General features: G+C 39.6%; 7 non-coding genes across 7 annotated transcripts; all 7 read left to right on the top strand.

The window, feature by feature from the left end:
• Positions 1 to 38,177: 38,177 nt before the first annotated feature.
• Positions 38,178 to 38,285, top strand: LOC112753816 (small nucleolar RNA R71). The gene has a single exon (XR_003178181.1). It is a non-coding gene; the product is annotated as a small nucleolar RNA R71 (small nucleolar RNA).
• Positions 38,286 to 45,687: 7,402 nt separating this feature from the next.
• Positions 45,688 to 45,795, top strand: LOC112752962 (small nucleolar RNA R71). Its single transcript, XR_003177368.1, has one exon. It is a non-coding gene; the product is annotated as a small nucleolar RNA R71 (small nucleolar RNA).
• A 23,173-nt stretch (positions 45,796 to 68,968) lies between these two features.
• LOC112753112 (small nucleolar RNA R71) lies at positions 68,969 to 69,077 on the top strand. Its single transcript, XR_003177511.1, has one exon. It is a non-coding gene; the product is annotated as a small nucleolar RNA R71 (small nucleolar RNA).
• Positions 69,078 to 77,686: 8,609 nt separating this feature from the next.
• LOC112752502 (small nucleolar RNA R71) lies at positions 77,687 to 77,794 on the top strand. The gene has a single exon (XR_003176936.1). It is a non-coding gene; the product is annotated as a small nucleolar RNA R71 (small nucleolar RNA).
• Positions 77,795 to 86,974: 9,180 nt separating this feature from the next.
• LOC112753380 (small nucleolar RNA R71) lies at positions 86,975 to 87,082 on the top strand. The gene has a single exon (XR_003177769.1). It is a non-coding gene; the product is annotated as a small nucleolar RNA R71 (small nucleolar RNA).
• Positions 87,083 to 113,523: 26,441 nt separating this feature from the next.
• On the top strand, positions 113,524 to 113,630 carry LOC112752631 (small nucleolar RNA R71). The gene has a single exon (XR_003177058.1). It is a non-coding gene; the product is annotated as a small nucleolar RNA R71 (small nucleolar RNA).
• A 29,588-nt stretch (positions 113,631 to 143,218) lies between these two features.
• On the top strand, positions 143,219 to 143,326 carry LOC112753977 (small nucleolar RNA R71). Its single transcript, XR_003178335.1, has one exon. It is a non-coding gene; the product is annotated as a small nucleolar RNA R71 (small nucleolar RNA).
• Positions 143,327 to 144,179: the final 853 nt, after the last annotated feature.

Below are 144,179 nucleotides of genomic sequence, written 5' to 3'. Positions count from 1 at the left end.
TGCTTTTTCTTGCTTCAAGAGTCATTTTTTTTTGGATTTTTCAGATTACCAATAATACTTCTCCTTTTTCATCATTCTTTCAAGTGCCAACATTCTTAAGTCCAACATCAAACATGCACTGTTCATTCATGCATTTAGAAAATAGAAGCAATGCCACCACATAAAATAATTGAACGATTCTTATTATATAACTCGAAATTCAAGTATCTTTACTGCTTCTAAAAAATCGAAATTTTATTTTAGTTCAATGGGATGATAAGAGGAATATTTTATACCTAATTGGAAAAAATAGGGAAAATAGAAACTTAAATCCTAATAATGCTCATGCAATTCTTATATTATAAGACAGAAACTTAAATAAAAACTTAAATGCTACTAGTGATTATGTAAATCTAAACATAAGAAATAGCAATAACCATAGGAACAGAAATAGGGAAGTGGAACTCAACCACTTTAATCCTGGTTGGCGTTAGGCTCTTCAGGAGATAATTTCTGATGCTTCAGCTCTTCTAGTTCACGTCGCTGTTTCTCTTTTTCCTTGACTAGTTTGCAAAGCATGCTAGTCTGGTCTTTTTACTCCTCTCTTAATTGATCTAAGGTGGTTTATAATTGTGCAACAGATGCTTCCAGCTGAGTCCAATATTCAATTCGAGGGACCTTCTGTGTTTAAGGTGGCTCAGGTGTCTTCCTTTTGGGATGATCATCTGGTATTCTGGAGCTTTCCATCACTTGCTTGGTGATTGGGTTGTCTGCTGGGATATGTGAGTCTCTGTTAATCAGGACTCTAGCCTCCTTACACAAGCGAGAGATAAGGTTTGGATAAGCCAATTTGGCTTAAGTTGACATCCTGGTTGCAAACTTGTACAGCTCAATGGGGATTAATTGGTGGACTTCCACCTCATTCCCCATGATGATGTAGTGAATCATCACAGTCCTTCTAATGGTGACTTCAGAGCAGTTGCTAGTAGGGAGTATGGACGCCCAATGAAATCCAGCCAACCCCTAGCAACTGGTTTGAGATCTAATCTTCTCAATTGGTTTGGTTTTCCTTTTGTGTTATTGATCTACTGAGTTCCAGGTAGACATATGTCTTCTAGAATCTGATCTAGCTTGAAATTAGCTACCACCCTCCTATTAAAAGATTCTGAATCATCCCTTTGTGGATGTAATTTAAAGATATCTCTCACCTTGTCAAGATAAATATAGTCTTTTTCCGAACCATGGTGCGAAAAGTATGGAACCCTTGTGCATCTTTCTTTTGCTTATCTGTCATCCACAGATTTGCATAGAATTCATGGACCATTGTTAATCCAACATTGGTCACACGGTCGGCCAGGGTTTCCCAGCCTCTCTTTCAATTCGAATCTGGCCTCCGGGATCACTGTCCTCTTGCACATTATTTTGTAATAATGTTCTTCATGCTGCTTAGTGTAAAATCTATAAGGTTTGAAAATAGTTGTTGGGTTGTCTTCTCTCTTGCTGCTTGAAGTGGGATTTCCATTTTTTGGAGCCATGGAATTAGAATGGAGTGAGAAAGCAAGGCTTTTTCCACACTAAACTTAAAGGTTTGCTCATCCTCGAGCAAAAAGAGCAGAAAGAAGATGAAGAAGAAGAGAAGGGTTCAAATTGGATGTGGATGAGGGAGTGTGTGGTGCGAATGGGATATATAGGGAGGGGTAGGGTGCGTTTCGAAGTTTTAAAATATGAAAAAGATATGATTCAAACTTTGGTAAATGATAAAAAGAGATAAGTTTTTAAAATTTTTTGAATCATTAAAGATATGAAAAAGATAAAAAAGATAAGATAGAAAGTATGAAAGGTACAAAAAAGGATTTAAATGTTTAATAAAAGAATTGAAGAGGAATTGAAAAAGAATTGAAATTTGAAAGAGATTTGAAAAAGAAATGAAAAAGATTTGAAAAGATTTTAGGGAGAGAAATTGAATTTAAAAGATCATGGCTTGAAAGATATGATTGAAAAGATAAAATTGAAAAAGATATGTTTTGAAGAAGTCAAACCCCCCCCCCACCATTGTTGGGCGTTGAATGCCCAGAATACCCCTATTCTGGCGTTCAACGCTAACCTTGTGCTCCTCCTGGGCGTTGAATGCCCAGATAGTACCCCCTGGCTGGCGTTCAATGCCAGCTTTCTTCCCTCTTCAGGGCGTTGAACGCCCAGCCAGTATTCCCTGGCTGGCGTTCAACGCTAGTCTTGCTGCTCCTTTAGGGCATTCAACGGCCATCTTTCCCTCTTGTCTGGCGTTCAACACCAGCAAGGGGATTTCCCCAGGGTGTTCTATTTTTAGCTCTGGACATTGCTATCTCTGTTCTAGGAGGTACACATGATCATAAACATTAGATAGCAAAGTAACTATGAAAAATACTTGAAATTTCAAGAAAGCTAGATTAAATAAGAATAATTAAAGAAACTGAAAACAATAATATGCTATTAATCTTTGGGTTGCCCCCCAACAAGCGCTTCTTTACTATCGTTTAGTTGGACTTTACTGTGCTCATGTCAGCAACAGGGTGGATTTCTCTTGTTCAACTTCACCACCCAATTAATGTTTTACTCTATGGCCATTAACAGTAAATCTTTTATCAGAGTGGTTACTTTGGAGTTCTATATGATCATGGGTGATACATTAGTGATCAGGAAAGGTCCTGTCCAACGTGACTTGAGTTTTCTAGGGAGCAGCTTCAGTCTAGAATTGAAGAACCGAATCCTCTGTCCAGATTCAAGACTCTGGAAGATATCTTTTTGTCATGCCACTTCTTGGCCCTTTCTTTATAAATTTTTGCATTTTCAAATGCAGCTAGTCAGAATTCATCCAACTCATTTAGCTGGAGCAACCGTTTCTCTCCTGCTGCCTTTGCATCAAGAATTAGGAGTTTGGTTGCCCAGTAGGCCTTGTGTTCCAGCTCCATGATGAGATATTTTGGTGAAAAATAAATTTCTCCCAAAAATACCCAAAACTAACCGGCAAGTGCACCGGGTCGTATCAAGTAATAAAAACTCACGGGAGTGAGGTCGATCCCACAGGGATTGAAGGATTGAGCAATTTTAGTTTAGTGGTTGATTTAGTCAAGCGAATCAAGATTTGGTTGATGGTTTTGTGACTTGCAGAATTAAATTGCATTGAAGTAAAGAGGACAAGAAATAAATTGCTGAAACTTAAAGAACAAGAAATTAAATGGCAGAAACTTAGAGTGCAAGAAATGTAAATTGCGGAATCTTAAAGTGCAAGGAATGTAAATTGCTTGAAATGTAAAGGGGATTGGAATGTGGATTTGCAGAATTTAAACAAGGAAAAATTGAATTGCATCAAACAGAAGAGTAAAAGGGAATTGGGATTGAACCGGATATGAAACAGAAAAGTAAATGAACATAAGAAAGCAAGAAACAGAATGTAAATTGGAGATTTAGATCTCAGGACCCAGAGACTAGAAAACCAAGTCTAGATCTCAATGCCTTCCTAGATCCAACAAGAACAATAGCAAGGAAATTGTAAATTGCAAAGAAAAGAGATGAAGAACACTGAACCGGAAATGGAATTCAATTAACAGTGAAGAAACAGAGAGATCCAAGATTGAGATTGAAACAGAATTTCTTCAATTCTCTAATCCAAGATCCAAGACAAAATTAAAATGAAATTAAAAGCAATGGAAACAAAGAAATTAAAGTTCACTCAAGTTCAAAAGCTCTCCGAAAACTATTATGAAAATTCCAAAAGGAAAGCTCCTCCAATAACTTGAATTCTATCCGATTTATACACTTTCCAAAAACGATCTTCAAGCCTTGAGTTGGGCCTTTGTTCTTGGTGGAATTGGGTTGAAAGAGGCCTTGGTTGATTGCTCTTGAAGTTTGAAGAAGAACCAAAGTGAACCAATTGAACCGGGTTTGAGGTTAGCCAAAGTTGGACCTAAAGTTTGAGCCAAAGTTAGGGGTCTAACTTTGGCTCCAACATTTCATAGCAGCAAGCAAAATTTACTGGTATGCACGTTGGTGCCAACGTTAGGGGTCTAACTTTGACCCTAACGTTGGCCTTGCTTATATGCTAGTGGCGCCAACGTTAGCCTCCATGTTAGGGGGCTAACGTAGGCGCAAACGTTGGCCCTTCCCCCTTTGTAATTTATGTGCCAACGTTAGCCTCCAAGTTAGGGGGCTAACGTTGGCGCAAACGTTGGTGCCCCAGGGGAGAAACTCTCAAGTTCCAGCGTTAGCCTCCAAGTTAGGGGGCTAACGTTGGGGCTAACTTTTGCCTCTTCCTTGAATGTTCATGTGCCAACGTTAGCCCCCAAGTTAGGGGTCTAACGTTGGCGCAAACGTTGGTGCCCAGGGAAGAAGTTTCTCTTGCCAACGTTAGCCTCCAAGTTAGGGGGCTAATGTTGGGGCTAACTTCATGCCTCCTGGTTCAATTTCACTTATTCCATTGTCCTCTCTTCACTTCTAGCCATTCCTCTTTTGCTTCAACCTTTCTCCAAGCTATCTTCACCTATCATTAATCAACCAAACTTATCAAAGCTATGCTCAAAATCATGAGATATTCATTCTTTCATAATATGCAACAAATATAGCATAAAACCTCATGAAATGGCATAAATTCATATATGGTTGGTTCAATCAAGGGAAACATGAAAATCTACTCAATTAGCTTGCTTGTAGCTCAAGAAAGTGCATAATTCTAATGAAAACTAAAGAAAAAGACTAGCTAAAATAGGCTAGGATGACTTGTCATCACTCCACTGGCAGGTGGCACACCTTCCCATTCACCAATTGATATGGTGACGTTCCTATAGGGGTCTTGAAAGCTTTTCTGTGTGCCCAGAGAGTATCATCAAGCTTTCTTGCCCAATCCTTTCTAGAAGTGCTCACTCTCCTTTGCAGGATTCTCTTCAGTTCTTTATTTCATACCTTAGCTTGCCCATTTGTCTGCGGATGATACGGGGATGACACTTTTTGGTGAACTCCATAACGGTGTAGAATACAGTCAAGCTATTTGTTGCAGAAATGAGTGCCTCCATCACTAATCAGTGTCCGAGGGACACCAAACCTACTGAAGATGTTCTTCTAGAGGAACTTCATCACTACTCTAGTGTCATTCATAGGTGTTGCGACTACCTCAATCAATTTAGACACATAATCCACTGCCACGAGGATATAGGTGTTTGAGTATGAAGGTGGAAAGGTCCCATGAAGTGTATACTCCATACATCAAACAGCTCAATCTCTAGGATTCCTTGCTGAGGCATGTCGTGACCATGAGGGAGATTGGCAGCCCTTTGGAGTTGAGTATTGGAGTTGCTTTGTCTTTCTGAATTAACTCTGGTATTACTATCTTCTTTGCTTGTGGATGATTTCTTCAGTGGCAGGCTGTATGTGATTGGCGCCTTTTTTGAGAGGTCGTCAATACTCCTTTGGATCTGAACCCCGGGGTTAGTGCGGATCCAGTCTACTTGAGGGTAAAGCTCGCAAAGTCCATTCTCTTTAATGATCCTACTCAAAACGCCACAGACAAGGTCGAATCTTCCGGATCCGAGGATGATGCGCCTTTGGTTCTAGCCTCTACCACAGAGACCCTAATCTCCCCATAAATCAGCTGAACTGATGTCTCGAGAAGTCCCCAACGAAATCGTTGATTACCTGTCTGAGAGACATGTATTGAAGCTGGTGGTTCATCATTGTCCGGTGAAAGATGCACTCTAAACCCATGTAGAATGTGATAACCTTATGCCAGTTCAATGCATTCATATTGATGAAGAACGAATATACATCTAGGAATTAATCAAACACGGATCAAAGAGAAACAGTAATAGTTCTATTAATTCATAGGACCTAGCAGGGCTCCTCCCCTAAACCTAGGAGGTTTAGAAACTCATACTAAAAGGAAATACAATGATAAAACTTGAATGGTCTGTAAAATCTCTGTGATGTTTGTAAAATACACTTTAAATACTAAACAGATGACTAGTAAGGGTAAAACAGTCTATTTAGTGCTAAAATCCACTTCTGGGGCCCACTTGGTGAGTGTTTGGGTTGAGGTTTGATGAGAACCACATGTTATGAGGCTCCTAGAGCGTTGAACACTGGCTAGGGGGTCCTCTATGGCCGTTTGGATGCTGGTCTCTGCTCTATGGGTGCGACGCCAGGAAGGGGGTAGGAAGTTGATGTTGGACGCCAGTTTTAGGCCTTCTAATCCGAAGTAAAGTATGAACTATTATACATCGCTGGATAGCTCTAGAACTCATCTTTTCATATTCGTTGAAACTCAGAGATGTTGGCATCCTTAGGAACTTAGAATCTAGATAATATCATTGACTCTCCTAGTTAAGCTTATTTTGATTCTTGAACACAGCTTTCTGAGTCTTGGCCGTGACCCTAAGCACCCTGTTTTCCAGTATTACCACCGGATACATTCATGCTACAGACATTTTAACTGGGTGAACCTTTTCAGATTGTGACTCAGCTTTACTAGAGTCCCCAGATAGAGGTGACCAGAGTTCTTAAGCACACTCTTTTTATTTTGGACCACGACTTTAACCGCTCAATCTCAAGCTTTTCACTTGACACTTTCACGTCACAAGCACATGGTTGGGGACAGCTTGGTTTAGCTACTTAGGCCAGGATTTGATTTCTTTGGGCCCCTTAACCACTGATACTCAAAGCCTTGGGCCCTTTTACCCTTGCCTTTTAGTTTAAAGGTTATTGGCTTTTTCAATCTGCAATCCTTTTCCTGTATTTTTGGGTAGTAATGGATTTTTCTGCTTTTTATTTTTTCTTTTTCTTTTTCGCCATTTTCTTTCTTGCATGCATATAATTTGTTTTCTTTTGCAACATGCTTTTTCTTTTTCTTTTTGCTGCTTTTTCTTCCTTCAAGAATCAATTTTTAGATTTTTCAGATTATCAATAATACTTTTCCTTTTTCCTTATTCTTTCAAGAGCCAATATTCTAAAGTTTCAACTTCAAATATGCACTGTTTATTCATACATTCAGAAAACAAAAGCAAATGACACCACATCAAAATAATTGAACTATTCTTATTTTAGACTTAAATTTATACATCTCTCAATTCTTTTCAATAAAAATTTTCTTTTAAGCAAGGTAAGAGATATATGGGACATTTTACAACTTAAAGACATCAATGCAAATGATCATGCAACTAGAACAAGAGAACAGAAAAATAAATAGACAGAAAATAGAAAAATAACAGGAAAAAGGTGTAAAAGAGAACGAATCCACCTTTAATGGTGGCGTCTAGTGCTCCTCCTTGAGGATCCAATGTGATGCTTGATCTTTTCTATATCACTCCTTTGTCTTTTTTGCTCTTCCCTCATAGACCTTTGGTCTTCCCTTATGGCTCTTTGATCTTCTCTTATTTCATGGAGGGTGGTGGCATGCTCTTGATGCTCCATCCTCAATTGCTCCATGTTAGTGCTTAGTTCTCCAAGAGAAGTTTGCCATTGATCCCAATAGCTTTGGGGAGGAAAATACATCCCTTGAGGTATCTCAGGGATTTCATAATGAGGCGGATGCACAGGCTCTTGTTCATGCTATCTAGTTTGCTCCATTCACTTCTTAGTGATGAATTTATCCTCCCCAATGGATACATTTCCATTCATGACAATTCTAGCTGAATTGCATAGGTGACAGATGAGGTGGGGGAATGCTAACCTTGCATTGGTGAGCCTTCTTAACTACCTTGTACAATTCTTGAGGAATATCTCATAAACCCCATTTGGAAGGTTTATCTTGTGCTTTATTTAGGGGATTTTATGACCTTTTACCCACATTTATTCAATGAAATAGCATGGTTTCATGATTGTCTCCTAATTTGTGCTTAAGTGTGAAAACATGCTTTTTGGGCCCTTAATTGTTTAATCTTGATTTACCTTTGATTCCATTAGATGCCTTGATATATTTGTTACGTGATTTCAGATTTAGGAGGCAAAGATTGGATCAAGGGAATGAAGGAAAAGCATGAAAAAATAGAGAACTCATGAAGAAATGAAGGAATCGCAAAAGCTGCAAGCCGACCTCTTCGCACTTAATCGATCATAACTTAAGCTACAGAGGTCTAAATGATGCGGTTCTAGTTGCGTTGGAAAGATAACACCCGGGGCTTTGAAATGATATAAGATTTGCCATAGTTGCATCGCAGATAAGGGCACGACCATGCCAATGCATTGAAATGGTTTCCAGGCCACCAACCCAAAAGTTGTGTTGAGCCTGGGCCAGCATTAAGCCTCTAGCCCAACGCACCTCACGCGGATGCGCACTGTATGCATCCGCGCCCATGTCTCCATCCCCCATCTACGTGAAAGCGCACCTGGCACATACGCGCCCTTCGGCCAATATGCACATCGGCGCGTAAGCGTGCATGACGCGTCCGCGCCGGTAAAAAAAATGATGCCAAAAAGCATATAAAATATCCGCTCATCAATAAGATTTTTAATTTTCAAAAGATTTGATTTTTAAATTTTAAAACTAAGATAAGATAAGATAAAAATTTGAACTTTTAATTGTAATTTTTTAAAATTATCTAAAATTAAGCTAGAAAAGATGTTTTTTTATGTTTTGAATTTAATGATGAGAGAGAAAAACAAGTAAAAGACACAAGACTTAAAGTTTTTTAGATCTAATGCTCCTTATTTTCGAAAATTTTGGAGGAAAACACAAAGGAACACCAAACTTAAAAGTTTTAAGATCAAAACACAAAAAAGACTCGAGAACATTTTGAAGACTAACAAAAACACGAAGAACAAAACTCAAAGAACACAAGAACATGAAAAGGACACCAAACTTCAAATTTTTAGAAAATCAAAAACAAATTTTCGAAAATTAAAAAAAAATAAACAAGAAGATACCAAACTTAAAGAATTGAAACAAGACTCAAACAAAAAGACGCTATTTTTGAAAGGAAGATTCCAAAAAATCTAAAATTGCTATAAGAAAAAAAACAAGGACTCAAAGAAGCAAAAATTTACCAAGAACATAAACAAAAAAGACGCAAACCAAGAAACTATTTTTGAAAATATTTTGAAAGAAAAACTTAAATTTTTTGAAAAAAACTCAACAAGAACAAGAATACAAGACTCAAACAAACAATAAATATTAAACAAAGAAAAGAAAAATATTTTTGAAAATGAATTTTAATTTTTTTGAAAATAAGAAGAAGAAATTAAAAACAAAAGACTCAAATAAAATAAAAATTACCTAATCTAGGGAGCAAGACAATCCTTCAGTTTGTCCAAACTCTACAATCCACGGCAACGGCGCCAAAAACTTGGTGCACAAATCGCCACACTTTCATACAACTGTACCAGCAAGTGCACTGGGTCATCCAAGTAATACCTGAGCGAGTCAGGGTCGATCCTACGAGAATTATGGTTTGAAGCAAGCTATGGTTATCATGCAGGTCTTAGTCAGGGAGAATCAGAAGGTTGTAGGTTTAAATGCTCATGAGGGATATTGTGTAAAATAAGAATACTGAATTGGAATCAGGAATAGGAATATAGTTGAGTATTGGAGTTGCTTTGTCTTTTTGAATTAACTCTGGTATTACTGTCTTCTTTTCTTGTGAATGATTTCTTCAATGGCAGGCTGTATGTGATTGGCGCCTTTTTTGAGAGGTCGTCAATACTCCTCCGGATCTGAACCCCAGGGTTAGTGCGGATCCAGTCTACTTGAGGGTGAAGCTCGCACAGTACATTCTCCTTAATGATCCTACTCAAAATGCCACAAATAAGGTCGAATCTTCTGGATCGAAGGATGCTGAGCCTTTGGTTCTAGCCTATACCACAGAGACCCTAATCTCCCCGTAAATCGGCTAAACTGATGTCTCGAGAAGTCCCCAACGAAGTCGTAGATTAGCCGTCTGAGAGACGTATATTCAAGCTGATGGTTTATCATTATCTGATGAAAGACGCATTCTGAACCCATGTAGAATGTGATAACCTTATGCCAGTTCAACGCATTCATATTGATGAAGAATGACTATACATCTTAGATTTATTCAAACACGGATCGAAGAGAAATAGTAATACTTTTATTAATTCATCGGACTCAGCAGGGCTCATCCCCTCAACCTAGGAGGTTTAGAAACTCGTACTGAAAGGAAATATAATGGTAAAACTCGAATGGTCTGTACAATCTGCATGATGTTTCTAAAATACACTTTAAATACTAAAGAGATGACTAGTAAGGGTAAAACAGTCTATTTAGTGCTAAAATCCACTTCTGGGGCCCACTTGGTGAGTGTTTGGGCTGAGCTTTGATGAGATCCACGTGCTATGAGGCTCCTAGGGCATTGAACGCTGCCTAGGGGGTCCTCTCTGGGTGTTTGGATGCTGGTCTCTGCTCTTTGGGCGTTGGACGCTAGGAAGGGGGCAGGAAGCTGGCATTGGACACTAGTTTTGGGCCTTCTAATACTAAGAAAAATATGAACTATTATACAATTTTAGAAAGCCCTGGAAGTCAGCTTTCCATAGTTGTTAAGAATGCTCCATTTCGACTTCTGTAGCTCCAGAAAATCTCTTCCGAGTGTAGGCAGGTCAGATCCGGACAGTATCTATAGTGCTTTCTCTGTCTCTGAATCAGACTTTTGCTCCAGCTCCTCAATTTCAGCTAGAATATACATGAAATTGTACAAAAATAAAAAACTCAAAGTAGAATCCAAAAATTTGATTTTAACACTAAAATTTATAAAATCTTAATAAAAACTATACAAAACCTACTAAAAACTATATGAAAATGATGCCAAAAAGCGTATAAAATATCCGCTCATCAATAATCTTGTCTTTGCTGATAAATCTCTTAGTGCTGAGAGTTCTGAGCAGTTCTCATCTCATCAAGGGTGGTGGCGAGATGCTCCCAATGGCTATTCTGTGTCACCCTCATCTCCTCAATAGACGTAGTGTACTACTGCCAGCGGTTGTCCTACGTGATCCCCTCATTTTCTCAATTGAGGATGTAAGTTGCTTCCAGTATTCTCGGGGTGGACAGTAGTGTCCCTGAGGTAATGGGGGCTGGTCCTGAGCTTCTTCTTCAGCTTGTTCTACTCTGGAGAGCCTCTGGTATTCCCTGACCAGTTCTGTAGTCTTCTTCGTGATAGGTTTCTTGACTAGAATAGGGAAGTCATTCTCTATCTTCACCCTAGCAGCCTCACAGAGATGGTAGATGAGATGTGAGAAGCCCAACCTGGCCTTCTTAACAGTGTTGGAGGCAACGTGATAGAATTGCTGAGCAATAACGTCCTCCACTTCCACTACCTCTCCTGTCATAATGCAGTGAATCAGACTGGCCCGGTCCACAGTGCACTCGGACCGATTGCTTTGGGCATGATAGACCGGCGGATAAAGTCGAGCCATCCCCTAGCCAAAGGAGTCAAATCACTGCTTTTGAGATGGCATGGCTTCCCCTCTGCACCCAATCTCCACTTGGCCTCTAGAATGCATATATTAGTGAGCACTTGCTCCAATTTCTGATCTCTATTCACCCTCTCACTATAGCATCGAAGTGTGGGCGCATTTTGTGGCAATTGGAAGCTCTGTCGGATATTCTCTAGACTAAAATCAATGATTCTTCCCCTCACATAACTTCTGTGGTTCCTTTCATTAACTCCAAAGACATCCTTATATGTGATCTACAGATTCTCGTAAAATTCCTGAATCATCAACTATCCGACCTCCGTATGAAGATTACACAAGAACTGCCATCCTCGTCTCTAAATCTGGTACTGAATTTTTGGATATTCATCTGGCTGGAGTACAGTGGGGGAATTGATGAGGAGTGAGTGGGGACCAAATCAGGGGATTTGGTCTGGAATCAGGATATTGTATTTTAATTTGGCCAAAATTTTGTCCTTGGCGCCAAATTCAGGAAAGCTGAAGTTTGGCGCCGTGACTCCCGAAGTGTATAACTCCTCCTGGCGCCAAACTTGGTGCAGCCCAAGTTTGGTGCCACCGCTATATATATATAGTGCCACCCTATATATATATATATGTATGTATTAAACTGATAAACCATTATTTTATGGTTTACATTGTGTTTAATTGTGTGGTTTTATCAAATCTTTACCCACTTATTCATTAAATAAGCATGCATTTATAATTCCTTCCTAAAAATACTTTATGGTTGAAAACTTGCTTCCTAGAGACTTTTAATTTTGTATTTAATTCTCCTTTATTCTATTCGATGCCGTGATCTATGTGTTGAGTGTTTCAGGCTTTATAGGGCATGAATGACTTGGAGATTAGAAAGGAAGCTTGCAAAAATGGAAGGAACACAAGAAATTAAGGAGATAACCAGCGAGAAGTAACGCGGACGCATGGCTCACGCGACCGCGCGATATAGAGGAAATTGCAGTGACGCGAACGCATGGCTCACGCGACCGTGTGGATTGGAAACTGCACAAGTGACGCGAAGGCGTGGATGACGCGCACGCGTGGCAATGCAAAACGCTGGATGACGCGATCGCCTAGATGACGCGATAGCGTGACATGCGCCATCTACAGAATCTGCAGAATTTGCTGGGGGCGATCTTGGGCCCTGTTTTGACCCAATTTTCGGCCAAAAAAAAAACAGATTAGAGCCATGAAACATGCAGAGACACAAGACAACATTCATTCCGCCTAATTTTAGTTTTAGATATGATTTTTCCTCTCCTCTAGGTTTTCTCTCTACACATTGATAGTTCTTAGGATTTCGTTTTTATTGCTTTTTGGATTGGGATATTGAGAAGAGTTATTACCTCCGCCAAGACTTCATTCTTCTAGTTTGTTTGCCTTACTTGTCTCTTACTCTTCCATGTCTTCAATTTATTCAGAATTGCTATTGGATTATTTTTAGAATTTATTAATACAAGAACCAATTTTATTTTTAATTGATCTTTTTGATTATTATTTATCATGTCTTTCTTTATTTCCCTTTCTTATGTTGTGAAGTTTACATTCATAATGAGCGAGTAGTTCCATAACTTGATTGGGAGTTGATTGAAAGGAGGACCTTGAGTTGGAATGCTCAAGAGAAAAATTGTAATTGGGTTTATTGTTGGATTTTCCTCTAGTCACTGACACTAATCCTTTCCAAGAGAGAGGATTGGAACTTGTGAATAGAAATAGCTTTCCAACTTGCTTGACTTTCCCCTACTTAGTAAGGGATAACTAAGCAGAACAACCTTCAATCATCAATTAATCTTGAGAGTACTCCAACAAGAATAGGGCTTCCAACTAATCTACTCCTAGTCAAGGTTTTTATTAAAATTACATAATTTCTCTGATTTAGTTTCCTATTTATCAACTCAAACCATTTTAGAAAACATCTGATTAATAAAATAGCACACCTTTCTGCAACTCGTTGGGAGACGACCTGGGATTCATACTCCCAGTATTTTAATTCTAATTTTTATGACAACCCTTCTAAATTGATAAGTGGATTTTTGGTTGGTTAAGAACTATACTTGCAACGTATCTCTTATAACAATTTCTTAACTCGCCAATTTCCGCCACGTCAATTTTTGGCGCCGTTGCCGGGGAGTTGCAATAGAGTGCTAAGTTATTGATTGGAATTTATTTATTTGCATTTTATTTTTGCTACTATGAGCTACATGTTTCTTTCGTTAAATGACGCGTTCACTTCCTGATCCAAGCTTGCCAGTATTTGATCCTGAGATTGAAAGAACTATCTCACGTATAAGACAATCTCGGCGTCGGTTAGTCCTCTCCGAGGGTGAATCTGAAACGTCACTTGAGGAAGAAACAAGCTCCCTTTCTACTGATTCGGTTGATTTACGTGTAGGTGACATGGCAGCACCTAGGATAATTACTATCCAGGAGGCTGGAGCCCCTGATTTTACAATGCAACCGTTTCAAGCGCATCACCCAGGAATGGCTACAGACTTTGATATAAAGACTGCACTGCTCAATTTGATGCCTAAGTTTCATGGCTTACCTGCTCAAGAGCCTATCAAGCACCTGAGAGATTTCCAAGCAGCCTGTTCTACTGTCAGGCATGATGGTGCAGATGAAACTTCTATTCTGTTAAAAGCTTTCCCATTCTCTCTTGAGGGAAAGGCGAGAGAGTGGTACTACACTCAACCCGCAACAACTATTTCTGACTGGGATACACTTAGAAGAGAATTTTTGGAAAAATTCTTTCCAGCTGAAGTTACTGATAAACTGAGGAAAGACATTTCCATGATTGTTCAGTACGAGTCCGAAACTCTCTACGAATACTGGGAGCGCTTCCACAATCTTCTGGAAGCATGCCCCACCATATGATTGACAAGATAGTGTTGCTCGGCTACGTCACATAGGGCATGAGGCACTGTTCCGAGGGTTACCTGAAACTGTAGGTCGATCTCGGACGAGATCTTCTGTGCTGGTCAGAACCGATGTATCCGATTGGTGAATGGTGACCGGAGCTGGTACGTCCGACTTGTTTGGACTTGAACGTGCTGCTGATTCTCTGTCACCGAAGGGTGGGGGGTACCTGCAAGAGACTCTGATGCTTAAGTTAGCATGGGTATTAAACAGGTGTTATGTAGAATCAGAGTATGAGTTATACCTGGGTGCTCCAGTGTATTTATAATGGTGAGATGTGACCTTTTGGATAAGATAAGTTAGTTATCTTATCTTATCTTTATCTTTGAGTTGAGGTCAGTGTATCTTTCAGTGGAACCGCCTTCATCTCTATAGGCTTAAGCCGCCTTAGGATTCGGGTCGTGCTCCTCTATTTGGGCCCTTAACCAGGCTCTCCTGTCGATTTGGCCGAGCTCTTTGAGAAGAGGTCGGATAGTCTGACCTGAAGAGGTTGGTCGCATTATCTCGAATCATCCTAGGTCGGATAGCTCGACCCAGGGTATGAACAGTGCCCCTGCTTGAGCTCGATCTTCTTTTTGAGGTCGAGTCCTTGACTTCAGTCCTTCTTAAAGTCGAACTCAAGCATTTGTCAATTCCTTTCTTTGTAAAGTCTTTTTTGATTGTAGAACGTTTTCCTCTAAAAGCGCGCGCTTTTGTATTAGCGCTTTTTTGGGAACGCAAGCGGTTTTAATATCCGCATTTAATTGGCATTAATTTGCCCTTCATTCTCTCTTGGCTTTTATTTTGAATTTCGCGATCAAAAACGGTTTCTCTTCTTCATTTCTTCTTCGTAACTTCTCCCTTTACTCTCTCATTTTCTGTTTCTCTCATCTGCTCTCTGTCTTCCACTTGCGCTTCTGCTTTCTTGTGTTTGCGGCGTCGCTTGGCGTTTTTCTGGGCAGCCTTTATCTCTGCACTTCCACTCTTCCTCGAAGCTTCTTCCGTCTCCAGGTTAGTCCCATTTTCATATTTTCCTCGTTGTTTTTGACTTTGCGATGGAGTTTTCCTTTTGATCTTCTTTTTGGAGAAAGTTTGGATCTTTCTGTTTTTATCATGCTTGACTTGTTGCATGCTCTGAAATTTCTTCGTTTTTTTTTGTACGAATCTTTTTCATGTTGCTTGAATCTTTTTCTTTTGCATGTTGCCGCCGTTTCTGTTTGTGCCTTGGCTGATGATTTTTTGCTTGATTTCAAAAAAAATTTTGCGCCTTTGCTGCTTGGCCTTTTTTGGTATTTCTGATATACTGTAGAAGTAGTGCTTTTCGCTGATAAACTGTAGGAGCAATGCTTTTCCTGATAAACTGTACAAGGGTGGACCTTTTGCGTTTTTGCTTCCTTTGTTTTCATTCTGGATTTTATTTTGATGAGTGCTGGGATGTAGGCTGTAGAAATAACTTGAAGACCTTGCTTGTTTACTGCCTCCAAGGGATGCCCCGAGACTTTTTGTCTTAAGTCTTGGGGTTTTCCCTTTTTTGTTTATCCGCCCGTCGAGATGTTTTGCCCCCTGTCCGAGATGTTTTTAAGTAATCCATTCTTCTTTTCTTTTTGTAGGATTTAGTTGACCTCATGTCTTCCCGAAATAACGTTGTAGAGATGCCTTCCCAGGTCCCTGCGGGTATGGCCGATTGGGTGGACTCCATGGTTCTCATGTGTGTCTCGCTGGTTGATTCTGAGTTTTGTGCTCAGCTTAGGCAGTTTCATAGTGTCTGTAGTAATTCTGGTGATGAGAAGAACTATGAGCTTGTTCCTCCTTCTTCTGACGAGAGAGTCTGCTTCTTGACTCGAGTTGTTGACAATCGCCCCTTCTTTTATGCTTACGGTTTTTTCTTTGGTCAACTGGGTATTACCCTTCCTTTTACTCAATTTGAAACCGACCTGTGACCGACCTGTTATGGTCTTGTAATGTTGCCCCTTCTCAACTTCACCCCAACTCTTGGGGTTTCATAAAAATTTTTCAATTGCTGTTCGATGGTTCTGGTATTCCTGCTTCCCAATCTCTCTTTTTCTATCTGTTTGTCTTGACTAAGCCCGGTGTGGTAAAAAAGAAGTCAGCTTGGGTCTCCTTTCATTCTACCCAAGGAAAGAAGGTTTTTTCCATGTTTGACGAGTCGTTCCGTGATTTTAAAAACTACTTTTTCAAGGTCCGAGCTGTTGAAGGAGCTCGGCCCTTTTTTCTGGATGAGAATGACGAACCTGCTTTTCCCATGGAATGGCAAAAAGACGTGAGGGTCTCCCGGTATTCGTGGGAAATGTTGGATGAGGCTGAGCGAGCCTTTGTGACTATCTTGGAAGAACGCTGGGGTCAACCTCCCCATCTTGATACAAAAAAATTTCTGACCAATCCTTCTCTTCTTCAAGCTGAACTGGGTATCTTGTGTTTCTTTTATTATCTTGTTTATGTTGCTTGTAGCTGTCTTTTCCGACTTATCCGACTTGTAGCTGAATTTTCTGTTTTGCTTGCAGAGGCAATGAAGAATAATGAAGCTATGAAAGCTTTTAAGTGGGCTCAGAGGGCGACTGCTGCCAGAAATGTTGCTGCCAGGGCAGCTGGGGAGGGATCCTCCCAAGTGCGCGAGAAGCCATCAGTGCAGAGTTCCGTCGGGGTGAAGAAAGTGATCCCTACACCCCGAGTTCGTTTGGAAGATCCTCGCGTCGCCTCTGCTGCTCCTTCTGTTGCTCTTCCCAATAAAAAACAAAAGACTGTTGAGCCCTTCGACCTCGATGCTCCTGATTTTAATGCTATTGAATTCATGGATCAAAAAATCGGTCCCTACGGTGCTCTCTCCATGGACGATGTGTCCATCCTTCATCACTTGGAATTCATGGCCCGAAATCATGTGAAGATGGCGTATATGTCGGCTGCCATATATCGGACTGCTCAGAATCTCCCTCTCCACGCCACTAAAGCGTTTATGGAGGAGGCGAAACAAGAGTTTGATTGGATGAAGGAGTTAAAGGAGGAGCTTGAGACGAAGGTGGCCAAGCTGGAGAAGGACATGAAGAATGAGGAGGCGAGTTCTCAGTCATTGGCAGCTTCGTTGAGGTTGGTAGAGGACGCAGTCTTGATGCACAAGGATAGTTACATTACCTCTTATCGAGAGGTGATGCGCCTGAGGGAGGAGCTCGACCATGCCCGGGAAGATTATTCTGAGCTTCAAGGTCATCTTGTTGGTAGCGTGACTGCTGCTTACGAGAACTTGAAGGAGCAAGTTCGGGTCATTGCTCCCGAGGCTGATCTCACCCTTTTTAGCCTGGATAATATTGTCAGAGATGGCAAGATTGTCCCTGATGATGAGGGTGATGATGATGAGGTTGTTCCTCCCTCTGTGTCCTCTGCTAAAGTGCCGACTTCTTCTGTTCCTCCGGTTGCACCTGATTCGGATTGCCAGATTCTGAACCAGGAGGATGGAACTGTAGATGCCGTACCGATTTAGACTCGTCCTCCTTCTCCTTGTCCTGATGCTGCCAAGAAGGCTCCTGATGCTTGCTGATCTCTTTCTTGGGAATTTGTGTAGTTGGCCCGGCTTGTGGGATTTTTTTAAAACTTTCTTATTTATTTATTGACGCTTTCCTAGTTGCTTTTCTAGCAAATTTTATTTTGACAAACAAAAAGGGTAGCTCACCATCCTTAGATTTTGCTGGCCTTCGAGGCTTTTGCAACTTTGTAGATTTTACATAATGCCTTTTGATTTGCCATTTTTCTGTTTTCTGCCGATGTGTGATATCTTGTGGCTCGACCTCCTTGGGTTATTTCGTTGTTTGCAGCTTGAATCCTTTGAGGTTATGATTTGTGAGGTCTAACTTGTTTCTCGGCTTTCCATATTTGTCACTAGTTCCTTTGCGTTGGTACCTTTTTAAGTTGTTATTGTAATCCTCTCTTCCAGAGATTACTTTTTTATAACTTGTCTGTAGGAGATTGACTTCGTCAGGTCGATCTCTTTTTAGTTATTTTTGTAATCCTCTTTCTTGGACCTTTGTCAGGTCTCTTTCAGGGATTACTTTGATAACTTAACAGTAGTAGGAGTCCGACTTGGTTATGTCGGTCTCCCTTAAGTTATTTTTTGTAGTCCTCTTTCTTGGATCTTTGTCAGATCTCTTTCAGGGATTACTTTGATAACTTTTTTGGTAGTAGGAGTCTGACTTGGTTATGTCGGTCTCCCTTAAGTTATTTTTTTGTAGTCCTCTTTCTTGGATCTTTGTCAGATCTCTTTCAGGGACTACTTTGATAACTTTTTTGGTAGTAGGAGTCCGACTTGGTTATGTCGGTCTCCCTTAAGTTATTTTTTTGTAGTCCTCTTTCTTGGATCTTTGTCAGATCTCTTTCAGGGACTACTTTAATAACTTTTTGTTTTGGGCTGACTTTGTTATGTCGGGCCCTTCTAAGTTAAAGTAATCCTCTTTAATAGGGTTGGCCAGACCTCTTTCCAGGGTTTACTTATAACTTGGTTTGACTTGGTTCGACTTCTTAATGTTCGACCAGTCTTTAAGTTATTATTTTAGCGATCCGTAAGACCTCGTCAGGTTCTTTTTTAGATCACTTTCGATAACTTCTTACATTATTCTGTGTTCATCTTTTGCCGATTTGTGGAAAGTGGTTGTCATCTCTAGATCGTCCTTTGGGTGAATCGCGTTTTCACCTTTATCGGACGGTTGTCTTTATCGTGATCGTGCAGTGAAATTCTTTTTCACTTTCTGCCGATCTGTTGCTTTATAATCGGACGATGAATGCTTCAGATTAATGCGTCTTGAAATCTTTGTAGAATATCTAAAATATATTTTATTTAAAGGAAAAGTGCAAATAGATACATATGGGATTGTCTGAGTCTCAACTTGGTGCCTCATTAAAAAACCTTTTCAGGAAAAAGAGTGCATCCAATGATGAGATCTTTTATCTTTTCTTAACTGTAGTACCTTCTTAGGTTGCAAGAGTGCCACGACCTGGGAAGCTCTCGTCCATCGAGTTCAGACAATCTGTAGTAGCCCTTTCCAAGTACTTCTACAACTGGGTAGGGTCCTTTCCAGTTTGCTGCCAGTTTTTCTTCTCCTGGTCGAGTTGTTCCGATATCATTTCGGATTAGGATGAGATCATTCTCTGCAAAACTTCTCGGTACTACCTTTTGATTATATTTGGAAGCCATTCGGCGCTTTAGAGCTTCTTCCCTGATCCGAGCTCTTTCTTGGAGTTCGAGTAACAAGTCGAGCTCTTCTCTCTGAAGTTGGGAGTTTGCTCCCTCATTGTAGCGAACTACTCTGGGCGACCCTTCCTCGATCTCTACCGGAATCATGGCCTCTATTCCGTATGCTAATCGGAAGGGGGATTCCTTCGTGGTGGAATGTGGCGTTGTTCGATATGCCCGTAGGACCTGTGGAAGCTCTTCTGCCTAGGCTCCCTTTGCATCTTGTAATCTCCGTTTTAATCCGGCCAGTATGACTTTGTTAGCAGCTTCGGCCTGTCCGTTGGCTTGTGGATGTTCAACGGAGGTGTACTGGTACTTTATATTCAAGTCGGCTACTAGTTTTCTGAAGCCTGCATCTGTGAATTGAGTGCCATTGTCTGTGGTTATTGAATATGGAATCCCGAACCTCATGACAATGTTTCTATATAAGAATTTCCGACTTCTTTGAGCAGTGGCATTGGCTAGGGGCTCTGCCTCGATCCACTTTGTAAAGTAATCTACCCCTACTATGAGGAATTTAACTTGTCCTGATCCCTGTGGGAAGGGGCCGAGAAGATCGAGTCCCCATTTTGCAAACGGCCAAGGCGAGGTCACGCTGATGAGCTCTTCTGGCGGGGCGATGTGAAAGTTGGCATGTTTCTGACATGGTGGGCATGTCTTTACAAATTCTATGGCTTCTTTCTGTAGAGTTGGCCAATAAAATCCCGCCTAGAGCACTTTTTTGGCGAGGGCTCGTGCTCTGAGATGATTGCCACAGATACTGCCGTGTATTTCTTCTAGCACTTCTCTTGTGTTGGAGGTTGGCACGCATTTTAGTAAAGGTGTTGAGATTCCTCTTTTGTACAGGATGTTGTTTATGATGGTGTAGTACTGTGCCTCCCTTTTTAACCTTTTTGCCTCCTTTTCTTCTATGGGGAGCGTTCCTGTTTTGAGGTAGTTGGTTATCGGGGTCATCCATCCTTGGTCCTGACTTATTATAGTCAGGACTTTTTCCTCTTCCGAGATTGACGGGTTCTGCAACATTTCCTGGATGAGGCTTCTGTTGTTACCCCCTGGTTTGGTGCTGGCTAGTTTTGAGAGTGCATCAACTCGGGCATTTTGTTCGTGGGGTATGTGGCAGATCTTATACTCCCAGATTTGTCCGAGCTGTTCCTTGGTTTTATCCATATACTTTTTCATGGTGGGATCTTTGGCTTGGTAGCTCCCTGTTATTTGTGATGTAACCACTTGTGAATCGCTGTAAATGTTGAGTTTTTGAGCTCCGACCTCTCTAGCCAGCTTCAAGCCAGCTAATAATGCTTCATATTCCGCCTGGTTGTTCGAGGCCGGGAACCCGAACTTGAGGGAGAGCTCAACTTGGGTTCCTTGGTTGCTTTCTATTATCACGCCTGCGCCGCTTCCAGTCTTATTTGAAGAACCATCCACGTAAAGGTTCCATTTTGTGGGGGTTTCTAGGGCATCTGTGAATTCAGCGATAAAGTCGGCCAAATATTGTGATTTGATTGCCGTCCGAGCTTCATATTGGAGATCAAACTCTGACAACTCGACTGCCCATTGTAAGATTATGCCTGCTAGATCTGTTTTCTGCAATATTTCTTTTATGGGTTGGTTAGTTCGAACCTTAATGGTGTGAGCCTGGAAGTACGGGCAGAGTCGTCGAGATGTTAGGATAAGAGTATAGGCGACTTTTTTTATTTTCTGGTAGTTCAGCTCGGATCCCTGTAGTGCCTTGCTAATGAAGTAGACAGGTTGTTGTCCATTTTCGTCTTCTCTGACTAGTGCTGATGCTACTGCCTTGCTTCCCACTGTGAGGTATAATATGAGTGGTTCTCCAACTCGCGGTCGGGATAGGATAGGTGGCTGTCCTAAGAACTTCTTGAGGTCTTGGAAGGCTTGCTCGCACTCTATTGTCCATTCGAATTGTTTTCCCTTTCTTAAAGTAGCATAGAAGGGAAGAGATCTTATCGTGGCTCCTGCTAAGAATTAGGATAGGGCGGCCAGTCTCCCGTTGAGTTGCTGTACTTCTTTAACACAGGTTGGGCTCTTCATGTTGAGTCTAGCCTGACATTTGTCTGGATTTGCTTCAATTCCTCTTTGAGTGAGCATGAAGCCTAAGAATTTGCCTGCTTCTACTGCAAAGGTGCATTTCGCGGGATTGAGTCGCATGTCATGCTTCCTTATGGTGTCGAATACTTGAGCCAGGTCGGACAATAGTGTCTCTTTGCTTTGTGTTTTTATTAGCATGCCGACTACATAGACCTCCATGATCTTTCCGATGTGATCCGAAAAAACTTTATTCATTAGTCTTTGATAAGTAGCTCCTGCGTTCTTGAGACCGAAGGGCATCACGATGTAACAGTAGTTCGCCTTTGGTGTTAAAAACGAGGTCTTTTCTTGATCTGGTGGATACATGGGAATTTGGTTGTATCCTGAATATGCATCCATAAACGAGAGATATTTATATCCAGAGGGAGCATCTAACAGGGCGTCAATACTTGGGAGTGGGTATGGATCCATAATCGGTGCACATTCGCCACTTCCCATTCGATTTTTTCACCAAGACGACGTTGGCTAGCCATAGCGGGTATTTAACTTCTCTTATAAATTTGGCTTCCAGTAGTGCCTGTACTTGCTCTTCCACAGCCTGGGATCGCTTCGGCCCAAGCTTTCTTCGTCTCTGCTATACCGGTCGAGATCCTGGGTAGACCGCCAACTTGTGGCACATTAGCTTAGGGTATATGCCTGGCATGTCCGCGGCTTTCCATGCAAAGAGGTCGACATTATCTCGTAAGAATTGTATTAGCAATTCTTTTAAATCTCCTTTGAGGATTGTGCCGATATTAGTTGTTTTTTCTAAGGTGTCCCCGATCTGAATTTTTTCTATCTCGCCCTCTGGTTGGGGGTGAAGATCTTCTCGTCGTTGAACTCCGCCCAACTCGATTGCGTGGAACTCTTCTCCTTTACCTCTGAGGTTTAGGCTTTCGTTATAACAGCGACGTGCCATCTTTTGGTCAGCTTTTATCGTGGCTATTCCTTTTGGAGTTGGAAACTTCATACATAGGTGTGGGGTCGAGAGAGACTATTGCGCCGAGTTGGTTGAGTGTTGTCCGACCTATGAGAGCATTGTAAGCTGAACTTACATCGACTACGATGTAGTCTATTTTGAGGGTCCTGGATTGGTCTCCTTTTCCGAAGGTTGTATGTAGTGATATATATCCTAGTGGTCGAACCGGGGTATCTCCTAACCCGAACAGACTGTTTGGATATGCCTTAAGTTCTTTTTCTTCTAAGCCGAGTTTATCAAAGGCTGTCTTGAATAAGATGTCAGCAGAACTCCCTTGGTCTATTAAGGTACGGTGTAGGTTGGTGTTTGCCAATATGATGGTGATGACCATGGGATCGTCGTGTCTTGCGATGATGCCGGACGCGTCCTCCTTAGTGAATGTTATCGCTGGGATGTTGAGTGCTTCCTTCTCTCCTTCGACATGATATACTTCTTTAAGATACCTTTTACGGGAAGATTTGGAGATCCCTCCTACTGCGAATCCGCCATGTATCATGTGGACATGTCTTTCTAGTGTCCGAGGTGATTGTTCTGTTCGCTCGGCATCTTCATCCCTTCGTCTTTTTCTTTGATCATCATCTCGGGTGGCCAGGAATCGATCTAATTTTCCTTCCCTTACCAATTTTTCTATGATATTTTTTAAGTCGAAGCATTCGTTGGTGGCGTGTCCTCTAACCCGATGATATTCACAATATTCCTTCCGATTTCCTCCTCCCCTTTTTCCTTTGAGGGGCCGTGCTGGGGGGATTTTTTCTGTATGGCAGACCTCTTTGTATATTTTGACTAGGGATGCTCTGAGGGGAGTATAATTATGGTATTTTTTAATTTTCTCCCCTTGTCGGTCTTCTTTTCTTTTAGTTTCCTTGTCTCTGTCACGGTAGGAGGCCCCCGATTTTGAGGTCTCTCCTAACCGAGCGTTTTCTTCCATGTTGATGTATTTTTCTGCCCGTTCCTGCACTTCGTCTAAGGAGGTCGGGTACTTTTTTGATATTGACTGGCTGAAAGGTCCCTCTCGTAGGCCGTTGATAAGTCCCATGATGGCGGCTTCTGTGGGTAAGCTTTGTATGTCCATGCATGTTTTGTTGAATCTTTCCATGTAGTTGCGGAGGCTCTCCCGATCTCCTTGCTTGATCCCTAGTAGACTGGGGGCGTGTTTAGCTTTATCTTTCTGGATGGAGAATCTGGCAAGGAACTTTCCGGCTAGGTCATCTAAGTTTGAGATGGACTTGGGAGGTAAGCTATCGAACCATCTGATCGCCGTCTTCGTGAGGGTTGTCGGGAAGGCTTTGCAGCGAACGGCATCTGAGGCATCGGTAAGGTGCATTCTGCTTCTGAAATTGCTGAGATGATGGTTGGGATCGGTGGTGCCATCGTATAAAATCATATCCGGGAGTTTGAAGTCTTTTGGAATTTTGGTTTTCATGATTTCCCTGGTGAACGGATCCTGTTCTTTGCGTCAGCTTTCCTCGGGAGTGACCGAGGGGCTTTTAATTTGAGATCGGCTTCTAATTGCTGTAACTTGTCTTCCAATTCTCGACGTCGCCGTACTTCTTTTTGTAGATCTTTTCCGATTTCTCGTTGTCGTTGGGTTTCTTCTTCGAGTTGTTTTAAGCGATCTTGAAGGGCTTCTATTGCTCCCGGTTTAGCTGAATTTTTGTCTCCATTGGATTCCAGAGTGTCTTTTGGTAGGGTGTCCGCATTTTTGTGCGGTGTTCTATTTTCTAGATCTGAGTCGTGGTCGTTGTCATGGTTGTCCTCCATGGTGATGGGATGACTTCCAGGTTCCCCGACAACGGCGCCAATGTTCCGAGGGTTACCTGAAACTGTAGGTCGATCTCGGACTAGATCTTCTGTGCTGGTCGGAACTGATGTGTCCGGCTGGTGAATGGTGACCGGAGCTGGTACGTCCGACTTGTTTGGACTTGAATGTGCTGCTGATCCTCTGTCACCGAAGGGTGGGGGGTACCTGCAAGAAACTCCGATGCTTAAGTTAGCATGGGTATTAAACTGGTGTTACGTAGAATCAGAGTATGAGTTATACCTGGGTGCTCCAGTGTATTTATAATGGTGAGATGTGACCTTTTGGATAAGATAAGTTAGTTATCTTATCTTATCTTTATCTTTGAGTTGAGGTTAGCGTATCTTTCAGCGGAACCGCCTTCATCTCTATAGGCTTAAGCCGCCTTAGGATTCAGGTCGTCCTCCTCTATTTGGGCCCTTAACCGGGCTCTCCTGTCGATTTGGCCGAGCTCTTTGAGAAGAGGTCAGATAGTCTGACCTGAAGAGGTTGGTCACTTTATCTCGAATCATCCCAGGTCGGATAGCTCGACCCAGCGTATTAACAGGCCCCAAGATAAGACCACATTGGAAAGTGCTAGCAATGGGTCTATGAAAAAGTACAAGACCACTGATGAGGCATGGCAATTGATCAGCGACTTAGATGAATCTACTCAAAATCACAGGCAGAAACAAGGCCGTTCAAAAGCTGTTGCAGAAGTATCCTCTAGTAGAGAGACTGCTGCTCTAACTCAGAGTATCTGTGAAATGACCAACTTACTGAAGCAGATGCAATTGAATCAACAACAAGCTCAGCAAGCTCAACCTTCTCCACCACAGCAAAGCCAACAGTTAGTCCCATAGAGAGTGTGCGGGATCTGTGCTGATTATAGCCATTATACTGACGAATGTCCGCAGCTTCAGCAGGAAGACAACATTGTGGCAGCCACTCATAACTTCTATGACCGTTCCAATCAAGGATACAATCAAGGTGGCAATTACAACCACGGATGGTAGGACAATTCGAACCAAGGTTGGAGAGATAATTCTAATCAGAGCTGGAGGGACAACAATAACAGAGGAGGCAGAGACAATCAGGGAAATCAAAGGTGAAATAATAACAACAACAGGTAGTAGAACCAGAACCAGCCTTACAGAGCACCTCACCTGAGGCAATTCCAAGGATCACAGCACAACCAACAGCATACCTCTCAGATCACTTGTCCTTCTTCATCTTCTAATGATGAGTTACTACAATCTATTGATCGGAGACAACAGGCCATGGAAAACAACCTTACTTCTACTCTAAATGGTCTGAACTCTACCTTGCAAGCTCTTGTCTCACAGATTGGATCAATGAATAACCAGCCTTTGTGCTCCAGTGGAATCCCCTCTCAACAATTGCCCAATCCAAAGGGTGGCATTAATGCCATCACCCTAAGGTTCGGAACCACATTGCAAGAGAGGAATCAAGAAGAGCCAAACCCACCAGAACATGCCTCAGCTGAAGAGATAGTGGAAATAGAAGATGTTGAGGAGGAAGAGGGCATACAGGACATGGCTGAAAAAGAAGAAGCTCAATCACAGGAAAAAGCACCAAAGGGCGCAGACACTATAGAAAATGCCATTCCTATTCCATTTTCACAACTTGCAATGAAGCCCAGGAAGCAGTTTGAACCTGATCCCAAAATGGTAGAAATATTCAAAAAGGTTGAGGTAACTGTTCCCCTTTTTGATATTATTCAACAGGTACCTAAATACACAAAGTTTCTAAAAGATTTATGTATACATAAAGACAAAATTAATGAATTAGAAACTATTCCTTTAGGTAGTTCTATACCTGCTTTAATGGGAGGTATACCTGAAAAGTATCGTGATCCAGGCCCATGTATGGTTAATTGTACTATTGGTGGTGTGGTATTTTCTGACTGCATGTGTGATCTAGGAGCCTGTGTTAGTATAATGCCTTTGTTTATATATGATATTTTGAGGCTCCGTCCCTTAAAAAGGTCAGCAGCTCGTTTTGTGTTAGCAGATAAAAGCATTATTACAGTGGTTGGAGTTGCTGAAGATGTATTAGTGGGCATTAAGGGGCTCACATTTCCCATTGATTTTTATATCCTGGAGATGCCCCAAAATGACTCAGAGAAGCCATCATCAATCCTACTCGGAAGACCATTCCTGAAGACCTCGAAGTTCAAATTGGATGCTTTTTCAGGAACATACTCTTTTGAAATAGACGGCCGAGTAGTAAGTTTCAATCTAAATGGAGTTATGAAGCACCCTCCAGAAGATTATTCTATCCTCCAGTGTGACATCATAGATGAAACCGTGGCTGAAGTTCACCAGGAGGAGTTAGCACAGAAGTACATAGGACAAGGTCCGAGTGTGGGGATACTTTCTGAGGACAATAAAAGTACTTTACCATTTTGACCAGCTCTAGACAATCCAGAGCCTGACCATGAGCAGAAGTTAGAATTAAAACCCCTCCCTCCACACCTCAAATATGGTTACCTTAAGGACAAGCAGAAGTTTCCAGTTATCATTGCAAGGGAACTCACTTCTCAACAAGAAGAGCAGTTACTTAGTATGCTGAGGAGGCACAAGAAGGCAATTGGGTGGAGTATGGCAGACATAGTAGGCATCAACCCTCAAGTTTGTGAGCACAGAATATTTTTAGAAGAGGGAGCTAGGCCTGTTCGTCAACCCAGAGAAGACTGAATTCCACTATCTTAGAGGTTGTCAAAAAGGAAGTGACCAGACTACTTGAGGTGGATATCATCTATTCCATCTCAGACAGTGAATGGGTAAGCCCAGTACAAGTGGTGCCCAAGAAGTCTAGACTCACTACAGTGAAAAATGAGCATGGAGAGCTCATAGCAACCAGAGTACAGAATGCCTGGAGGGTATGCATTGATTACATGCGCCTAAACTAGGCCACTCGTAAGGATCACTATCCTCTTCCATTCATTGATCAAATGCTGGATCGTCTGTCAGGTAAATCACATTATTGCTTTTTAGATGGTTACACAGGCTATTTCCAGATTCATATAGCTCCTGAAGATTAGGAAAAGACTACTTTTACATGTCCTTTTGGGACTTATGCTTATAAGAGAATGCCCTTTGGCTTGTGCAATGCACCAGCTACTTTCAAAAGGTGCATGATGAGTCTTTTCTCTGACCTTATTGAGGATTGTATGGAGGTTTTATGGATGATTTTAGTGTTTACGGTGATTCTTTTAGCCTTTGCTTAGATAGTTTATCTAGAGTATTGGTGCACAAAATTGTGATCATCAGCAATGGTGCCAAAGGACTTGGAGCTCAGAAACGTGAATCACACTTTGTCACAATTCCGCACAACTAACCAGCAAGTGCACTGGGTCGTCCAAGTAATACCTTACGTGAGTAAGGGTCGATCCCACGGAGACTGTCGGCTTGAAGCAAGCTATGGTCACCTTGTAAATCTCAGTCAGGCTAATTCAGATGGTGATGGAGAATTGATAATTAAAAGATAAATAAAACATAAAATAAAGATAGAGATACTTATGTAATTCTTTGGTTGGAATTTCAGATAAGCGTATGAAGATGCTTTGTTCCTCCTGAACCTCTGCTTTCCTATTGCCTTCTTCCAATCATTCATACTCCTTTCTATGGCAAGCTTTATGTTGGGCATCACCGATGTCAATGGCTACTTCCCATCCTCTCAGTGAAAACATTCCAAATGCGCTGTCACCGCAAAGCTAATCATCTGTCGGTTCTCGATCATGCTGGAATAGGATCCATTAATCCTTTTGCGTCTGTCACACGCCCAACAATCGCGAGTTTGAAGCTCGTCACAGTCATCCCTTCCCAGATCCTACTCAGAATACCACAGACAAGGTTTAGACATTCCGAATCTCAGGAATGGCTGCCAATAATTCTAGCCTATACCACGAAGGTTCCATACTTAGATTAGAAACCCAAGAGATACGCATTCAAGCCATTGCTAGTGGAACAGAGGTGGTTGTCAGGCACATGTTCATAGGTGAGAATGATGATGAGTGTCACGGATCATCACATTCATCAAGTTGAAGAATGAATGAATATCTTAGAGAAGAATTAGGCATGAATTGAATAGAAAAATAGTAGTACTTTGTATTAATTCATGAAGAACAACAGAGCTCCACACCTTAATCTATGGTGTGTAGAAACTCCACCGTTGAGAATACATAAGAACAAGTTCTAGGCATGGCCGTGAGGCCAGCCTCCCAAAATGTGATCAATTGTATGAAAAAGTGTGTGTAAAAGATCTATCAAAGTACAATAGCAAAAGGTCCTACTTATAGAAAACTAGTAGCCTAGGGTTACAGAAATAGGTAATTAATGCAGAAATCTTCTTCCGGGCCCACTTGGTGTGTGCTTGGGCTGAGCATTGAAGCTTCCATGTGTAGAGACTTTTCTTGGGGTTAAACGCCAGCTTTTGTGCCAGTTTGGGCGTTTAACTCCAACTTTTGTGCCAGTTTTGGAGTTAAACGCCAGAATTCTTGAGCTGACTTGGAACGCCTGTTTAGGCCCCCAAATCTCGGGCAAAGTATAGAATATTATATATTGCTGGAAAGCCCAGGATGTCTATTTTCCAACGCAATTGAGAGCGCGCCAATTGGTCTTCTGTAGCTCCAAATAATCCACTTTGAGTGCAAGGAGGTCAGAATCCAACAGCATCTGCAGTCCTTTTTCAGCCTCTGAATCAGATTTTTGCTCAGGTCCCTCAATTTCAGCCAGAAAATACCTGAAATCACAGAAAAACACACAAACTCATAGTAAAGTCCAGAAGAGTGATTTTTATTTAAAAACTAATATAAACATAATAAAAACTAACTAAAATATACTAAAAACATACTAAAAACAATGCCAAAAAGCGTATAAATTATCCGCTCATCACAACACCAAACTTAAATTGTTGCTTGTCCCCAAGCAACTGAAAATCAAATAGGATAAAAAGAAGAGAATATATAATGAATTCCAAAAACATCTATGAAGATCAGTATTAATTAGATGAGCGGGGCTTTTAGCTTTTTGCTTCTGAAAAGTTTTGGCATCTCACTTTATTCCTTGAAGTTCAGAATGATTGGCATCTATAGGAACTTAGAATCCAGATAGTGTTATTGATTCTCCTAGTCAAGTGTGTTGATTCTTGAACACAGCTACTTTATGAGTCTTGGCCGTGGCCCTAAGCACTTTGTTTTCCAGTATTACCACCGGATACATAAATGCCACAGACACATAACAGGGTGAACCTTTTCAGATTGTGACTCAGCTTTGCTAGAGTCCCCAATTAGAGATGTCCAGGGTTCTTAAGCACACTCTTCTTTTTGCTTTGGACCTCGACTTTAACCGCTCAGTCTCAAGTTTTCACTTGACACCTTCACGCCACAAGCACATGGTTAGGGACAGCTTGGTTTAGCCGCTTAGGCTAGGATTTTATTCCTGTGGGCCCTCCTATCCACCGATGCTCAAAGCCTTGGATCCTTTTTATCACCCTTGCCTTTTGGTTTAAAGGGGTATTGGCTTTTTTTGCTTGCTTTTCTTTTTCTTTCTTCTTTTTTTTTTGCATATATCTTTTTTTCTGCAAGCTTTTCACTGCTTTTTCTTGCTTCAAGAATCAATTTTATGATTTTTCAGATCATCAGATAACATTTCTCCTTTTCCCATCATTCTTTCAAGAGCCAACAATTTTAACATTCATAAACAACCAAATTCAAAAATATGCACTGTTCAAGCATTCATTCAGAAAAACAATAGTATTGCCACCACATCAAAATAGTTAAACTGTTTTAAAATTCAAAATTCATGTACTTCTTTTTCTTTTTCAATTAAAAACATTTTTCATTTAAGAAAGGTGATGGATTCATTTTCATAGCTTTAAGGCATAGACACTTAAACACTAATGATCATGTAATAAAGACACAAACATAAATAACATAAGCATAAAAATTCGAAAAATAGGAAAATAAAGAACAAGGAAATTAAAGAACGGGTCCACCTTAGTGATGGTAGCTTGTTCTTTATGGAGTGCTTGAGCTCCTCAATGTCTCTTCCTTGCCTTTGTTGCTCCTCTCTCATGGTTCTTTGGTCTTCTCTAATTTCATGGAGGAGGATGGAATGCTCTTGGTGCTCCACCCTTAGTTGTCCCATGTTGGAACTTAATTTTCCTAGGGAGGTGTTGATTTGCTCCCAATAGTTTTGTGGAGGAAAATGCATCCATCGAGTCATCTCAGGGATTTCATGATGAGGAGTTTCCTCATGCTCTTGGTGAGGTTCTCTCACTTGCTCCATCCTTTTCTTAGTGATGGGCTTGTCCTCATCAATGAGGATGTCTTCCTCTATGTCAATTCCAGCTGAATTACAGAGGTGACAAATGAGATGAGGGAAGGCTAACCTTGCCACAGTGGAGGACTTGTCCGCCACCTTGTAGATTTTCTGGGATATAACCTCATGAACTTCTACTTCCTCTCTAATCATGATGCTATGAATCATGATAGCCCGGTCTATAGTAACTTCAGATCGGTTGCTAGTAGGAATGATTGAGTGTTGGATGAACTCCAACCATCCCCTAGCCACGGGCTTGAGGTCATGCCTTCTTAGTTGAACCGGCTTCCCTCTTGAATCTCTCTTCCATTGAGCGCCCTCTTCACATATGTCCATGAGGACTTGGTCCAACCTTTGATCAAAGTTGACCCTTCTAGTGTATGGGTGTGCATCTCCTTGCATCATGGGCAAGTTGAATGCCAACCTTACATTTTCCAGACTAAAGTCTAAGTATTTCCCTCGGACCATTGTAAGCCAATTCTTAGGGTGCAGGTTCACACTTTGATCATGGTTCTTGGTGATCCATGCATTGGCATAGAACTCTTGAAACATTAAGATTCCGACTTGTTGAATAGGGTTGGTGAGAACTTCCCAACCTCTTCTTCGGATCTCATGTCGAATCTCCAGATATTCGCCCTTTTTGAGCTTAAAAGGGACCTCGGGGATCACCTTCTTCTTGGCCACAACTTCATAGAAGTGGTCTTGATGCACCCTTGAGAGGAATCTCTCCATCTCCCATGACTCGGAGGTGGAAGCTTTTGCCTTCCCTTTCCTCTTTCTAGAGGTTTCTGGTGTGTGAAATTGTGATCTAGATGTGAAATTGTTGTTCGAAATTGATTCCCTGGCAATGGCTCCAAAAACGTGTGCACAATACCATGGTCCAAACATAACTTCACAACTTCGCGCAACTAACCAGCAAGTGCACTGGGTCATCCAAGTAATACCTTACGTGAGTAAGGGTCGAATCCCACGGAGATTGTTGGTATGAAGCAAGCTATGGTCATCTTGTAAATCTCAGTCATGTGGATTAAATTGTTTTAAGAAATTATAGTGGATGAAAATAAATAAATTATAAAATAGGATAGTGGTACTTATATAATTCATTGGTGAGAATTTCAGATAAGCATATAGAGATGCTTTCGTCCCTCTGAACCTCTACTTTCCTACTGTCTTCATCCAATCCTTCCTACTCCTTTCCATGGCAAGCTGTATATAGGGCATCACCCTTGTCAATGGCTACTTCCCATCCTCTCTGTGAAAATGGTCCGATGCGTTGTCACTGCATGGCTAATCATCTGGAGGTTCTCGATCATACTGGAATAGTATTCACCCTCCTTTTGCATCTGTCACTACGCCCAGTACTTGAGAGTTTGAAGTTCGTCACAGCCATCCCTTCCTGGATCCTACTCGGAATACCACAGACAAGGTTTAGACTTTCCGGATCTCAGGAATGGCCATCCATGGGTTCTAAGTTATACCACAAAGATTCCAATATCTCGGACTCGGTCCTCTGTATTAGATATCCAAGAGATACTCATTCTAGCTTGTTTGCATGTAGAACGGAAGTGTTTGTCAGCCACGCGTTCATAGGTGAGAATGATGATGAGCGTCACATAATCATCACATTCATCATGTTCTTGGGTGCGAATGGATATATTAGAATAGGAATAAGCTTGAATTGAATAGAAAAACAGTAGTACTTTGTATTAATTCATGAGGAACAGCAGAGCTCCACACCTTAATCTATGGAGTGTAGAAACTCTACCGTTTGAAAATACATAAGTGATAATGGTCCAGGCATGGCCAAATGGCCAGCCCCCATGAAAGTCTAAGATAGCATAAAACTAATCAAATATCCCTTACAAAGATAGCATAAAGTCATACTTATACTAAACTAGTTACTAGGGTTTATAGAAATGAGTAAATGATGCAGAAATCCACTTCCGGGGCCTACTTGGTGTGTGCTTTAGCTGAGCTTGAAGTTTACACGTGGAGAGGTCATTCTTGGAGTTGAACGCCAGTTTGTAACGTGTTTCGGGCATTGAACTCCACTTTGCAACTTGTTTCTGGCGCTGAACGCCAGACTAGAACATGGAACTGGCGTTCAACGCCAGTATTCGTCATCTAAACTCAGGCAAAGTATAAACTATTATATATTTCTGGAAAGCCCTGGATCTCTGCTTTCCAACTCAATTGGAAGCGTGCCATTTGGAGTTCTGTAGCTCCAGAAAATCCATTTTGAGTGCAGGGAGGTCAGAATCCAACAGCATCTGCAGTCCTTCTTCAACCTCTAAATCTGATTTTTGCTCAGGTCCCTCAATTTCAGCCAGAAAATACCTGAAATCATAGAAAAACACAAAAACTCATAGTAAAGTCCAGAAATGTGATTTTTAATTAAAAACTAATAAAAATATACTAAAAACTAACTAAATCATACTGAAAACTATGTAAAAACAATGCCAAAAAGCGTATAAATTATCCGCTCATCACAACACCAAACTTAAATTGTTGCTTGTCCGCAAGAAACTGAAAATCAAACAGGATAAGAAGAAGAGAATATACTATAAATTCCAAAATATCAATGAAACATAGCTCCAATCAGATGAGCGGGACATGTAGCCTTTTGCCTCTTGAATAGTTTTGGCATCTCACTTTATCCATTGAAGTTCAGAATGATTGGCATCTATAGGAACTCAGAGTTCAGATAGTGTTATTGATTCTCCTAGTTCAGTATGTTGATTCTTGAACATAGCTACTTTATGAGTCTTGGCTGTGGCCCAAAGCACTTTGTTTTCCAGTATTACCACAGGATACATAAATGCCACAGACACATAACTGGGTGAACCTTTTCAGATTGTGACTCAGCTTTTCTAAAGTCCCCAATTAGAGGTGTCCAGGGTTCTTAAGCACACTCTTTTTTTTTTGCTTTGGACCTTGACTTTAACCGCTCAGTCTCAAGTTTTCACTTGACACCTTCACGCCACAAGCACATGGTTAGGGACAGCTTGGTTTAGCCGCCTAGGCCAGGATTTTATTTCTTTAGGCCCTCCTATCCACTGATGCTCAAAGCCTTGGATCCTTTTTATTTACCCTTGCCTTTTGGTTTTAAGGGTTATTGGCTTTTTTGCTCTTGCCTTTTGGTTTTAAGAGCTTTTGGCTTTTTCTGCTTGCTTTTTCTTTTTCCCATTTTTTTCGCTATGTTTTTCACATTTTTTTTCTGCAAGCTTTTGTATTCACTGCTTTTTCTTGCTTCAAGAATCATTTTTATGATTTTTCAGATTATCAAATAACATGTCTCCTTTTTCCTTATTCTTCAAGGGCCAACATATTTAACATTCATAAACAACAACTTCAAAAGACATATGCACTGTTCAGGCATTCATTCAGAAAACAAAAAATATTGCCACCACATCAAAATAATTAAACTAGTTTCAAGGATGAATTCAAAACCATGTACTTCTTGTTCTTTTGTAATTAAAACATTTTTCATTTAAGAGAGGTGATGGATTCATATTCACTACTTTAAGGCATAGACACTTAGACACTAATGATTATGTAATAAAGACACAAACATAGATAAACATTTAACATAAGAAAATGAAAAACAGAAAATTTAAGAACAAGGAATGAGTCCACCTTAGTGATGGTGGCGTTTCCTTCTTGAGGAACCAATGATGTCCTTGAGCTCTTCTATGTCTCTTCCTTGTCTTTGTTGCTCCTCCCTCATTGCTCTTTGATCTTCTCTAATTTCATGGAGGATGATGGAGTGCTCTTGACGTTCCACCCTTAGTTTTCCCATGTTAGAACTTAGTTCTCCTATGGAGGTGTTGATTTACTCCCAAAAATTCTGTGGAGGAAAGTGCATCCCTTGAGGCATCTCAGGGATTTCTTAGTGATGAGCTTCTTCATGCGTCCCTTGAGATCCATGAATAGGCTCTCTTGTTGGCTCCATCATTTTCTTAGTGATGGGCTTGTCCTCATCAATGAGGATATCTCTCTCTATGTCAATCCCAGCCGGATTTCATAGATGGCAAATGTGGTGAGGAAAGGCTAACCTTGCCAAAGTGGAGGACTTGTCAACCACCTTGTAGAGTTCTTGAGGTATAATCTCATGAACTTCTACTTCCTCTCCAATCATGATACTATGGATCATGATAGCCCGGTCTACAGTAACTTCAGACCGGTTGCTAGTAGGAATGATTGAGCGTTGAATGAACTCCAACCATCCTCTAGCTACAGGCTTACGGTGCAATCTTCTCAGTTGAACTGGTTTGCCTTTTGAGTCAATCTTCCATTGAGCTTCTTCCACACATATGTCCATGAGGACTTGGTCCAACCTTTGATCAAAGTTGACTCTTCTTGTGTAGGGGCGTGCGTTCTCTTCCATCATTGGTAAGTTGAACGCCAGCCTTACATTTTCTGGACTAAAATCTAAGTAATTCCCCCGAACCATGGTAAGATAATTCTTTGGGTTCGGGTTCTTACTTTTATCATGGTTCCTAGTGATCCATGCATTGGCATAGAACTCTTGAACCATTAGGATTCTGACTCGTTGAATGGGGTTGGTTAGGACTTCCCAACCTCTTCTTTGGATCTCATGTCGGATCTCCGGATACTCATTTTTCTTGAGTTTGAAAGGGACCTCGGGGATCACCTTCTTCTTGGCCACAACATCATAGAAGTGGTCTTGATGGGCTTTGGAGATGAATCTTTCCATCTCCCATGACTCGGAGGTGGAAGCTTTTGTCTTCCATTTCCCCTTTCTAGAGGTTTCTCCGGTCTTAGGTGCCATCAATGGTAATGGAAAAACAAAAAGCTTATACTTTTACCACACCAAACTTAGAATATTGCTCGCCCTCGAGCAAGAGAAGAAAGAAAAGAAGAAGAAAAAGAGAAAATATGGAGGAGAGGGAGGGGTGTGTATTCAGCCAAGGTAAAGAGAGGATAGGGTTGTGTTGTGTGAAAATGAAGGAGGGATGGAGGGGTTTATATAGTGAGGGGAGAGGGAGTAGGTTCGACCATATGGGGTGGGTTTTGGGCGGGAAAGTGATTTTGAATTTTGAAGGTAGGTGGGGTTTTTGGGGAAGAGTAGATGGATGTGAGTGGTGAAGGGGTACTAGGAAAGAAAGATTAAGGTGATTGGTGAAGGGTTTTGGGGCAGGCTGTTTATTGGGAATGGTGAGTGTCGAGAAGAGGGAAGAATATGAGTGGAGGTAGGTGGGGATCCTGTGGGGTCCACAGATCCTGAGGTGTCAAAGAATTGCATCCCTGCACTAATTAGGCATGTAAAACGCCTTTGCATGCAATTCTGGCGTTTAAACGCTGAATTGATGCTTGTTCTGGGCGTTCAACGCCCAGATGCAGCATGTTTCTGGCGTTGAACGCCAGTTCTATACTTGTTTCTGGCATTCAGTGCCAGCTCTTCTCAGGGTGCATTCTTGGCATTTGAACGCCAGGATGTTGCTTGTTTCTGGCGTTCAACGCCAGATCCATTCTCTGTTCTGGCATTGAACGCCAGCCAGATGCTCCTTACTGGCGTTTAAACGCCAGTAAGTCCTTCCTCCAGGGTGTAATTTTTCTTCTACTATTTTTGATTCTATTTTTAATTTTTGTACTTATTTTGTGACTCCACATGATCATGAACCTAATAAAACATGAAAGAACAATAAAAATAAAAATAAAATTAGATAAATAAAAATTGGGTTGCCTCCCAACAAGCGCTTCTTTAATGTCAATAGCTTGACAGTGGGCTCTCATGGAGCCACACAGGTGATCAAGTCAATTTTATAGACTCCCAACACCAAACTTAGAGTTTGGATATGGGAGTTCAACACCAAACTTAGAGTTTGGTTGAGGCCTCCCAACACCATACTTAGAGTTTGACTGTGGGGGCTTTAGTTGACTCTGTACTGAGAGAAGCTTTCTATGCTTCCTCTCCATTGTTACAGAAGGAGATTCTTGAGTTTTAAACACAAGGTTGTCCTCATTCAGTTGAAGGATCAATTCTCCTCTGTCTACATCAATCACAGCTCTTGCTGTGGCTAGAAAGGGTCTTCCAAGGATGATGGATTCATCCTCATCCTTTCCAGTGTCTAGGATTATGAAATCATCAGGGATGTAAAGGCCTTCAACCTTTACTAACACATCCTCTACTAGTCCATAAGCCATTTTCATAGATTTGTCTGCCATCTCTAATAAGAAATTGGTAGCCTGTACCTCAAGAATTTCCAGTTTCTCCGTTACAGAGAGTGGCATGAGGTTTATCCCTGACCCAAGGTCACATAGAGCCTTCTCAAAGGTCATGGTGCCTATGGTACAAGGTATTAAGAACTTTCCAGGATCTTTTTTCTTCTGAGGTAATGCCAGTTGATCCAGATCACTCAGTTCATTGATGAGCAAGGGAGGTTCATCTTCCCAAGTGTCATTACCAAATAATTTGGCATTTAGCTTCATGATTGCACCAAGGTACTTGGCAACTTGCTCTTCAGTAACATCCTCATTCTCTTCAGAAGAAGAATACTCATCAGAGCTCATGAAGGGCATAAGGAGGTTCATTGGAATCTCTATGGTCTCTAGATGAGCCTTAGAGTCCTTTGGTTCCTCAAAGAGAAACTCCTTGTTGATCACTGGACGTCCCAGGAGATCTTCCTTACTGGGATTCACGTCCTCTTCCTCCCTTGTAGGTTCGGCCATGATTGTTATATCAATGGCCTTGCACTCTCTCTTTGGATTCTCTTCTGTATTGGTTGGGAGAGTACTAGGAGGGGTTTCAGTGATTCCTTTACTCATCTGGCCCACTTGTGCTTCTAAATTTCTAATGGAAGACCTTGTTTCAATCATGAAACTCACAGTGGTCTTAGATAGATCAGAGACTAAATTTGCTAAGCTAGATGGATTCTGCTCAGAATTCTCTGTCTGTTGCTGAGTGGATGATGGAAAAGGTTTACTATTGTTAAACCTGTTTCTTCCACCATTATTAAAGCCTTGTTGAGGCTTTTGTTGATCCTTCCATGAGAAATTTGGATGATTTTTCCATGAGGGGTTATAGGTGTTTCCATAAGGTTCACCCATGTAATTCACCTCTGCTATTGCAGGGTTCTCAGGATCATAAGTTTCTTCTTCAGAAGATGCCTCTTTAGTACTGTTGGATGATTCCTTCAATCCATTCAGATTCTGAGAGTTCATATTGACTTGCTGAGTCAATATTTTATTCTGAGCCAATATGGCATTCAGAGTATCAGTTTCAAGAACTTCCTTCCTCATAGGCGTCCCATTATTCACAGGATTCCTTTTAGAAGTGTACATGAACTAGTTATTTGCAACCATGTCAATGAGTTCTTGAGCTTCTGCAGGCGTTTTCTTTAGGTGGATGGATCCACCTGCAGAATGGTCCAGTGACATCTTTGATAACTCAGACAGACCATCATAGAATATATCCAGGATGGTCCATTCTGAAAGCATGTCAGAAGGACACTTTTTGGTCAGTTCCTTGTATCTCTCCCAAGCTTCATAGAGGGATTCTCCTTCTTTCTGTCTGAAGGTTTGAACATCCACTCTAAGCTTGCTAAGCTTTTGAGGAGGAAAGAACTTGGCTAAGAAAGCCGTGACCAGCTTATCCCAAGAGTTCAGGCTATCCTTGGGTTGAGAGTCCAACCACACTCTAGCTCTGTCTCTTACAGCAAACGGGAAAAGCATAAGCCTGTAGATCTCGGGATCAACCCCATTGGTCTTAACAGTATCACAGATCTGCAAGAATTCAGTCAAGAATTGAAAAGGATCTTCAGATGGAAGTCCATGAAACTTGCAGTTCTGTTGCATCAGAGAAACTAATTGAGGTTTAAGCTCAAAGTTGTTTGCTCCAATGGCAGGAATTGAGATGCTTCCTCCATGTAAATTGGAATTAGGTGCAGTAAAGTCACCAAGCATCCTCCTTTCATTATTATTATTTTCGGCCATATTGTCTTCTTCTTTTTCAAAAATTTCTGTCAGATTTTCTCCAGAGAGTTGTGCTTTAGCTTCCCTTAGCTTCCTCTTCAGAGTCCTTTCAGGTTTAGGATCAGCTTCAACAAGGATGTTCTTATCCTTGTTCCTGCTCATATGAAAAAGAAGAAGAAAGCAGAAAATATGGAATCCTCTATGTCACAGTATAGAGATTCCTTTATGTGAGTAGAAGAAGAGAAGAATGTAATATAAGGAAGAGAAGAGGAAAAACTCGAACACAGAGAGGAGGATGGGGTTCGAATTTTTGGGTGGAAGAGAAGTGTTAGTAGATGAATAAATAAATAGAAGGAGATGAGAGGTGAGAGAATTTCGAAAATTAATTAAAATAAAAATTAAATTTAAAGTTAAATTTCGAAAATTAAAGTTTGAAATTAAATTAAAAATTAAAATTTAAAACAATTACTTAATTAAAAAGGAATTTTGAAAAAAAGAGGGAGGGATTTTCGAAAATTAAAGGTAGAAAGTTAGTTGGGCAGTTTTGAAAAAGATAAGAATCAAACAAAAAGTTAAATAGTTAAGAGATTTTGAAAATCAAATTTTGGAAAGATAATATTGAAATTTGAAAAAGATGTGATTGAAACAAAAAGATAAGATTGATTGAAAAAGATTTGAAAGTCAAATTTTGAAAAGATAGGAAGTTAGAAAAGAAGTTAGAAAAGATTTTAAATTTGATTTCGAAAAAGATATGATTGAAATTGAAAAAGATATGGTTGAGAATTATTTTGAAAAAGGTTTGAAAAAGAAATTTAAAAAGATTTGATTTCGACAATTAAAGTTGATTACTTGACTAACAAGAAACAAAAAGATTTGATTTTAAAATTTAAAGATTGAACCTTTCTTATTAGGCAAGTAACAAACTTTACATTTTTGAATCAATCACATTAATTGTTAGTAATATTTTCGAAAATTATGAGATAGAATTAAGAAAAAGATTTTTGAAAAATATTTTTATAATTTTCGAAAATAAATAAGAAAAAATAAAAAAGATTTGATTTTTGAAAAAGATTTTGAAAAAGATAGGATTTTCAAATTGAAAATTTGATTTGACTCACAAGAAACAACTAAATTTTAAAAAGTTTTGAAAAAGTCAACTCAGATTTTCGAAAATTTATGAGTGAAAAAGGGAAAGATATATTTTTTTATTTTTGAATTTTTAATGATGAAAGAGAAAAACACAAAATTGACTCAATGCATGAAAATTTTTGGATCAAAACATGTGATGCATGCAAGAACACTATTAATGTCAAGATGAACACCAAGAACACTTTGAATGTCAAGATGAACACCAAGAACTTATTTTTGAAAATTTTTAAGAAAAGATAAACATGCAAGACACCAAACTTAAAAATTTTTATTCTTTAGACATTAATAATTCAAGAATGCATATGAAAAACAAGGAAAGACACAAAAGAAGAAAATATGAAGATCGAACAAGAAGACTCGCCAAGAACAACTTGAAGATCATGAAGAATGCAATGCATGAATTTTCAAAAATAATTTTTAGAAAATTAAAAAGATGCAATTGACACCAAACTTAAATCTTGACTCTAAACCCAAACAAGAAACATCAAATTATTTTTGATTTTATGATTTTGTTAATTTTTTTTTTATTTTTCGAAAACTAATTGGAAAAAAATGAAAAAGAAGAAATTATTTTTTTGTATTTTTCGAAAATAAGAAATAAAAAGCTTAAAATTAAAATAAAATTACCTAATCTGAGCAACAAGATGAACCGTCAGTTGTCCAAACTCGAACAATCCCCGGCAACGGCGCCAAAAACTTGGTGTGCGAAATTGTGATCTAGATGTGAAATTGTTGTTCAAAATTGATTCCCTGGCAATGGCTCCAAAAACGTGTGCACAATACCATGGTCCAAACATAACTTCACAACTTCGCACAACTAACCAGCAAGTGCACTGGGTCGTCCAAGTAATACCTTACGTGAGTAAGGGTCGAATCCCACGGAGATTCTTGGAATGAAGCAAGCTATGGTCATCTTGTAAATCTCAGTCAGGCGGATTAAATTGTTTTAAGAAATTATAGTGGATGAAAATAAATAAAATATAAAATAGGATAGTGGTACTTATGTAATTCATTGGTGAGAATTTCAGATAAGCATATAGAGATGCTTTTGTCCCTCTGAACCTCTGCTTTCCTGCTGTCTTCATCCAATCCTTCCTACTCCTTTCCATGGCAAGGTGTATGTAGGGCATCACCCTTGTCAATGGCTACTTCCCATCCTCTCTGTGAAAATGGTCCGATGCGCTGTCACTGCATGGCTAATCATCTGGAGGTTCTCGATCATACTGGAATAGGATTCACCCTCCTTTTGCATCTGTCACTACGCCCAGTACTTGCGAGTTTGAAGTTCGTCACAGCCATCCCTTCCCGGATCCTACTCGGAATACCACAGACAAGGTTTAGACTTTTCGGATCTCAGGAATGGCCATCCATGGGTTCTAACTTATACCACGAAGATTCCAATATCTCGGACTCGGTCCTCTGTATTAGATATCCAAGAGAAACTCATTCTAGCTTGTTTGCATGTAGAACGGAAGTGTTTGTCTGGCACGCATTCATAGGTGAGAATGATGATGAGCGTCACATAATCATCACATTCATCATGTTCTTGGGTGCGAATGGATATCTTAGAATAGGAATAAGCTTGAATTGAATAGAAAAACAGTAGTACTTTGTATAAATTCATAAAGAATAGCAGAGCTCCACACCTTAATCTATGGAGTGTAGAAACTCTACCGTTTGAAAATACATAAGTGATAACGGTCCAGGCATGGCCGAATAGCCAGCCCCCATGAAAGTCTAAGATATCATAAAACTAATCAAAGATCCCTTACAAAGATAGCATAAAGTCCTATTTATACTAAACTAGTTACTAGGGTTTACAGAAATGAGTAAATGATGCAGAAATCCACTTCCGGGACCCACTTGGTATGTGCTTGGGCTGAGCTTGAAGTTTACACGTGGAGAGGTCATTCTTGGAGTTGAACGCGAGTTTGTAACGTGTTTCTGGCGTTGAACTCCACTTTGCAACTTGTTTCTGGCGCTGAACGCCAGACTGCAACATGGAACTGGCGTTCAATGCCAATTTGCGTCTTCTAAACTCTGGAAAAGTATGGATTATTATATATTTCTGGAAAGCCCTGGATGTCTACTTCCCAACGCAATTGAAAGCGCGCCATTTGGGGTTCTGTAGCTCCAGAAAATCTACTTTGAGTGCAGGGAGGTCAGAATCCAACAGCATCTGTAGTCCTTCTTCAACCTCTGAATCTGATTTTTGCTCAGGTCCCTCAATTTCAGCCAGAAAATACCTGAAATCATAGAAAAACACACAAACTCATAGTAAAGTCTAGAAATGTGATTTTTAATTAAAAACTAATAAAAATATACTAAAAACTAACTAAATCATACTGAAAATTATGTAAAAACAATGCCAAAAAGCATATAAATTATCCGCTCATCAGTTTCTCTAGCCTTTGGTGCCATAAATGGTTTTGGAAAAACAAAAAGCTTTAGCTTTTACCACACCAAACTTAGAAGGTTGCTCGTCCTCGAGCAAAAGAAGAAAGAAGAGAGTAGAAGAAGAAGAAATAGAGGAGATGGAGGGGGCTTTGTGTTACGGCCAAGGGGGATGGGTAGTGTGTATGTTGTGTGAAAATGAAGGAGTGAAGATGGGTTTATATAGGAGTTGAGAGGGGGGTATGGTTCGGCCATTATGGGTGGGTTTGGGTGGAAAAGTGGTTTGAATTTGAATGGTGAGGTAGGTGGGGTTTTATGAAGGATGGATGTGAGTGGTAAAGAGAGTGGTGGGATTTGATAGGTGAGGGGTTTTTGGGGAAGAGGTATTGAGGTGGTTGGTGAATGGGTGAAGAAGAGAGAGAGAGGTGGGGTAGGTGGGGATCTTGTGGGGTCCACAGATCTTGAGGTGTCAAGGATTTCTCATCCCTGCACCATGTGGCGTGCAAAAATGCCCCTTGCTGCCAATCCTGGCGTTCAACGCCGATTTGCGTCATCTAAACTCCAGAAAAGTATAGATTATTATATATTTCTGGAAAGCCCTGGATGTCTACTTTCCAACGCAACTGAAAGCGCGCCATTTGGGGTTCTGTAGCTCCAGAAAATCCACTTTGAGTGCAGGGAGGTCAGAATCCAACAGCATCTGCAGTCCTTCTTCAACCTCTGAATCTGATTTTTGCTCAGGTCCCTCAATTTCAGCCAGAAAATACCTGAAATCATAGAATAACACACAAACTCATAGTAAAGTCCAGAAATGTGATTTTTAATTAAAAACTAATAAAAATATACTAAAAACTAACTAAATCATACTGAAAATTATATAAAAACAATGCCAAAAAGCGTATAAATTATCCGCTCATCAGTTTCTCTGGCCTTTGGTGCCATAAATGGTTTTGGAAAAACAAAAAGCTTTAGCTTTTACCACACCAAACTTAGAAGGTTGCTCGTCCTCGAGCAAAAGAAGAAAGAAGAGAGTAGAAGAAGAAGAAATAGAGGAGATGGAGGGGGCTTTGTGTTTCGGCCAAGGGGGATGGGTAGTGTGTATGTTGTGTGAAAATGAAGGAGTGAAGATGGGTTTATATAGGAGTTGAGAGGGGGGTATGGTTCGGCCATTATGGGTGGGTTTGGGTGGAAAAGTGGTTTGAATTTGAATGGTGAGGTAGGTGGGGTTTTATGAAGGATGGATGTGAGTGGTAAAGAGAGTGGTGGGATTTGATAGGTGAGGGGTTTTTGGGGAAGAGGTATTGAGGTGGTTGGTGAATGGGTGAAGAAGAGAGAGAGAGGTGGGGTAGGTGGGGATCCTGTGGGGTCCACAGATCATGAGGTGTCAAGGATTTCTCATCCCTGCACCTTGTGGTGTGCAAAAATGCTCCTTGCTGCCAATCCTGGCGTTAAACGCCAGGCTGCTACCCATTTCTAGCGTTTAACACCAGCTTCTTGCCCATTTCTGGCGTTAAACGCCAGTCTGGTGCCTATTTCTGCGTTAAACTCCCAGAATGGTGCCAGACTGGGCGTTTAACGCCCATTCTGCTACCCTTACTAGCGTTTAAACGCCAGTAAGTTTCTCCTCCAGGGTGTTCTATTTTTCATTCTGTTTTTCCTTTTGTTCTTGCTTTTTCAATTGTTTTTGTGACTTCACATGATCATCAACCTACATAAAACACAAAATAACAAAAGAAAATAGAAATTTAACATAGATAAGTAAAAATTGGGTTGCCTCTCAACAAGCGCTTCTTTAATGTCAATAGCTTGACAGTGGCTCTCATGGAGCCTCACAGATGTTTAGAGCAATGTTGGAACCTCCCAACACCAAACTTAGAGTTTGAATGTGGGGGTTTAACACCAAACTTAAAGTTTGGTTGTGGCCTTCCAACACCAAACTTAGAGTTTGACTTTGGGGGCTCTGTTTGACTCTGTATTGAGAGAAGCTCTTCATGCTTCCTCTCCATGGTGACAGAGGGATATCCTTGAGCTTTAAACAAAATGGAGTCTTCATTCACTTGAATGATCAATTCTCCTCTGTCAACATCAATCACAGCTTTGGCTGTGGCTAGGAAGGGTCTGCCAAGGATGATGGATTCATCCATACACTTCCCAGTTTCTAGGATTATGAAATCAGCAGGGATGTAATGGTTTTCAACCTTTACCAAGACATCCTCTACAATTCTATAAGCCTGTTTCTTTGAATTGTCTGCCATCTCCAGTGAGATTCTTGCAGTTTGTACCTCAATGATCCCTAGCTTCTCCATTACAGAGAGAGGCATGAGGTTTATACTTGACCCTAGGTCACACAGAGCCTTCTCAAAGGTCATGGTGCCTATGGTACAAGGGATGGAGAATTTTCCAGGGTCTTGTCTCTTCAGAGGTAATTTCTGCCTAGTCAAGTCATCCAGTTCTTTGATAAGCAATGGAGGTTCATCCTTCCAAGTCTCATTACCAAACAACTTGGCATTTAGCTTCATGATTGCTCCAAGGTACTTAGCAACTTGCTCTTCAGTAACAACTTCATCCTCTTCAGAGGAAGAATACTCATCAGAGCTCCTGAATGGTAGAAGTAAATTTAATGGAATCTCTATGGTCTCAGTGTGAGCCTCAGATTCCCATGGTTCCTCATTAGAAAACTCCTTGGAAGCCAGTGGGCGTCCATTGAGGTCTTTCTCAGTGGAGATTACTGCCTCTTTCTCCTCTCCATGTTTGTCCATGTGAGACGTGTTTATGGCCTTGCACTCTCTCTTTTGATTCTCTTCTGTATTGCTTCGGAGAGTACTGGGAAGAAGCTCAGTAATTTTCTTACTCAGCTGACCCACTTGTGCCTCCAAAATTCTAATGGAGGACCTTGTTTTAGTCATAAAACTTTGAGTGCTTTTGATTAGATCAGAGACAATGGTTGCTAAGAAGGTGATGGAAAAGGCTTGCTATTGCTAAACCTGTTTCTTCCACCATTATTGTTGTTGAAACCTTGTTGAGGTCTCTGTTGATCCTTCCATGAGAGATTTGGATGATTTTTCCATGAAGGATTATAGGTGTTTCTATAGGGTTCTCCCATGTAATTCACCTCTTCTATTGCTGGGTTCTCATGATCATAAGCTTCTTTTTCAGAGGAAGCTTCCTTAGTACTGCCTGTTGCTGCTTGCATTTCAGACAGACTCTGAGAAATCATATTGACTTGTTGGGTCAATATTTTATTCTGAGCCAATTTGGCAGTAAGAGTATCAATCTCAAGAACTCCTTTCTTCTGAGCTATCCCATTATTCACAAGATTCCTTTCAGAAGTGTACATGAATTGGTTATTTGCAACCATTTCAATGAGTTCCTGAGCTTCTGCAGGCTTCTTCCTCAGATGAAGAGATCCTCCAGCAGAGCTATCCAATGACATCTTGGATAGTTTAGACAGACCATCATAGAAAATACCTATGATGCTCCATTCAGAAAGCATGTCAGAAGGACATCTTCTGATCAATTGCTTGTATCTTTCCCAAGCTTCATAGAGGGATTCTCCTTCTTTCTGTCTGAAGGTTTGGACTTCCACTCTAAGCTTGCTCAATTTTTGAGGTGGAAAGAACTTTGCCAAGAAGGCATTGACTAGCTTTTTCCAAGAGTTCAGGCTTTCTTTAGGTTGTGAATCCAACCATGTCCTAGCTCTGTCTCTTACAGCAAAAGGAAAAAGCATAAGTCTGTAGACTTCAGGGTCAACCCCATTGGTCTTGAGAGTGTCACAGATTTGCAAGAATTCAGCTAAGAACTAATGAGGATCTTCCAATGAAAGTCCATGAAACTTGCAATTATGTTGCATTAGAGAAACTAATTGAGGCTTAAGCTCAAAGTTGTTTGCTCCAATGGCATGGATTGAGATGCTTCTCCCATAGAAGTTGGGAGTAGGTGCAGTAAAGTCACCAAGCACCTTCCTTGCATTGTTGGCATTGTTGTTTTCGGCTGCCATGGTTTCTTCTTCCTTGAAAAGCTCTGTTAGGCCCTCTAAAGAGAGATGTTCTTTAGCTTCTCTTAGCTTTCACTTCAAGGTCCTTTCAGGTTCAAGATCAACTTGAACAAGTATGCCTTTATCTTTGTTCCTACTCATATGAAAGAGAAGAGAACAAGAAAGTAGGGAATCCTCTATGTCACAGTATAGAGATTCCTTGAGGTGTCAGAGGAAAAGAAGAATAGAAGGATGAGTTAGATAGAAGAGAATTCGAACATATAAAGAAGGATAGAGTTCGAATTGCACCTTGAGGAGGAGTGTTAGTCCCTTAAATAGAAGGATGTGAGAAGAGGGGAAGAATTTTCGAAAATAAATTAAAAAGATTTTGAAATAATAAAAAGAAATTTTGAAAATTTGATTGAGATTTTCGAAAATTAAGATTGGGAAAGAAATTAAGTGATTTTTGAAAAAGATTTTGAAATTAGAAATAAAAAAGATATGATTGAGAGTTGATTTTGAAAAAGATGTGATTGAAAATATATGATTGAGAAGATATGATTGAAGATCAAATTAAAAAGAGAAGGTTTTAAAATTAAAGTTGATTACTTGACTAACAAGAAATTAGAAGATATGATTCTAGAATTAAAACTTTTGATCCTTTCTTAATAGGCAAGTAACAACTTGAAAATTTGAAGTAAATCTTTAATTATAATAAGGATTTTCGAAAATTAAAATAATGGAAAGAAATTGATTTTGAAGAGATATGATTGAAAAGATATGATTTGAAAAAGATTTGATTTTGAAAAATTATGAAGATTTGAAAAAAATTTGAATGAAAAACAAAATCTTCCCTCTAGTGTCCTTCTGGCGTTAAACGCCTAGAATGGCATCGATTCTGGTGTTTAACGCCAAAAATGATACCTTTTTGGGTGTTAAATGCCCAGCCAGGTACCTTGGCTGGCGTTTAAACGCCAGTTTTCTTTCTTCACTGGGCGTTTTGAATGCCCAGCTTTTTCTGTTTGATTCCTCTGCTGAATGTTCTGAATCTTCAATTCTTTGTATTATTGACTTGAAAAGACACAATTTTGAAAATATTTTTGAATTTTTAATGATGAGAAATAACAAAAAAATGCAATTAAGATCAAATAAACAATGCATGCAGGACACCAAACTTAAAAATTTTCATATAGGAGACACTAACAAATTGAGAATGCATATGAGAAACAATAAAACACACAAAACAAGAGAATTTAAAGATAAGAGCAATGAAATCATCAAGAACAACTTGAAGATTACTGAAGAACATATTGCATACTTTCGAAAAATGCAAGAAGAATGCAATTGACACCAAACTTAAAAATTGACACTAAACTCAAACAAGAAACATAAAATATTTTTTATTTTTATGATTTTATAATTTTTTTTTGTGATTTTTCGAAAATTATATGGAAAAGAAAATAAAGTGAATCAAAACTTTTAATAAGAATTCCAGAAATCATGCAATGTTAGTATAAAGCTTCAGTCTAAAAAGATTAGACATGGTTGGCCAAGCTTCAGCAGGACATTACATTCAGCAGCTAAATTGATGAGAATCAATCAGCTTTTGTGATGATAAGAACATCACCTTGAAACTCTAGAATTCATTCTTAAAAATTCTGAAAAATAAAAAGAAAACTACCTAATCTAAGCAACGGCGCCAAAAACTTGGTATGCGAAATTGTGATCATCAACAATGGTGCCAAAGGACTTGGAGCTCTCAAACGTGAATCACACTTTGTCACAATTCCGCACAACTAACCAGCAAGTGCACTGGGTCGTCCAAGTAATACCTTACGTGAGTAAGGGTCGATCCCACGGAGACTGTCGGCTTGAAGCAAGCTATGGTCACCTTATAAATCTCAGTCAGGCTAATTCAGATGGTGATGGAGAATTGGTAATTAAAAGATAAATAAAACATAAAATAAAGATAGAGATACTTATGTAATTCTTTGGTTGGAATTTAAGATAAGCGTATGAAGATGCTTTGTTCCTCCTGAACCTCTCCTTTCCTATTGCCTTCTTCCAATCATTCATACTCCTTTCCATGGCAAGCTTTATGTTGGGCATCACCGTTGTCAATGGCTACTTCCCGTCCTCTCAGTGAAAACGTTCCAAATGCGCTGTCACCGCATGGCTAATCATCTGTCGGTTCTCGATCATGCTGGAATAGGATCCATTGATCCTTTTGCGTCTGTCACACGCCCAACAATAGCGAGTTTGAAGCTCGTCACAGTCATCCCTTCCCAAATCCTACTCAGAATACCACAGATAAGGATTAGACGTTCTGGATCTCAGAATGGCTGCCAATAATTCTAGCCTATACCACGAAGGTTCCAATCTTGGATTAGAAACCCAAGAGATACGCATTCAAGCCATTGCTAGTAGAACAGAGGTGGTTGTCAGGCACATGTTCATAGGTGAAAATGATGATGAGTGTCACGGATCATCACATTCATCAAGTTGAAGAACGAATGAATATCTTAGAGAAGAAGTAGGCGTGAATTGAATAGAAAAACAGTAGTACTTTGTATTAATTCATGAAGAACAGTAGAGCTCCACACCTTAATCCATGGTGTGTAGAAACTCCACCGTTGAGAATACATAAGAACAAGGTCTAGGCATGGCCATGAGGCCAGCCTCTCAAAACGTGATCAATTGTATGAAAAAGTGTGTGTAAAAGATCTATCAAAGTACAATAGCAAAAGGTCCCATTTATAAAAAACTAGTAGCCTAGGGTTACAGAAATAGGTAATTAATGCAGAAATCTTCTTCCGGGCCCACTTGGTGTGTGCTTGGGCTGAGCATTGAAGCTTCCATGTGTAGAGACTTTTCTTGGATTTAAACGCCAGCTTTTGTGCCAGTTTGGGCGTTTAACTCCAGGTTTTGTGCCAGTTTTGGAGTTAAACGCCAGAATTCTTGAGCTGATTTGGAATGCCTGTTTGGGCCACCAAATCTCAGGAAAAGTATGGACTATTATATATTCCTGGAAAGCCCAAGATGTCTAATTTCCAACGCAATTAAGAGCGCACCAATTGGGCTTCTGTAGCTCCAGAAAATTCACTTTGAGTGCAGGGAGGTCAGAATCCAACATCATCTGCAGTCCTTTTTCAGCCTCTGAATCAGATTTTTGCTCAGGTCCCTCAATTTCAGCGAGAAAATACCTGAAATCACAGAAAAACACAAAAACTCATAGTAAAGTCCAAAGGAGTAATTTTTATTTAAAAACTAATAAAATCATAATAAAAACTAACTAAAATATACTAAAAACATACTAAAAATAATGCCAAAAAGCGTATAAATTATCCGCTCATCAAGTATTAGATAGATGTGTCAGTACAAACCTTGTATTGAATTTTGAAAAATGTCACTTTATGGTTAAACAAGGTATTGTACTCGGACATGTTGTGTCTAATACTGGCATTTCTGTAGATCCAGCAAAGGTGGATGTTATTTCTAGTTTACCTTACCCCTCCTCTGTAAGGGAAGTCCGTTCGTTCCTTGGCCATGCAGGTTTTTACCAGAGGTTCATTAAGGACTTTAGTATGGTAGCACTTCCCTTATCCAAATTACTGAAGAAAGATATTGAGTTCGAGTTCAGTGAGGATTGCAAACAAGCGTTTGATAAACTGAAGATTGCCCTTACTCAAGCTCCAATTGTGAGAGGTCCTGACTGGAGCCAGCCATTCGAAATCATGTGCAATGCTTCCAACCATGCAGTAGGAGTAGCACTGGCTCAGCGTGAAGGTAAGCACCCCTTTGTAATTGCTTATGCGTCTAAGACTTTAGACGCCGCTCAGTCTAATTACGCTACTACTGAGAAAGAGTTTCTTGCTATTATTTTTGCTCTGGATAAATTCTAAGCCTATTTACCTGGTACTAAAGTAGTAGTGTATTCAGACCACGTAGCTCTAAAGTATTTATTAGCTAAAAAGGAATCCAAAGCAAGGCTTATACGTTAGATACTGCTACTACAAGAATTTGATTTAGAAATAAAGGATAGGAGTGGTAACCAGAATCTATGTGGCAGACCACTTGAGTCGCCTTGAGCACATTAAGGATGACTCCACTCCTATAGCTGATAATTTCCCATTTGATAACCTGCAAGCAGTATCTGAGATAGTCCCTTGGTATGCGCCTGTAGCTAATTATCTAGTTAGCCGCAGCTTTCCTCCAAACTTTACCAAGCATCAAAGAGACAAGCTAAAAAGCGAGTCTAAATATTATATATGGGATGACCCGTATTTATGGAGATGTGGCGCTGACCAGGTAATTAGACGGTGTGTGCTTCAATCAGAATTCCAGTCCATTTTAGAGGCCTGTCACTCATCTGAGAGTGGAGGACATTTTGGCCCTCAAAGAACTACTAGAAAAATCTTAGACTGTGGATTCTGGTGGCCTATTCTTTTTAAAAACGCTGCTAAATTTTGTAAATCCTGTTTTCCATGCCAAAAATTTGGTAATATATCCAAGAGGGATGAGATACCTCAACAAATTATGCTTTTCTGTGAAATTTTTTATGTTTAGGGCATTGACTTCATGGGTCCATTTCCAAATTCTAATGGTTATTTTTATATATTGTTAGATGTAGATTACGTTTCTAAATGGGTGGAAGCAATTCCTACCCGCACTGATGATGCTAACACTGTTGTTTCCTTTGTTAGAAACCATATTATTTGTCGCTTTGGATCACCACGAGCAATCGTGAGCGATCAAGGCACCCATTTTTGTAATAGGAGACTAACAGGATTACTGAAGAAGCGTGGGATAATTCATAAAGTCGCAACAGCCTTCCATCCTCAGACTAATGGGCAAGCCAAGGTGTCTAACAGAGACATAAAGCACATATTACAGAAGATAGTCAAACCTCATAGAAGAGACTAGAGCACCAGGCTACAAGATGCACTTTGGGCATACAGAACAGCATACAAGACACCCATTGGGATGAGTCCCTTTGCTTAGTTTATCGAAAAGCATGTCATCTCCCAGTTGAAATAGAGCACAAAGCCTTTTGGGCAGTAAAGGAGTGCAACATGGGATTTGAGAAAGCCAAAGCTGAAAGGAAGTTGCAACTGCAAGAATTGGAAAGCCTTCGCCTGGAAGCTTATGAGAACTCAAGGCTGTACAAGGAAAAGATGAAGGCTGTACATGATCAGCACATCAAGAGAAAAGAGTTCCAACCTGGAGACTTAGTCCTCCTTTACAAATCCAGACTAAGACTCATGTCAGGCAAGTTGAGATCAAGATGGGAAGGTCCATATAGAGTAGAGAAGGCTGAGCCATACGTAGTTTTTCACCTAAGTCATCCTTCAAGCTCTGAACTCATCAAAGTTAATGGACATCGTTTAAAGCTATATCATGGAGAGAAGGTGACAAAAAAAAAGAGTTAGAAATCTTCCTATTGGAGGATCCATTCACAGCAGAAGACTGAGCTAGTAGAGCGTCATACTTAAGGACGTTAAAGCAAAGTGCTAGGTGGGAGACAACCCACCATGGTATGATCGTTCCTTTCTTTATTCTTAGTTTTCTTTTTCAATAACTCTTCTCATTATTAGCACATTTAGTTTGCATCTGCATTTACATATTTTTATTTAAAAAAAATTTCAAATTTTCTCGCACGCGACCGCATCGCCGACGCGTCCGCGTCGCAGGTGGAACAGAAAGAATAAGAAATCGAACAGAAAGTTACGCGAGAGTGTAGCTGGAGGCATGCCTTTGGCACAAATCACCCCACGTGACCGCGTCACTGACGCGTCCGCGTCATATGGGAATACTGCCTCCCACGCGTCCGCGTCACTCACGCGGACGCGTGACCTGAAAATCGACGTAAGATAGGGTGCACGACCGAAAGTTGTGCTAGAGTGGTGCTGGACTGGTGCTGAACGCACAAGCCTTACCACGCGGACGCATGGCTCACGCGTCCGCGTCATATCCCTATAATGGCCACTCACACCATCGCGTCGACCACGCGACCGCGTCACCCTGGAATTTGGCAATAATGACCTTTGAACAGAGAGTTGTGCGAGTGCGAGGCTGCCCTCGCACCAGTAGCACAAAACGCGTCACGCGTCCGCATGACCGACGCGACCGCGTCGACCCATCTAAGCGCCATCCACGCGAACGCGTACCCCACGCGTCCGCGTCACTTGCGCCGCCCAGCTTATCCTAAATTGCCAAATATCTTATCTTTCTCTTCCCCAAATCCTACTTTTTCTTTTCCCCCCTCATTATTTTCTTCCCCTTTCTTCCTCCTTCCTTCTTTCCCACTTTTTACTCTCTTTCTCCCACCACCATTATCAAGTGTTTTTTTTTCTTTTCTTCTTCCTCCTTATTTTTCTATTCTTCTTCTTAATTTATGTTTTCTTCTTCTTTTTTTTTTTTTTTTTCATGCATTATTCTTGTTTTCTTGTTCTTTATTTTTCTTTTAATTGGTGTTAGAAATTTATCTAGGTCATTGTTTCTTATTATATGCTTGTGGATTGTTGCACAAAATTGTTTGGCAATTATACATTAATCTTTAAGGGTTGCTTGCATGTTCATTTTATTATTTTCATAAGCTTATTTACCATGCATGCTATGTGTTTGTGAAAACGCCCGTATGGCATTATGCACTGTTGGCAATATCTTTTATCCTATTACTCTTAAATGCTTGCTTTTCACAAAACCCTTTTTCATATCATATTAATTTAATATAATTGTCATTACAAACAGATTGTTAGTTTGAAAGACTTGGTAATCTAACCTAGACATTGAATGCTTGTTCTATGCTACTCATGCCTTTGCCTGCATGCCAATAAACATCTTGCATTAAATTGTCATCCTATGCACTTACTATATTCCTCATGATAATTTTTCATATGTAGTCATGACCATGTGTTAACTTCATTCATCTTTAATGTGCATTGATTACCACCCATACCATCATCTTCCTTGCTCTACCCCTTCACATTTTGACATACTTTCTCTTTTCTCCCTTTCAGGATGGCCACCAAGAAAGGCAAGGAGAAAGTTACTTCCAAACCACCAGCAAGGAGAGGAACAAAACGAGCATTAGTGGCAGAGCCATCTTCAACTGCAGTTAAACCCTCAACAAAAAGAATTAAGAGGATTATAAAGGTTGATGATAAAGAGAAAGCCTTCCCAGCAAAGGACACTGCGCGATTTCCCAATCGCTACTGTGAGCAGATGTTCTCCATCCTGGCAGACAGGAGCTACAAAAATGAATACCTTCTCATCCTCCCAAACCACATTGCTGATTTTGTTGAGCCACAAATTGCACGAAGACAGTGGGGTTTCCTACAGAGACAGCCACGGCAGGTTAATCTTTCCTGGGTAGTCGAGTTCTACTCCAACTTCCACCTGCCGACCCTGCAGTCTGTCTATGTCCGCCAGAAGCAAATCCCCATCACAGAAGAGGCTATTCAATGAGCTTTAGATCTTCCCCCTACTCCAGAAGGACTGGACGCATTTCAAAAAGCCGCACTCAAGCGCCAGATGCACCAATTTGACTAGGACGCTGTTCTCAGAGTTATCGCATTACCTGGCAGCAGATGGATCTACGGATACCATCATTCCCGTCCTAAGGGAATATTGGCTTCTGCACTTACCTCTGAGGCTCGAGTATGGGAACAGATTATGTCCCATTACGTCTTTCTGAGCACCCACGAGTCCTCCTTCACTGCAGACATGGCCGTTCTACTATGGTGCATCCTTACAGACCAGCCTCTGAACCTACCAAGACACATCCGAAATGCCATAGGACACGTACAAATTACGGGCAACTTACCTTTTTCCGCCTTGGACTCAGATCTTATCTCAGCAGCCGGAGCCTCCTACAGAGCTGGGGACACCAAAGCCATGCTTCCACGGGACGATCAGTATGTCCCTAACGGGAAATATATCAGACCTCCAGCAGCCACTACAAGCCAGCCTACTGAACCGGCTGAAGATATTCCTCCTTCATCACCACAAGCACCTATAACAAATCAACTACTCCATCAGATACTTGAAAGGTTGGATCGGCAGGAACACAAAGCAAAACTAAGAGAGCGCCGTAACAAGCACCGATTTACATACCTCAAGGAGCTACTTAAGGGAAAATACAGAGACTCAAACACCCTGGACTCCACTTCCTTTACCAGCACAGGGAGCCATGACAGTCCCGACTGTGGAGATACTACTACCAGCACACCTTTGTTCCTGACAGATGGCACCGAGGACGGTGCAAAGCCTTAAGTGTGGGGAGGTCGGTCAGTACCTGACTTTCGGAGGTAATTTCTCTTTCCTAGCACCAATAAAATAGGATATTTAGTTAGTTTTTCTTTTGTAGAATATGATAGATTGCATAGTAATAGATTAGTTGCATGCATGTTTTACTTGATTGAAAAGACAATGAGTTTTTTCTAAGACCCTATTTTTAGAACAAAATTTCACTAATTTTAATTAAAACTTTTGTGTTAAATTTGCTTGAAGTTATATTTGGAACATGGTTTTTGAGCTAAAGAACACACAACCTGTGAGATTTGTGCCTTTATACATGGTTACATTATTTAACCATAATTATTTTATTCTTGTGTGTTCACTTCTCCATGATTGTAATCTATATTTTGTTTCATTCTATATGTCCAATGTTTAATATATTTATATGCCTGCATATGATTGAGGCCATTATTTGTTTAGCTTACTTATCCCAAATAAGTCTACCCTTGCAATAACCTTTGTTAGCCACTTTGAGCCTTTAAATCCCATTTGTTCTTTATTTCACCACATTACTAGCCTTAAGCGGAAAAATAATTATATATCCCAATTGAATCTTTGGTTAGCTTAAGATAGAATTGTGTGTTAATTAAGTATGAGAAAATTGTGGGAACAAAAGATAATAAGGCAATGTGTCATGATGATATAATGGGAATTTGGGTACCTACTCATGTGCAACTACAAGAATTAGAAATCTATGTGCATTGATAAGCTATGTTTATTTTTATGATATGTTTATAAAAAAAATCCAAAAATCCAAAAATATGCAATAATTAAATAAGGGGACAAAATTACCCCAATGTTCAGTTAAGAATTCAAAGATCAATGCATGTATGATAAAATTAAAATGAAAGTTGATACATGAGTAAGGAATGTGAAAGAGAAATTTTGGGTAGCTAGGTATGAAATTTAAGCTATAAAGAATATATATGTGTTAGCTGAAAGCTTGGGCTAATTAAAGATTCAATTTATAAGCTTACTTAGCTATATATGTACCCTTACCCATACCTTGGCCCTATTACAACCTTGAAAAGACCTCATGATGTTTGCATTAGTATATTAATTGTTGTTGATTGGTTAGGTGAAGAACAAAAATTAGAAAGCATGATTAGAGAAGGATAGAGTGATTACCCTATACACTAGAGAGATTAGAGCATACATACATCATTAGTGAGGGTTCAATGCTTGAGTTCTATGTTCCCAGCTTTCATGATCTACCTTCTTGCATTTTTATCTGTTTTTACTGTATAAGAATTGAATTAGTGGAATTTGATTTGTGATTGTCTTGAAGCGCTTATTTACTTTTGACCAAGTGGATAAGAATCATATAGTTGCATTCACATATATAGGTTGCATTGCATTGCTTCAGTTTTACATGTTCCTACTCATTTATTTTATCTCCTTCAACTAAGCATGAGGACATGCTAATATCTAAGTGTGGGGAGGTTGATAAACCATTATTTTATCTCCTTCAACTAAACCATGAGGACATGTTCCCACTTATTCATTAAATAAGCATGCATTTATAATTCCTTCCTAAAAATACTTTATGGTTGAAAACTTGCTTCCTAGAGACTTTTAATTTTGTATTTTAATTCTCCTTTATTCCATTCGATGCCGTGATCTATGTGTTGAGTGTTTCAGGCTTTATAGAGCATGAATGACTTGGAGATTAGAAAGGAAGCTTGCAAAAATGGAAGGAACACAAGAAATTAAGGAGATAACCAGCGAGAAGTGACGCGGACGCATGGCTCACGCGACCGCGCGACATAGAGGAAATTACAGTGACGCGGACGCATGGCTCACGCAACCGCGCGGATTAGAAACTGCACAAGTGATGCGAAGGCGTGGACGACGCGCACGCGTGGCAAGGCAAAACGCTGGATGACGTGAACGCCTGGATGACGCGATCGCATGACATGCGCGATCTACAGAATCTGTAGAATTTGCTGGGGGTAATTTTGGGCCTTGTTTTGACCCAGTTTTCGGCCCAGAAAAGTAGATTAGAGCCAGGAAACATGCAGAGACACAAGACAACATTCTTTCCGCCTAATTTTAGTTTTAGATCTGATTTTTCCTCTCCTCTAGGTTTTCTCTCTACACATTGCTAGTTCTTAGGATTTTGTTTTTATTGCTTTTTGGATTGGGATATTGAGAAGAGTTATTACCTCCGCCAAGACTTCATTCTTCTAGTTTGTTTTCGTTACTTGTCTCTTACTCTTCCATGTCTTTAATTTATTCAGAATTGCTATTGGATTATTTTTAGAATTTATTAATACAAGAACCAATTTTATTTTTAATTGATAGTTTTGATTATTATTTATCATGTCTTTCTTTATTTCCCTTTCTTATGTTGTGAAGTTTACATTCATAATGAGCGAGTAGTTCCATAACTTGATTGGGAGTTGATTGAAAGGAGGATCTTGAGTTGGAATGCTCAAGAGAAAAATTGTAATTGGGTTTATTGTTGGATTGTCCTCTAGTCACTGACACTAATCCTTTCCAAGAGAGAGGATTGGAACTTGTGAATAGAAATAGCTTTCCAATTTGCTTGACTTTCCCCTACTTAGTAAGGGATAACTAAGCAGAACAACCTTCAATCATCAATTAATCTTGAGAGTACTCCAACAAGAATAGGGCTTCCAACTAATCTACTCCCAGTCAATGTTTTTATTAAAATTACATAATTTCTTTGATTTAATTTCCTGTTTATCAACTCAAACCATTTTAGAAAACATCTGATTAATAAAATAGCACACCTTTCTGCAACTCGTTCGGAGACGACCTGGGATTCATACTCCCAGTATTTTAATTCTAATTTTGTGACAACCCTTCTAAATTGATAAGTGGATTTTTGGTTGGTTAAGAACTGTACTTGCAACGTATCTCTTATAAAAATTTCTTAACTTGCCAATTTCCGCCATATCACAAATACCAGGGGAGTCAAGTTTGGTGCCCCCTGGCAGAGAGCAAATCTCCTTTGTAATTGATGGTGGCGCCAAACTCTAATCCACCAAGTTTGGCGCCACCCCTTCCCCAATTGTCTCCAAGTTATGTTGCATGTGGCACCAGACTTGGAGTTTCCCATGTTTGGCGCCAGCCCTTCACAATGGAATTCCAATTTGTGCGCATCATGTGGCGCCAAACTTGGAAATCCCAAGTTTGGCGCCACCCAGGCCGAATCAACCTCTCTAGGGTGGTCAAAATTTCTTCTAAGTGTACCGGCTCCTGTTCTAAATATTATGCGTGATTAAAACACACGTAAGACAGATGGGAAACAGTATAAACTCAGACAAAAAAAATTGAATAAATAACAAGGAAAGCAAAAATCAAACAGAAGGATATGAAAATATCGGGTTGCCTCCCAACAAGCGCTTCTTTAACTTCACTAACTTGACGGTTAGTTCTGCTAGTTCAGCAGATGAGCGGACCTTTGGCAATCAATCTCACCTCCAAGATAGTGCTTTAACCTCTGGCCATTAACTGTAAATTTTCTATCAGAATTCTCTTCCTGAATCTCCACATGACCATACAGTGATGCTCTGGTAACCACAAACGGTCCTGACCACCAGGATTTTAGCTTCCTGGGAAAGAGTTTGAGCCTTGAATTGAACAGAAGCACCCTTAGACCTGGCTCAAAGACTCTGATGGCAATCTTCTTGTCATGCTATATCTTATTTCTCTCCTTATAGAGCTTGGCATTCTCATAGGCTGAATATCTGAATTCATCAAGCTCATTCAACTGAAGCATTCTCTTTATTCCTACAGCCTGAGCATCAAAGTTCAGATACTTGATTGCCCAGTAAGCTCTATGCTCCAACTTAACTAGCAAGTGACAGACTTTACCATGGACCAACTGATAAGGGGACATGCCAATGGGAGTCTTGTAAGCTGTCTGGTATGCCCAAAGAGCATCATCAAGCTTCCTAGACCAATCTTTCCTTGAGATACTGACGGTCTTCTCTAGAATTCTTTTGAGTTCTCTGTTAGAGACCTTAACCTGTCTACTTGTCTAAGGGTGATAGGGGTTGCCACTTTATGACGGACTCCATACCTCTGCAGAAGTGAGTCCAGTTGTCTGTTACAGAAGTGACTTCTACCATCACTAATGAGTGTCCTTGGGACACCAAACCGGTTGAAAATATATCTCTGAAGAAAGCTCATCACCACTTTGGCATCATTGGTGGGCAGAGCCACAACTTCCACCCACTTGGTCATATAATCAACTGCCACCACTACAACATTTTAGGTCTATGGCCACGGTTTTTTGGGGTGACCGAAAAAAAAGCTATGGTCACGGTTTTTTTGGAAAGGGTGACCATAGAGTACCTATGGTCACAGTTTTTTAAAATAGGGTGGCCTAAAAGGGTCTATGGTCACGGTTTTGAGGGGTGACCTAAAGGGGTCTATGGTCACGGTTTTTTATAGTGACCAAAAAGGGGTCTATGGTCACGGTTTTTCAAAAAAGGGTGACCTAAAAGGGTTTATGGTCACAATTTTGGGGGGTGGCCTAAAGAGGTCTACGGTCACGATTTTGGGGGGTGTCCTAAAAGGGTCTATGGTCACGGTTTTGAGGGTGACCTAAAGGGGTCTATGGTCACGGTTTTTTACAGTGACCAAAAAGGGGCTATGGTCACGGTTTTTCAAAAAAGGGTGACCTAAAGGGGTCTATGGTCACGGTTTTGGAGGGTGACCTAAAGGGTCTATGGTCACGGTTTTGGGGGTGGCCTAAAAGGGTCTATGGTCACGGTTTTGTGGGGTGGCCTAAAGGGGTCTATGGTCACGATTTTAGAAGGTGGCCTAAAAGGATCTATGGTCACGGTTTTAGGGGTGACCTAAAGGGGTCTATGGTCACGGTTTTTTATAGTGACCAAAAAGGGGCTATGGTCACGGTTTTTCAAAAAAGGGTGACCTAAAAGCGTCTATGGTCACGGTTTTAGGGGGTGACCTAAAGGGGTCTATAGTCACGGTTTTGGGGGTGGCCTAAAAGGGTCTATGGTCACAGTTTTGGGGGTGACTTAAAGGTGTCTATGGTCATGGTTTTTTACAGTGACCAAAAAGGGTCTATGGTCACGATTTTTTGGAAGGGTGACCTAAAAGGGTCTATGGTCACGATTTTGAGGGTGACCTAAAGAGGTCTATGGTCACGGTTTTTTACAGTGACCAAAAAGTGTCCATGGTCACGGTTTTTCAAAATGGTGACCTAAAAGGGTCTATGGTCACAGTTTTGGGGGTGACCTAAGATTTTTATATCATTTGAGTTCAAATTAATTAAGATTTTTATCTATTTTTTATAATTTTAAATATTTTATCTTTTAAAAATTTTAATAATTAAAAATTAATAATAATTTTATATGATTTATTTTAAATATTAAAATTTTAAATTTATTTTTATAAATAAAAAATTAAGTTTAATACTATTAATTTTAAATTAAAAAAAAGATTTAAAACTTAATAACATAAAAAATGATTTACTAACTTAATAATGGAAGTGTTATATAATTAAATTTAAAAAATTTCTATTACGAATAAATTATGGTTTATTTATTAAATTCAGTTCTTAGAGTTAGAGATTAATTTATTAAGAATGATTAAATAGATTTTTGTAAATACTTTAGATTTAAGTCAATTAATATTTATGTACAACTTTTATCTTAATTAGTTATTTTATATAAATTAAAATTAAATTTATGATGAAAAAATAATGAACGTCATATAATTTAATTTAGGTAATTGATATTTTGAATTTAACCATATTTTATAAAATATAATTAGTATATTTACTTTATAATTTAAATTAGAAATAATTATTTCAACTCAATGATATCTTGATAAATAAAATTTTATCTGTTCTAAAAATAATTCTTATAATATTATATTTAAATTCTAAATTGTTATTCTATCACAATTATTTTATAAAATTATTATATTACTCATATATATTTAACTCTAACTCTAAAATTCCTAAAAAAAACCCTAATTCCCCAATCCCTAAATCAAAACACAACGCACACACACGTTCAAAAAAGGATGGAAACGAGAAACAGGGGGAGCTCGAGGTAGAAGAAGAAGGGAAGGAGAGGGAGAAGAGCGTGCCGGCGTCGCACCCAGCTCGTCGCTGTAGAGCTGTCGCCGCTCTCATCACGGGCCGTCGCTCGTTGTCACTGCTGGGTTCTTCGTTAGCGCTACTGCAGACAAGAAGAGAAAGAGAGAAAGCCAGCGCGAGAGAAGAGGAGGAGGGCTGCTGTCTCGCGCCGTCACTGTCACGCCTTGTTGTCGCAGCTATGGAGACCGCCACCATTGTTGGAATAGCGAACTAAGGAGAAAGGGAGAGCGACGCTGAGAGAGATTGACGGAAGCCAGTGAAGCGCGTGAGAGAAGGGGAGCCGATTTCTGTCACTGCCACCGCACCCAGTCGCCACTGGTGGAGCTCGCTGTCCCTGGAGGTGAATCGGTGTCGCGTCCTTGCTGCCAGGGCCACCAGCGCTACTGCTACTCCTCAAATTCTGCCTCTTTTCCTTTGGGGGTTTCTGCCACAAATTCCACCCCCTACATCACCATCCTTTTTGTATTCGTTGGGGAACTTCTTCTTACTTAGTTTACTGATTTTCAGGTATTCTCTTCTTTGAATGAATGGAAAGTATTATTTCAGCAGTAGTGGCTGGAAAATGTAGTGTACATTTTAGAACTTTACTGTATAATTCCTAATCATGGAGCTAATTATATGTTGAAACTTCTGGGCTTATATTCTCCGGTACTGATTATTCATCATTTCTTTGCTTCATCCAATATTTCTGGTAATTCGCATGTTATTTCTGTTATACTTCCCAATGTTGTTTAAATCATTTGAAAGTTCTAATTTTGCTACTTTATTCAGTTGTATGTATTGGTGTTGTTTGATTGGTTGTGTGTCCCTTTGATGATCTTGCTTGGTGTATTGTAGTGTTTTCTGTTTCTTGATTCTTAATGAAAAATGAAAGCTTGACAATTTTCCTTTCTCAATTAGCTGTTAAGGTCTAGTTTGATATGATAAACATAGTTGAATCTGTTTTTACTCTTTGTTGAGTTGTGTTAAGTTGAGTTCAGCTTAATTATGTTATGCTTGGTTGCCAATGATTACGTAGCTGGTTTCAAGTCTGGATAATCAAGGAGGATTTTAGATGAGATTGGAGGAGGATATGTTATCAGAGAGATTGGAGGAGGATATGTTATCAGAGAGAAAGTAGCAATAGCACATGTTGAAGAAAGATATGTTGTTCAGATAGTTTTATGTATTTTCTTGGAGTAGAAACAAAATGATAAATTTTCCTCCAAAAAATATTAATTTTTTGTTACACATATTTCAAAACTGATGCAAGTGTTTTATTTTTTTGTTTCTTAATACAGGTACTATGGACATATCTTTGTTAAATGTGCTCTCCAATGGCATGTCCTCATTTTTGCATCCATCATTTTCAGAATTGACAAAAAAAAGCTATATCAAATTTAACATGTATGGATTTCAGAATATGTTTTATTAATTCATTGTACTAAAGTTGAACATAAAGATATATCTGTAAAAAGGCAGAAACCACAGAACACCAAAAGGCTGTCTTCATACTATATATCTTATAGTTTTGTGTTTAACCAATTATGCTCAGGCTAGAGAAGTATAAATATCAAATTTGTTTTTATAGGTGCTTGAGGATGACCCTAGATATTGGGAAGTGATGTCATCTGCACTCTCAGTTGGTTGGCTTGATATTGTGGTTAGTAAAAAGCTAATGTATTTCTTTCATTTTCTTCTTCACATATATTGTTTCCTTGTAAATAAATACTGCATGTTGAAGTTGGCTTTTGTGTACAGGTGAAAATGTTGTGGTTGCATGGATCTTATCAACTAGATCAGCTTAGTAATCGTGAGGTTGGCATCAAATCATGAACATAATACTATATAGGATTACTTGTATTGGTTGTATGTAGGGATGTGTCTTTTAGATATATGCAGAGAGATTGAAAGTCATTGTTTTGAAGGTGTACTTTTTTATCCTATCCTTTTTATATTATGGATCTGTTAGCCTTGTAATATCTTAATAATGTTTCTTCTTTTACAACCCCCCAATAAAGAAAAATCCTGGAATTGTTTTATATGAAGCTGATGCTATTGCTACTGTATCACATATTTATTACTGTATCTCATTTTCTGCCATCATCTGATTACTCAGTTAGAGAATGGGCTTGTGGAGGCAGTTGCTGTTCTTATTTCCAAAATGCCCTGCCTATGTCGTGAATATACTAATGGAAAATTAGGTGAACTCTTTAAATCCAAGCCTGACTTCATCAAGGTATATTCCAATGCTGCTATAGAGAACTACTTTTATGTTTCCTTTTAGACATATTTATTCTTGTGATCTTTGTAATTCCATTTTAGGACTTGTAGATATATGCTTGAACATGATAGTTATTGTGGAGTTATGGCTTTATGCTAAAAGATATATAGTTTTGTAACTTGCTTTTTCATCGCTTGAAATTATATTTGGATGCCACACAATGTGTTCCTTACCTAAAATGTCAACATGAAACACTTACTTAGTTATTAAATTTTAAAAAATAAAGCTATAGTAGGATGACACAAATTCTCACATTTAAATTCCAATCGAAGATTTTTTTGTTGTTGGATTTGTATCTCAATGGGAGCTATAACTAGGTAGGCTTTTATCGTTCACTTTCTAGCTTCGACCTTTTTCTTTGGAAGGAGGGTTAGAAATGGCTTGCTAAGCAACAATGGGTTTGTAGGGAAAAAAACTTGGGTTTAGTTCACAGTTAATGCATTGTCATAATTAGTTGCCACTGAAGAGGTTTCATTAATTTGTTAAACACTTCCTCCATTAAGATTTTGTGGTTATTTGTAAGGAACTAAGGATCTTATAAAACGTAAAGGGATTACAGTCCATTATATGGTGGCTGAAATGGCTTGTGAAAGAGGGTGTTTCCATCATTGTGATTCTGGAGAAGTAGATTTTTGTATCTCTGTAGCACTAAGGATTTCATATTATATTCATGAGCAAATATTAATTTAGGTAATTTTTTTTATTGAATTGGAAACTCATGTATGTTTTTGTTCCAATGTGAATCAATGTTTTTCTCCTTGTTAAGTGCATGTAAGGATTCAACTTATCATTTTGACCGGTATATCATGCCATTAATTATGTGACTCTCTTCAACCTTATGTATGGAGTTGAGGATCCGTCAATTGCAGGGATGGTTTTAGATAGTCCATTCTCTTATTTGGTTGATTTGATGATGGAACTTGTAGATACATATAAAGTTTGTCTTCCAAAGTTCACTGTGAGTATATATAGTTGTTTTTATACTTATAACTACTGAATCAAAATTTGGTAACAGTTTTACTATTGTTAAGTTGATTTTGTTTGATTTTTAATGTTATAGGTAAAGTTTGCAATCCAATACATGCGAAGAGCGATTCAAAAGCTTTTGGGTTGCACTGAAGAAAATCCAGAAGAAGGGAAAGGGTGCTGCCTAATTGTTCTATTCTCATACTTGTATTTTGGATGAGATGGAATGAGTCTTATAATGACTTTAGTTATCTACATCTAATATTTTGATGTCTTGTGTACTTTTTGAAACGAGATTTTACGTGTTATTACATGTAATGGATAATTACACTATTTTTATTTGTGTTGTTTGGACTGAAAACATATCTAGCTTATAATAAATTTTTTCTAATTTAGATTTCTTGAATTTCTTATTTTTAGATTTATTTGGTGATTATGATCGTTTTGGGATGTGATTATGTTTTAAAAAAAATTAAATCGTATAAAACAAAACAGGCTATGGTCACGGTTTTAAGGAGGGGTGACCATAGAGGCTATGGTCACGGTTTTAAAGAGGGGTGACCATAGAGGCTATGGTCACGGTTTTAAGGAAGGGTGACCATAGAGGCTATAGTCACGGTGAAAACCGTGACCATAAATAAAACTATGGTCACGGTTTAAGGAGGGGTGACCATAGAGCTATGGCCACGGTGAAAACCGTGACCATAGATAAGGCTATGGTCACGGTTTTAAAGAGGGGTGACCATAGAGGCTATGGTCACGGCGAAAACCGTGACCATATATAAGGCTTTGGTCACGGTTTTCAGGAGGGGTGACCATAGAGGCTATGGTCACGGTTTAAGGAGGGGTGACCATAGATAAGGCTATGGTCACGGTTTTAAAGAGGGGTGACCATTCACCGTGACCATAGATAAGGCTATGGTCACGGTTTTCAAGAAGGGTGACCATAGAGGCTATGGTCACTGTGAAAACCATGACCTAGATAAGGCTATGGTCACGGTTTTTTAGCGTGACCATAAATTAACCTATGGTCACGGTAAAAAAACGTGGCCTAAAGTGTCAGAATTTTAAAATTGTAACCGTGACCATAGAAACCGTGACCATAGATAAAAAAACCGTGACCATAGACCTATGGCCACGAGAGAATAGGCCACGGTAAAAAACCGTGACCATAGGTCCAAAACCGTGACCATAGATCTATGGTCACCCTTTTTCCTAGCTATGGTCACGGTTCTTTACCGTGACCATAGGCCTTTTTTTGTAGTGCACCAAGATATAGTTGTTGGAATATGAGGGTGGAAAAGGTCCCATGAAGTCAATACCCCACACATTAAACAACTCGATCTCAAGAATCCCCTGCTGTGGCATCTCATGGTTAGCAGAGAAAGTCTTAGCTCTTTCACATCTGTTACAGTTCTTCACAAATGCTCTCGAATCTGGGAGGAGATTCGGCTAATAGAAACCTCTCTGAAGGACCTTTGTAGCTGTCCTTTCACCACTAAAGTGGCCTCCATAATCAGAGCCATGACAGTGCTAAAGAATCTGCTGTGTTTTCTCATCTGAGACACATCTCTGGATTTTACCATCTGAGCATCTTCCAAAAAGGTGTGGTTCTTCCCAAAAGTAGTACTTTGCATCAGTCAGTAGCTTCTTCACTTGTTGTTAACTATACTCTTTTGGAATGAAATTCATGGCTTTGTAATTTGCAATGTCTGCAAACCATAGAGCCTGCTGAATGGCAAAAAGTTGCTCATCCGGGAATGTCTCCGTCATAGCTGTGGATGGTTGCACACCCTCATTAGGTTCAATTCAGGAAAGGTGGTCAGCTACTTGATTTTCTTACCTTTTCCTGTCTTTTATCTCAATATGAAACTCCTGAAGGAGTAGCACCCATCTGATTAATCTTGGTTTAGAATCCTATTTGGTTAGAAGGTACTTCAAAGCAGCATGATCAGTATAAATAATATCCTTAGAACCATACCCTTAGAACCAATTAAATAGGACCTAAACTTATCAATAGCATACACAATAGCTAATAATTATTTTTCTGTAGTTGTGTAATTCTTTTGAGCATCATTTAACACACAACTAGCACAGTGAATGACATGTATAAGCTTGCCATACCTCTGTCCTAAAATAGCTCCTATAGTATAATCACTAGCATCACATAATAATTCAAATGGCAAATCCTAGTGGGGGGAGCTATGATGGGAGCAGAAGTAAGGTTTGCTTTTAGATTTTCAAAGGCATGCAGACATTCAGTATCAAATACAAAAAGAACATCAGCAACTAAGAGGTTGCTCAATGGTTTAGAAATCTTAGAAAAATCCTTTATAAATCTTCTGTAAAATCTTGCATGACCCAAGAAATTCCGGACTGCCTTAACATTAGATGGTGGTAGTAATTTTTCAATTACCTCCACCTTGGCTCTATCAACCTCAATCCCTTGCTTGAAATCCGGTGTCCAAGAACAATACCTTTTGTAACCATAAAATGACATTTTTTCCAATTTAAAATAAGGTTTGATTCTTGACACCGTTTCAAGACCAGAGATAGATGCTTAAGGCAGGATTCAAAAGAATTACCAAAAAACAGAGAAATTATCCATAAATACCTCAATAAGCTTTTCAACCATATCAGAAAAAATTGAAAGCATACACCTATGAAAAGTTGCTGGGGTATTACAGAGTCCAAATGGCATTCTCTTGTAAGCAAATAATCCAAAAGGACATGTGAATGCCGTCTTCTCTTGATCTTGAGGGTCCACTGTAATTTGGTTATATCCAGAATATCCATCTAGAAAATAATAAAAAGCATGACCAACTAACCTCTCTAGTATCTAATCAATCAAAGGTAAGGGGAAGTGATCCTTCCTTGTAGCAGTGTTGAGCCTCCAGTAGACTATGCACATTATCCGTCCTGTGACTGTCGTTGTAGAAATTAGCTCATTCTTATCATTCTTGATCACTGTCACCCCTCTTTTCTTGGGAAATACCTGCACAGGACTCACCCAAGGGCTATCAGAAATAGGGTATATAATGTCGGCTTCCCATAGTTTCATTACCTCTTTTTGGACCACTTCTTTCATAGTTGGATTGAGTCTCCTTTGTGGTTGCACAACCAGTTTAGCATCATCTTCAAGAAGGATGTTGTGCATACACTTGGTGGGACTAATCCCCTTTAGATCACCAATGGTTCATCCAAGAGCTATTTTATGGCTCCTAAGCACTGTAATAAGTGCCTCTTCCTCTCCAGACTTCAAGGTAGAGCTAATAATCACTGGATATGAATAATTTTCACCTAAGAACACATATTTCAGAGAAGGAGGAAAAGACTTTAGCTCAAGCTTGGGGACTTCTTCCTCCACTTTAGGCATGCTCACCAGGTTCTTCTGGGGTGGTGAATCATCAATCTCAAGTAATTCATACTCAGAGAGAGGATCCAAAATATCATCAAGTACCTCAGCTTCTAGTACCTCTTGAATAAGTGGTTCAACAACACCAACTCCCATACACCCTTCAGAGTCATTAGGGTGTTTGAGAGCTTCAAATACATTACAGATTAACTGTTCTTCATTGACCTTCATGGTTAATTCACCCTTTTGCACATCAATCAGAGCTCTACCTATAGCTAAAAAGCGTCTTCCAAGAATAATAGAGGACTTTTTATCATCTTCCATATCCAATATAACAAAATCAACAGGAAAAATAAATGGCCCTACTTTCACAAGTAAATCCTCAACAACCCCCACTGGAAATTTAATAGAAAGATTAGTAAGTTGAAGAGAAATACGAGTGGGTTTTACCTCTTCAATTTGGAGCTTTTTCATCACTAAAGTGGCATGAGATTGATACTAGCTCCAAGATCACACAAAGCTCTCTGAATAGTGACATCTCCAATGGTGCAAGGAATTACAAAGCTCCTTGGATCCTACATCTTCTCAGGAAGGTTATGTTGAATAATAGCACTGCATTCCTTAGTTAACACCACTTTCTCTTGTTCTTTCCAATTCCTCTTTTTAGTCAACAGTTCTTTCATGAATTTAGCATAGAGAGGCATTTTCTCAAGAGCCTCAGCAAAAGGAATGTTGATCTATACCTTCTTGAAGACTTCTAAAAATTTAGAAAATAGCTTGTCTTTGGAAGCCTTCTAAAGTCTCTGAGGATATGGTATTTTAGGCTTGTACTCAGGAGCCTTTGGCAATGTAGGATGAGTGTCAAGAGAAACTGAGAATGGGTTATCTGCAAGCCTTGGAGGGATGTGCTCCATCATTTGTTTCTTCTCCTCTGGAGCTTCTGTTTCAACTAGCTCTTCATTGACCTTAGTCTCAAAACCAGCTAATTTACCACTTCTTAATTGAATGGCCTTGTAGTCTTCTCTTAGGTTCACCACTGTATCACCAGGAAATGTACTTGGGGGCCTCTCAGGTATTTTATTGCTCAAGTGGTCTACTTACAGCACCAAGTTTCTGATGGAAGCTCTAGTTTCCTGCATAAAATTATTCAGTAGTGTCTCCCAGTTAGTGTTCTTCTGGGGCTGAGAATTTGTCTGCTGAGGTGGTTATTGTTGATGAGACTGAAACTGGTAGTCATTTTGATTGTTCTGCTGAAAGCCGCCCTGAGAATTGTTGTTAAAATTCTGTGATATCTGAGGTTGCTCTCTCCATCCAAAATTTGGGTGATTTCTCCACCCCTGATTATTGGTCTTAGAGTATTGATCATTATTGGGGTTTCTAGGAGCACTCCCCATGTAATTCACATGTTCAGAGGAAGATTGAGCATAATCATAATTCTCACCTTGAACAGAGCTACCAGTCATGTCATAAGGGGCCTCTTGAGGTGCATTCTGGGTGTTGACAGCTGAAACCTACATTCCACTCAACTGTTGAGTAATTAAATTCATCTGTTGAGACAAAATTTTGTTCTGAGCAAGAAGAGAATCAAAAGCTTCTACATCCAACACGCCTTTCTTCTGAGAGGTTCCAGAGTTTCTAGGATTCCTGTTAGATGAGTATAAATATTGGTTGCTAGCAACCAACTCAATAAGCTCAGTAATCTCCTCCGGTGTCTTCTTCATGTGCAATAAACCACCTGCAGAATTATCTAAACACATCTTAGACATTTCACATAAGCTCTCATAAAAGATATCTAGCTGAGTCCATATAGAAAATATGTCTGGAGGGCATTGCTTGGTCAGCAGCTTATATCTCTCCTAGGCTTCATAGAGGGACTCACCATCTTTCTGTCTAAAAGTCTGAACCTCTACCCTTAGCTTAGTTAGCTTTTGTGGTGGGAAAAGTTTTGTCAAAAATCTAGTGACCACCTTATCCCAAGTATCCAGGCTCTCTCTGGGTTGAGAATCTAGCCATAGTTTTACTCTATCCCTCAAAGCAAATAGGAAGAGCATGAGTATATAAACGTCAGGATTCACTCTATTCGTCTTCACAGTATCACAAATCTGCAGGAAATTAAAAATAAATTGATTCGGGTCTTCTTGAGGATATCCATGGTACTGACAATTTTGTTGCGCAAGAGTGACTAGCTGAGGCTTCAGTTCAAAGTTGTTTGCATCTATAGGAGGCACCACAATACTTTTCCTATAAAGATCTGCATTGGGGGCAGTGTATGAACCAAGCATTCTTCTTGGTTGTTCATTCTCATTCAGATTTGCCACATTGGCATTCACAGCACGATTCTGATCCATGGTGGACTTTGCAGCGTCCTTTTCAGAAGTTTCACTCAGATTTTCTCTAGCCTTGTAAAGTCTAGCTTGTTGCAAACGCCTCTTCAAAGACCGTTCAGATCCAGGATCAAAATCTATAAGAGGATCCTTGTCTCTGTTCCTGGTCATAAACAGACAGAAAACAAGAAAAATAGGATTCTCTTCGTCAGAATGTAGATAATTTCTATAGAGGTAACTTGTGTAAAGAAATAAAATAAAACACTAAAGAATTAAACTAAGAGATTTTTGAAAATTGTTAAAAAAATAAGGCTAGAATTTTTGAAATATTAAAAAAAATTGAACAAGAAAATAAGAATAAAACTAACTAGGTAACACCAAACTTAATTTCAGAAATTAAGAAAGAACAATAGTACTAGCTGTTCGAAAATTATAAAGCAAGAATTAAATAAAAGTAAACTCAAATGGCTAATCTAAGCAATCAAACAACTACAAGTTGTCAATTACAGTCAATCCCCGGCAACGGCGCAAAAAACTTGGTGCGGAGTTTATAATCCACAAACTAACCGACAAGTGCACCGGGTCATACCAAGTAGTACCTCAAGTGAATGAGGGTCGATCCCACGAGGATTGATGGACTAAGCAATAATGATTGCGTGATTCACTTGGTTAGACAAACAGAAAATGGTATTTTGAGAGTTCAATTGCATCAAATAGTAAATTCAGAAAATTAGAAAGCAAACAGTAAATGGATTGTGAAATATATGAAGAAAACAGTTAAGGTTTCAGAGATATCTATCTTCAGGATTGACTTTTCTTACCAAGTATTTTAATCATGCAAGATTTAATTCATGGCAAACTATATGTGACTAAACCCTAATTCCTTAGACCTTTTTAGTCTCCTCTAACTTTCATCAACCGCCAATTCCTTGGTCACTTAATTCCAATTAGAGGGTGAAGTTCAATTCTAGTTCATATGCCACAGAAACCCTAATTACCTAAATATAAGAGGATTATATGTCATGTATCCCGTTAAGTCCAGACAATTAGTAGTTTAGGAGAAATTGTTTTCAAGCTGTTGTTCAAGTAAAGAGCTTTTCCAAGTTATACAAGAACTCAATTAGAACAAGCGTCATACTTCCATTCCACCCAAATTCATAAGATAAAGATGGAAAAAAAATCTTGAAATAGAAATTAGTACATGAATTAAAATAGAAAAAAATAGTATCAATCCATACAATAGACAGAGCTCCTAACCTTAACAGTGGAGGTTTAGGAGAAATTCTTTTCCCTTTTATATCTAATCCTAATTAATTTATATGTATTTTATAAAACTAAATATTATCTATTCCTAATTTTAAATAGAATAAAGTTTAATAAAAAATTTACAAAGCCTTCCCGTGTTGTGCTCCTGGGACGAGTGGGGACCATTGGATTCATTAAAGGTGGTGCCAAACTTGAAGAATCCAAGTTTGGCCTCATTGAGGCCGTATGCAATCCACTTGGTTCTCCTTAGCTTGTGCCAAACTTGAGGTATCTCAAGTTTGGCTTCAAATAAACCGTATGCAATCCTTGGAGTTTCTTTAGTTGGCACCAAACTTGAGGTATCTCAAGTTTGGCTTTGGTGCACGAAATTGTGATCCCCAGGCTCGAACAAATCCTGGTAATGGCTCCAGAGCTTGGTGCTCTGATCTTAATTCATAATTGTCACAACTTCGATACAACTAACCAGCAAGTGCACTGGGTCGTCCAAGTAATACCTTACGTGAGTAAGGGTCGAATCCCACGGAGATTGTTGGTATGAAGCAAGCTATGGTCACCTTGTAAATCTCAGTCAGGCGGATATAAAATAATCATGGAGTTTTCGAATATTATATAATAAAATAGGGATAGAGATACTTATGTAAATCATTGGTAGGAATTTCAGATAAGCGAATGGGGATGCTTTTCGTTCCTCTGAACCTCTGCTTTCCTGCTATCTTCATCCAATCCGTCTTACTCCTTTCCATGGCTGGCTTTATGCAAGGGCATCACCGTTGTCAGTGGCTACATCCCCTCCTCTCAGTGAATAATATGCTCACGCACCCTGTCACGGCACGGCTATTCATCTGTCGGTTCTCGATCATGCTGGAATAGGATTCACCCTCCTTTTGCGTCTGTCACTAACGCCCAGCACTCGCGAGTTTGAAGCTCGTCACAGTCATTCAATCATTGAATCCTACTCAGAATACCACAGACAAGGTTTAGACCTTCCGGATTCTCTTGAATGCCGCCATCATTCTAGCTTACGCCACGAAGATTCTGGTTAGGAGATCTAAGAGATACTCATTCTAGCTTAATTCATGTAGAACAGAAGTGTTTGTCAGGCACGCGTTCATAAGGGAGAAGGATGATGAGCGTCACACATAATCATCACCTTCATCACGTTCTTGGGTGCGAATGGATATCTTAGAAGCGAAATAAGAAGAATTGAATAGAAAACAGTAGTACTTTGCATTAATCTTTGAGGAACAGCAGAGCTCCACACCTTAATCTATGGAGTGTAGAAACTCTACCGTTAAAATTACATAAGTGAAGGTCCAGGCATGGCCGAGATGGCCAGCCCCCAAAACGTGATCACAGGATCCAAATACAATCCAGGATGCCTAATACAATAGTAAGAGGTCCTATTTATAATAAACTAGTCACTAGGGTTTACATGAGTAAGTAATTGATGCATAAATCCACTTCCGGGGCCCACTTGGTGTGTGTTTGGGCTGAGCTTGAGTGTAGCACGTGCAGAGGCCATTTGTGGAGTTGAACGCCAGTTTCTGTGCCAGTTTCGGCGTTCAACTCTGGTTTTGGATACTTTTCTGGCGCTGGACGCCAGATTTGGGCAGAAGGCTGACGTTGAACGCCAGTTTACGTCGTCAATTCTTGGTCAAAGTATGGACTATTATATATTGCTGGAAAGCCCTGGATGTCTACATTCCAACGCAATTGGAAGCGCGCCATTTCAAATTCTGTAGCTCCAAAAATCTACTTTGAGTGCAGGGAGGTCAGAATCCAACAGCATCAGCAGTCCTTTTTCAACCTCTGAATTTGATTTTTGCTTAAGTCCCTCAATTTCAGCCAGAAAATACCTGAAATCACAGAAAAACACACAAACTCATAGTAAAGTCCAGAAATGTGAATTTAACATAAAAACTAATGAAAACATCCCTAAAAGTAACTAGATCCTACTAAAAACATACTAAAAACAATGTCAAAAAGCGTATAAATTATCCGCTCATCACAACACCAAACTTAAATTGTTGCTTGTCCCCAAGCAACTGAAAATCAAATAGGATAAAAAGAAGAGAATATACTATAAATTCCAAACTATCAATGAAACATAGTTTCAATCATATGAGCGGGACTTATAGCTTTTTGCCTCTTGAATAGTTTTGGCATCTCACTCTATCCATTGAGGTTCAGAATGATTGGCATCTATAGGAACTTCAGATTTCGAATAGTGTTATTGACTCTCCTAGTTCAGTATGATGATTCTTGAACACAGCTTCTTTATGAGTCTTGGCCGTGGCCCTAAGCACTTTGTTTTCCAATAATACCACCGGATACATAAATGCCACAGACACATAATTGGGTGAACCTTTTCAGATTGTGACTCAGCTTTGCTAAAGTCCCCAATTAGAGGTGTCCAGGGTTCTTAAGCACACTCTTTGTTTTTGCTTTGGACCTTGACTTTAACCGCTCAGTCTCAAGTTTTCACTTGACACCTACACGCTACAAGCACATGGTTAGGGACAGCTTGGTTTAGCCGCTTAGACCAGGATTTTATTCCTTCAGGCCCTCCTATCCACTGATGCTCAAAGCCTTGGGATCCTTTTTATTTGCCCTTGCCTTTTGGTTTTAAGGGTTATTGGCTTTTTCTGCTTGCTTTTTCTTTTTCTTTCTATATTTTTTTTTTGCCTATTTTTTTTTTCTTCTTTTTTTCTTTTTTTTTTCTGCAAGCTTTGTTCTTTGCTGCTTTTTCTTGCTTCAAGAATCATTTTTATGATTTTTCAGATTATCAAATAACATGTCTCCTAGTCATCATTCTTTCAAGAGCCAACATATTTAACATTCTTAAACAACAACTTCAAAAGACATATGCACTGTTCAAGCATACATTCAGAAAACAAGAAGCATTGTCACCACATCAATATGATTAAACTAAGTTCAAGGATAAATTTGAAACTCATGTACTTCTTGTTCTTCTGAATTAAAACATTTTTCATTTAAGAGAGGTGATGGATTCAAAGGACATTCATATCTTTAAGACAAAGTTACTAACTACTAATGATCATGTAGTGAAGACACAAACATAGACAGGAACATAACATAGAAAACAAAAAACAGAAGAAAGAAGAACAAGGAATGAATCCACCTTAGTGATGGTGGCGTTTCCTTCTTGAGGAACCAATGATGTCCTTGAGCTCTTCTATGTCTCTTCCTTGTCTTTGTTGCTCCTCCCTCATTGCCTTTTGATCTTCTCTTATTTCATGCAGCATGATGGAGTGCTCTTGATGTTCCACCCTTAGTTGTCCCATACTGGAACTCAATTCTTCTAGGGAGGTGTTGATGTGCTCCCAATAGTTTTGTGGAGGAAAGTGCATTTGAAGCATTTCCGGAATCTCATGGTGATGTGGTTCTTGCGCCTCTTGAGCTCCATGACTGGGCTCTCTTGCTTGCTCCATCTTTTTCTTAGTGATGGGCTTGTCCTCTTTGATGAGGATATCTCCCTCTATGTCAATCCCAGCTGAATTGCATAGGTGGCAAATGAGGTGAGGGAAGGCTAACCTTGCCATAGTGGAGGACTTGTCAGCCACCTTGTAGAGTTCTTGAGGTATAATCTCATGAACTTCCACCTCTTCTCCAATCATGATGCTATGGATCATGATGGCCCGGTCTATAGTAACTTCAGACCGGTTGCTAGTGGGAATGATTGAGCATTGAATAAACTCTAACCATCCTCTAGCTATAGGCTTGAGGTCCAATCTTCTTAGTTGAACCGGCTTGCCTTTGGAGTCAATCTTCCATTGAGCTCCTTCTACACATATGTCCATAAGGACTTGGTCCAACCTTTGATCAAAGTTGACTCTCCTTGTGTAGGGGCGTGCGTTCTCTTCCATGTATGGCAAGTTGAACGCCAACCTCACATTTTCCGGACTAAAATCTAAGTATTTCCCCCGAACCATTGTAACATAGTTCTTTGGATCCGGGTTCTTACTTTGATCATGGTTCTTGGTGATCCATGCATTGGCATAGAACTCTTGAACCATTAGGATGCCGACTTGTTGGATGGGATTTGTTAGAACTTCCCAACCTCTTCTTTGAATTTCATGTCGGATCTCCGGATACTCATTTCTTTTGAGTTTAAAAGGGACCTCAGGGATCACCTTCTTCTTGGCCACAACATCATAGAAGTGGTCTTGATGGGCTTTGGAGATGAACCTTTCCATCTCCCATGACTCGGATGTGGAAGCTTTTATCTTCCCTTTCCCTCTTCTAGAGGATTCACCGGTCTTAGGTGCCATCAATGGTAATGGAAAAACAAAAAAGCTATGCTTTTACCACACCAAACTTAGAATATTGCTCGCCCTCGAGCAATAAACAAAAGAATAGAAGTAGAAGAAGAAGAAATAGAGGAGAGGGAGAGGGTGATGTGGTTCGGCCAAGAAGGGTATAGAGGGGTTGTGTTGTGTGAATTTGATGAAGAATGGAGGGCTATATATAGGGAAAGGAGGGGGGGTTAAGGTTCGGCCATATGGGTGGGTTTGGGTGGGAAATTGGTTTTGAATTTTGAAGGTAGGTGGAGTTTATGAGGTAGGTTTATGGGGAAGAGTGGATGGATGTGAGTGGTGAAGGTTTAGTGGGGAAGAGAGATTGAGGTGATTGGTGAGGGGTTTTTAGGGAAGAGTGTTTGTGGGGTTGTGTGAAAGAGAGTGGTGAGAAGAAGTGAGTGGAGGTAGGTGGGGATCCTGTGGGGTCCACAGATCCTGAATGGATCCTGTGGGGTCCACAGATCCTGAGTGGATCCTGTGGGGTCCACAGATCCTGAGGTGTCAAGGCATTTACATCCCTGCACCATTAGGCATGTAAAAATGCCTTTGTATCCAACTTTGGGCGTTCAGCGCCAGGTTGGTGGCCATTTTGGGCGTTCAACGCCCATTTGTGTGCCATTTCTGGCGTTGAACGCCAGAACCATCTTTGTTCTGGCGTTCAGCGCCCAGAAGCTGCCCATTTTGGGCGTTCAGCGCCAGAACCATGCTCTGTTCTGGCGCTGAACGCCAGACAGATGCTCCTCCAGGGTGTAATTTTTCTTCTGCTGTTTTTGATTCCGTTTTCAATTTTTATATTTATTTTGTGACTCCACATGATCATGAACCTAAGAAAACATGAAAAACAATAAAAATAAGAATTAGATAAACATTGGGTTGCCTCCCAACAAGCGCTTCTTTAATGTCAATAGCTTGACAGTGGGCTCTCATGGAGCCTCACAGATGTGCAGAGCTTTGTTGAGACTCTCCAACACCAAACTTAGAGTTTGGATATGGGAGTTCAACACCAAACTTAGAGTTTGGTTGTGGCCTCCCAACACCAAACTTAGAGTTTGACTGTGGGGGCTCTGGTTGACTCTGCTTTGAGAGAAGCTTTTTCTGCTTCCTCTCCATGGTTGCAGAGGGAGATCCTTGAGTTTTAAACACAAGGGAGTCCTCATTCCATTGAAGGACTATTTCACCTCTGTCAACATCAATCACAGCTCTTGCTGTGGCCAAGAAAGGTCTTCCTAGGATGATGGATTCATCCTCTTCCTTTCCAGTATCCAGGACTATGAAATCAGCAGGGATGTAAAGGCCCTCAACCTTTACTAATACATCTTCTACTTGTCCATAAGCCTGTTTTCTTGAGCTGTCTGCCATCTCTAGTGAGATTTTAGCAGCTTGCACCTCATAGATTCCCAGTTTCTCTACTACAGAGAGGGGCATGAGGTTTATTCCTGAACCAAGGTCACATAGAGCCTTAAAGATCATGGTGCCTATGGTACAGGGTATTATGAACTTTCCAGGATCCTATCTCTTCTGAGGCAATGTCAGTTGATCCAGATCACTTAGTTCATTGATGAACAAGGGAGGTTCAACTTCCCAAGTATCAATGCCAAATAATTTGGCATTCAGCTTCATGATTGCACCAAGAAACTTGGCAGTTTGCTCTTCAGTAACATCCTCATTCTCTTCAGAAGAGGAATACTCATCAGAGCTCATGAAGGGCATAAGGAGGTTCAATGGAATCTCTATGGTCTCTAGATGAGCCTCAGAGTTCTTTGGTTCCTCAGAGGGAAGCTCCTTATTGATCACTGGACGTCCCAGGAGGTCTTCCTCCTTGGGATTCACGTCCTCTCCTCTCCTCACTGGTTCGGCCATGGCGCTTATGTCAATGGCCTTGCACTCTCCTTTTGGATTCTCTTCTGTATTGCTTGGGAGAGTACTAGGAGGGATTTCAGTGATCCTTTTACTCAGCTAGCCCACTTGTGCTTCCAAATTTCTAATGGAAGACCTTGTTTCATTCATGAAACTCATAGTGGCCTTAGATAGATCAGAGACTAGATTTGCTAAATTAGAAGCATTTTGTTCAGAGTTCTCTGTCTGTTGCTGAGTTGATGATGGAAAAGGCTTGCTATTGCTAAACCTATTTCTTCCACCATTATTAAAGCCTTGTTGGGGCTTTTGATCCTTCCATGAGAAATTTGGATGATTTCTCCATGTTGAGTTATAGGTGTTTCCATAAGGTTCACCTAAGTAATTTACCTCTGCTATTGCAGGGTTCTCAGGATCATAGGCTTCTTCTTCAGAAGATGCTTCTTGAGTACTGTTGGATGCAGCTTGCATTCCATGCAGACTCTGAGAAATCATATTGACTTGCTGAGTCAATATTTTGTTCTGAGCCAATATGGCATTCAGAGTATCAACTTCAAGAACTCCCTTCTTCATAGGCATCCCATTACTTACAGGATTCCTTTCAGAAGTGTACATGAACTGGTTATTAGCAACCATGTCAATGAGTTCTTGAGCTTCTGCAGGCGTTTTCTTTAGGTGAATGGATCCACCTGCAGAGGTATCCAATGACATCTTTGATAACTCAGATAAACCATCATAGAATATATCCAGGATGGTCCATTCTGAAAGCATGTCAGAAGGACACTTTTTGGTCAACTGTTTGTATCTTTCCCAAGCTTCATAGAGGGATTCACCTTCTTTCTGTCTGAAGGTTTGAACATCAGCTCTAAGCTTGCTCAGCTTTTGAGGAGGAAAGTACTTGGCTAAGAAAGCCGTGACCAGCTTATCCCAAGAGTTCAGACTGTCTTTAGGTTGAGAATCCAACCATAATCTAGCTCTGTCTCTTACAGCAAAAGGGAAAAGCATGAGCCTGTAGACTTCAGGATCTACTCCATTAGTCTTAACAGTATCACATATCTGCAAGAATCCAGTTAAGAACTGAAAAGGATCTTCAGATGGAAGTCCATGAAACTTGCAGTTCTGCTGCATCAGAGAAACTAATTGAGGTTTCAGCTCAAAGTTGTTTGCTCCAATGGCAGGAATGGAGATGCTTTTTCCATGTAAATTGGAATTAGGTGCAGTAAAGTCACCAAGCATTCTCCTTGCATTGTTGTTGGGTTCGGCTGCCATCTCCTTTACCTGTTCGAAATCTTCAATTAAGTTGTCTTTGGATTGTTGTAATTTAGCTTCTCTTAATTTTCTCTTCAGAGTCCTTTCAGGTTCTGGATCAGCTTCAACAAGAATGCCTTTTTCTCTGTCCCTGCTCATAAGAAAGAGAAGAGAACAAGAAAAGAAGAGGAATCCTCTATGTCACAGTAAAGAGGTTCCTTATTGTTAGTAGAAGAAAAGAAGAAGAAATTCGAACACAGATAGAAGAGGGGGTTCGAATTTGGTGATGATGCGAGGAAGAGATGTTAGTTAATGAATGAATAAATAGAATAAGATGAGAGAGAAGGAGGGAATTTTTGAAATTAATATTTGAAAAGGAGTTAGTGATTTTTGAAAATGGTTTTTGAAAAAATGTTAGTAATTTTCGAAAATTAAGATTTAAAAATTAAAATAATTAATAAATTAAAAAGAAATTTTGAAAAAGGGGGAAGATATTTTCGAAAATGAGAGAGAGAGAGTTAGTTAGGTGGTTTTGAAAAAGTTAAGAAACAAACAAAAAGTTAGTTAGTTAGTTGAAACAAATTTTGAAAAGATAAGAAGTTAGGAAGTTAGAAAAGATATTTTGAAAAGATATTTTTGAAAAAGGTAAGATGAGAAGATATTTTTGAAGAGATATGATAGAAATTAGTTTTTGAAAAAAAAGATTTGATTTTTAAAATCACAATTAATGACTTGATTCACAAGAAATCACAAGATATGATTCTAGAACTTAAAGTATGAATCTTTCTTAACAAGTAAGTAACAAACTTCAAATTTTTGAATCAAAACATTAATTGATTATGTTATTTTCGAAAATTTGATATAAAGATAAGAAAAAGATTTTTGAAAACTATTTTTGGAATTTCTGAAGATAACTAAGAATTTTGAAAAAGATTTGATTTTTGAAAAAGATTTTGAAAAAGATAAGATTTTCAAATTGAAAATTTGGTTTGACTCATGAGAAACAATTTGATTTTTAAAAATTTTTGAAAAAGTCAACTCAAGTTTTCGAATTTGATGAGAGAAAAAGGGAAAGATATTTTTTTTTATTTTTTTATTTTTTTATGAAAAACATGAAAATTATGCAATGCATGAAATTTTTAGATCAAAACAATGAATGCATGCAAGAATGCTATGAATGTCAAGATGAACACCAAGAACACTTTGAATGTCATGATGAACATCAAGAACATATTTTTGAAAAATTTTTAATGCAAAGGAAACATGCAAGACACCAAACTTAGAATTCTTTAATGCTTAGACACTAAGAATTCAAGAATGCATATGATAAACATGAAAAGACACAAAACAAAAAATCATCAAGATCAAACAAGAAGACTTACCAAGAACAACTTGAAGATCATGAAGAACACTATGAATGCATGATATTTTCGAAAAATGCAAGATGCACATGTAATTGACACCAAACTTATAACATGACTCAAGACTCAAACAAGAAATAGAAAAATATTTTTGATTTTTATGATTTTCTAATTTTTTTGGATTTTTTTCGAAAATTATTATAAAAAGAAAAATAAGAATTCCAAAATTTTTAATATGAATTCCAGGAATCTTGCCATGTTAGTCTAAAGCTTCAGTCCAGGAATTAGACATGGCTCACTAGCCAGCCAAGCTTTCAATGAAAGCTCCAGTCCAAAACACTAGACATGGCCAATGGCCAGCCAAGCTTCAGCAGATATGGATACTTTTCATGTATAGAGCAACTAAGTGTGTGAGAATCTCTTCATTTGTGATGGTAAGTTGAAACCCCAGTCCAAAAATTAGACATGGCTTACAGCTAGCCAGGCTTCAACAAATCATCATGAAACACTAGAATTCATTCTTAAAAATTCTGAAGAAAAATATATTTTTGAAAACATTTTTTTTTTCAAAAACAGATGAGAAAGTTTTGAAAGATTTTTGAAAAATTTTTTGAAAATAAAATAAGAAGAAAATTACCTAATCTGAGCAACAAGATGAACCGTCAGTTGTCCAAACTCGAACAATCCCCGGCAACGGCGCCAAAAACTTGGTGCTGTTGCCGGATCAAAAGGGAATCTGGCACTGATGTTACCGGACCAAAAGCTTGCCGAAGACTCAAACAATCCCCGGCAACGGCGCCAAAAACTTGGTGTTGTTGCCGGGATTGGGATCTCAGACAATTCTTGGCGCCAAACAGGAACAATTAAGTCCCCGGCAACGGCGCCAAAAACTTGGTGCACGAAATTGTGATCTCCAGGCTCGAACAAATCCTGGTAATGGCTCCAGAGCTTGGTGCTCTGATCTTAATTCATAATTGTCACAACTTCGATACAACTAACCAGCAAGTGCACTGGGTCGTCCAAGTAATACCTTACGTGAGTAAGGGTCGAATACCACGGAGATTGTTGGTATGAAGCAAGCTATGGTCACCTTGTAAATCTCAGTCAGGCGGATATAAAATAATCATGGAGTTTTCGAATATTATATAATAAAATAGGGATAGAGATACTTATGTAAATCATTGGTAGGAATTTCAGATAAGCGAATGGGGATGCTTTTCGTTCCTCTGAACCTCTGCTTTCCTGCTATCTTCATCCAATCCGTCTTACTCCTTTCCATGGCTGGCTTTATGCAAGGGCATCACCGTTGTCAGTGACTACATCCCCTCCTCTCAGTGAATAATATGCTCACGCACCCTGTCATGACACGGCTATTCATCTGTCGGTTCTCGATCATGCTGGAATAGGATTCACCCTCCTTTTGCGTCTGTCACTAACGCCCAGCACTCGCGAGTTTGAAGCTCGTCACAGTCATTCAATCATTGAATCCTACTCAGAATACCACAGACAAGGTTTAGACCTTCCGGATTCTCTTGAATGCCGCCATCATTCTAGCTTACGCCACGAAGATTCTGGTTAGGAGATCTAAGAGATACTCATTCTAGCTTAATTCATGTAGAACAGAAGTGTTTGTCAGGCACGCGTTCATAAGGGAGAAGGATGATGAGCGTCACACATAATCATCACCTTCATCACGTTCTTGGATGCGAATGGATATCTTAGAAGCGAAATAAGAAGAATTGAATAGAAAACAGTAGTACTTTGCATTAATCTTTGAGGAACAGCAGAGCTCCACACCTTAATCTATGGAGTGTAGAAACTCTACCGTTAAAATTACATAAGTGAAGGTCCAGGCATGGCCGAGATGGCCAGCCCCCAAAACGTGATCACAGGATCCAAATACAATCCAGGATGCCTAATACAATAGTAAGAGGTCTTATTTATAATAAACTAGTCACTAGGGTTTACATGAGTAAGTAATTGATGCATAAATCCACTTCCGGGGCCCACTTGGTGTGTGTTTGGGCTGAGCTTGAGTGTAGCACGTGTAGAGGCCATTTGTGGAGCTGAACGCCAGTTTCTGTGCCAGTTTGGGCGTTCAACTCTGGTTTTGGATCCTTTTCTGGCGCTGGACGCCAGATTTGGGCAGAAGGCTGACGTTGAACGCCAGTTTACATCGTCAATTCTTGGCCAAAGTATGGACTATTATATATTTCTGGAAAGCCCTGGATGTCTACTTTCCAACGCAATTGGAAGCGCGCCATTTCGAGTTCTGTAGCTCCGGAAAATCCACTTTGAGTGCAGGGAGGTCAGAATCCAACAGAAACAGCAGTCCTTTCTCAACCTCTGAATCTGATTTTTGCTTAAGTCCCTCAATTTCAGCCAGAAAATACCTGAAATCACAGAAAAACACACAAACTCATAGTAAAGTCCAGAAATGTGAATTTAACATAAAAACTAATGAAAACATCCCTTAAAGTAACTAGATCCTACTAAAAACATACTAAAAACAATGTCAAAAAGCGTATAAATTATCCGCTCATCACAACACCAAACTTAAATTGTGGCTTGTCCCCAAGCAACTGAAAATCAAATAGGATAAAAAGAAGAGAATATACTATAAATTCCAAACTATCAATGAAACATAGTTTCAATCATATGAGCGGGACTTATAGCTTTTTGCCTCTTGAATAGTTTTGGCATCTCACTCTATCCATTGAGGTTCAGAATGATTGGCATCTATAGGAACTTCAGATTTCGAATAGTGTTATTGACTCTCCTAGTTCAGTATGATGATTCTTGAACACAGCTTCTTTATGAGTCTTGGCCGTGGCCCTAAGCACTTTGTTTTCCAGTAATACCACCGGATACATAAATGCCATAGACACATAATTGGGTGAACCTTTTCAGATTGTGACTCAGCTTTGCTAAAGTCCCCAATTAGAGGTGTCCAGGGTTCTTAAGCACACTCTTTATTTTTGTTTTGGACCTTGACTTTAACCGCTCAGTCTCAAGTTTTCACTTGACACCTACACGCCACAAGCACATGGTTAGGGACAGCTTGGTTTAGCCGCTTAGACCAGGATTTTATTCCTTCAGGCCCTCCTATCCACTGATGCTCAAAGCCTTGGGATCCTTTTTATTTGCCCTTGCCTTTTGGTTTTAAGGGTTATTGGCTTTTTCTGCTTGCTTTTTCTTTTTCTTTCTATATTTTTTTTTTCGCCTATTTTTTTTTTCTTTTTTTCTTTTTTTTTTCTGCAAGCTTTGTTCTTTGCTGCTTTTTCTTGCTTCATGAATCAATTTTATGATTTTTCAGATTATCAAATAACATGTCTCCTAGTCATCATTCTTTCAAGAGCCAACATATTTAACATTCTTAAACAACAAATTCAAAAGAGATATGCACTGTTCAAGCATACATTCAGAAAACAAGAAGCATTGTCACCACATCAATATGATTAAACTAAGTTCAAGGATAAATTCGAAACTCATGTACTTCTTGTTCTTCTGAATTAAAACATTTTTCATTTAAGAGAGGTGATGGATTCATAGGACATTCATATCTTTAAGACAAAGTTACTAACTACTAATGATCATGTCGTGAAAACACAAACATAGACAGGCACATAACATAGAAAACGAAAAACAGAAGAAAGAAGAACAAGGAATGAATCCACCTTAGTGATGGTGGCGTTTCCTTCTTGAGGAACCAATGATGTCCTTGAGCTCTTCTATGTCTCTTCCTTGTCTTTGTTGCTCCTCCCTCATTGCCTTTTGATCTTCTCTTATTTCATGCAGCATGATGGAGTGCTCTTGATGTTCCACCCTTAGTTGTCCCATACTGGAACTCAATTCTTCTAGGGAGGTGTTGATGTGCTCCCAATAGTTTTGTGGAGGAAAGTGCATTTGAAGCATTTCTGGAATCTCATGGTGATGTGGTTCTTGCGCCTCTTGAGCTCCATGACTGGGCTCTCTTGCTTGCTCCATCTTTTTCTTAGTGATGGGCTTGTCCTCTTTGATGAGGATATCTCCCTCTATGTCAATCCCAGCTGAATTGCATAGGTGGCAAATGAGGTGAGGGAAGGCTAACCTTGCCATAGTGGAGGACTTGTCAGCCACCTTGTAGAGTTCTTGAGGTATAATCTCATGAACTTCCACCTCTTCTCCAATCATGATGCTATGGATCATGATGGCCCGGTCTATAGTAACTTCAGACCGGTTGCTAGTGGGAATGATTGAGCATTGAATAAACTCTAACCATCCTCTAGCTATAGGCTTGAGGTCCAATCTTCTTAGTTGAACCGGCTTGCCTTTGGAGTCAATCTTCCATTGAGCTCCTTCTACACATATGTCCATAAGGACTTGGTCCAACCTTTGATCAAAGTTGACTCTCCTTGTGTAGGGGCGTGCGTTCTCTTCCATGTATGGCAAGTTGAACGCCAACCTCACATTTTCCGGACTAAAATCTAAGTATTTCCCCCGAACCATTGTAACATAGTTCTTTGGATCCAGGTTCTTACTTTGATCATGGTTCTTGGTGATCCATGCATTGGCATAGAACTCTTGAACCATTAGGATGCCGACTTGTTGGATGGGATTTGTTAGAACTTCCCAACCTCTTCTTTGAATTTCATGTCGGATCTCCGGATACTCATTTCTTTTGAGTTTAAAAGGGACCTCAGGGATCACCTTCTTCTTGGCCACAACATCATAGAAGTGGTCTTGATGGGCTTTGGAGATGAACCTTTCCATCTCCCATGACTCGGATGTGGAAGCTTTTATCTTCCCTTTCCCTCTTCTAGAGGATTCTCCGGTCTTAGGTGCCATCAATGGTAATGGAAAAACAAAAAAGCTATGCTTTTACCACACCAAACTTAGAATATTGCTCGCCCTCGAGCAATAAACAAAAGAATAGAAGTAGAAGAAGAAGAAATAGAGGAGAGGGAGAGGGTGATGTGGTTCGGCCAAGAAGGGTATAGAGGGGTTGTGTTGTGTGAATTTGATGAAGAATGGAGGGCTATATATAGGGAAAGGAGGGGGGGTTAAGGTTCGGCCATATGGGTGGGTTTGGGTGGGAAATTGGTTTTGAATTTTGAAGGTAGGTGGAGTTTATGAGGTAGGTTTATGGGGAAGAGTGGATGGATGTGAGTGGTGAAGGTTTAGTGGGGAAGAGAGATTGAGGTGATTGGTGAGGGGTTTTTAGGGAAGAGTGTTTGTGGGGTTGTGTGAAAGAGAGTGGTGAGAAGAAGTGAGTGGAGGTAGGTGGGGATCCTGTGGGGTCCACAGATCCTGAGTGGATCCTGTGGGGTCCACAGATCCTGAGGTGTCAAGGCATTTACATCCCTGCACCATTAGGCATGTAAAAATGCCTTTGTATCCAACTCTGGGCGTTCAGCGCCAGGTTGGTGGCCATTTTGGGCGTTCAACGCCCATTTGTGTGCCATTTCTAGCGTTAAACGCCAGAACCATCCTTGTTCTGGCGTTCAGCGCCCAGAAGCTGCCCATTTTGGGCGTTCAGCGCCAGAACCATGCTCTGTTCTGGCGCTGAACGCCAGACAGATGCTCCTCCAGGGTGTAATTTTTCTTCTGCTGTTTTTGATTCCGTTTTCAATTTTTATATTTATTTTGTGACTCCACATGATCATGAACCTAAGAAAACATGAAAAACAATAAAAATAAGAATTAGATAAACATTGGGTTGCCTCCCAACAAGCGCTTCTTTAATGTCAATAGCTTGACAGTGGGCTCTCATGGAGCCTCACAGATGTGCAGAGCTTTGTTGAGACTCTCCAACACCAAACTTAGAGTTTGGATATGGGAGTTCAACACCAAACTTAGAGTTTGGTTGTGGCCTCCCAACACCAAACTTAGAGTTTGACTGTGGGGGCCCTGGTTGACTCTGCTTTGAGAGAAGCTTTTTCTGCTTCCTCTCCATGGTTGCAGAGGGAGATCCTTGAGTTTTAAATACAAGGGAGTCCTCATTCCATTGAAGGACTATTTCACCTCTGTCAACATCAATCACAGCTCTTGCTGTGGCCAAGAAAGGTCTTCCTAGGATGATGGATTCATCCTCTTCCTTTCCAGTATCCAGGACTATGAAATCAGCAGGGATGTAAAGGCCCTCAACCTTTACTAATACATCTTCTACTTGTCCATAAGCCTGTTTTCTTGAGCTGTCTGCCATCTCTAGTGAGATTTTAGCAGCTTACACCCCAGAGATTCCCAGTTTCTCTACTACAGAGAGGGGCATGAGGTTTATTCCTGAACCAAGGTCACATAGAGCCTTAAAGATCATGGTGCCTATGGTACAGGGTATTATGAACTTTCCAGGATCCTATCTCTTCTGAGGCAATGTCAGTTGATCCAGATCACTTAGTTCATTGATGAACAAGGGAGGTTCAACTTCCCAAGTATCAATGCCAAATAATTTGGCATTCAGCTTCATGATTGCACCAAGAAACTTGGCAGTTTGCTCTTCAGTAACATCCTCATTCTCTTCAGAAGAGGAATACTCATCAGAGCTCATGAAGGGCATAAGGAGGTTCAATGGAATCTCTATGGTCTCTAGATGAGCCTCAGAGTTCTTTGGTTCCTCAGAGGGAAGCTCCTTATTGATCACTGGACGTCCCAAGAGGTCTTCGTCCTTGGGATTCACGTCCTCTCCTCTCCTAACTGGTTCGGCCATGGCGCTTATGTCAATGGCCTTGCACTCTCCTTTTGGATTCTCTTCTGTATTGCTTGGGAGAGTACTAGGAGGGATTTCAGTGATCCTTTTACTCAGCTGGCCCACTTGTGCTTCCAAATTTCTAATGGAAGACCTTGTTTCATTCATGAAACTCACAGTGGCCTTAGATAGATCAGAGACTAGATTTGCTAAATTAGAAGCATTTTGTTCAGAGTTCTCTGTCTGTTGCTGAGTTGATGATGGAAAAGGCTTGCTATTGCTAAACCTGTTTCTTCCACCATTATTAAAGCCTTGTTGGGGCTTTTGATCCTTCCATGAGAAATTTGGATGATTTCTCCATGTTGAGTTATAGGTGTTTCCATAAGGTTCACCTAAGTAATTTACCTCTGCTATTGCAGGGTTCTTAGGATCATAGGCTTCTTCTTCAGAAGATGCTTCTTGAGTACTGTTGGATGCAGCTTGCATTCCATGCAGACTCTGAGAAATCATATTGACTTGCTGAGTCAATATTTTGTTCTGAGCCAATATGGCATTCAGAGTATCAACTTCAAGAACTCCCTTCTTCATAGGCATCCCATTACTCACAGGATTCCTTTCAGAAGTGTACATGAACTGGTTATTAGCAACCATGTCAATGAGTTCTTGAGCTTCTGCAGGCGTTTTCTTTAGGTGAATGGATCCACCTGCAGAGGTAGCCAATGACATCTTTGATAACTCAGATAAACCATCATAGAATATATCCAGGATGGTCCATTCTGAAAGCATGTCAGAAGGACACTTTTTGGTCAACTGTTTGTATCTTTCCCAAGCTTCATAGAGGGATTCACCTTCTTTCCGTCTGAAGGTTTGAACATCAGCTCTAAGCTTGCTCAGCTTTTGAGGAGGAAAGTACTTGGCTAAGAAAGCCGTGACCAGCTTATCCCAAGAGTTCAGACTGTCTTTAGGTTGAGAATCCAACCATAATCTAGCTCTGTCTCTTACAGCAAAAGGGAAAAGCATGAGCCTGTAGACTTCAGGATCTACTCCATTAGTCTTAACAGTATCACATATCTGCAAGAATTCAGTTAAGAACTGAAAAGGATCTTCAGATGGAAGTCCATGAAACTTGCAGTTCTGCTGCATCAGAGAAACTAATTGAGGTTTCAGCTCAAAGTTGTTTGCTCCAATGGCAGGAATGGAGATGCTTCTTCCATGTAAATTGGAATTAGGTGCAGTAAAGTCACCAAGCATTCTCCTTGCATTGTTGTTGGGTTCGGCTGCCATCTCCTTTACCTGTTCGAAATTTTCAATTAAGTTGTCTCTGGATTGTTGTAATTTAGCTTCTCTTAATTTTCTCTTCAGAGTCCTTTCAGGTTCTGGATCAGCTTCAACAAGAATGCCTTTTTCTCTGTCCCTGCTCATAAGAAAGAGAAGAGAACAAGAAAAGAAGAGGAATCCTCTATGTCACAGTAAAGAGGTTCCTTATTGTTAGTAGAAGAAAAGAAGAAGAAATTCGAACACAGATAGAAGAGGGGGTTCGAATTTGGTGATGATGTGAGGAAGAGATGTTAGTTAATGAATGAATAAATAGAATAAGATGAGAGAGAAGGAGGGAATTTTCGAAATTAATATTTGAAAAGGAGTTAGTGATTTTTAAAAATGGTTTTTGAAAAAATGTTAGTAATTTTCGAAAATTAAGATTTAAAAATTAAAATAATTAATAAATTAAAAAGAAATTTTGAAAAAGGGGGAAGATATTTTCGAAAATGAGAGAGAGAGAGTTAGTTAGGTGGTTTTGAAAAAGTTAAGAAACAAACAAAAAGTTAGTTAGTTAGTTGAAACAAATTTTGAAAAGATAAGAAGTTAGGAAGTTAGAAAAGATATTTTGAAAAGATATTTTTGAAAAAGATAAGATGAGAAGATATTTTTGAAGAGATATGATAGAAATTAGTTTTTGAAAAAAAAGATTTGATTTTTAAAATCACAATTAATGACTTGATTCACAAGAAATCACAAGATATGATTCTAGAACTTAAAGTTTGAATCTTTCTTAACAAGTAAGTAACAAACTTCAAATTTTTGAATCAAAACATTAATTGATTATGTTATTTTCGAAAATTTGATATAAAGATAAGAAAAAGATTTTTGAAAACTATTTTTGGAATTTTTGAAGATAACTAAGAATTTTGAAAAAGATTTGATTTTTGAAAAAGATTTTGAAAAAGATAAGATTTTCAAATTGAAAATTTGGTTTGACTCATGAGAAACAATTTGATTTTTAAAAATTTTTGAAAAAGTCAACTCAAGTTTTCGAATTTGATGAGAGAAAAAGGGAAAGATATTTTTTTTTATTTTTTTTATTTTTTTATGAAAAACATGAAAATTATGCAATGCATGAAATTTTTAGATCAAAACAATGAATGCATGCAAGAATGCTATGAATGTCAAGATGAACACCAAGAACACTTTGAATGTCATGATGAACATCAAGAACATATTTTTGAAAAATTTTTAATGCAAAGGAAACATGCAAGACACCAAACTTAGAATTCTTTAATGCTTAGACACTAAGAATTCAAGAATGCATATGATAAACATGAAAAGACACAAAACAAAAAATCATCAAGATCAAACAAGAAGACTTACCAAGAACAACTTGAAGATCATGAAGAACACTATGAATACATGATATTTTCGAAAAATGCAAGATGCACATGTAATTGACACCAAACTTATAACATGACTCAAGACTCAAACAAGAAATAGAAAAATATTTTTGATTTTTATGATTTTCTAATTTTTTGGATTTTTTTCGAAAATTATTATGAAAAGAAAAATAAGGATTCCAAAATTTTTAATATGAATTCCAGGAATCTTGCCATGTTAGTCTAAAGCTTCAGTCCAGGAATTAGACATGGCTCACTAGCCAGCCAAGCTTTCAATGAAAGCTCCAGTCCAAAACACTAGACATGGCCAATGGCCAGCCAAGCTTCAGCAGATATGGATACTTTTCATGTATAGAGCAACTAAGTGTGTGAGAATCTCTTCATTTGTGATGGTAAGTTGAAACCCCAGTCCAAAAATTAGACATGGCTTACAGCCAGCCAGGCTTCAACAAATCATCATGAAACACTAGAATTCATTCTTAAAAATTCTGAAGAAAAATATATTTTTGAAAACATTTTTTTTTTCGAAAACAGATGAGAAAGTTTTGAAAGATTTTTGAAATATTTTTTGAAAATAAATAAGAAGAAAATTACCTAATCTGAGCAACAAGATGAACCGTCAGTTGTCCAAACTCGAACAATCCCCAGCAACGGCGCCAAAAACTTGGTGCTGTTGCTGGATCAAAAGGGAATCTGGCACTGATGTTACCGGACCAAAAGCTTGCCGAAGACTCAAACAATCCCCGGCAACGGCGCCAAAAACTTGGTGTTGTTGCTGGGATTGGGATCTCAGACGATTCTTGGCGCCAAACAGGAACAATTAAGTCCCCGGCAACGGCGCCAAAAACTTAGTGCACGAAATTGTGATCTCCAGGCTCGAACAAATCCTGGTAATGGCTCCAGAGCTTCGTGCTCTGATCTTAATTCATAATTGTCACAACTTCGATACAACTAACCAGCAAGTGCACTGGGTCGTCCAAGTAATACCTTACGTGAGTAAGGGTCGAATCCCACGGAGATTGTTGGTATGAAGCAAGCTATGGTCACCTTGTAAATCTCAGTCAGGCGGATATAAAATAATCATGGAGTTTTCGAATATTATATAATAAAATAGGGATAGAGATACTTATGTAAATCATTGGTAGGAATTTCAGATAAGCGAATGGGGATGCTTTTCGTTCCTCTGAACCTCTGCTTTCCTGCTATCTTCATCCAATCCGTCTTACTCCTTTCCATGGCTGGCTTTATGCAAGGGCATCACCGTTGTCAGTGGCTACATCCCCTTCTCTCAGTGAATAATATGCTCACGCACCCTGTCACGGCACGGCTATTCATCTGTCGGTTCTCGATCATGCTGGAATAGGATTCACCCTCCTTTTGCGTCTGTCACTAACGCCCAGCACTCGCGAGTTTGAAGCTCGTCACAGTCATTCAATCATTGAATCCTACTCAGAATACCACAGACAAGGTTTAGACCTTCCGGATTCTCTTGAATGCCGCCATCATTCTAGCTTACGCCACGAAGATTCTGGTTAGGAGATCTAAGAGATACTCATTCTAGCTTAATTCATGTAGAACAGAAGTGTTTGTCAGGCACGCGTTCATAAGGGAGAAGGATGATGAGCGTCACACATAATCATCACCTTCATCACGTTCTTGGGTGCGAATGGATATCTTAGAAGCGAAATAAGAAGAATTGAATAGAAAACAGTAGTACTTTGCATTAATCTTTGAGGAACAGCAGAGCTCCACACCTTAATCTATGGAGTGTAGAAACTCTACCGTTAAAATTACATAAGTGAAGGTCCAGGCATGGCCGAGATGGCCAGCCCCCAAAACGTGATCACAGGATCCAAATACAATCCAGGATGCCTAATACAATAGTAAGAGGTCCTATTTATAATAAACTAGTCACTAGGGTTTACATGAGTAAGTAATTGATGCATAAATCCACTTCCGGGGCCCACTTGGTGTGTGTTTGGGCTGAGCTTGAGTGTAGCACGTGCAGAGGCCATTTGTGGAGTTGAACGCCAGTTTTTGTGCCAGTTTGGGCGTTCAACTCTGGTTTTGGATCCTTTTCTGGCGCTGGACGCCAGATTTGGGCAGAAGGCTGACGTTGAACGCCAGTTTACGTCATCAATTCTTGGCCCTGGATGTCTACTTTCCAACGCAATTGGAAGCGCGCCATTTCAAGTTCTGTAGCTCCAGAAAATCCACTTTGAGTGCAGGGAGGTCAGAATCCAACAGCATCAGCAGTCCTTTTTCAACCTCTGAATCTGATTTTTGCTTAAGTCCCTCAATTTCAGCCAGAAAATACCTGAAATCACAGAAAAACACACAAACTCATAGTAAAGTCCAGAAATGTGAATTTAACATAAAAACTAATGAAAACATCCCTAAAAATAACTAGATCCTACTAAAAACATACTAAAAACAATGTCAAAAAGCGTATAAATTATCCGCTCATCAGGCTTCAACATCCACGCCTTGTATTCCTTGAAGTCTGAGTGTGTGGCGCCAAACTTGAGGTATCTCAAGTTTGGCTTCAAATGACCCGTATGCAATCTTCAATTCTTTTTAGTTGGTGCCAAACATGAGGTATCTCAAGTTTGGCTTCAACTCATCAGTAAGCACTCCTTGGATTCTTGATTGTGGCACTAATGTTGAAGTATCTCAAGTTTGGCACCGTGAAGGCTGAGAGTGATGTGAGTTTGTCAAGCATTCCTAGCACCAAACATGTAGAGTCCAAGTTTGGCTTCAACTCCTTATTCTGCTGTGGCTTCTTTTTTTCACGCAAATTCTATCAAATTCATCCAAAATGCTACCTGAAATAAATTGAATTGCACACAACTCAAAGTAGCATTCATAGTGTCTAAAATATATTTAAATCTTGATTAAACTTAATAATTCAAATGCAAATTCACTAGGAAAAGATAGAATAGATGCTCACGCATCAATATTTGCTCAAGAGCCTCTACAAAAGGGATCTTGATCTCAAGTGTCTTGAGATAATCCGTAAAGCGGGAAAACTGTTCATCTTTTTCCATTTCACGGAGTTTCTGAGGAAATGGCATATTGGCCCTGTATTCATCAACCTTAGTTGGTGTAAGTTAAGTGCCTACAGAAATAGAAGGGGGGTTAGTGGCTCGCTTAGGAGGGGTCTTATCAGCACTTGTATGTGTCTAACGATCCCTGTTTCGGAGTTCAATGCCCTTGTTGCACCCTTCCTGGCATTCAACGCCAAGAATACTGTCCCCTCTTGACTCAGCTGAGTTTCTATATTCCTATTCGAAGTCTGAGTTTCTCGCAAAGCGTCTTGCAATTCCAGCAATTGCTGGGCAAGGGCGTGTAGCTACTGAGTCAGTGGGACATTTTGTTCAAGAGGGTTAGATTCAATAGTTAACCTCTCCTTTCATGGAAGTCTCATCAACCGAGTACAGATGCTGGTTTGTGGGAACTTTCTCAATAAGTTCGTCAACCTCTTCAATTATTTTCCTCATATGTATAGAACCTCTAGCAGAGTGGTACAGAGACATCCTTGCCATGTTTGTGAGGCCGTAATAGAAGATGTCTAGTTGTACCCGTTCTGAAAATATTTCAGTGGGGCATTTCTATAACATTCTTCTATACCTCCCCCAGGCTGCATGAAAAGATTCATTATTCTCTTGTTTGATGCCTTAGATGTCCAGCCTTAACTAGGTTAACTTCTTTGGGGGGAAGTATTGATTTAGAAACTTGTCTACTAGCTGCTTCTATGTTTTCAAGCTGGATTTGGGTTGGTTATCTAACCACCTCTTTGCTTGGTTTTCTACAGAAAAGGGAAAGAGTAGCAGTCTATAGACATCCTGATTTACTCCCTCATTGTGTATTGTGTCAGCAATTTGTAAGAAATTTGCTAGGAACTCACTAGGCTCTTCTTGTGGAAGTCCAGAATACTGGTAGTTTTACTGCACCAGAGTAATAAACTGAGAGTTTAGCTCAAAATTACTTGCTCTAATGGGGGGTATACTGATACTTCCTCTATAAAAGTCAGGAGTGGGGCCGTATAGGAACCCAAAATTCTTTTGAACTGTTCATTCCCATTTGGGTTCATGGTGAAGGAAGGTAGGAGAATTCGAGTAAAAAATGGAACTTAGAATTAAAATATTTTTATTTTTATTTTATTTATTTTTTGAATTCGAAAAACAAGAAGGACATTAAAAGCTAAGACAACTAATTAATTAACATGATTTGAAATTGAAAAAGTTTAAAGTTTAAAAAGAAGATAAGTTAGGTAAAATTTTAAAATTGAAAAGAGAAAGATAAGATAAAGATTTTAACGAAAAGTTAAGAAAGATAAGATTTAAATAAAAAAGATTTGAAAATTAAATTTGAAAAGATAGTAAAGATTTAAAAAGATTTGAATTTTAAAATTTAAAAGAAAGATAAGATAGGAAAAAATCAAAGTAAAAGAAAAGATTTGAAAAGATTTAAAAAGATAAGATTTGAAATTTGAAATTTGAAATTTGACTTCACTAACAAGAAAGCACCAAACTTTAAAATTTTTTAAATCAAAATAAGAAAAGAAGGCAAGAATTTTGAAAATTTGAATAAAGATAGAAAATATATATATATTTTTTTGAATCAATGAAGAAAGAGAAAAACAACCAAAAGATACCAAACTTAAAATTTTTATATCAAAGACATTAGTTTTTCGAAAATTAGAAAGAAAAACACCAAAAGACACCAAACTTAAAAGTTTTTAATATCAAACAAAGAAAAGAAACAAGAACAACTTGAATACCAAGAAGAATGCTCAAGAACAATTCGAAAATTCACAAAAAATAAAGAACACACAAGGGACACCAAACTTAGAAATTGACACTAGACTCAAACAAAAGACAAAGAAAAGATGATTTTGAAAAAGTTTTTGAAATAGAAAACAAAAGACAGAATTAAAAGAATAAAATTACGGTTTAATACTTCTTTAAATCCGTAAAAAGTACTTAATATAAGCAACAAGCTAGTTTAGTAGTTTGTCAAACTTGAACAGTCCCCGGCAACGGCACCAAAAACATGGTGCACGAAATTGACTCCCCAATATTCGCACAGATAGACCGGCAAGTGTACCAGGTCGTCCAAGTAATACTTCGGGTGAGTGAGAGTCAATCCCACAGAGATTGTTGGATTGAACAAGCAATGGCTATTTTGTAGATCTTAGCCAGGCGGATAGAAATATAGTTGTTGTGAAAAACACATAAAAACAGAATAAATAAAGTATTACTTGATTGGTGTGAAATCAATGATAAGAGAATGGTTGAGGCTTCGGAGATGCTTCCTCAATCTGGATCAACTTTTCTCAGTGTCTACTTCAACTTATGATGATTTATTTCATGGCAGGCTATAAGTGACTAACGCCCGGTCAGTGGACATTAATCTCCTGTGCTTCAGACCAAACGCCAGGTCAGTGGTCATCCAATCTGAACGAGGATGAAGCTCTAGCAGTCTGTTACCTTGGTGATCCTACTCAAAACGCCACAAACAAGGTCAGATCTTCCGGATCAGAGAATGCTGCTTCACGATTCTAGCCTATACCACAAATGCCCTAATCGCCCCGTACCTCGGCTAAACTGATGTCTCCAAGTCCCCAACGAAGTCATGGATTAGATGTCTAAGAGATGTATAATCAAGCATGTGATTCAGTACTTGATGAAAAGTCATTTTGTGCATGTTTTACTAGCAATTTTTATCTGTTTTTACTTCGTTTTCATGCATTTTTAGGCAATAAGTAAGTGCTTGGATAAGAAATTTATGCTTGTCCTGATTCAATCAAACATTGTTGATTTTATGAATTTTCATGAGATTTTTGCAAGATTTAGTTGATAATATGAACGATGCAAGATTTGATGATTATGCCAAGGATTTGATGTATCTGTTTGATTGATGACAGGCAAGAAAGAAGCAAAAAAGCACAAAATAAGCTCAAAAGAAGAATTTTGGACACACTTTGAAGTTTGAGCACGCTTTGGAACCTTAGGCCACGCTTTTAAAGCGTGGCCCATGATTTAAAAACAATGAGCGTTCTTGGCGTGAGAGCGCTACGCTCTTTTTCAAAGAGTGCTTGTGATAGTGGAGGTGAAAAAAAAAATCACAAGTGACGCGTACGCATAGGTGACGCGTACACGTTGAAGTAACAATTTCGGAAGACAACGCGTACACATGCTTGACGTGTATGCATGGGTGTGGCATTCATGAAGATCCACACGAACGTGTGGGCTGAGCGCAGCGTGGAAGTGAAGTTTTTGAAGACCACGCATACGCGTAGGGGATGCGAACGTGTGGGGAGCGCTCTTATCGCAAGCGCTACGCTCTTTTGGAGAGCACTGATATGGATGCGCACGCGTATAGCACGCGTACACGTCACAAGAGCAAATGTTGAAGGCCACGCATACGCGTGGGTAACGCGTACGCGTGGGTAACGCGTACGCGTGGAGGTGCCAAAATGCAAAATGGCGCGCACGCGTGGGTGACGCGTGCGCGTGGGTGTAAAAGCGCTTCATTCTCCAAATGAACGCTGCACTCTCCTGGAAGTGCAATTCTGATTCAATTAAACTTCATTCCAAGCCCATTTGAAGTTCGAAGCAAGCAGAGCCCATTGACATCACTCAAAGGCACAAGAAACATTTAGAATAAGAATTTCATTTATTTGTAATTTGTTTTCAATTTGAATTTCATTTGGTAAATTAGGGATGCCTATAAAAAGGCTTTAGTTTCACAGATAGAAAGGAGGCTTGGGTAGTAGCAGCTGCAGTAGGAGTAGGAGTAGAGTAGAAGGCTCTGGTACCTGGAGGATTAGAGACTCCAGGGAATGTAGTGTAGGATTCTGAGTTGTATACACTATTCTTTTCTGTCATTTTTACATTGTAGTCTTTATTGAATTTCATTTCCTTTATACAATTTAAATTTAAATTTCCTGCACTTCTGTTCTTCTACAATTTTACATTTCTGTTCTAAATTTCCTACAAATTTTCTTAGTGCAATGATCCATTGAACCCCAACTCATTAGGGGGAAGAGCTCTATTGTGATTCATATGAATTAACCGAAATTCTTCTTCCTCTCAATTCATATGGATAGCTAAGAAATAACTTCTGTTTTGATTGATATCCATTAACTCCGGAAGGGGGTTTGAATCTATTGAATTTCATGGTGAGCTTCCGAAGGGGAATCATGGAAATTAGAACTGAAGCTCTGTTTCTCACAACTCTCTTGATCAACACCATTCGGGAGGAATTGAGATCTTGAGAGTCTGTGTGGCTTATGGATGAGAGACATGTACTTAACCTCTTCCCATGATAATTAGATAAAGGAATTGGCAATATTGATTGTGATTAGAGAGATTGGATTGCCAAGGAATTGGGATATAATCAATTTCAATCTGCCATAGATCTATTCATATGATTGAGAAGGAAGTTGAGGCCCATTTGATTCATTGTGGATTATGATATCTCCAATCCCTGATGAGTCTTTCTTTCTATTAATTTTCCCTGAGTTCACTCTGAATTACTACTTCCTTTAATTTCCCTACACCCAAAGCCCTTTACATTTGAGGCAATTTACTTTTCTTGCCATTTAAGTTTTTGCCAATTTACTTTTTGCTCTATAATTCCTTGCAATTTATATTCTGCTGATTCAATTTCACTCAATTCACCACTGTTAGCTTAACTAGAAATATCACCTCATTAAAGTTGCTTGATCCATCAATCCTCGTGGGATCAACCTCACTCACGTGAGTTTTACTACTTGATGTGACCCGGTATACTTGCCGGTGAGTTTGTGCGGAAATCAATTTTCCCTCATCAAGTTTTTGGCGCCGTTGCCAGGGATTGATTTAGATCAACAATGATTAAGTTGGTGATAAGTATAGATTAAGCATTTTCTTTGTTTTTTTCATTTAAGTTCTTTTTAATTTTCTATTTTCTGCTGATACTGAGGTGTTTGTGTTTTTGCCTCACTAAGAAATTCTCATCTGAGACATGAATTTCAATTTTCTTTGATGATTGTGTTTTGCAAAATTCAAATGGAGTTCACTTCATCTTTTGATCAAACAAATTTCATGGGATATTTCACACCATCACCAAATGACTATTCTAATGGTGGCTGGGAATATCACCAAGAAATGGCAAATTATGAGCAATCCAACCAGTGGGGATATGGTTCAGAGCCACAAAATGATCAAGATAATTTCATGAGATATTGCCCACTACCATAAGATGATTTATATCATTATCCTCATGGTGACTGGGAATATCAACAAAGAATGAGATAGTATGAACAATCAAGTGAAATGAACTACTTCCCAGAGTGATAGACAAGGATTTATACTGGTTCGGAATTCCACAAAATAATTCCGTTGTTAGTATAGTCCAAACCAATAGTCAATCCTTGAATCAAATTAAAAATATGGTTTTGTCATAAGTATAAACCCCAATAAGAATTAACCGAAGTATTTAGACTCCGGGTTGTCTCATGAGGAATTGCAATGAAGTGTATGCTTATTGGCTATGAAGGGGCAAGGGGGTTTTGGTTTATAAGAGGAACAAGAAAAGGTAATTCAAGCAAATGATTAGAGGAAGCAAGATAAAGAACTCTTGGCTAAGACTTAGGTAATTAAGATCACCATCCTTGTCAACAAATCAAATATTGATAACTATAAGGAACCAAGCTCATTAAGTCTACTCGCTAAAGCCTTAAGTACGCAATGTCTACTCCTAGGCTTGGAGTATATCAAATGGCTTGACCAACATCTATTCATAAGTCCCAACCTAGCTACTAATTAACTTAGTAGTAGGCTAGAGTCAATGATTATCAAATTGGTCTCCAAGGGTTCTAGAATTACCAATTCAATGAAGCTCATGGACTCAAGATCACTCAATCCCTTTAGCCTAGGCCAAGGGTCAAGAGAACTACTCAAAAACTAGTGAAAGCATTCTATCAAACACCTAATCTGCAATAAAAGTAAACATCACAAAATGCTAAAATTAAGGAAGCCCACAACTAACATAAGCAAGAACTCAATAATATCAATGAAGATAAACATAAAAGATACATGGGAACATAAATTTGCATTAAAAGGAAATTAGATCCACAATGTTTATCAACATAAAAGATAGCAAAATGAGAATTTAACATTTACAACTAAGAAGGACAAGATGTAGGAATGAGAAATTATAAAGGAAACAAGATGAAATAAAGTAATTAATTCAAGATCCAAGACAATTTAACCTAATCCTAACCTAATTCTAGAGAGAAGAGGGAGCTTCTCTCTCTAGAAAACTAATTAAGGCTCATGTTGACTAACTAATTGCTCCCCCTTTGCTTGGACTTTAATTCTGTACAAAATACACTCAGAAACAAGTTGGATTTGGGCCTGGGCAGCTCAGAAATCGCCCCCAGCATTTTGGCTTTAAGTGGGTCACGTGCGAGTATCGGCGCGTACGCGCCATGTGCGCGTGCGCGTCGATTGGCTGTTTCTTCATCCGCGCATACGCGGTATGTACACGTGTCCGTCTCTATGCGAAATCATTTCTACGCGTGCGCGCCTTGTACGCATGCACGCCCATTGATGCATTCCCAATTCATGTTTCCTCATGCATTCTCCACTTTGTATGCTTTTCTCCTCATTTCTTCCATTCAATACTTGCCTTATGGACCTGAAATCACAAAACAAACACATCAAGGCATCGAATGGAATTAAAGTGAGTTAAAATCACCAATTTAAGGGCCTAAAAAGCATGTTTTTACACTTAAGCATAATTCAAGGGAGAATTACAAAACCGTGCTATTTCATTGAATAAATGTGGGAAAAGGTGATAAAATCCCCTAAAATAAGCACAAGATAAACCACGAAATTGGGGTTTATCACAGAGCCACAAAGTGACTCATATTGTTATGACACTGACACAAATTATGGCTGGAAGTGAATTTCAATGCTTCATATTCTGTTCATCAAGAAACATCATCATTTGATTGTGCTGTCAATACATTCATGCAAGATTGCTCCCCAAGTCCACAAAATGATCCATACATTGATGAATACAACAACTACTCAAGTTGTGGGTGGGAGGATCAAAACCAAACAACATTCAATAGTCCATACTCCACCTATCAAGAGCCATCATCACTTGAGAGTACCTTCAATGCATTAATGCAAAATTTTCCAATCTCACCTCACAGTTTTTCATTTGAAAATTCTTTATCACTTGACTATGCCTCAACACAAAATCCCTTCTAAAACTCACAACCCACACAAACCTCTCTGAACCAAAGACTCTTAAAGCTTGAGTCCATGCTCGAAAAATATGAGGAGGAGACAAAGAAATCCTGGACAGAACAAGAAATCCTTTTCAGAGGATGGATGGACATTTAGAGCAAATAAGGAAACACTTAGGACTGCCAAGCATTAAGGATGAAGACCAATATGTGAGTGAGGAAGCGGAAGAAGAGGCCCCTATATCAAGTGAAATTTCAATGGAGAAGGAGGTCGTGGAGGTATTTGAACCTGTGAATCCATATCCACAGAGGCTACTTGAGGTGATAGAAGAACATGAAAATTCCCTCCCAAAGGACTCAATGGAAAATCATGAAGAAGAAAGGGAGGAAGACAATCAAGGAAGCCCACATTCAATTGAAGTAGAGAGCTACATGGAGGAAGGGTTCAGTGAACCACCAATTCAAGAGGCTTTTAATAAAGAGGACACTCCAACCATCACACAACACCCAAGTCTTGATATCGAAGAAGTGAAGGCAACCAACAACAACACCGAGAAGAGGATTGTGACCAAGCCACAATTGATCATATCCATGAAGAAGAAAAGGTCAACTACAAGCAATCCAACCCCTGATCCAGCAAGCAAGTTCAATCAAGCAAATAACAAAAGGAAGCTTGCTGAGAGAAGACCAAGAAAGGGGGTACTGACTGGCTCTTCTTTATCCTTGAGGTCATTCCTCTTAACAAACTGGAAGAAGAGGAAGAAAGCCGTGAACAACATGTCAAGATAATGACACTAAAAGAGCACTTGTTGGGAGGCAACCCAACCTTAGGTAACATTTCATTTCTCTGCTTTGTTTATTTTCTCTTTTTGCTTTGTTATTTTTAATAATTTGGCATATGATTACATTCTGAGTTTGATGTTGCCATGCAACAATTTGATTTTCAATCTTCACTAGGCCCTTACATCATTCTAAAATGAAAGTGTCACACTAAGTTTCTAAGTTTGGTGTGCCACTTAATTTTCTATGCAATGAATCCAGCAACACCACTTGTTTGTACAATCATAATGCCTTTGCAGTGTTATCTTTCTTTTGGTGTGACACTTTTTTTTTCTCTTTGTTCTAGTCATTCCTTTGTTTTTAATACTTTCTTTTATTTTTCTCCTTAACTGTTTTTGTTAATACCTCACCAAGAAATCTTTACTCGTGAAAATTCTTTGCTTGGTGATTGTGTTATTAGCATAGAACAGTTTCCTTTATTTAGTTTTAGTTCAAATAAATTGACATGTGATTGCATTCTAAGTTTGGTGTTGCTATGCAACAAAAATTATTCCCAATCTCAACTAGATACTTGCATCAATTCCAAGTGAAAGTGTCACACTAAGTTTGGTATGCCACTTATCTTTTATGCAATGTATCATGAACACCCTCTTATCTTTGCAATCACAATGTCTCTGTTTCCTGTGCCTTCATTGTTATTTCTAATTTTGCTTGCTTAAACACATGTACTACTGACATTTTATTATGTAAGACACTCATGATCCATCATAGACCTCATCACCACTGTTCTAATTGTTGCTTGAGGATGAGTAAAAACTTTAAGTTAGTATGGGAAGGGGAAGAATAGGAGGAAAAGGACAACAATAGTGAAGATGAACTACAAGGTGGTAATGTTCCTTTTACCTCCTACTTATTTTCAGCACTTTAAATTGCATGATTGTCTTCTATCTTCTATGTATGCATGTGTGTTGTGAATAAGGATAGCTTGATTACTGAATAGTAACATCTTGCTGTGACATTATGACTACCATCTTGAATTTTGTGAGTTCAAAAGCAATAAAGTATCATGATCATAAACAAACAAGGAATTAAGGAAGAACTTAGCATGGGCATACAAGTATTGGAAGGCTAGTATGATTAATTCTTGCTCAATTGCATTTGAATTTATTTAATTGTAGTTTTCATCTAGGACATTTTATGAATTTTTGAAATCATTAAAACCTTGAAAAAGCAAATGCAAATAAGGCAAGAAAAGAAAAGGAAAAGAATGAGAAAGCTGAAGGCTTTGAGTACCAATGATAATTCATTTTTTAAGTACTTGTGGTATTTATGTATCAGTCCAAAAGCTTGAAAAGAAAACACTTAGAGTCAATGCTAGGCTCAAGTGCAAAAGCAGTCCCTCAACGCTCAAGGCTCTGAGCATCAATGATTAGAGAGTAAAGAAAAGAAACAAATGAGCTTAAAGAAGTCCTGTAATTAAATGCTTGTGGTGCTTATGTATCAAGTGGTAATACTTGAAAACAAATTATTTAGAGTCGTAGCTTTGTTTTCAACTCATGGGGCAAAGCACCCAAAAGGAGAAGCTAATAAGAGAATGAAAAGCTTGTTTCAAGGAAAAAATATAAGGAAAAGATTTCATAAAATGAGATAGATAGAAGGATCAATCATTTACATTTCTTTTGTGATTGTAACATGCACAAAAAACTAGCCAACCATGAACATCAACTTGCTATTCTTCTCACCTTGGTTTGTCAAAATTTACTAAATGATTCTTTTCTTGCTTGGGGACAAGCAAGGTTTAAGTTTGGTGTTGTGATGCACGAAATTGTGATTACACTTTTCACAACTCCGCACAACTAACCAGCAAGTGCACTGGGTCGTCCAAGTAATACCTTACATGAGTAAGGGTCGATCCCACGGAGATTGTCAGCTTGAAGCAAGCTATGGTTATTTTGTAAATCTTAGTTAGGAGATTAATGATAAGAGTGATTATATTTATGAAAAATAAATAACATAAAATAAATGGTACTTGTGATTCAGTAATGAGAAACAGGCTAAGGTTCTGGAGATGCTCTGTCATCTGAATCTCTGCTTTCCTACTGTCTTCTTCTCCAAACACGCATTGCTTCCTTCAATGGCAAGCTTTATGATTGATAAACCCCTATTTTATGATTCATCTTGTGCTCAAATTGAGTGTTTCTATCAAATCTTCACCCACTTATTCATATGAATTGAATGGTTTTACTTTCCCTTCCTTATTTTATAATATATGTGAAAACATGTTTCATATGCTTTAAAAATATTAAAATTAATTATCCTTTATTACCATTCAAAGTCGTGATCTGTGTGTTAAGTATTTTCAGGCTTCATAGGGCAGGAATGGCTTAGAAGACAGAAAGGAAACAAACAAAAATGGAAGGAAAGCACAAAAATGGAGTTTTGAAGAAAAGGCAGCGACGCGAACGCATGGATAACGCGGACGCGTGCCTAGCGCAAAAGGCAGCGACGCGAACGTATGGACGACGCGGACGCGTGCCTAGCACAAAATGGCAGGGACGCGTACACGTGGACGACGCGGACACGTGCCTTGAGAAGAACGCAAATGACGCATAACGTGACCGATGTGTACGCGTGACAAGGAAAAACTCCAAACCATGCGAACGCATGATTCACTCGTACGCGTGACAGACGCCACGTGCAGGAATCTGCAGAAAATGCCCTTAGCGATTTCTAGATCCTTTTTCGGCCCAAATCCAAGCCAGAAACAGAATATAAGCCAGAGAATGAAGGAATCAAAAGAGACGGAGAGAGAACACTTCATACAACATTCATATTCACAATTTTAGGTTTTAGATGTAGTTTTTAGAGAGAGAGAGAGAGGCTCTCTCCTCTCTCTTAGGTCTTAGAATTAGGATTTCTCCTATTTTATGGTTATTTCCTCATATCAGGTTCAATGTTTCAAACTTTAATTTATGTTTCTATTCTACTTTTATTTATTCTAATGCTTTTACTTGTATATGATTTATGTTGCCAAATTGGCTTATGAACCTTTTCATGTTAAGATTTGAATATTCTATTTAATGCAATTTGAGGTATTTCAGATTAATGATTATTTTATTCTATTTATGATGCTTTCAATTTAATTTAGATTCTTCTCCTTTTGCTTTGGTTAAGTAATTGGTAACACTTGAGTTATCAAACTCAGCAGTTGATTGGAAATTAGGATTGCTGATTGATTTGGATCCCTCTAAATCTAGTCTTTCCATAGGAGTTGACTAGGACTGAGGAATCAAGTTAATTAATCCACTTGACTTACCTTTATTGAGTAAGGGTTAACTAAGTGGGAGCAAAATCCAATTCTCATCACACCTGATAAGGATAACTAGGATAGGATTCCCAGTTCTTATACCTTGCCAAGAGTTTTCTTTATAATTATTAATTTATTTTCCTTGCCATTTAAATTACTTGTTCCCTATTTCAAAAACCCAAAAATATACAATTTTCCATAACCAATAATAAATCATACTTCCCTGCAATTCCTTGAGATACGACAAGTTTTAAATACTTCGGTTATAAATTTATTGGGTTTTGTTACTTGTGACAACCAAACTTTTGTACGAAAGGATTATTGCTTGGTTTAGAAACTATACTTGCAACGAGAATTTATTGTGAATTCTAAACCATCAATCTTCCGATCGTCAAAATGGCGCCGTTGCCGGGAATTGCAACTGTGTGCCTTATTATTCGTTATTGGAAATATTTTCTTTTGCTTGGTTATTTGTTTTTATTTTTGTTTATAATTTTTATTAGCTACTATGAGTTCTCACCCCCGTTGCTTTGAGTTTGGTTCTAATATTGTTGAAAGGAATGAAAGCTATAACAGGAACATGCATCAAGGTCAAAACAATCAGAGATGGACGGAGCCACAAGGATTTGATCAACCCTCTAGGCAACAATACCTTCCAAAATACCATGGACAACGACCATTGAACAATGCATGTCGAGACAATAGTTATGGTGGACCCTTTCGTGACAACCAACACCCACCAAATTACTACGGTCAAGAGCTATTCCGAGGTGCATACCAAGATGATAGATATGGTGAACCCCCTTGTGGTTACCAACAAGCCCCATCATGCGCCTATAACCCACCTCCTCAACATAGCTTTGAACCACCATACTCACAAGCCCCATACCACTATTCACCTCCATATGACCCTAACCTATATCCACCCCAATTCCAATCCAATTACTCCCAAGAACCGCCAATTCCCTATGTACCATGTCCATATCAATCGACTCAAGAATCAAAGAAGCAACTCAAGGAAACAGTGGAAAAATTTCATGCAACCCTTCACCAACTGGAGCAAGCGATTAATCGATTACCTTCCCGACGTTCAGACACTCAAGGAACCCCCATGGCTTCATGTGGACAATCTAATGAAGAACGTAGCATGAAGGAGATACTAGAAATTCCAATGGACAGTAAGGAGCATGACTTTGTACTGGAACAAGTGGAGGAAGCTGAAATTATCTAAGAAGAAGAATTGGTTGAAGACTTAGAAGATGCTAAAACTCCATGGGAATCCAGAATTGTGGAGAATTCCGTCGAAAAATTTGCAATTGATGCTAAGGAGGATAGTGCACAGCCCCCAAAGCAGGTATCTTATGAAGAACTGGACAGAAAAACTCAAGAAGCGAGTTTCCTTGACAATGATAATCACGAGTCAAGTGCTCCTAGTAATGAACTTGCATCCACAAGTGAATTCTTTGAGATTGAAGAATCTTCCCCAAGTGAATACGAAGATGATGCGGAGGTAGACTTTTCTCAGCCTCCAAATTTTGACTTGAGTTATGAGGAAGATATCGAAGACTTTGATCAAGACGTGGTTAAAAAAGTTTGCAAAGAAGTGGAAGAATTCACAGAAGAATAAAAGGGAGTAGAGCTTGCAAGACAACTAGAAGTACCTATCCCAAGGCCACTACCACTCAATACAAATTTCAAGTTGGTAAAATCTTTAGCCTTTATCTTTACTTTTCCACTTGAATATGGTTTGCTTAAAACAGATGGCCAGCTTAGAGCTCTTTGCGGCTTTAAGAGTGAAAGGGAGATGGTTCGTGCTCAGAGCTGGTATGCATGATTCAATGAGGTTCCACGCTTCACTTTGAAGTGTAGGGATTGGTTTCGAGTTCGATTGAATGGGTCTCGGAAGATGTTTGGTCACCTTGGTCAAAATACAACTTACGTACCGCCCGGCTGGAAAAATATAGATCGAGGCAAAGGCAGATATAAAAGCAAGGTTTGGGATCCTGGAGTCTATTCTGATACTCAGCACCCCAGGAGCCTGAAAACCTGTTTGAATTTGCTCAAGGGATTTACATGCCTAGTTTAGGACCACAGAGGCTGTGGGCATTCCAAACAGTGGTGGAGATTTTTGGATGAATTCAAGCACAAGCCACCATAGCAAGAAGCTCAGCAAATGTCTAACTTAAGGACTTTAACTAAAAGTGCTAGGTGGGAGACAACCCACCATGGTATGATCGTTCCTTTTTCAATTTCGATTTTATTTTGTTTTGTTTGTTTTTGAGTTTTATTCTATTCTATTTTCATTGAACCTGGAATTATTCATAGCATCCACATTGGCATTGCATTTTGCATCCTGCATAAAAAAAAAAGAAAACACCCCACGCGTGCGCATGGGCCACGCGTGGGCGTCGATTGCAAATCGGCGTCTCAAATCCAACGCCCAGATAGTTGGGCTGGAATCGTGCGGCTGTGGTGCATTAGGCACAATCTGGGCCACGCGATCGCGTCGGTAACGCCATCTCGTCACCTTCATTATACCTCACCCACGCGATCGTGTCGATGATGCGAACGCGTCACTTTCACTTCTCACAACCCATGCGAAAGCGTGAGCGACGCGTATGCATCGCGTGGAAATTATTGCCTCCTAATTGGAAACAGAAAGTTGCGCCAAAACAACGCTGGAATTGTGCATTTAGCACAATTTTGAGCGACGCCTATGCGTGCCCCACGCGTACCGTTACCTTCACTATCCCTCAATCACGTGATCGCGTCAATGACGCATTTGCGTCAATGCCCTTCCACCTCAATCACGCGATCTCGTGATCCATGCGTTCGCATGAATTTAAATTCACTTATCCCCTTTGACGCAAACCCTAACCTATTTCGCGTCAACCCCCTCCCCCTCCCCCCAAACCACCTCTGCACTCTCTCTTCTCCCCCTCAACCACCACTGACCAAACACCACCACCACCACCCCAAAACCCCCTCCTTCCTTCCCCAATTCTCCTCCACGACCCCCGTGCCGTCCCCGAGCCGCCACAGTGCCACCGTCACCTCCCAGGACCTCCGGCCGACCACCACCCCCCAAAACCCCCTCCTTCCTCGCCCCTTCTCCCCTTCCCACCTATATCTCCCTTCCACCCTAACCACTCAGAACTGCCACCCTACCTCCACGGACTGCTGCCGCTTCTCCTCCTAGCGCCGCAGCATCCCCACCGCTACTGCCACACCACCACCACCTCCCTAAGCCCAATTCTTGTTCCTCTGCACACCAGGTTCCGCTAAACAGCGATTCCTCTTTCCGTTAGTTAGTTACAATTTTTTGTCAAATTATGTTCAATTTAGCATAGTTAGATATGCATGATCGTAGTGGATTTTAGGTGGTTAAGTAGCTAGGATGTGGTTAGTGGATTTAGGCCTGATAACTGCGCCGTTCTAGTTAATTGTTTAATCTGTTTCGCACTTTGAATTTGCTGTGATGTTAATGTTGTTCATATGCTGCTCTTTACTATTCTTTGATGCAGATTGAGTTTGTTTAATTTGAATTCATGTGAATTACTAATTGTTACTCTTTTCTGCATTTCCTTATTATCATATGAACTATTTTTGCTGCTGATTATTACCTGGGAATGTCCAATTTTTAGACGAAATGCTGCCCAATTTTTTCAAGCAAATTATTTCACACAACTACCATTCATGAATTAGTTTTGGAAATTTCAACTTTTGCACTAAATGGTTTTAACCAAAGCAATTCATGAGTGCACGGGCTAGCTTTCTTATTCTTTCTGATTCCCTTATTTGATTAAATCAAATTATTGATGATTTCACTTTAATTTTGCAATTCTTTTCTATGATTGATCATCAATTATATGCAATATTGACTCGAATGTGAGTTACTTGCTATTCAAATTTGTGCAATTTTATTGGGACCCAACACACCATGCCACTCACTTTAACCTCATTTTTAACTCTTAACTACTTTAACTTTCTAACTTTCCTATTCGCTTTCAACTAACCACTTTCAAACCACTTCAAGGCATGAATACTGTTTTTCCTGATTAACAACAATTCTGCACATCATATATTTTGGATTGTGATTATATTCTTCAACTTTTAACTTGCCTGCAAATCCAAAATTTTACATCAATTTAATTCAATTCATGCTTATACTGCCACTTTATTCCTCTTTTGCCCCTCTATGCTTCTATTGATATATTCCTAATTGCTTTCTTGTTTTCCTGCTTTAATTCTTAAACTGTATCCTGGATTTTCTAGTTTTCAGGATGTCTGACCCTAAAAGTAAAGGAAAGGGTAAAGCAACCACTGGCAAAAGGAAAAGAGGAGGATCTTCTACCTCTATTTTGGATATCCTCCACGACGATTCCTGGCGGGAAAGGAATTTTACCCTGCAGGAAAAGGCCGATCAGTTGGTGACTGCCATAGACCTTGTCAAGTTTGCAAACAGATACTGCGAGCTAAAGTATCCAGTTTTTGCCACTTCCAGGAACCTATACCTGGAAAGGACCCTCAAAATTCCAGAAGAACTCACACAGTACACTTCAGAACAAATTAAACAGAGAGGCTGGTTCTTCTTGGAAAGAAACTTGACTAAAGTCAACTCATCCTGGTTCAGAGAATTCTACTGTAACTACTTCAAAACGTCCCTGGATGCAGTACAGCTTCGAGGCAAGCAGATTATGGTTACTGAGGAAGCAATAGAAGAAATCCTCCAACTTCAGCCAAAATCAAATCAGCCAGATGGTTACCAAAAGGCTGAGGAGGATATGAGATTCATGAGATTTGACTGGGACGCAGTCAAGAGGACTATATCTCTTGATCCTATTTTCCCATGGGTCATGGGCAAGTCCATAGTGGCCCCAAAAGGAATAAAGATTATCTATCTGAATGATGAGGCTCGGCTTTGGCAGGTGATGCACGGAAACTTGTCTCTCAATAGATTTCCCTCGGCAAGTATACCGAATTGTCGTCAAGTAAAAACTCACAATAGAGTGAGGTCGAATCCCACAGGGATTGATTGGTCAAGCAACTTTAATTGGAGGAATGTTCTAGTTGAGCAAAGTAGAATTTGATATGAGAATTGCAGGAAATTAAATGGCGGGAAAGTAAATGGCAGAAAATGTAAATGCTGGAAATAAAGAGATGAATATAAATGACGGAAAGTAAATTGCAGAATCTTAAATGGGGAATAGGGAATTTAGCATGAAAGTAAATGGCAGAAACTAAAGAGAATGGGTAAGATTAGAAATGGGAAATTCATTGGGCTTAGGAGATGTTGCATTCTCCAGATCAAGTTCATTTTCATCTCTTCCTCAATCAATGCATTCATTGATCTCCTTGGCAATCTTAAGTGATTGAATTCCAATGCCTTGGTAACTCAATCTCTCAAATCTTGATCAATAGCCAATTCTTTGGTCTAATTTCTCATGAGAAGAGATGAGGTGCGGTCACTGATTATACCACATGTATTTCCAAATCAAAGTATTGGGAGAATTATATATCACCATATCCGCCCAAACCCCAATTTGGTCCAACATGAGAAAGCATTTCTAGCCTGATCTCTTTATTCCTCTTCCAAGGTTCAGAAGAGTTCCAAGTATGAATAATTTCTTTTCCAAGACAACTATCCAATTGGATGAAGATTGAAAGCTTTCAAGTAAAATCAAGAGAAAAGAAAGAAGAAGAATAATGAAAACTATTATTGATCCATCAAATTACAACAGAGCTCCCTAACCTAATGAAAGAGGTTTAGTTGTTCATGGCTCTGGGAGTGAAAAGCAAAGATGGAGAGTACATTCTGAAGTAATACTAGAAGTTGCAGAGAAAGCAAAATTATACAGAGAGTAGTCCTCTCAATCCTCTTAAAAGCTCCTCTCTAGTTCAAAACTACCCCTATATATACTACTCTTCTGATCTTCCAGTTGGCTTTTCAAGTCTTGGATATGGGCCTTTGGATCTTGAGTTGAAGCAGTTTGGAATCTTCAGTGGGCTCAGCTTTACTTGCAGAGAAAGTGTGAAGTAGGCATGGACTTTGGCTAGGATGTTAGTGGCGTTAACGTTAAGTGAAAATGTGGGTTCGAGAACATTAGTGACAATCACCTTTTGCACTAACGTTCCTAGCCCAAGATGAGTTACGTTAACTTCAACGTTAGTGGCACTAACGTGACCACTAAAGTTGCCTCTTGATCCATCGCGAGCGTTATTGGCATTTACCTTTGCCAATAACATTGCCCTTGGCCCCTTCTTCCCTACGTTAGAGTCCACGTTAGTGTAGCTAACGTGACTCTTAACGTGGGTATGCCTCAACTTCGAGAGTGTTAGTGACACTTACCTTTGTCACTAACGCTTCAAACACCCTTCTTCCCACGTTAGAGTTCACGTTACTTAGGTTAACGTGACTTCTAACGTGGTAGTGATAGCCATCTCCAACGTTAGTGACAAAGGTGAGTGTCACTAACGTTGGCTCATCATTCCTTTTCTCCACGTTAGCTTCCACATTAATGCAATTAACGTGGCAACTAACGTGGCTAATAGAGGCTTAGTCCAACGTCAGTGACAAAGATGAGTGTTACTAACGTTGGCTCTTCATTGCTTCTCCCACGTTAGAGTTCACGTTAATGTAGTTAACGTGACTCTTAATGTGGCTAACTGTGCCCCTCTCCGCAACGTTAGTGGCATTCACTTTTACCACTAACGTTGGAACTTTACTTCTCTTCCACGTTAGCTTCCACGTTAACATAGTTAACGTGGACACTAGCATGGGCTATGATGGCTCATGAAAGCGTTATTGGTATTCACTTTTCTTGTTAACGTTGTAAGCTAGCCTCCTTTCCACGTTAATGGTCACGTTAGTTGGACTAACGTGGCTATTAACGTGGCATCTTCCTTGCTTCCTTTGTCCTAAAATCAAGCAAATAAAGTGCATCAAAGCTAGGTTCTAACCCATGAGATCATGCATCATTCAATTTTTCATTCAATTCATGCATAATTCTCATGAAATCATATAAAATTCACAATGTTTTCTTGAATTAAGATGTAAATGATTATTTAACCAAAACTTGCTTATTTCCTAAGAAAGTGCATGAAACTACCTTAAAACCATAAAGAAAAGGTCAGTAAAACTGGCCAAAATGCCCTGGCATCACAACACTAAACTTAAAGCTTGTTTGTCCCTAAGCAAGTACTGAAACATGAGAATTATGAATGAATTGTCAAGAGAAATAAATCATTATTGTGGAAGTCATGTCCTTGGTTTTATGGGGTTTCATGCATAGCAATTTAGGTTCATTCCTTTATTGGCTTTCAGACCTTTACCATGCCCTGGAATACTCACTTGATTGCACCCTTTGTGACTTTTATTTATTGATCCCTTTGTCTTTCCACGGTTTATTGCATCCTTAGGCTAAGTGTTCTGTGAGGGGGCGACTCTTTAAAATAAGCTTTCAGCCAACACTCCTGAGCCAGTTGGTTCAAGGTGCTAGGTGTTGAAACACCCCTAAGGACTTACTCCCTCAAGTTTCTCTCCCCCATACATGCACACCACAGGCACATGGTTTGTTATTTTCTTTCCTTGAGGCCTTGGTGTCCAGCACCTCTTTGGGTTACTAAATGTTCTGTAGCAAGGTTGCTCTTGATAGTGGATTTTCAGTTGATAATCCCGGGTTAGTTAACCCAAGTTACCAAGTGATGAAGCACTCCTAAGAACTTATTCATCCAAGCAGATCCTTGGTACAAAAGCACCATAGACATATCCCTCAAGATTGAAGCCCTTGGTGCCTAGCCTTATTTCTTATTACTTTTCTTTCTTAGTCAACTCTTATTATTCTTTTCCTTTTTCTTATTACGATCTTGTTATTTAGCTAGTCTCATGGGGTGTGTTTCAAGCATATGATTCAGGACAGATAGTTGCCTTCCTACCTTGTTGGTGAACCAACTTAGCTAAGTCATTACTACACCACAAATTTAAGGACCTACTCCACAACTTGAACATCACTCTGGTCTTTCATACCATCTCTTTTTATTTAGTTTAAAAGGACAAACATACAATAAGCAAGATGCAGATAAAAACAGGTAACTTGAACCAGCACACATATGACAAAAGCAGGGAAAGCAATTATTAAATTCTAGTGGTTTAAGCTAAAGAGTAACTATTAATCAAGGGCACATTCAGACTTCCAATTTTTAACATTTCCAAGCACAATGAATCAAGTAACAATACATCCTTTTGGTGGTGCTTTCTGTCTATCTCTTTGTTGTCATCATCCATAGCTTCTGCGTCCTTCTTCCCCTCCTTGGGTGGTGGTGCACTGTTTTTCTAGAAGGTTGATTAAATTCCTGCAAAGTTATTGAAAGTTGCTTGTTCTCCAAGCACTTGAGGGATGGTTAGCATGCATGTATACTTATGATTTTCTGAACTTCATTTGGTGTGCGAACACCAAACTTAGTTCCTTGCCTAATGCACAGATTGAATATATGCAGAGAACCTCAGGTGCTTTTATTAATAAAATGACTGTAAGATAGAAACTAAACTATTGTTAAGTGGTTTTCCTGATTGGTTGGGGCTAGCACTTGCCATTGAAGAGGTGTAATGTGATTCTAACTGAAATCTTTGGTGGAACACCAAACTTAGAATTACACATTCACTCTTGGATTGTTTTGGTGTGCAACACCAAACTTAGCTCCTCACAATACGGGGACTTACTTATACCCTTTATTTAAATGGTCATGAAAAGAAAACTACCTTAGGTTGGGTTGCCTCCCAACGAAGCACTCTTTTAGCGTCGCTAGCTCGACGATTTCTCCATCAGTTGAGATGATATTTTATTTTGGGGCTTTCCCCCATGTTTCCCATATAGTGCTTGAGCCTTTGTCCGTTCACAGTGAACGTCCTCCTTGAACTTTCCTCCATGATTTCTATGTGTCCATATGGCGAGACCTTTATGACAAGAAAAGGTCCTGACCACCTTGACTTGAGTTTCCCAGGAAAAAGTCTTAATTTGGAGTTGTAGAGGAGCACTTGCTGTCCTTTCTCAAAGCTTCTGGGTGTCAGATGGAGGTCGTGCCTTTTCTTTGCCTTTTCTTTATAAATTTTGGCATTTTCATAGGCTTGAGATCTGAATTCCTCCATATCCTGCAACTGCAAGACCCTCTTTTCACCAGTAGCAACGCTATCAAAATTTAGTAGCTTGAGAGCCCAGAGGGCTTTGTGTTCCAACTCCAATGGTAAATGACAGGCCTTTCCATACACCAGTTGTCATGGGGACATTCCGATTGGTGTTTTGAATGCTATTCTGTATGTCCAAAGAGCATCATCCAGCTTTTTTGACCAATTCTTTCTTGATGCTCCTACAGTCTTTTCCAGGATCCTTTTTAGTTCTCTGTTAGATATCCCGGTTTACCCATTGGTTTGGCGGTGGTAAGGTGTGGCAACCTTGTGTTTCACTCTGTATCGTAGGAGGAGAGCTTCTAGTGGTTTGTTACAAAAATGGCTCCCTCAATTTGGTTCAATGTTACTGTGAAGGTCAAGGCTAGGAGCTTGCTGAAATAGGTAGCCAATTTGTGTCTCAAGTTTCTTGATGGCAGCGTCTTGATTCTGCATGTTGGATCGCACTTCCTTTCGGAACACCTTACTATCTTGGATTTCCTTGCATATGCCTTCAAGTAGAGTTTCAATCCTTGATAGTCTTTCTTCCGATGATGGAGAGTTGAGATTGGAGGGATGAGAAGGGCCATTTTGGCTTTGGTATGGATGCTGAGATGTGTTGTTAGATGAGTGCTGATATGATCTCTGTGTGGGATGTTGGTGAGCTGCATTGTTGTTGGGGTTGTGGCGTCTCGGATCTTGGCCTTGGTCTTGTTGATTTCCCCACCCAAAGTTTGGGTGGTTCCTCCAGCCAGGATTATACGTTTTGGAGTATGGGTCATGGTTCTGCCTAGGTGAATTTCCAATGTAGTTGGCTTGCTCATGACTACCCTCTGCTTCTTCTTTCACTCCTTCTTGAGTTGCTGCTGAAGTGGTGATTGCTGCTACTTGATTCCTCTCCATCTTCTTGGTGAGGTCAGCAATTGCTTGGTAATCATCTTGTTTTGAACTAGCAGTGCATCCACATTGTTTAGCTCCATCACTCCTCTAGTGTTGCCTCTTTCAGAAGCATAGAAGTAGTTATTCTCAGCTACAGCCTTAATGACATCTATGGCTTCTTCAATGGTCTTCTTCTTGTTCAGAGATCCCCCGGATGAGTGGTCTACTGCCTTCTTTGATTCATAAGAAAGACCTTCATAGAAAATGTGTAACTGCACCCATTCATTGAACATATCTGGCGGGCACCTTCTTGTTAAGTCTTTAAACCTCTCACATGCTTCATATAGAGTCTCACCATCTTGCTGCCTGAAAGTTTGAACCTCAGCTCTCAACCTGTTGATTCTTTGAGGAGGATAGAATCTCGCCAAGAATTTGTTTACCACATCTTCCCAGGTTGTTAAGCTCTCCTTCGGAAAGGATTCCAGCCATTTAGATGCCTTGTCCTTGAGTGAGAAGGGGAATAGAAGTAGTCTGCAGGTGTCAGGATGAATACCATTAGACTTCACAGTTTCACATATCCTCAGGAAGGTGGTTATATGTTGATTGGGATCTTCTTGCACACCTCCTCCGAATGAACAGTTGTTCTGAACAAGGGTGATGAGCTGTGGCTTTAGTTCAAAGTTGTTGGCATGTATGGTTGGCTTTTGGATGCTACTTCCACAGTTTCCTGCGTTTGGATTGATGTAGGATCTTAGAACTCTTCTCTCTTGCCCAGCATGATGCACTGGGCCTTCTCTGCCATGGTTGTGAGCCTCTTCTTCATGATGGTTCTCCATATTCTCATCCATGTCTAGTTCAAAATACACTTCTTCTTCCTCCGTACAAACTACTCTCTTTCCTCTTGCTTCCCTCCTTAATCTAAGAAAAGTCCTCTCAGGTTCAGAATCAAAGGAAGTTGAAGCCCCGCTTCTTCTACCTGTCATACAACCAACAAGGTAAAAGCAAGAAGGGGGTAGATGCAGAGAGTATTCTTGTTAGAAATGTTGTTAGTGTGACTGGTGCAATATATCAAACAGTTAGTGGGTTAGTGAATTGAATTGTAAACAACTAAAAAAAAAAGATAGGGGGAAAAGGAAGAAAACAGCTAAACTGAAAGTGAATTACTCAAATAAAATCAAACAAAATAGAAAAAATGCTCAATCTAGTTATCCACCAATTTAATCATTATTGATGCAAAATCAATCCCCGGCAACAGCGCCATAAACTTGATGCACGGAAACTTGTCTCTCAACAGATTTCCCTCGGCAAGTATACCGAATTGTCGTCAAGTAAAAGCAAAGATGGAGAGTACATTCTGAAGTAAAACTAGAAGTTGCAGAGAAAGTAAAATTATACAGAGAGTAGTCCTCTCAATCCTCCAAAAAGCTCCTCTCTAGTTCAAAACTACCCCTATATATACTACTCTTCTGATCTTCCAGTTGGCTCTTCAAGTCTTGGATATGGGCCTTTGGATCTTGAGTTGAAGCAGTTTGGAATCTTCAGTGGGCTCAGCTTTACTTGCTGAGAAAGTGTGAAGTAGGCATGGACTTTGGCTAGGATGTTAGTGGCGTTAACGTTAAGTGAAAATGTGGGTTCGAGAACGTTAGTGACAATCACCTTTTGTACTAACGTTCCTAGCCCAAGATGAGTTACGTTAACTTCAACGTTAGTGGCACTAACGTGACCACTAACGTTGCCTCTTGATCCATCGCGAGCGTTATTGGCGTTTACCTTTGCCAATAACGTTGCCCTTGGCCCCTTCTTCCCTACGTTAGAGTCCACGTTATTGTAGCTAACGTGACTCTTAACGTGGGTATGCCTCAACTTCGAGAGCATTAGTGACACTTACCTTTATCACTAATGCTCCAAACACCCTTCTTCCCACGTTAGAGTTTACGTTACTTAGGTTAACGTGACTTCTAACGTGGTAGTGATAGCCATCTCCAATGTTAGTGACAAAGGTGAGTGTCACTAACGTTGGCTCATCATTCCTTTCCTCCACGTTAGCTTCCACGTTAATGCAATTAACGTGGCAACTAACGTGGCTAATAGAGGCTTAATCTAACGTTAGTGACAAAGGTGAGTGTCACTAACGTTGGCTCTTCATTGCTTCTCCTACATTAGAGTTCACGTTAATGTAGTTAACGTGACTCTTAACGTGGCTAAGTGTGCCCCTCTCCCCAACGTTAGTGGCATTGACTTTTACCACTAACGTTGGAGCTTTACTTCTCTTCCACGAAAGTGTTATTGGTGTTCACTTTTCTTGTTAACGTTGTAAGCTAGCCTCCTGTCCACGTTAATGGTCATGTTAGTTGGACTAACGTGGCTATTAACGTGGCATCTTCCTTGCTTCCTTTGTCCTGAAATCAAGCAAATAAAGTGCATCAAGGCTAGGTTCTAACCCATGAGATCATGCATCATTCAATTTATCATTCAATTCATGCATAATTCTCATGAAATCATATAAAATTCACAATGTTTGCTTGAATCAAGATGTAAATGATTATTTACCCAAAACTTGCTTATTTCCTAAGAAAGTGCATGAAACTACCTTAAAACCATAAAGAAAAGGTCAGTGAAACAGGCCAAAATGCCCTGGCATCAGTAGCAGATTCTGAGTAACTACGTTATGCCGAGCACTCATGAGACAAAGGTGCCAGCTGCTATGATTACCCTCATCTGGTGTGTGATGGAGGGAAAGGACTTATATCTCCCCCGCTCCATCCGGTATTACATGGCCAGAGTCCATGTCAGAGGCACCCTCTCTTTTCCGTATTTGATGACTCAGTTGGGCCGCCAAGCTGAGGTGCCCTAGGAGATTGCTGATGAAAAGCCAACCGCCACTGACTGCAAGAAGATTATCCCTCATAACAGGAAGTTCCAGGCTTTGGGTTACCGACCTACTTTTCTCACTGACTCTGCTGAGGCAGCCACATCTTTCTACTGCTCCTTCAGCTCCTGCTGCACCAGCCACCACTACTGCACCCTCACCTGCTTCAGAGCCCATCTACCACCTCGTGCATCCCCTATTTGACCGGTTGGACCAGATGGAACGCCGCAACCAGCGGCAATATGAGAAATCTGAGCGTCGCAGCAAGCGACGCTATGAGCACTTAAAGTTGATGATTCGATTTGGCCACCACAACATCCCTTCTGAGCCTGACACCCCTTCTGAGCCATCTGAGGAGGAGGCAGACGATCATGAGGAGGAGGCACGTGCAGAGGCTGAGTAGGGAGGACCTGAGCAGGCTGCGCCACATCATGAGGAGCCCCATCAGATACAGCCGGCTGATCCAGAGATCCCTCTACGGATAGAGCCTCCGCTTCAGCAGGCAGACCCTCCGACCCTCATACAGACTACAGACCCTCAGCCCACAACCGAGACACCAGCAACACATCCTTCCGGAGATGCCACTTCTTCACACACAATTTGATAGAGCATCAAGGACGATGCTATTATTTAAGTGTGGGGAGGTCGCCATCTCTGGAGAACTTTATTTTGGTGAACCACTTTCAGGCTCTCTTTTATCCTATTTTGTTTATTTTCTGTATTTTTATTTTTATTTTATCTTATCTTATTTATCTTCCAGTACTTGCACATTTTTCTGTATTTTTACTATATTTCTGCATCTTGCACTTTGGTTTATATATATATCTTAGATATTCAGTTTAGTTGCACTTTTATCTTATTAAGTTGTGACATAAAAAATATGGATTAGTTAGCTTAGTTTACCCTTTTAGCATACGATATCTGTATTTAATTGAAAATAAAAAGGTTAAACTAGAAACTTCAGTATAACAAAATCACAACAATCCACATTTTTCAAGGAAAATACTAAAATTTATAAAAGCCATTAAATGTTGGTTAATTGACAACATTTTTCAAGGAAAATACTAAAATTTATAAAAGCCATTCTAAGATTCACATTGAGTTGAATGGAACTTCTTAGTTTCCACTTGCATGACATACATAACTGATGCACGGAAGCTTGTCTCTCAACAATTTCCCTCGGCAAGTATACCGAATTGTCGTCATGTAAAAACTCACAATAGAGTGAGGTCGAATCCCACAGGGATTGATTGGTCAAGCAACTTTAATTGGAGGAATGTTCTAGTTGAGCAAAGCAGAATTTGATATGAGAATTGCAGGAAATTAAATGGCGGGAAAGTAAATGGCAGAAAATGTAAATGCTGGAAATAAAGAGATGAATATAAATGACGGAAAGTAAAGTGCAGAATCTTAAATGGGGAATGGGGAATTTAGCATGAAAGTAAATTGCAGAAATTAAAGAGAATGGGTAAGATTAGAAATGGGGGATTCATTGGGCTTAGGAGATGTTGCATTCTCCGGATCAAGTTCATTTTCATCTCTTCCTCAATCAATGCATTCATTGATCTCCTTGGCAATCTTAAGTGATTAAATTCCAATTCCTTGGTAATTCAATCTCTCAAATCTTGATCAATAGCCAATTCCTTGGTCTAATTGCTCATGAGAATAGATGAAGTATGGTCACTGATTGTACCACATGTATTTCCAAATCAAAGTATTGGGAGAATTATATGTCACCAAATCCGTCCAACCCCCAATTTGGTCCAACATGAGAAAGCATTTCTAGTATGATCCCTTCATTCCTCTTCCAAGGTTCCGAAGAGATCCAAGTATGAATAGCTTCTTTTCCAAGACAACTACCCAATTGGATGAAGATTGAAAGCTTTCTAGTAAAATCAAGAGAAAAGAAAGAAGAAGAATAATGAAAACTATTATTGACCCATCAAATTACAACAGAGCTCCCTAACCCAATGAAAGGGGTTTAGTTGTTCATGGCTCTGGGAATTGAAAACAAAGATGGAGAATGCATTCTGAAAGTAAAACTAGAAGTTGCAGAGAAAGTAAAATTATACAGAGAGTAGTCCTCTTAATCCAAAACCTCTTCTCTAGTTCAAAACTACTCCTATATATACTACTCTTCTGATCTTCCAGTTGGCTTTTCAAGTCTTGGATATGGGCCTTTGGATCTTGAGTTGAAGCAGTTTGGAATCTTCAGTGGGCTCAGCTTTACTTGCAGAGAAAGTGTGAAGTAGGCATAGACTTTGGCTAGGACGTTAGTGGCGTTAACGTTAAGTGAAAATGTGGGTTCGAGAACGTTAGTGAGGATCACCTTTTGCACTAACGTTCCTAGCCCAAGATGAGTTACGTTAACTTCAACATTAGTGGCACTAACGTGACCACTAACATTGCCTCTTGGTCCATCGCGAGCATTATTGGCGTTTCCCTTTGCCAATAACGTTGCCCTTAGCCCCTTTTTCTCACGTTAGAGTCCATGTTAGTATAACTAACGTGGCTCTTAATGTGGGCATGCCATAGCCTCGAGAGCATTAGTGACACTAAACTTTGTCACTAACGCTCCAAACGCCCCTTCTCACGTTAGTGCCCCACGTTAATTGTCTTAACGTGGCCACTAACGTGGTGGTGATTGCCATCTCCAATGTTAGTGACAATCTCCAACGTTAGTGACAAAGGTGAGTGTCACTAACGTTGGCTCATCAATTCTTTCCTCCACGTTAGCTTCCACGTTAATGCACTTAACGTGGTAACTAACGTGGCTCATAGTGGCTTAGTCTAACGTTAGTGACAAAGGTGAGTGTCGCTAACGTTGGCGATTCCTTACTCCTTCCACGTTAGAGTTCACGTTAACCAAGTTAACGTGGCTCTTAACGTAGCCAATATGGGCTTAGTCCAACGTTAGTGACAAAGGTGAGTGTCACTAACGTTGGTATTTTCTTCCTCTTCCTCGTTAGAGTTCACGTTAACTGAGTTAACGTGACTCTTAACGTAGCTAATTGCCCTTTTGGAGCGTTAGTGGCACTTACTTTTACCACTAACGATTGGAGCTTCCTTTTCTTCCACGTTAACTACCACGTTAATGTAGCTAACATGGTAATTAACGTGGGCTATGATGGCTTCGAAGACGTTATTGGCGATTACTTTTCTCGTTAACGTTGCAAGCTAGCTCGCATTCCACGTTAGTGGTCACGTTAGTTAGACTAACTTGGCTACTAACGTGGCTTTTCCTTGCTTTCCTTGTCCTGAAATCAAGCAAATAAAGTGCATCAAAGCTCTAATCCAAGTTATGAGTCATGCATCATCCAATTTGTCATTAAATTCATGCATAATTCTCATGAAATCATATAAAATTCACAATGTTTGCTTGAATCAAGATGTAAGTGAAATTCTACCCAAAACTTGCTTATTTCCTAAGAAAATGCATGAAACTACCCTAAAACAGAAAAGAAAAGGTCAGTGAAACTAGCCAGAATGCCCTGGCATCACAACACCAAATTTAAAGCTTGCTTGTCCCTAAGCAAGTACTGGAACAAGAGAATGATTAATGAAATGACAAGAGAAATGAATCATTATTGTGGAAGTCATGTCCTTAGTTTTATGGGGTTTCATGCATAGCAACTTAGGTTCATTCCTTTACTGGCTTTCAGACCTTTATGATGCCCTGGAGTACTCACTTGATTGCACCCTTTTAGACTTTTATTTGTTGACCCCTTTATCTTTTCAAGGTTTATTGCATCCTTAGGCTAAGTGCTCTGTGAGGGGGCGACTCTTTAAAATAAGCTTTCAGCCAACACTCCCGAACCAGTTGGTTCAAGGTGCTAGGTGTTGAGACACCCCTAAGGACTTACTCCCTCAAGTCTCTCTCCCCCAGACATGCACACCATAGGCACATGGTTTGTTATTTTCTTTCCTTGAGGCCTTGGTGTCCAGCACCTCTTTGGGTTACTAAATGTTCTGTAGCAAGGTTGCTCTTGATAGTGGATTTTTAGTTGATAATCCCCGGTTAGTTAACCCAAGTTACCAAGTGATGAAGCACTCCTAAGAACTTATTCATCCAAGCAGATCCTTGGTACAAGAGCACCACAGACACATCCCTCAAGATTCAAGCCCTTGGTGCCTAGCCTTATTCTTTATTACTTTTCTTTCTTTTTCAACTCTTATTGTTCTTTTCCTTTTTCTTATTAGGATCTTGTTATTTAGCTAGTCTCATGGGGTGTGTTTCAAGCATATGACTTCAGGACAGACAGTTGCCTTCCTACCTTGTTGGTGAACCAACTTAGCTAAGTGATTACTACACCACAAGCTTAAGAACCTACTCCACAATTGATCATCACTCTGGTCTTTCATAACATCTCTTTTTATTTGACTCAAGGGACAAGCATACGAGTAAGCAAGGTGAAAATGAAGACAAGTAAATTGAACCAGCACACATATGACAAAGGCAATGAAAGCAAATATTAAATTCTAGTGATTTAAGCTAAAGAGTAACTATTAATCAGGGGCACATTCAGACTTCCAATTTTTTTTAACATCTCCAAGCATATGGGATCAAGTAGCAATACAACCTTTTGGTGGTGCCTTCTGGTTATCTCTTTGTTGTCATCATCCATAGCTTCTGCGTCCTTCTTCGCCTCCTTGGATGGTGGTGCACTATTTTTCTAGAAGGTTGATTGAATTCTTGCAAAGTTATTGGAAGTTGCTTGTTCCCCAAGCACTTGAGGAATAGTTAGCTTGCATGTATATTTGTAAATTTCTGGACTTAATTTGGTGTGTGAACACCAAACTTAGTCTATTGCCTAATGCAGAACCTCATGTGCTTTTATTGATAAAACAACTATGAAATAGAAACTAAACTATTGTTAAGCGGTTTTCCTGATTGGTTGGGGCTAGCAACTTGCCATTGAAGAGGTGTAATGTGATTCTAACTGAAATCTTTGGTGGAACACCAAACTTAGAATTTCACATTCACTCTTGGATTGGTTTGTTGTGCAACACCAAACTTGGCTCCTCACAATACGAGGGAAACTGCTTATATCCTTTATTAAGATGATCATGAAAAAGAAACTACCTTAGGTTGGGTTGCCTCCCAACGAAGCGCTCTTTTAGCGTCGCTAGCTCGACGATTTCTCCATCAGTTGAGATGATATTTCATTTTCGGGCTTTCCCCCATGTTGCCCATGTAGTGCTTGAGCCTTTGTCCGTTCACAGTGAACGTCCTCTTTGAACTTTCCTCCATGATTTCTATGTGTCCATACGGCGAGACCTTTGTGACAAGAAAGGGTCCTGACCACCTTGATTTGAGTTTCCCAGGGAAAAGTCTTAATTTGGAATTGTAGAAGAGCACTTGCTGTCCTTTTTCGAAGCTCCTGGGTGCCAGATGGAGGTCGTTCCTTCTCTTTGCCTTTTCTTTATAAATCTTGGCATTTTCATAGGCTTGAGATCTGAACTCCTCGATTTCCTGCGGGTGCAAGACCCTCTTTTCACCAACAGCAACGCTATCAAAATTTAGTAGCTTGAGAGCCCAGAGGGCTTTGTGTTCCAGCTCCAATGGTAAATGACAAGCTTTTCCATACACCAGTTGATATGGGTACATCCCGATTGGTGTTTTGAATGCCTTTCTGTATGCCCAAAGAGCATCATCCAGCTTCTTTGACCAATCCTTTCTTGATGCTCATACAGTCTTTTCCAGAATCCTCTTTAGCTCTCTGTTAGATATCTCAGTTTGCCCACTTGTTTGGGGGTGGTAAGGCGTGGCAATCTTGTGTTTCACCCCGTATCATAGGAGGAGCGCTTCTAGTGGTCTGTTACAAAAATGGCTCCCTCCATCACTGATGAGTGCTGGAGGACTCCGGACCGGCTAAAGATGTTCTTTCTGAGGAAGTTCATGACTACCTTTTTGTCATTCGTTTGGGTTGCAATAGCCTCTACCCACTTGGAAACGTAATCCACTGCTACCAAGATGTACTTGTTTGCATATGAGGTTGGGAATGGTCCCATGAAATCGATTCCCCAGACATCAAACAGTTCCAGTTCTAAGATGAAATTCTGTGGCATCTCATTTCTTTTGGGTAAGTTTCTAGCTCTTTGACATTCATTGCAGTTCTTTACTAGTTCTTTGGCATCCTTGAAAAGGGTGGGCCAAAAGAATCCGCTTTGTAACACCTTGGCTGCAGTTCTATCCCCTCCAAAATGGCCTCCATAGCACGAGCCGTGGCAGTTCCACAAGACTTCTCATCCCTCTTCTTCCGAAACACATCTTCTCAAGATTCCATCTGAACACTTCTTGAAGAGATATGGTTCATCCAAAACAAAATACTTTGCGTCATTGATGAGCTTTCTCTTTTGATGTTTTTTGATCTCTAGAGGTAAAGCCCCATTTGCCTTGAAATTGGAAATGTTTGCAAACCAGGGTGCTTTGTGAACCATCATTAACTGCTCATCTGGGAAACATTCATTTACACTCGTATCATGTGTTCCACCTTTGTCATAAGGGATCCTGGATAGGTGATCGGCTACCTTGTTCTCCACTCCTTTCTTGTCTCTAATCTCAATATTGAATTCCTGCAACAATAAGATCTACCTTATCGGTCTTGGTTTTGACTCCTGCTTGGCAAACAAGAATTTAAGTGCTGTGTGGTCTGTGAAAACAATCACTTTGGCACCAATGAGGTATGATCTAAACTTGTCAAATGCAAAAACTATTGCTAGCAACTCCTTTTCAGTGGTGGTGTCATTTCTTTGAGTGTCATTGAGGACTTTGCTGGCATAGTATATCACATGGACTAAGTTATCTTTCCTCTACCCTAACACTGCCCCTACTGCAAAATCAGATGCATCACACATCAGTTCAAATGGTAAGTTCCAATTAGGTGGGGAAATGATAGGGGCAGAGGACAGCCTCTTTTTCAAGTTTTCGAATGCTAGCGTGCATTTTTCATCAAAGACAAATGGTGCATCAGATACAAGGAGATTGCTTAAGGGCTTGGCTATCTTTGAAAAATCTTTAATAAACCTTCTGTAAAAGCCGGCATGCCCTAAAAAGCTCCTAATTGCCTTGACATCACTTGGTGGGGGTAATTTTTCAATGAGTTCCACCTTAGCTCTATCTACCTCAATGCCTTGGTTAGAAACCTTATGGCCAAGAACTATTCCCCCTTTCACCATAAAGTGACATTTCTCCCAGTTCAAGACCAAGTTGGTCTCTTGACATCTTTTTAATACCAGGGCCAAGTGATTTAGGCAATTAGTGAAGGAATCTCCGAATACCGAAAAGTCATCCATAATGACTTCAATGAATTTTTCTATCATATCTGAGAAAGTGGAGAGCATGCAGCGTTGGAAAGTTGCAGGTGCATTACATAGCCCAAATGGCATGCGCCTGTAGGCAAACACTCCATATGGGCAAGTGAATGAGGTTTTCTTTTGGTCTCTCGGATCAATCACTATTTGGTTATATCCTGAATAACCATCGAGAAAACAGTAACATGCGTGTCCTGCAAGTCTTTCCAGCATCTGATCCATGAAAGAAATGGGGTAATGATCTTTTCTTGTAGCTTCATTAAGTTTTCTATAGTCTATGCACATCCGCCATCCTATGACGGTCCTTGTAGGGATTAGTACGTTCTTCTCATTGGGGACTACAATAATTCCTCCCTTTTTTGGGACAACTTGCACGGGGCTGACCCATGGGCTGTCGGAGATCGGGTAGATTACCCCTCCTTGCCATAACTTCATAACTTCTTTCTGTACCACTTCCTTCATGACTGGATTCAGCCTCCTTTGAGGTTGAATGGAAGGTTTGGCATCATCTTCCAACAGTATCTTATGCATGCATATGGCCGAACTGATTCCTTTCAGGTCAGCGAGGGTCCATCCAATGGCATCCTTATGCTTTCGCAATACTTGGAGTAATTCATCCTCTTGATCTCGGCTGAGGGATGAGTTTATGATTACTGGGTAACTTTCACTCTCTCCTAAGTATGCATATTTGAGAGTGGGTGGCAGAGCTTTGAGTTCAAGTTTGGGTGCTTCTATCTTTTTATTCTCTTCCTTTGGTGCACCCTGTATATGAATCTCTGCTGTTGCAGCCTCTTCGCTAGATGTTGATTCCTCCTCTGTTAACCCTTTAAGTTCTTCTTCTTCTTCAAAAATCTCCTGTACTGCATCTTCTAGTGAATCCAACCTCATACATTCTCCCAATGGTTCTGGTGGGTAACTCATGACCTTGAACACATTGAATGTCATCTTTTCATCGTGTAATCTCAGGGTGAGTTCACCTTTTTGAACGTCAATGACAGCTCTAGCAGTGGCTAAGAACAGTCTACCCAGGATGATGGAGGCTTTGGCTTCCTCCTGCATGTCCAGCACTACAAAGTCTGCTGGGAAGATGAAGTCTCCTACCTTCACTAGCAAGTCTTCCACTATGCCGTGAGGAAACTTGAATGATCGGTCTGCCAGTTGTAAGGCCATTTTTGTTGGCTTGGCCTCCTCAATCTTCATTTGTCTCATCATAGCTACAGACATCAGATTTATGCTGGCTCCTAAATCACATAGAGCCTTTTCTGCTGTTATTTCTCCTATAATACAAGGAATCTGGAAGCTCCCAGGATCCTTCAATTTCTGGGGCAATTTATGCTGAATGATGGCACTACATTCTTCGGTTAGTATCACGTGTGACCCACGCGTACGCGTGACAGACGCCACATGAAGGAATCTGCAGAAAATACCCTCAGCAATTTCTGGACCCTTTTTCGGCCCAAATCCAAGCCAAAATCACAGAATATAAGCCAAAGAATGAAGGAAGCAAAAGAGACGGAGAGAGAGAACTTTTCATATTCATAATTTTAGGTTTTAAATGTAGTTTTTAGAGAGATAGAGGCTCTCTCCTCTCTCTTAGGTCTTAGAATTTGGATTTCTCCTATTTATGGTTATTTCCTCATATCAGATTCAATGTTTCCAACTTTAATTTATGTTTCTATTCTACTTTTATTTTTTCTAATACTTTTACTTGTATCTGATTTATGTTGCCAAATTGGCTTATGAACCTTTTCATGTTAAGATTTGAATATTCTATTTAATGAAATTTTAGGTATTTCAGATTAATGATTGTTTTATTCTATTTATGATGCTTTCAATTTAATTTAGATTTTTCTCCTTTTGCTTTGGTTAAGTAATTGGTAACACTTGAGTTATGAAACTCAGCAGTTGATTGGAAATTAGGATTGCTGATTGATTTGGATCCTTCTAAATCTAGCCTTTCCATAGGAGTTAACTAGGACTGAGGAATCAAGTTAATTAATCCACTTGATTTACCTTTATTTAGTAAGGGTTAACTAACTGGGAGCAAAATCCAATTCTCATCACACCTGATAAGGATAACTAGGATAGGATTCCCAGTTCTTATACCTTGCCAAGAGTTTTCTTTATAATTATTAATTTATTTTCCTTGCCATTTAAATTACTTGTTCCCTATTTCAAAAACCCAAAAATATACAATTTTCCATAACCAATAATAAATCATACTTCCCTGCAATTCCTTGAGATACGACCCAAGGTTTAAATGTTTCGGTTATAAATATTGGGTTTTGTTACTTGTGACAACCAAACTTTTGTACGAAAGGATTATTGCTTGGTCTAGAAACTATACTTGCAACGAGAATTTATTGTGAATTCTAAACCATCAATCTTCTGATCGTCAATGATCCTCTCGGATGAAAAATACCAGGTACGATCTCTGCACGGCTAATCAACTGTCGGATTTCTCGTATCGGATGAAAAATACCATGTACAGCTACCGTACGGCTAATCATCTGTCGGTTCCCACTAGCGTCGGAATAGGACCCTTGTCCTTTTGCACACTGTCACTCCGCCCAACAATCGCAGGTTTGAAGCTCGTCACAGTCATCCCTTCCCAGATCCTACTCGGAATACCACAGACAATGTTTAGATTTTCCAGATCCCAGGAATGCTGCACATTTAGTTCTAGCCTATACCACAAAGGTTCTAACCTCCGGACTCGGTCCGTGGATTAGAAACCCAAGAGATACGCACTCAAGCTGTCGCCCAATGACTAGGTTGAGCTCAAATAGAATGGGAGTAGTTGTCAGGCACGCGTCCATAGGTTGAGGATAATAATGAGTGTCACAGATTATCATATTCTCTATATTGAAGTACGAGTGAGTATCTTAGAATAGAATCAAGCGTGATTGAATAAAACACAGTAGTAATTGCATTAATCCATCGAAACACAGCAGAGCTCCTCACCCTCACCTATGGGGTTTAGAGACTCATGCCGTAGAAGATAAAATATGAAGTGTAAAAAATGTCATGAGTTTCAAAATAAATCTCTAAAGGTAGTTTTTATACTAGACTAGTAACTTAGGTTTACAGAAAATGAGTAACTAACTGCAGATAGTGCAGAAATCCACTTCCAGGACCTACTTGGTGTGTGCTTGGGCTGAGCTTTCTAGCTTTCACGTTCATATGCCCAAAGTTGGCGTTAAACGCTACCCTGAGTGCCAGAATGGGCATTTAACGCCGAAAAAGGTGCCAGTTCTGGCGTTTTGCGCCAGAAAGTTTTAGGCTGACTTTGGATGCCAGTTTGGGCCATCAAATCTCGGGCAAAGTATGGACTATTATATATTGCTGGAAAGCCCAGAATGTCTACTTTCCAACGCAATTGAGAGCCCAGAATGAATTTTGTGGCTCGAAAAATCAATTTCGAGTGCAGGAGGGTCAGAATCCAACAGCATCTGTAGTCCTTTTTCAGCCTCTGAATAAGATTTTTGCTCAGATCCCTCAATTTCAGCCAGAAAATACCTGAAATTATAGAAAAACATAGAACTCATAGTAAAGTCAAGAAATCTGATTTTTGAATAAAAACTAATAGAAATATAATAAAAAGTAACTAAAACATGCTAAATACTATATAAAAACAATGCTAAAAGCTCATCACAACACCAAACTTAAATTGTTGCTTGTCCCCAAGCAACTAAAAATAAAATAGGATAAAAAAGAAAGAGAATATACAATAAATTCCAAAATTATCAATGAAGATTAGTCTTAATTAGATGAGCGGGGCTAGTAGCTTTTTGTTTCTGAACAGTTTTGGCATCTCACTTTATCCTTTGAAGTTTAGAATGATTGGCTTCCATAGGAACTCAGAATTCAGATAGTGTTATTAATTCTCCTAGTTCAATGTGTTGATTCTTGAACACAGCTACTTTATGAGTCTTGGTCGTGACCCTAAACATTTTTTTTTCCAGTATTACCACCGGATACATAAATGCCACAGACACATAACTGGGTGAACCTTTTCAGATTGTGACTCAGCTTTACTAGAGTCCCCAGTTAAAGGTGCCCAGAGCTCTTAAGCACACTCTTTTTGCTTTGGACCACGACTTTAACCGCTCAGTCTCAAGCTTTTCACTTGACACCTTCACGCCACAAGCACATGGTTAGGGACAACTTGGTTTAGCCGCTTAGGCCAGGATTTTATTCCCTTGGGCCCTCCTATCCATTAATGCTCAAAGCCTTGGATCCTTTTTGCCCTTGCCTTTTGGTTTAAAGGGCTATTGGCTTTTTCTGCTTGCTTTTTCTTTTTCTTTCTTTTTTTTCTTTATCTTTTTTTTCGCCATTTTTTTCTTTTTTTCGCAAGCCTTGCTTTTTCACTACTTTTTCTTGCTTCAAGAATCAATTTTATGATTTTTCAGATTATCAATAACATTTCTCTTTTTCCTTTATTCTTTCAAGAGCCAACAATTTTAACATTCATAAACAACAAATTAAAAAATATGCACTATTCAAGCATTCATTCAGAAAACAAAAGATATTGCCACCACATCAAAATAATTAAACTAATTTCATGATAGAATTTGAAACCATGCACTTCTTGTTCTTTTGCAATTAAAAATATTTTTCATTTAAGAAAGGTGAAGGATTCATAGGACATTCATAGCTTTAAGACATAGACTCTAAATTTTATTGATCATGGGATAAAAATAAGGCATAAAATAAACATAAAAGCAGACAAATAATAATAAAAGAAAGGAAATTAAAGACATAAAAATAAATGACTCTAATACTAATACTTATGTAACTCTTAAAACAGGTTTCTAATAATAAAAGTTATCACAGAGTTAGGACTCGACAACCTTGATTTTGAGGGGTAGGTGCTCCTTCAATTTGTGGGACATCCAACTCTTCAAGGGACAGCTTCTGGCGCTTTAGTTCATGTAGCTCACGCCCTTGCTTCTCTTGTTCTCTGAGCAGTTTGCAAAGCATGCTGTTCTGATTCTGCTGCTCTTCTTTGAGTTGATCTATAGATTCTTACAGCTTGTTGACAGATGCTTCTAATCGGGCCCAATAGTTAAATTGAGGAATTTCTGGGAGGAGCTCATGCGCCCTCCTCTTGATGAGGTTCTCTTGAACTTCAGGTCCATCCATTACCCTTTTGGTGATTGAGTGTTCAACTGGGATATACTCATCCACACCTATCTGTACCCCCGCATCTTTACATAACAGACTGATCAAGCTTAGGTAAGCCAATTTGGCCTCAGTGGATTCCTTGTTTGCAAATAAGTAAATTTTACAAGGAATTAATTGATGAACTTCCACTTCTTTTCCCAGCATAATACAATGGATCATCACTGCTCTTTTGACAGTGACTTTAGAGTGGTTACTGGTGGGAAGTATAGATCGCCCAATAAAATCCAGCCAGTCCCTAGCAACTGGCTTGAGGTCTCCTCTCTTCAGTTAGTTTGGGATACCTTTTGAATTGGTCATCCACTTGGTTCCAGGGAGGCATATGTCCTCTAGAACTTGATCCAACTTTTTATCTTTAGCCATTCTCCTATTAAAGGATTCTGGATCATCCTGTAGTTGAGGAAGTTTGAGGACTTCTCTCACTTTGTCAAGATGGAAGTAGATAATCTTCCCTCTGACCATGGTTCGAAAAGTATGGAAGGCAGTTCCCTCCATTCTTTGCTTATCTGTTAGCCACAGATTTACATAGAACTCCTGGATCATGTTTCTTCCCACATTCATCTCAGGATTAGCCAGGATTTCTCAGCCTCTATTTCGAATCTGCTCTTGGATCTTCGGATATTTGTCTTCTTTCAGATCGAACTTGACTTCCGGGATCACTGATCTTCTACACACAATTTTGAAGTAATGATCTACATGTTCTTTAGTGCAGAACCTCTCATGCATCCATTGTGGTTTTGGATTGTTTTCTTTCTTGCCTCTTGTAGTGGTTTGTTTTCTTTTAGGAGCCATGATCTTGGTCAGTGATCACGGAAGATCACACCAAACTTAGAGGTTTGCTTGTCCTCAAGCAAAAGTAAAGAAAGAAGATGAATAGATGGAGAGAAAGATTCGAATGAGGGAGGAGAGGTGATGACCGAATGTATAAATAAAGGGGATGGAGGGAGTGGGTTCGAATTTTTAGAAAAAGATATGCTTTGAAAGATATGAATGATAAAAAATAAACATGATATGAAAAAGAGAAGATTGTTTTCAAAATTAAGAGATATGAAGAAGATATGAGGAAGTTAAATCTGAATTTTTGTTTATGCATCTAAGAAATAAAAGATAATATGAATGGATTGAAAAGATTTGAAAAGAAATTGGAAAGATAAATGAGTTTTTGAAAAAGATTTGAAAAGAATTTAGAGGAGAATTAAAAGGAATTTACAAGATTATGAATTTTTGTTAATGGAAGTTAGAAATTGAATGTTTGTAATGTTTAGATGTAGAAAATTTTGAATTAAAACAAGAAAATTCGAAAAAAATTGAATTGGAAACGAAATTACCTCTCCCCTAGCTGTTCTGGCGTTTAACGCCCAATTTGCCTCTTTACTGGCGTTTTAACACCAGTGAGCTCTTTTTCTCTGTGATCCTTCTGTTTTATGTTCTGAACCTTCATTTCCTTGACTTTTTCACTAATAAGCATTAACAAACATAATTAACAAGATTAAATAAACTTATATAATTGTTATAAACATCTAATATTGGCTGGGTTGCCTCCAAGTAAGCACTTCTTTACTGTCTTTAGCTGGACTTTACTGAGCTTTTAATTTAGTCTCAGCTTTGAGCATTCTTGCTCAACATTGCCTTCAAGATAATGTTTAATTCTCTGTCCATTAACAATGAATTTCTTGTCAGAATCAATATCTTGAAGCTCTACATAACCATATGGTGACACACTTTTGATCCCATATGGTCCCTTCCACCGGGATTTTAACTTCCCAGGGAACAATCTGAGCCTAGAGTTAAACAGCAGGACCTTCTGTCCTGCCTCAAAGACTCTAGAAGTCAGCCTTTTGTCATGCCATCTTTTTGCTTTCTCTTTATAAATTTTAGCATTTTCGAAAGCATTGAGTCTGAACTCTTCCAGCTCATTCAACTGGAGTAATTGGTGCGCAGAAATTGTGACGGTTCCATTCCTTGGTAACGGCACTGAAAACTTTATACGCACGTTCATAATCTTAATTCTTTGTCACAACTTCGCACAGCTGACCAGCAAGTGCACTGGGTCGTCCAAGTAATAAACCTTACGTGAGTAAGGGTCGATCCCATGGAGATTGTCAACTTGAAGCAAGCTATGGTCACCTTGTAAATCTCAGTCAGGCAGATTCAAATGTATTAAGAGATTATAGTGTACTAAAAGATAATTAAAATAGGATAGAGATACTTATGTAATTCATTGGTGAGAGTTTCAGATAAGCGTATAGAGATGCTTTCGTTCCTCTGAACTTTTGCTTTCCTGCTGTCTTCATCCAACCATTCCTACTCCTTTCCATGGCAAGCTTTATGTAGGGCATCACCGTTGTCAATGGCTACATCCCATCCTCTCTGTGAAAATGGTCCAATGCGCTGTCACTGCATGGCTAATCATCTGTCGGTTCTCGATCATACTGGAATAGGATTTACTATCCTTTTGCGTCTGTCACTATGCCCAGCACTCGCGAGTTTGAAGCTCGTCACAGCCATCCCTTCCCAGATCCTACTCGGAATACCACAGACAAGGTTTAGACTTTCCGGATCTCAAGAATGGCCATCCATGGGTTCTAACTTATACCCCGAAGATTCTAATATCTCAGACTCGGTCCTCTGTATTAGATATCCAAAAGATATTCATTCTAGCTTGTTTACATGTAGAACGGAAGAGTTTGTCAGGCACGTGTTCGTAAGTGAGAATGATGATGAGCGTCACATAATCATCACATTCATCATGTTCTTGGGTGCGAATGGATATCTTAGAATATGAATAAGCTTGAATTGAATAGAAAAACAGTAGTACTTTGTATTAATTCATGAGGAACAGCAGAGCTCCACACCTTAATCTATGGTGTGTAGAAACTCTACCATTTGAAAATATATAAGTGATAATGGTCTAGGCATGGCCGAATGGCCTGCCCCATGAAAGTCTAAGATAGCATAAAACTGATCAAAGATCTCCTACAAAGATAGTAAAAAGTCCTATTTATACTAAACTAGTTACTAGGGTTTACAGAAATGCGTAAATGATGCAGAAATCCACTTTCGGGGCCTACTTGGTGTGTGCTTGGGCTGAGCATTGAGCTTTACACGTGTAAAGGTCTTTCTTGGAGTTGAACGCCAGTTTGTAACCTGTTTCTGGCGTTTAACTCCACTTTGCAACCTGTTTCTGGCGTTTGACTCCAGAATGCAGCATGGAACTAGCGTTCAACGCCAGTTTATGTCGTCTATCCTTAATCAAATAGGATAAAAAGAAGAGAATATACTATAAATTCCAAAATATCAATGAAACTTAGCTCCAATCAGATGAGCGGGTCTTGTAGCTTTTTGTCTCTTGAATAGTTTTGGCATCTCACTTTATCCATTGAAGTTCAGAATGATTGGCATCTATAGGAACTCAGAATTCAGATAGTGTTATTGATTCTCCTAGTTCAGTACGTTGATTCTTGAACACAGTTACTTTATGAGTCTTGGCCGTGGCTCTAAGCACTTTGTTTTCCAGTATTACCACCGGATACATAAATGCAACAGACACATAACTAGGTTAACCTTTTCAGATTGTGACTCAGCTTTGCTAAAGTCCCCAATTAGAGGTGTCCAGGGTTCTTAAGCACATTCTTTTTTTGTTTTGGACCTTGACTTTAACCGCTCAGTCTAAAGTTTTCACTTGACACCTTCACGCCACAAGCACATGGTTAGGGACAGCTTAGTTTAGCCGCTTAGGCCAGGATTTTATTCCTTTAGGCCCTCCTATCCACTGATGCTCAAAGCCTTGGATCCTTTTTATTTACCCTTGCCTTTTGGTTTTAAGGCTATTGGCTTTTTGCTCTTGCCTTTTGGTTTAAAGAGCTTTTGGCTTTTTCTGCTTGCTTTTTTTTTTCTTTCTTTTTTTTCGCTATTTTTTTCTGCAAGCTTTTGTATTCACTGCTTTTTCTTGCTTCAAGAATCATTTTTTTATGATTTTTCAGATTATCAAATAACATGTCTCCTTTTCATCATTCTTTCAAGAGCCAACATATTTAACATTCATAAACATCAACTTCAAAAGACTTATGCACGGTTTAAGCATTCGTTCAGAAAATAAAAAGTATTTTCACCACATCAAAATAATTAAACTAGTTTCAAGGATGAATTTGAATCCCTGTACTTCTTGTTCTTTTGTTTGTAAAATAGTTTTCATTTAAGAGAGGTGATGGATTCATATTCATAACTTTAAGGCATAGACACTTAGACACTAATGATCATGTAATAAGACACAAATATAAATAAACATAAAGCTCAGAAATCGAAAAACAGGAAATAAATAGACAAGGAGATTAAGGAATGAGTCCACCTTAGTGAGGGTGGCGTCTTCCTGTCCTTGAAGAACCAATGGTGCTCTTGAGCTCCTCTATGTCTCTTCCTTGTCTTTCTTGCTCCTCCCTCATAGCTCTTTGATCTTCTCTAGTTTCATGGAGGATGATGGAGTCCTCTTGATGTTCCACCGTTAGTTGTCCCATGTTGGAACTTAATTCTCCTAGAGAAGTGTTGATTTGTTCCCAATAATTCTGTGGAGGAAAGTGCATCCCCTGAGGCATCTCAGGGATTTCATGGTGAGGAATCTCCTCATGCTCATGTTGAGGTCCATGATCTCTTATTTGCTCCATCCTTTTCTTAGTGATGGGCTTATCCTCTTCAATGAGGATATCTCCCTCTATGTCAATTCCAGCTGAATTGCAGAGGTGGCATATGAGGTGAGGAAAGGCTAACCTTGCCCAAGTGGAGGACTTGTCAGCCACCTTGTAAAGTTCTTGAGGTATAATCTCATGAACTTCCACCTCCTCTCCAATCAAGATACTATGGATCATGATGGCCCGGTCTATAATAACTTCAGACCGGTTACTAGTAGGAATGATTGAGCGTTGAATGAACTCTAGCCATCCCCTAGCCACTGGTTTGAGGTCATGCCTTCTTAGTTGAACCGGCTTGCCTCTTGTCAATTTTCAATTGAGCTCCTTCCTCACATATGTCTATGAGGACTTGGTCCAACCTTTGATCAAAGTTGACCCTTCTTGTGTAGGGGCATGCGTTCTCTTCCATCATTGGCAAGTTGAACGCCAGCCTTACATTTTTCGGACTGAAATCTAAGTGTTTTCCCCGAACCATAGTAAGCCAATGCTTTGGAATTGGGTTCACACTTTGATCATGGTTCCTTGTGATCCATGCGTTTGCATAGAACTCTTGAACCATTAGGATCCTGACTTGTTGAATGGGGTTAGTGTGAACTTCCCAACCTCTTCTTTGGATTTCAAGTCAGATCTTCGGATACTCATTCTTCTTGAGCTTGAAAGGAACCTCAGGGATCACTTTCTTCTTGGCCACAACTTCATTGAAGTGGTCTTGATGGACCTTTGAGATGAATCTCTCCATCTCCCATGACTCAGAGGTGGAAGCAATTGCCTTTCCTTTCCTCTTTCTAGAGGTTTCTCTGGCCTTAGGTGCCATAAATGATCATGGAAAAATAAAAAGCTATGCGTTTACCACACCAAACTTAAAATGTTTGCTCGTCTCCGAGCAAAAGAAGAAAGAAAGAAGTAGAAGAAGAAGAGAAATGGGGGAGAGGGAGAGAGAGTAGGTTTCGGCCAAGTGGAAGGAGGGAGGGTTGTGTTGTGTGAAATAGAAGAAGGAATGAGGGGTTTATATAGAAGTGGGGAGGGGTTTAGGGTTCGGCCATTTAGGGCTGGGTTTGGGAGGGAAAATATTTTGAATTTGAAGGTAGGTGGGGTTTATGGAGAAGAGAAGATGGATGTGAGTGGTGAGGGGGTGATGGGAAAGAGTGATTGAAGTGATTATTGAAGGGCATTTGGGGAAGAGAGTTATGAAAAGGTGTGAAGAGGAGAGAATAGGGTTAGGTGGGGATCCTGTGGGGTCCACAGATCCTGAGGGGATCCTGTGGGGTCCGCAGATCCTGAGGTGTCAAGGATTTTTTATCCCTGTACCCTTTAGACGTGTAAAACGCCCTATACATGCAATCCTGGCGTTTAACGCCAGACTGCTGCCTGTTTCTGGTGTTAAACGCCACTTCCATGCTCTGTTCTGACGTTTAACGCCAGGTAGATGCTTGTTCTTGGCATTAAACACCAGCTTGGTGCCTATTTCTGGCATTAAATGCCAGACAGATGCTTGTTTCTGGTGTTTAAATGCCAAACTGTTCTCCTCTAGGGTGTGCTATTTTTCATTCTATTTTTCACTCTGTTTTTGATTTTTCAGTAGTTTTTGTGACTTCACATGATCATCAACCTAAAGAAAACATAAAGTAACAATGGAAAATAAATAAATATAATTAGATAACATTGGGTTGCCTCCCAACAAGCGCTTCTTTAATGTCAATAGCTTGACAGTGAGCTCTCATGGAGCCTCACATATGTTCAGAGCAAGGTTGGAACCTCCCAACACTAAACTTAGAGTTTGAATGTGGGGGTTCAACACCAAACTTAGAGTTTGGTTGTGGCCTCCCAACATCAAACTTAGAGTTTGACTTTGGAGGCTTTGGTTGACTCTGCAGTGAGAGAAGCTTTTCATGTTTCCTCTCCATGGTTACAGAAGGAGATCCTTGAGTTTTAAACACAAGGTTGTCCTCATTCAGTTGAAGGATCAATTCTCCTCTGTCCACATCAATCACAGCTCTTGTTGTGGCTAGGAAGGGTCTTCCAAGGATGATGGATTCATCCTCATCCTTCTCAGTATCCAGGATTATGAAATCAGCAGGGATGTAAAGGCCTTCAACCTTTACTAGCATGTCCTCTACTTGTCCATAAGCCTGTTTTCTGGAGTTGTCTGCCATCTCTAATGAGATTCTGGCAGCTTGCACCTCAAAGATTCCCAGTTTCTCCATTACAGAGAGTGGCATGAGGTTTATCCCTGATCCAAGGTCACATAGAGCCTTCTCAAAGGTCATGGTGCCTATGGTACACGGTATTAAGAACTTTCCAGGATCCTGTTTCTTCTGAGGCAATCTCAGTTGATCCAGATCACTTAGTTCATTGATGAGCAAGGGAGGTTCATCTTCCCAAGTCTCATTACCAAATAATTTGGCATTCAGCTTCATGATTGCACCAAGGTACTTGGCAACTTGCTCTTCAGTGACATCTTCATTCTCTTCAGAAGAAGAATACTCATCAGAGCTCATGAATGGCATAAGAAGGTTCAATGGAATCTCTATGGTCTCTAGATGAGCCTCAGATTCCTTTGGTTTCTCAGAGGGAAACTCCTTGTTGATCACTGGATGTCCCAGGAGGTCTTCCTCACTGGGATTCACGTCCTCTCCCTCCCTTGTAGGTTCGGCCATGATGGTTAAATTAATGGCCTTGCACTCTCTTTTTGGATTCTCTTCTGTATTGCTTGGGAGAGTACTAGGAGGGGTTTCAGTGACCCTTTTACTCAACTGGCCCACTTGTGCCTCCAAATTTCTATTGGAGGACCTCGTTTTATTCATGAAACTTAGAGTGGCCTTAGATAGATTAGAGACTATGTTTGCTAAGCTAGATGGATCCTGCTCAGAGCTCTCTGTCTTTTGCTGAGTGGATGATGGAAAAGGCTTGCTATTGCTAAACCTGTTTCTTCCAACATTGTTAAAGCCTTGTTGAGGCTTTTGTTGATCCTTCCATGAGAAATTTGGATGATTTCTCCATGAGGGATTATAGGTGATGAGATATTTTGGTGAGAAACGAATCTCTTCCAAAACACCCAAAACTAACCGGCAAGTGCACCGGGTCGTATCAAGTAATAAAAACTCACGGGAGTGAGGTCGATCCCACAGGGATTGAAGGATTGAGCAATTTTAGTTTAGTGGTTGATTTAGTCAAGCGAATCAAGATTTGGTTGGGTGATTTGTGAATTGCAGAATGTAAATTGCATGAAATTAAAGAGAGCGGGAAAGTAAATTGCTGAAACTTAAAGAACAAGAAATTAAATGGCAGAAACTTAAAGTGCAAGAAATGTAAATTGCGGAATCTTAAAGTGCAAGGAATATAAATTGCTTGAAATGGAAAGGGAATTGGGATGTGGATTTGCAGAATTTAAACAAAGAAAAACTAAATTGCATCAAACAGAAGAGGGAAAGGGAATTGGGATTAAACCGGATCTTGAAGCAGTAAAGTAAATGAACAGAAAAAGCAATAAGCAGGGAATTGAAATGAGAAATTCAGATCTCAGGACCCAGAGACTAGAAAACCAAGTCTAGATCTCAATGCCTTCCTAGATCCAACAAGAACAATAGCAAGGAAATTGTAAATTGCAAAGAGAATAGATGAAGAAGTAAGTAACAGAAACGGAAATTCAATTAAGCAGTAAATAAACAGAGAGATCCAAGATTGAGATTGAAACAGAATTTCTTCAATTCTCCAATCCAAGATCCAAGACAAAAGTAAAATGCAATTGAAAGCAAATGAAAACAAGAAATTAAAGTTCACTCAGAAAGCTTCCCAAAAACTCTTATGAAAATTCTAAAAGGAAAGCTCTCTCAATAACTTGAATTCTATCCTATTTATACACTTTCCAAAATGATCTTCAAGCCTTGAGTTGGGCCTTTGTTCTTGGTGGAATTGGGTTGAAAGAGGCCTTGGTTGATTGCTCTTGAAGATTGAAGAAGAACCGAAGTGAACCAATTGAACCGGTTTTTGAAGTTAGCCAAAGTTAGTCTCAACGTTAGGGTCAAAGTTAGGGGTCTAACTTTGACCCTAACTTTTCATATCAGCAAGCTAAATTCCCTGGTTTGGACGTTGGTGCCAACGTTAGGGGTCTAACTTTGACCCTAACGTTGGCAATGCTTGGTGCTAGTGGTGCCAACGTTAGCCTCCAAGTTAGGGGGCTAACGTTGGCGCAAACGTTGGCCTTCCTCCTTTGTGATTCAAGTGCCAACGTTAGCCTCCAAGTTAGGGGGCTAACGTTGGCGCAAATGTTAGTGCCCAGGGGAGAAACTCTCAAGTTCCAACGTTAGCCTCCAAGTTAGGGGCTAACGTTGGAGCTAACGTTGGCCACTTCCAGGGAGTGATTTACATGCCCAACGTTAGCCTCCAAGTTAGGGGGCTAACGTTGGGGCTAACTTCATGCAACCCGGTTCAATTTTCACTTATTCCATTGTCCTCTCTTCACTCCTAGCCATTCCTCTTTGCTTCACCCTTTCTCCAAGCCTTCTTCACCTATCATTGATCAACCAAACTAATCAAAGCTTTGCTCAAAATCATGAGGTATTCAATCTTCCACAATATGCAACAAATATAGCACAAAACCTCATGAAATGGCATGAATTCACATATGGTTGGTTCAATCAAGGGAAACATGAAAATCTACTCAATTAGCTTGCTTGTAGCTCAAGAAAGTGCATAATTCTAATGAAAACTAAAGAAAAAGACTAGCTAAAATGGGCTAAGATGACTTGTCATCACAACACCAAACTTAAAGCTTGCTTGTCCCCAAGCAAGAAATAGATTTATGCTCCAAGGTTCTTTCAATTAAGATGGATTGAGGAACACTTGTAAAGTGCAGTGAGTGAAGTGATCAAGTATCAGTGGGGTGAACTCTAAATCATATGCTCATGCAAGGGCTTCAGTGCTCACTAGTCCTTACATATTGGGAGTCGTAGGTCTTAGGATTTTCATCCAAATGGTACCATGGAGATCTCTTTATGTGTAATCACCTTGAAGCAGCTTATAGTTTCTGTGCCTTGGTCTCGACTCTAAGTATCATGTCTCAAAGCGGCTCTTTAGATAAGCTTTCAATCAATACTCCTAAACCAGTTGGTTTTAAGGTATTAGGTGTTGAAGCACCCCTGAGGATTTACTTGCTCAAGCCTCTTTCCTTGACACACTTCAACCACAAGCATTTTACTAGGCTAACAACTCTTTGAGTCATTGTTTCTTCTTTCTTTTCTGCCTAGTAATTGATGCTCAAAGCCTTGGACCATGTTTTTTTTTTTTTTTTTTTTTTTTGATTTTGTATTTTCTTTTCTTTCTTTTGTTTTGTTTGCTGCTTCTTGGATCAATAGATTTTTGAGAATCTCCACAATACTTCTTTGAACTTCATGTCCCGCCTATGAGCTCCCATGCAAGTTTTCACAAGCATGCAACCTCAATACATTATCACACAACCAGAACCACCACTTTTCTTAATCTTTTGCTTGCCTCAAAATTGTTTAATTCCTCAATCCTTCTTTTCAAAGAACTTTCATGTGATGCATTTCTTGAAAATTGAGTGCAAACAAGTTTTGAAGATAAGAATGTTGTGAATGATCAGACACCTTGCTTATTGACTTATAAAGAAAGACTATGCTATGTAGGCAGGCAGGGGTAAATAAAAAAAACTATGCTATGCAGATAGGCAGGATAGATCAGGATACAATCCAACTTTCAATCACAGCAATATTTGATGTAAAACAATCACTTAATAATACAACCTGTTGGAGTTCACTTGCTTTCCTTCTTCTCATCATCATCATTGCTGTCCTTTATGCTCATCTTTTGCTTCTTTGGTTGATGATGCTTAATCTCTCCAAAAGCTTGTATCACATTCTGCAATGATATTGAAAGTTGCTTGTTCCCCAAGCCCTTGAAAAATGGTTAGCTTGCATGATTTATTTGTGGGCCTTTATACTTACTTTGGTGTGGGAACACCAAACTTAGTACCTTGCCAATGCATTAGATTAACCATGTGTAAAACTCTTTTTCTTTTTCAAAAATGACAATACTGAAAACTAGGAAATAGCAGAATAGTTAACTAGTTCATCAAACATGCTTGAAGCTAACATTATGCAGAAAATGAGAATGTGTTTTATGATGGGATTTTGGTGAAACACCAAACTTAGAATCTTTCATTCCCCCTTATATTGTTTTGGTGTGCAACACCAAACTTAGCTTCTTTGCAAAGTAGATAAGCTAATTAACCTTTTTATTAAAATAGTTATGAACAGAAAACTACCTCAGGTTGGGTTGCCTCCCAACAAGCGCTCTTTTAATGTCACTAGCTTGACATCCTCTGTGCTTGCTTATTTCAGATTCTGAGCCTTCTTCTCCTTGTCCCATTGTCCAACTAAGTGAGGCTTTGCTTCCTTCTTACTTGTTTCTGCGAGGTTTTTGGCTAATTGTTCTATTTGCTTCTCAATTCCCCCGAGTAGGTCCTCATAATGTTTGTTCATCCTTTTTAGATGTGTCATCATTCTCTCTACTCCACTTTCTAGATTGGAAATCCTTTGAGAATTCTGTGAGATGGTGTGGTGATGTTGTTGCAAATTTGAGATTGTGTCACTGGGTAGTGAGCTTAAAGATCTCTCAATAGAAATTTGCTTGGAGAGCTGCCCAATCTGACTCTCCAGGATCTTTAATGAGGCTTCCTGGTTTTTGTTTGTTATTTCTTGGTGTTCCATCATTTTCTCTATTAAGATCTCCAAATTGGTGGTCCTATGATAGTGTTGTGAAGGTTGTTGGTTGTGAGGTATCTGAGGTTGGAAGGGTGGGCAGTATGGTTTTTGCAAGTTTGGGGAATGGTTGTTGTAGTTGAAGTTCCTTGGTCTTTGGTTTTGGTTCTCAACCCCCCTCCCATTAGAATGAGTTCTCCAAGGTGGATTGTACACATCATTCTGAGGCCTGTTCTGAAGCATGCTAGAGTGATTGCTTGGAGCTTGTAGTTGCTCATAGCTTTGTTGCTCTCGGTTCATGGCCCCAGAGCTTTGCTCAGCTTGATTACACCCATATGAGCTTTGAGTCAGGTTGTATGTATGTACTACAGCATGTCTCAATTCAATGATTTTTTTAGCCATCATATCTAATTGTTGTAGAGTCTGCTGATGCATCTGCTTGTTTTGGCTTATTACTGCACGAGCACTTTCAATTTCTTTCTCTAAGGGATGCACTTCTGCCTCTTGCTTAACAACTCTTTGTGATGGGTTAAATTTGACTAGGAGTCCATTCATCAGTTCTTCCCATCCGATAATGCTTCCTTGTGGAAAGGCTTCAAACCATTGGGTAACATCATTCATGGCTGTGGATAGTTGCTTCGAACCATGGGTTACATTATCGTCCATGGTGAGGGTATTATTCTCATGATTGCTCGAATTTGTTGAGTTCCCTTCCATGATCTGCACGGTCACAACCAATTCAAGTGAAGATAGAGCATATTCAGGCCAGGATATAATTGAAGAATCAGTTGACACAAAGTATCAAACAGTTGGCAAACTTGAGAGAGAAATGAATGAAAACCACTCCTCTCGTTTGTTTTTCAAACTATGAAAATCATATTCAGCAGGATGAGCCAAGGAAATTTCACTCTATTGCTAGAATGAGGTTTCTATTAGCTCAGGCAAAACTTCAAACAGTTAGTGGGTTAGTCAAAAATAAAGAAAAAGTGCTTGATCTAGACCACCACCTCACTTAATCATTGTCAATCTAATCAATCCCCGGCAACGGCGCCAAAAACTTGATGAGATATTTTGGTGAGAAACGAATCTCTTCCAAAACACCCAAAACTAACCGGCAAGTGCACCGAGTCGTATCAAGTAATAAAAACTCACGGGAGTGAGGTCGATCCCACAGGGATTGAAGGATTGAGCAATTTTAGTTTAGTGGTTGATTTAGTCAAGCGAATCAAGATTTGGTTGGGTGATTTGTGAATTGCAGAATGTAAATTGCATGAAATTAAAGAGAGCGGGAAAGTAAATTGCTGAAACTTAAAGAACAAGAAATTAAATGGCAGAAACTTAAAGTGCAAGAAATGTAAATTGCGGAATCTTAAAGTGCAAGGAATATAAATTGCTTGAAATGGAAAGGGAATTGGGATGTGGATTTGCAGAATTTAAACAAAGAAAAACTAAATTGCATCAAACAGAAGAGGGAAAGGGAATTGGGATTAAACCGGATCTTGAAGCAGTAAAGTAAATGAACAGAAAAAGCAATAAGCAGGGAATTGAAATGAGAAATTCAGATCTCAGGACCCAGAGACTAGAAAACCAAGTCTAGATCTCAATGCCTTCCTAGATCCAACAAGAACAATAGCAAGGAAATTGTAAATTGCAAAGAGAATAGATGAAGAAGTAAGTAACAGAAACGGAAATTCAATTAAGCAGTAAATAAACAGAGAGATCCAAGATTGAGATTGAAACAGAATTTCTTCAATTCTCCAATCCAAGATCCAAGACAAAAGTAAAATGCAATTGAAAGCAAATGAAAACAAGAAATTAAAGTTCACTCAGAAAGCTTCCCAAAAACTCTTATGAAAATTCTAAAAGGAAAGCTCTCTCAATAACTTGAATTCTATCCTATTTATACACTTTCCAAAATGATCTTCAAGCCTTGAGTTGGGCCTTTGTTCTTGGTGGAATTGGGTTGAAAGAGGCCTTGGTTGATTGCTCTTGAAGATTGAAGAAGAACCGAAGTGAACCAATTGAACCGGTTTTTGAAGTTAGCCAAAGTTAGTCTCAACGTTAGGGTCAAAGTTAGGGGTCTAACTTTGACCCTAACTTTTCATATCAGCAAGCTAAATTCCCTGGTTTGGACGTTGGTGCCAACGTTAGGGGTCTAACTTTGACCCTAACGTTGGCAATGCTTGGTGCTAGTGGTGCCAACGTTAGCCTCCAAGTTAGGGGGCTAACGTTGGCGCAAACGTTGGCCTTCCTCCTTTGTGATTCAAGTGCCAACGTTAGCCTCCAAGTTAGGGGGCTAACGTTGGCGCAAACGTTGGTGCCCAGGGGAGAAACTCTCAAGTTCCAACGTTAGCCTCCAAGTTAGGGGGCTAACGTTGGAGCTAACGTTGGCCACTTCCAGGGAGTGATTTACATGCCCAACGTTAGCCTCCAAGTTAGGGGGCTAACGTTGGGGCTAACTTCATGCAACCCGGTTCAATTTTCACTTATTCCATTGTCCTCTCTTCACTCCTAGCCATTCCTCTTTGCTTCACCCTTTCTCCAAGCCTTCTTCACCTATCATTGATCAACCAAACTAATCAAAGCTTTGCTCAAAATCATGAGGTATTCAATCTTCCACAATATGCAACAAATATAGCACAAAACCTCATGAAATGGCATGAATTCACATATGGTTGGTTCAATCAAGGGAAACATGAAAATCTACTCAATTAGCTTGCTTGTAGCTCAAGAAAGTGCATAATTCTAATGAAAACTAAAGAAAAAGACTAGCTAAAATGGGCTAAGATGACTTGTCATCAATAGGTGTTTCCATAGGGTTCACCCATGTAATTCACCTCTACTATTGCAGGGTTCTCAGGATCATAAGATTCTTCTTCAGAAGATGCCTCTTTAGTACTGTTGGATGATTCCTTCAATCCATTCAGACTCTGAGAGATCATATTGACTTGCTGAGTCAATATTTTATTCTGAGCCAATATGGCATTCAGAGTATCAATTTGAAGAACTCCCTTCCTCATGGGCATCCCATTATTCACAGGATTCCTTTCAGAAGTGTACATGAACTGGTTATTTGCAACCATGTCAATGAGTTCTTGAGCTTCTACAGGCGTTTTCTTTAGGTGAATGGATCCACCTACAGAATGGTCCAGTGACATCTTTGATAACTCAGACAGACCATCATAGAATATATCCAGGATGGTCCATTCTGAAAGCATGTCAGAAGGACACCTTTTGGTCAGTTCCTTGTATCTCTCCCAAGCTTCATAAAGGGATTCACCTTCCTTTTGTCTGAAGGTTTGAACATCCACTCTAAGCTTACTAAGCTTTTGAGGAGGAAATAACTTGGCTAAGAAAGCCTTAACCAGCTTATCCCAAGAGTTCAGGCTATCTTTAGGTTGAGAGTCCAACCATACTCTAGCTCTGTCTCTTACAGCAAACGGGAAAAGCATAAGCCTGCAGACCTCGGGATCAACCCCATTGGTCTTAACAGTATCACAGATCTGCAAGAATTCAGTTAAGAACTGAAAAGGATATTCTGATGGAGGTCCATGGAACTTGCAGTTCTGTTGCATCAGAGAAACTAATTGAGGTTTAAACTCAAAGTTGTTTGCTCCAATGGTAGGAATTGAGATGCTTCTTCCATGTAAATTGGAATTAGGTGCAGTAAAGTCACCAAGCATCTTCCTTGCATTGTTGTTATTTTCGGCCATGTCTCCTTCTTTTTCGAAATTTTCAGTCAGATTTTCTCCAGAGAGTTGTGCTTTAACTTCCCTTAGCTTCCTCTTCAGAGTCCTTTCAGGTTCAGGATCAGCTTCAACAAGAATGTTCTTATCCTTGTTCCTGCTCATATGAAAAAAAAGAAAATAAAAAAAAAATATGGAATCCTCTATGTCACAGTATAGAGATTCTTTTATGTGAGTAGAAGAAGAAAAGAATAGAAGAAGGAGAATCCAAACACAAGGGTTAGGAGTAGGTTCGAATTCTTAGATGAAGAGGGGTGTTAGTAATTAAATAAATAAATAGAAGGAGGTGAGGGAGAAGAATAATTCGAAAATTAAACAGAATAAAATAAAAATATTTTAAAATTAAATTTAAAATTCTAAAATTAAAATTGAAATTAAATTAAATTAAAATTAAAAATAATTAGTTAATTAAAATGAAATTTTGAAA

This window comes from Arachis hypogaea, chromosome 15 (assembly GCF_003086295.3).
Source record: "Arachis hypogaea cultivar Tifrunner chromosome 15, arahy.Tifrunner.gnm2.J5K5, whole genome shotgun sequence".
Taxonomy (NCBI): Eukaryota; Viridiplantae; Streptophyta; class Magnoliopsida; order Fabales; family Fabaceae; genus Arachis; species Arachis hypogaea.
Note: the sequence above shows the minus strand (reverse complement) of the source record. Positions and strands in the feature narration are given on the sequence as shown.